This window comes from Caretta caretta, chromosome 2, assembly GCF_965140235.1.
Source record: "Caretta caretta isolate rCarCar2 chromosome 2, rCarCar1.hap1, whole genome shotgun sequence".
NCBI lineage: Eukaryota > Metazoa > Chordata > Testudines > Cheloniidae > Caretta > Caretta caretta.
The window spans coordinates 163,261,135-163,405,313 of record NC_134207.1 but is presented as its reverse complement, the minus strand read 5'-3'; the positions used below and the strand labels follow the sequence as shown (position 1 = coordinate 163,405,313).

Here is a 144,179-nt window from a genome sequence, read left to right as displayed (position 1 = left end):
ATTGCCAGGGATGTTTTAAAAGCCGAAACTATAACTGGGTTCAAGAAAAATTAGGTAAGTTCATGAAGGATGGGTCCATGAATAGCTTTAGCCAAGATGGTCAGGGATGCAATCCCATGCTCTGGGTGTCCCTAGCCTCTTACTACCAGAAACTGGGAGTGGATGACAGGGGATGGATCACTTGATGATTGTCTGTTCTGTGCATTCCCTCTGAAGCACCTCCCATTGGTCTTTGTTGGAGGACAGGATACTAGGCTAGATGGACCAGTGGTTGACACAATTTGGCCTTTCTTGCATTCTTAATTAGGAATCAAAAAGATATTCCAACACCAGAGTCAGTTTAACTCAAAAGCAAAGGAACAAAACACCTTTATATACAAGACAAAAATAACAATCCAGTCCCGCAGTGTTGAAAAAATATTAAATTTGGAATAAAAAATTCTTCCAACATCTAAAGCACTTTAGCCCAGCACACACACACACTCAGGTCAGAAAGTTAAGTTCCTCACAATGAGTTGTTAGAAACTGGGGATAAAGAGGAAGAAAAAAGGATATTGTAACATCCAAGTCTCTTTCTCCCAACATGAGCTTGAAAGTTCACAAGACAGTTCTTGGGGAAGTGAAAAATGACAAAATCTTGAGAAAGTAAGATGTGATTTCAGTCATTTTAATATATAGATAATAGAGTTCTGGAATGCTAGTCAAGAAAGTTTCTAGGATCTGATGTAAGAAGTTCAATATTCAAAATAAGGAACTTTAAAGCTGTGTGGACTACCCTCTGAAATGACATAGCTGAACATCCTCAGGTTCTGTGGAAGAAGAGAACAGAAAGATTGGACAGACAGTCAATTTAAAATGAAACTAAATGAAATTTTAGCCTATTATTTAGAATAGTAGGAGAGCTCTCCTTCAGTTGTATCATGGATTTATAATGTACATGACTGTTATTGGGTAATATAAGAAATGATTAAATCTGTTTGTTATTTTATCATTTAATTTCTTAATGTATGTGCTTTGTTCTTTAATATTACGAATTCTTTATTTATGCTTCAGTTGACAAATTTGGAACAAGAGTGTTATGACCCCAGAAAATGTGAAATTCAAGGCCACATAAAGTGAATGTATCTTGAAATTTATGTGATTAGTTTAATTTATATATTTTATTGAAGTTACAGCCATACATTATGGGGGAAAAAAGCAGTAAAGTTCACTACAAAATCCAACTACAAGTATTTCCAGAGTGTAAATGCTAAGCAAGGAGAGGAATTTATGAGGGTAACAAGACGGAATCAACCAAAAGAAAATTTGGGATTAACATCAACAAGCATTTCTAATATTGACCGCTGCTTTGAGTCTAGATATTCTTTCTTCTTTGAGTTCCTAAATTAAACTTCTGGGAACGTGGAGATCTGAAAATATTCCTCCAATAGCTCCCCAGCTGTGGGCCTTTGTGTGTGAAGTAATATCATCTTCCATTTGCACCATGCCTTTTTTCCTCCCAAAGGATCTCAAAACACTGCAAATTGTTCAAAGATGAATTACGTATCTCATCTACCTCTGGGGTGATAAGGCAGTAGGCAGGAATACAATCTAAATAACATGCTGTTTAACAGTCAGAAATTTTGGCAAAGGACACAAGGACAAAAATCTTCTGTTTTACAGAGTGAAATCATGGGAACCTTCATATCCATCACCTCATATAATTAGGGTTTTATCTGAAAGCTGAGTGATTCCCAAAAGCGATTGGAACTCAGAGTTCTCAAAGGGCAAGAGTAGGGTGGGGAATATGGCGTCTCTTATGAGTTGCAAAAGTAGTCAGTGGGAAGATTGAGTGGCCTTGAAAAGCACAGATTCCTTTGATAGAAGGCAGAAAGTATGTGATATGCAGCAATTCATAAAGGGGTCTCTCTAAGGAGGGGGAATTGGGATTGATACTCAAGTTGATAAGTTTCTCAAAACAAAGGTAAAACATTCAGAAAGAGTAGAATCCTGTTACTTGTCTGATTGCAAGATAATCACTACTGCCCAACCAAGTAGGCATTTCTCTGGAGCACAGCTTAACAGACCACTGTGGACGTGAGCTTCAGAGGAACTGACCAACTGAGCTCTAATCTCACAGGAGTCTGTGTCAGGCTTACAACCTTATACAATCTATATAAAATGTGGGCACGAGAATGGGGACACTGAGCTGGAGTCTAGAGCAGATTTCTTCTATAAATAACCAAGAAGGAAGATACTCAAAAATGCAGGCCTCTCCTATGCCTTCTCAGATGGTGACTCTACCACTTACACTTTCTTGCCCCCGAGCGATCATTCTGTTCTTCTCCATTTCCCCCCCCAGCCTTTATCACTATCCTGTCTACCTCCCTCATCCAAACTCCTGCCTCACTCACATTCTCCTTTTCTGCTCCCACAGTCTCCTGTCTTCCACATGACCCCGAGATTCATCGGTCCCATATTTTATTCTCTGTGTCTCTCTTGACCACACCCCACCCCATGCAAACCTTAGTCTCCTTCCCGCTCCTCCATATTACCTTGTCCTCCAGCCTCCTGCACACCACATTCTCCAGTCCTTCAAGATTCCTCCTCCATCTACTCCTGTGCTCCATGTTCCAATTTCACTACACCATTTCCCTGACCCTTATAGTCTTCTCCCGTGCCTCACATTGTGACACTACACCCCATCGTCGTGATATTATTATGATATGCTTATGGCATAATTATGATGCATTTTGTATAAGACGGGTCGTGTGAGGTGTCATTGGAAAAGTTATGATTTGCTGGGATAGGATTATCCTATTTGTATGCATGTATCATTTTTTGTATCTGAACTTATGAATATTGACTATGGATCTGTATTTCAAAATGTGCTTACTCTGGAAAACACCCACAGCCAGCCTTTCAGGTACAACAATGGTGAAGCCAGGCAGTGCTAATGGCTCATAAACAAAGAGAATGATTGGCTGTGGAATAGCTTAGGCTTCCTGTAAACATTCCAGCCAGCCTGTAAGTAATGGCTGCTATGACTAAGCAAGGGCATGTGACCAGATCACATGATACTGAACTCCATTCTGGGTAGCTATATTTTTTCACAGACTGGGCTGGGAACTGTTTTTGGAACAAAGGGTTCCTACCGTATGTTAAAGATATATAAGAAGGGGTCATGACATCATCTAGTGTCCTCACTCTCCACACAAGAGAATTCCTGGAAACACCTGAGGAACAAAGACTGAACTGGGGGAAGTGCTGGTCCCAGGCTAAAGGGATTCCTCGTCTGTGTATGGAAACCTGATAGACTGCTTGTATCACCGGCGAGGGTGAGAAACTGCTAATTAATATCCAATCCATCTAGTATCTTAAGCTTCATTTGCAGTTTTGTTTATTTGCTAGGTGATCTGCTTTGAGCTGTTCACTATCGCCTAAAATCACTTAAAATTTATCTTTTTGTAGTCAATAAACTTGGGTTTTTTGCTTTATCTAAACCAGTGTGCCTTTTAGTGAAGTGTCTGGGGAAAAAAAAACTCAGCTTGATTAACTCTGGCTTGTTGCATATTCCTCTCCACATTGAGGGAGGGGCAAACTGAGTAATAAATTCATACTAGTTGGGGTTTTGACCAGGGCAGGACAGGTCAACTCTGGGGTCTTAGGCTGGAGAGCTGGGGGTTATTTTCGCTGTAGCCTCTCTACTGTTGATTCATGCAGTTGCTGGCCAGAGCCTGCATGCAACTGCAGCTGGGTGTATCCCTGCCTGTGCGAATGCTGGTGGGAGTGTAGGACCGGGAGCAGTATACAGCTTGTCACAGCAGCACAGTATGAGAGGAAACCCAGGCTGGTGCATCAAAGGGCTCAATGGTACCCCACTGGTGGCACCCCGGGAGGAACCCATCATACACATTTTCATCCCTCCCAATCTCCTCCTGCATCCCACATTCCTATTACCCATCATTCATCTTCTGACCTCCACACTATCTTGCCCCTCTTCAGTTGCCTCACATTCCCTACATTTCCACCCCAACTCAATCTCCTCCTACACCTCATATCCCCATCCCACCAAACCTTTCCCCACCCCCAACACATCACAGTCCACTGTCTTCTCACTGTTTTCAGCTTCCTAAACTTAGAGCCTGAAGAGAGATGGCAAAGAGAGGCAGATTTCCTGAAGGAATACCAGCTTCAGTATCAATGTGAACAATAAGGAATGGTAGCTGTTTTCTCTATGATCATTCCCATAAGGAAAATCTGTAGCAAAATGGTGGTCATCTTGCCTGAGGGAAGCCTGTGGCTTCAAATCCCATTTTAAGTATTGGTATATGGTGGCAGGTTTGATGCCAGAAACTGGAATATTATTCTCTCTAGTCCCCCCACCACCATTCCTCTCACTGCATCATCCACACTTCCCCTTCCTGCTCTTCTAACGTTCCTTAGGCCCCTCCATATCCTCCCTCCTTCTCCCCATCTCACATAGTCCCATCTCCTGCCCTCACACTCCTCTGGTCCATCAGGCTCACACATGGTGGAAAAGGGCTGTCATCTTCCACAGGGGCAGCCTGGCCTTAGCCCCATTATTTCCAATGGGAAGAGGCCGCCTCATTTTTTTCCTGTTAAAGATCATCTTGGCTGAGGGCAACCTCTGGCTTTAGTCAACCCTACTGATACTAATGGGAGATGGTAACAATTACGGAGAAGAGCAAAACACCATGAACTTTAAGTCAGATATCAGGAAATTATGACCAACCTTTAAAAATTATCTTGAGACTGGTGATAAAATCATGAGAGTTTGACATTCTGAAGCTAGCAAAAGCAGGAACAATCTCCAGAGTAATGAAAGCAGGCACCAGTTCATCAGATCAAAGAACCTCGTCTGCTTATTTCCAGAAGAGAGGCCATAGGCAGCTTACCTGCTTCTGGTGCAGGTGTTAAAATCACAGTTTCCCTCTCCAAGAAGCAGCTACAGCCATGAACTTCTTCTGAGAATTATTTCCTGCCCAATGGTCCTCCTCATATGGAAAGATGTCATCCATTGGAAGCTATCTGTCTCCGTGTATGGTCCAAGAAACACCCACTCACCCATTCAGCATGATAACTCTGATACATTACTTGAGTTCTATACTGTTTACTTTTGTTGAGTAGCAGAAGTATTAAAATGGGAATTCAGCTTTTAGTAACAAAACACTCTGACCCTAGTATGCAAAATTGTGAACATAAAGTGTAAATTATTGGGCACCCAGTTCAAGTATACAAATTTTCAAATGGGCTTTATATATTGAACAAACGTCAGGATTTCTGATTCCTGCAAATTGGATTGAAAGGCTGAATTCAGACTATTTGATAAGTATTTGAAAGATGAATATTATTCATCAAACTGCATGAGCTTTTAAAATTCCCCTTTTTTAATGCTTCATTGGCATTCGATAGCGACTGAGTGCTCTGAAGATATTTCTTTTGAAAATATATTTGAGACTTTGCAGCTCAAAGAGTATAGAAAGTGTTCAGGTACCTAAAACCGCAGACCAGTCAGAAGTTTCCAACGATCAGTATTTTTGTCTTTTTTTTTTTCTTTTTTCTTTTTTTTTTTTTTTAACATCTTGGGTTCATTTTTGTTTGTTTTTTTACTGTGGCATGTGCAGCAAATACAGCTTTATTATGAAAAATAATCTAAATAGACTAAAATGTTTAACCCCAGATTTTTCTTGTATGATGCCATTGCACAAAACATATAGGACCAATTTCTGCCTTACAATTGCACATAGCACAGGTGAACACCAGAGAAGTTGGAAACTGGTGCCTCCATTCTGGAAAAACAAACAAATAAAAACACCTCATCAGCAAGTCTCAGAGCTCATGTGTGACATTCCCCAGGGTGCAATCTGGATGGTTGAACATCTGTGTCCCCTCAATTCCCCAATTGGGGTGCCTTTTACACTGCTTCGCTGTGAGAACAACCACTCCCGTTCTGTTCACATAAAAGCTTTTAGCATGCAAAATCACTCCCAGCTGAATTACATGAGTGCTTCTAACCATCCACTCCTGAATTATATTGCAGAGTGACACTAGCAATTTCCTAGTCCCAGATTCATTCCCCCAAAAATGTGTGTCTTCTACTACCTTCTGGAAAATACAAGCTCACAGAAAGTCCATCACTACACATGAATAGAAAATGATATGCCCAGATCCTGTTATCTCAAATGAAGTTTCCCAAACATTTCAATCCAAAAACACACTGGTTTAGATAAAACAATAAAACAAGTTTCTTATATCTTTCAAGAGTATCAGGGTTGGAAGGGACCTCAGGTCATCTTGTCCAACGCCCTGCTCAAAGCAGGGCCAATCCACAATTTTTGCCCTAAACGGCCCCCTCAAGGTTTGAACTCACAACGCTGGGTTTAACAGGCCAATGCTCAAACCACTGAGCTACCCCTCCACCCAAAAGTGAGTACAAGTAATAAGTGAGTACAAGTAAATAAAATTAAAACACACACTAATAGCTATCTTAACAAGCTGAGTGAGTTTGAAGCAAAAGGTTTTGCTCACCACATGCTTAGAATCATAGAATATCAGGGTTGGAAGGGACCTCAGGAGGTCATCTAGTCCAACTCTCTGCTCAAAGCAGGACCAATCCCCAATTTTTGCCCCAGATCCCTAAATGGCCCCCTCAAGGATTGAGCTCAGAACCCTGGGTTTAGCAGGCCAATGCTCAAACCACTGAGCTATCCCTCCCCCAAAGTCTAGTTGGATTATTTCAGACAGGGCCATTCCCCCAGTTCAATGATGCTTCTTTTGTCTTTCAATTGTTGTTGATGTCAAGAGTAGAGATGAGGAGAGAGAGAGAGAGGGGTGATTTGTATCTTCTGTTCTCCCTTCTTATAGCATTTCTCTTCTTTGAAAATTCTCTTCCACTGGGGTTCAGGCAACAGCAGGTCTGTTTACCCGGGATGTAAATTTCTCTCTCACACCCTTCTTCCTGCCAAAGAATGGCCACTTAATCAGGTGATAGTCTATTTGATTTTGACAACACCTGGCTGAGACATCAGTTTGCCTGTGTCTCTGAGGAACTGGTTTGTGTCTGCTTTTCTAAACTTTGAGCATGTCTCAGCAGTGTCATACAGTAACATCTTATAACTTTATATACAATATTGCTACAAACATTTTACCAGGACACTAATGATCAGCAAATAATGAATTTTCAAATTATACCTCACCAGGTATACTTTGTACAAGGTTTATCATAGTTTTGTAAAAAGGATGAAACCCAGAAAGGTGGTGGGTCTCAGAGATCAGGCTCCAGACTGAGCAAGAACTGTTGTTTTTAGCTCCGTTGCATGAACTCCGCAAGCTCAAATAAATTGACCTGGGTTCTGAGATTGACTGCCAGTTTTGTTTTGTTTTGTGTTTTTAGTGTAGAAGTACATGTATAGACTAGAATGCTTTAGAGTCCTGATTGTTGATCTCCTCCTAACCAGCAGCAATAGCACTCCACTCTGGTCTTCTATAGCCAGATTTGTGTAGGGAATTTATAGAAGTCAGGGAACATGATGCACATATTTCTGAATATATGCTTCAGGGCCCAGTAATGAGCCCTACATTGGTTGTACACACACACAAATCAAACTAAACCAGTCAACCCAATCCACACTCAGATCATCCCTAATCCTGTGCCCTCTGCATGGGGCTGCTGATGGACATAGCACAGGCAAATAGAGTGTTCCAGAAACATCAGCCTGTTCTGGAGGCAATTTAATGGAAGACCAGGCTATGGCCCATAGTCTCCATGGTGATAACAGAAGGCAGTGGGTTGCATCCATATATAAATTTAAACAAGATCTAAATCAATGAAACCTAAAAATCTCTGCTTTAAATCTATCTTTCAAACCATAATAAAAAAAGATATTATTAGGGCCTTTTCCAGGACATCTCTGCATCAGGGTCTGTTTGCCTGACACTCTCTTTTTCATATCGCTTCTTTAAAAGAAGTGCAATGGAATATTTGCTTCGGACAACAGATGCTTACATGGTTTGTTTTACACTGAGTTGCCAGCTGTTCCTTATGTTCCAAAAACACTGCCAAATCCTGCCTTTATGAGCCTTATTATAGTGTGTTTTATTCTGTGGTAAATTAGTCCAGGGGGGTAATTACTCCCACTGTGCTTTTCCCCTTTTTTACAGACACTAGTTTTTATGCCAGAGGTCACTGCTGTTATTACCTGCAGTGACTGGATATCTGGAGCAATAAGCCACATGGCATTCAATAAAGGAAAAACAAGAGTGAAGAGCAAACACTGCATTGATCAAAAAGAGGAAGTAAACATCTCTCCAACAGTAGTTACTTTCCCACTTGTACTAGTTCTGAAGTAGAGAAAATTATAAAAATGTGCTTTCTTTAAGGGGAAACACTTTGGGATGGGAAGAAAAAAATACTTCTGTCCTATAGGCAGGAACAACTTCCTGTCACCGCAGTAATAAAGGCAGTTTGATTTCCCTCTCTCCCCACCCTCCCTCCCCCACCAAGAGCCCAACAATTATAGAAGTCTTTGGTGATCACACAATTTTTATATATTTAAACAAAGCAACAAAACACAGTATGCTCCAAAAGAAACAGACTCAAAAGAATTTCTCATTCTTTGGGAGAATCATTACCACAGACATTTTGTTTGCTATACACTAATCATTTAGAAACAAAGCCCTGGTCTACACTACGGGGTTAGATTGAATTTAGCCACATTAGGTCAATTTTAAAAATGAATGCATCTACATAACCAACCCCGTTCCGTCGACCAAAAGGGCTCTTAAAATCTGTACTCCTCCCCGGCGAGGGGAGTTTCACTAAAATCCACCTTGCTGGGTCGAATTTGGGATAGTGCAGACGCAATTTGACGGTATTGGCCTCTGGGAGCTATCCCAGAGTGCTCCAGTGTGACCGCTTTGGACAGCACTTTGAACTCCGATGCACTAGCCAGGTACACAGGAAAAGCCCTGGGAACTTTTGAATTTCATTTCCTGTTTGGTCAGTGTGGCAAGCTCAGCAGCACAGGTGACCATGCAGTCCCCTGAAAATCACAAACAAACTCTAGCATAGGCCGAAAGGGGGAGACTGGATCTCACTGCTGTGCGGGGAGAAGAATCTGTGTAGGCGAAACTCCAATCAAAAAGAAGAAATGCTAATATATATGCCAAAATCACACAGGGCATCATGGAGACAGGCTACAACAGGGACACACAGCAGTGCCATGTGAAAGTTAAGGAGCTCAGGCAAGCCTACCAAAAGACAAAGGAGGTAAACGGTCACTCCGGGTCAGAGCCCCATAAATGCTGCTTCTATGATCAGCTGCATGGCATTCTAGGAGGGACCCTACCACTACCCCACCACTGTCCATGGACACCTACAAGGGGGGAGTCTCACGCAACAGGGAGGAGGATTTTGTGGATAAGGAAGAGGAGAAGAATGCGCAGCAGGCAAGCGGTGAATCCATTCTCTCCAGCAGCTAGGGTCTTTTCATCACCCTAGAGCCAATACCCTCCCAAGGTGGGATCCCCGACCCTGAAGCCGAAGACGGCACCTCTAGTGAGTGCACATTTGTAACTACAGTACAGGGTTTAAAAGCAATAGTGTTTAATGTTTGATTTGCCCTGAAGAATTGGGATGCATTCACAGCCAGTACAGCTACTGGAAAAGTCTGTTAACATGTCTGGAGATGGAGCGGGAATCCTCCAGGGACATCTCCATGAAGCTCTCCTGGAGGTACTCTGAAAGCCTTTGCAGAGGTTTCTGGGGAGGGCTGCCTTATTTCGTCCTCCACGGTAGGACACTTTACTACGCCAAGCCAATAGCAAGTAGTCTGGAATCATTGCAGCACAAAGCATGGCAGTGAATGGTCCTGGGTTTTGGTCGCATTCAAGCAACATTCGGTCTTTATCTTTTTGTGTTAGCCTCTGGAGAGTGATATCATTCTTGGTCACCTGGTTGAAATAGAGGAATTTTTGTAAGGGAACAGTAAAAGGAATCTATTCATGCTGGGTTGTTTGCGCTTAGCTAAAAGGGTTCATCCCAGAGAATAGCTATGCAGTGGGGGGAGGGGTGAAGGGATCATCCCAGAGAATACTCACACGGTGGGGTGGGAAGAGGTGTGTGCTGCACATCCACCCAAAAACCGCAGCCTCTCCGGTGAAACCCAATCGGCATTGCTTGCTATGAGAAAGGATGGCGCTGCAGTTTGAAACCATTCCCACATGTAATGAAGGCGTAAGAAGTCAACCCTGTGTACCCTTTGGCTTACCATGGCAGCCTGGAAACCGAATTCTGTTGCCCAGCCATGTGTGATGTGTCACCATACCGGCAGGTGATCAATATAAAAGGCAAAACGCAACCTTGTACCTAAAGCACATGTGCTGTCTGCTGTGAATTGCTTGATTCACTGTGAAAGAGAGTCTCCCTTTTGTTCTCAGAAATGTAACGTCTTAAATTTTACACTCCCTTTTTATCTCCCCCCATGTTCAAATGTTTCTATGCTCCCCCTATCATCTCTGTCCCTGAGGTTATCGCATATTAGAAGCCGAAAAAAATGCACTCATGACGACATGTTTTCCGAGCTCATGCAGTCCTCCCACGCTGATAGGGCACAGCTTAATGCATGGAGGCATTCAGTGGCAGAGGCAAAGAAAGCATTAAGTGAGAGTGAAGAGCAGAGGCAGGAGGCGATGCTGAGGCTAATGGGGGAGCAAATAGACATGATGAAACATCTGTTAGAGCTGCAGGAAAGCCAACAAGAGCACAGACCTGCGATGCATCCATTGTATAGCCGCCTGCCCTCCTCCCCAAGTTCCATATCCTCCTCACCCAGACACCCAAGAACGCAGGGGCAGAGGCTCCGGGCACCCAGCCACTCCACTCCAGAGTATGGCCCAAGCAACAGAAGGCTGTCATTCAAGCAGTTTTGATTTGTAGTGTGGCTGCAACAAGCAATGTGGCCTTGTCCTTCCCTCCTCCTGCACCCCACCCTACTGGACTACCTTGTCAGTTATCTCACTTTTTTTAATTAATAAAGAAATAATGCATGGTTTCAAAACAATAGTGACTATTTCCTTTGTCAGCTGTGATTGAAGGGAGGAGGGTGGTTGGCTTACAGGGAATTAAAATCAACAAAGGGGGCAGGTTTGCAGCAAGGAGAAACACACACAACTGTCACACCATAGCCTGGCCAGTCATGAAACTGGTTTTCAAAGCCTCTCTGATGCGCAGCGCGCCTACCTGTGCTCTTCTAATCACCCTGGTGTCTAGCTGCTCAAAATCGGCCACGAGGCGATTTGCCTCAACCTCCCACCCCACCATAAACATCTCCCCCTTACTGTCACAGATATTATGAAGCTCACAGCAAGTAGCAATAACAATGGGAATGTTGGTTGCGCTGAGGTCTAACCTAGTCAGCAAACAGCACCAGCAAGCTTTTAAATGTCCAAAGGCACATTCTACCACCATTCTGCACTTGCTGAGACTATAGTTGAACTGCTCCTTATTACTGTCCAGGTTGTCTGTGTACTGTTTCATGAGCCATGGGAGCAAGGGGTAGGCTGGGTCCCCAAGGATAACTATTGGCATTTCAACATCCCCAACAGTAATTTTCTGGTCTGGGAACTAAGTCCCTTCTTGTAACTGCTTGAGCAACCCTGAGTTCCTAAAGATGCGAGAGGTCACGCACCTTTCCCAGCCATCCCACGTTGATGTCGGTGAAACATCCCTTGTGATCCACCAGTGCTTGCAGCACCATTGAGAAGTACCCCTTGCGGTTTACGTACTGGTTGGCAAGGTGGTCTGGTGCCAAAATAGGGATATGCATTCCGTCTATTGCCCCACCACAGTTAGGGAACCCGATTGCAGACCTGTACATTTCCCAGAGTCACTACCCTTGATAGCAGAACATTAGTGATTGCATTGGCTACTTGGATCACAGCAGTCCCCACAGTAGACTTGCCCACTCCAAACTGATTCCCGACTGACTGGCAGCAGTCAGGCATTGCAAGCTTCCACATGACTATCGCCACTCGCTTCTCAGCTGTCACGGCAGCTCTCATCTTGGTATTCTTGCGCTTCAGGGAAGGGGAAAGCAACTCACAAAGTTCAAGGAAAGTGGCCTTACGCATGCGAAAGTTTCGCAGCCACTGTGAATCATCCCATACTTGCAACACTATGTGGTCCCAACAGTCTGTGCTTGTTTGCCGGGTCCAGAATCAGCATTCCACTGTATCAACCAGCCCCACTGCTGCCATGATGTCCCAATTGTCACAGCCCATGCTGTCAGGAACGTCTGTGTCCATGTCCTCATCACAATTGTCCTCGTGCTGGCATCTCTCAGCCCAGTTCTGCACATACTCCAGGATAATGCGTGAGGTGTTTACAATGCTTTCAACAGCAGCGGTGAGCTGAGCGGGCTCCATGCTTGCCATGGTATGGCATCTGCACGGGTAACCCAGGAAAAAAGGTGTGAAACTATTGTCTGCCATTGCTTTCATGGAGGGAGGAAGGGAGGGGAGACTGATGACATGTACCCAAAACTACCCGCAACAATGTTTTTGCCCCATCAAGCATTGAGAGCTTAACCCAGAATTCCAATGGGCAGTGGAGACTGTGGGAACTGTGGGATAGCTACCCACAGTGCACCTCTCTGTAAGTCGATCCTAGCCATGGTATTGAGGACGCACTCCACCGACTTAATGAGCTTAGTGGGGACATACAGTCGATTGTGTATGTCTCCACTAAGTAGATTTAGGAAAATATGTTTAAGTAATTTGAAGCCACCATGGGCTGGTATAACTACATTGTGTTATTTGACCTAAAGTGACTTATTTATCAATTTGTTTCTTCTGCAGCAGGGACATGTAAAATACACTGTTATCAGATGATAATGCAATACAACTGACACACTTCACCATAGTTATATGCAGCGTTATAGTTGTGTTGGTCCCAAGACATTAAAGAGACAAAGTGAATGAGGTAATATCTCTTATTGGTCCAATAAAAGATATTACCTCACCCACCTTGTCTCTCTAATATCCTGGGATCAGCACAGCTCTAACAATGCTTACAACAATGGAAGACATTGAATTTTGCCAGCTGAAATGGAAACTCCACCACATAAAGAAAAAGGAAGCAAAACTTAACAGCAACATTGACTTCCTGAGCAAATGCAAGAAATAAAACATCATCCCTAATAAGTTTGTCCACTATATTACTTCACCTATCTTTTCACACAGTTTATTCTGACCAAGGCTATCATTTTCAGCAGCTACATGGTTCCAAACTACTCTAAAAATTCCAAAGAAAATCACACAGAAGGTCTGTCAATGAGAAGGTACTTGACCCATGTCGCTGTTTACATCTGACTTAGTGATGTGATCTTTCTATAAAAGATAGAATGTTTCTAAACTAAATAACATGAAATTCCACACAAAGTTTTCTCAGCCCCCATTTATCAGTTAATCGCAGAGCTCATCTATTGTTTGCTTTACAATACAGATACTTTGCAATGTATTACTATGCATGTTTAGGGCCAGATCTTACAGTTCTTTTCATTCAGGTGGACCATTACATCTTCCCATAACCTCATTGACTTCATTAGTGTCTCTTTGGATATAGGAGTCCACCTGCACGGAGCATCTTGCAGGACTGAGGTGGTTAAGCCTTCTTCCACAAACATGTAGATGAGTAACCGAGTTACTGAGTTCAGTGGGACTATTCCTGTGTTTAAGAGTTTCAGGGATGGGTGCCATTGGGTTTTAAATGCTCTCTAGTGGTAGTTCTAGTTATGGTATTCCTTTGTACAGGAAATACCAGTTAGAGTACACTATCCAAAATTCTTACCAGGAAGAAGTGTCTATCTGTTTTAAAAAGTGAAAAATAAAGCATGGTGGTTTCTTAGCCGTAGGGTTGAGCAAATAATTCATATCTAATATCGCCTCTGTCAAGGTTCCTCCCCCACTCTGAACTCTAGGGTACAGGTGTGGGGACCTGCATGAAAAAACCTCCTAAGCTTATCTTTACCAGCTTAGGTCAAAACTTCCCCAAGGTACAAAATATTCCCCCCGTTGTCCTTGGATTGGCCGCTACCACCACCAAACTAATACTGGTTACTGGGGAAGAGCTGTTTGGACGCGTCTTTCCCCCCAAAATACTTCCCAAAACCTTGCACCCCACTTCCTGGACAAGGTTTGGTAAAAAGCCTCACCAATTTGCCTAGGTGACTACAGACCCAGACCCTTGGATCTTAAGAACAATGAACAATCCTCCCAACACTTGCACCCCCCCTTTCCTGGGAAATGTTGGATAAAAAGCCTCACCAATTTGCATAGGTGACCACAGACCCAAACCCTTGGATCTGAGAACAATGAAAAAGCATTCAGTTTTTTACAAGAAGACTTTTAATAAAAAATAGAAGTAAATAGAAATAAAGAAATCCCCCCTGTAAAATCAGGATGGTAGATATCTTACAGGGTAATTAGATTCAAAAACATAGAGAACCCCTCTAGGCAAAACCTTAAGTTACAAAAAAGATACACAGACAGAAATAGTTATTCTATTCAGCACAATTCTTTTCTCAGCCATTTAAAGAAATCATAATCTAACACATACCTAGCTAGATTACTTACTAAAAGTTCTAAGACTCCATTCCTGTTCTGTCCCTGGCAAAAGCAGCATACAGACAGACACAGACCCTTTGTTTCTCTCCCTCCTCCCAGCTTTTGAAAGTATCTTGTCTCCTCATTGGTCATTTTGGTCAGGTGCCAGCGAGGTTACCTTTAGCTTCTTAACCCTTTACAGGTGAGAGGAGCTTTCCCCTGGCCAGGAGGGATTTCAAAGGGGTTTACCCTTCCCTTTATATTTATGACAGCCTCCATTAGTATAGACTCTCATGCTCAAAGTAGAGTCCACTGGCCATGATCAGACTGCAATTTCCTCAAGTTTATCAATCAAATTTACTCTTCATTTTAGCAGGGTTTTTTCCCCATTATGCATGGTTTGTATACTATGAAATCCATAAAATGTTATCAGAAAAAAAGATTTTACTGACCAGTCTTGCTTTGAAATAGCATTAGCAATGCAAATGGAGAAGGAAAGTTCACAAATAGTCACCATACCACAAAGTGGTACTTTGGAATCTGCACTGGCTGCCTATTGGTCTCCAGGTGGAGTTTAAGGTATTGGTTATGACCTTAAATCCCTAAATGGCCTGAGCTCTGCTTACCTGAGACTGCCTCTTTCCCTCTGATACACTGTCACAATTGCAATCATCAGAGGCACTTAAGCTGCATCCCCTTTCTTATTAATGAAAGAGGATGATGACAGCAGGATAGTCTCAGAGAGAGCCCTAGGACTCTCTTTCCCTTCCCTTGGTCCAAAGAACCCCAAATGTAGTGAACATCTTACACACGGGGAAAAAAAACAGTTACTCACCTTCTTGTAACTGCTGTTCTTCGAGATATGCTGTTCATGTCCATTCCAATCAGATGTGTATGCACATGCGTGCAAAGCAGCTGGAAGGTTTTTCCCCTAGCAGTATCCGTCCGGTCAGTCTGGGCACCAGACGGATACTTCATGGTGCCCAATATAGGCCCTACCGACACACCACCCCCTCGGTTCCTTCTTGCTGGCTACTCTGACAGAGGGGTCAATGGGTGGGTAATGGAATAGACATGAACAACATATCTCAAAGAACAACAGTTACAAAAAGGTGAGTAACTGTTTTTTTCTTCTTCAAGTGCTTATTCATGTCCATTCCAATCAGGTGACTCCCAAATCTAAGCTCTGGAGGTGGGGTCAGTATTCAGATGTCCACTGACTGGAGCATTGCTGTGCCAAAGGCCACCTCATCTCTGGCCTGCTGAGTGATAGCATATTGCGACATAAAAAAGTATGTATTGAGGACCAAGTCACCGCTCTGCCCTGTGCTGCTGTGGAGTGTGCTGTGAGCGGTGGGGCCGGTACCTCCACCAGGTTATAGCATTCACAGATGCAGGACGTGATCCACAATGAAATTCATTGAGAGGAGACTGGAAGACCTTTCATCCTGTCTGCCATGGCCACAAACAGCTGAATGGACTTCCTGAACGTTTTCATTCTATGTAAAAAGCTAACACTCTGCGGACGTCCAATGAATGACGCCTCTGCTCCCTGCCACTTACGTGTGGCTTAGGATAGAACTCTGGGAGGAAGATGTCCTGGTTGATATGAAACTGGGAGACAAACTTCGGGAGGAATGCAGGATCTGACCTGAGCTGACCCTTGTCCTTATAGAACACCGTGTAAGGAGGCTCTGCTGTTAGGGCCTGGAGCTCAGACACCTCCTGACTGAGGTTGTCACTATCAGAAAAGCCACCTTGTAGGACAGGTAAAGCAGGGAACAAGTCGCTAGCAGTTTGAAGGGTGGACCCATCAATTTGGAAAGGACTAGATTGGAGTCCCAGGTCAGGACCAGTTGTCAGACACATGGGTATAGCCTGTTGAGACCTTTCAGGAAATGGCTGACCACAGGGTTGGCAAAGACCAACTGGCCCTTTGTGCCTGGATGGAAGGCCGAAATGACAACATTTTTATTTTACAACATTTTACAAATGTTTATGGACAACATGGACAGCCCCTGATGCTTAAGATGGAGAAGGTAGTCCAATATAAGCGGTATGGAGGTGAGCTTCGGAGTCAGACAGTGTTGCGCTGACCAGACTGAAAATCTTCTTCCACCTGGCCAGGTAGGTAGCCCTGGTGTAGGGTTTCCTACTGCCAAGGAGGACTTGTTTAACCGGGTCCAAGCAGGAGAGGTCTTGTGTCCTGAGGTCTCCCATATGTGCTCCCCAGGCCAAGGCTGATGCGTCTGTCACCAGCAAGAGGGATGGCTGAGGAGCGGTGAAGGGGACCCCTGCAGACACTACCTGTGGGTCAGCCCACCACAGGAGGGAGTCAAGGACCATGCAAGGCAGAGTCACGACCCTGTCCAAACTGTCCCGATCTGGGCAATACACCAAGGCTAGCCATGATTGGAGAGGCTGGAGTCTGAGTCTGGCATGTTGCACCACAAAGGTACAAGCAGCCATGTGCCCAAGAAGTTTCAAGCAATTCCTTACTGTGATGGTAGGAAACTGCCTTAGACTTTGAATGATGTTGCCCAAGGCCCAGAACCTCGCTTCCAGGAGGTGTGCCCTGGCCTGTGTCAAGTCCAGTACCACCCCTATGAATTCTATCTGCTGGACAGGAGACAGAGTCGATTTCCCCATGTTCAGGAGAAGGCCCAATTCATTGAATGTCTTTCTTATGAAGTTGACTTGCACCTCCAACTGAACCCTGGAGTGGCCCTTGATCAGCCAGTCATCAAGGTACGGGAATACCTATACCTGCCATCTGTGCAGCAACTCGGCCACGACCGCCATGCACTTGGTAAAAACTTGAGGTGCTGCTGACAGACCAAATGGAGGACAGTGAACTGGTAGTGGCCGTTGGTCACCACAAACCTGAGGTATTTTCTGTGGGACGGTGTGATTGCTATATGAAAGTACATGTCCTTCAAGTCAAGGATGGCATACCAGTCCCCTGGATCCAAGTAAAGAATGAAGGAGGCCAAAGAGACCATGCAGAACTTGAGTTTCTTCATGAACTTGTTGAGCTCTCACAGGTCTGGAATGGGCCTGAGCCCACCTTTCGGTATTAGGACATACCGGGAATAGAAACCCTTGTCCTTCAGTTCCTTAGGAACCTCTTCCACTGCCCACAGCGAGAGGATCGATTGCACCTCCTGGATAAGGAGTTGCTCATGAGAAGGATCCCTGAAGAGGGACAGGGAAGGATGGTGGAAGGGTGGGAGGGCAGAGAATTGCGGGAGTATCCCCTCTCTACCATGCAGATCACCCAGCGGTACGATGTAATATGGGCCCACACAGGGTAGAAAGAGGATAGTTGGGATGAAAAGGTAAGGCAGGGTGGATCCAGTCTTTGTACTGGTGAGCCACCCTCATGCGCACCTTCAAAAAGCTGAGTTTTGGCCTGAGGTGGGTTTAGACTGGCCAGAGAAAGGATGAGGTCTCTTTCTCGAGTTCCTGGTCCTCCTGCAAGACCCCTCCTGCCTACACTGAGGATGATAATTCCTCAGGGGAAGCTGATGTCTAAGATGTCTCCATTGGTTGGCAGGGGTGTGGAGGCCAATGGATCTCAGGGTGGCCCTCGAGTCCTTGAGACTGTGTAAGCAAGAGTCAGTCTTCTCCAAGAAGAAAGTCTGGCCCTCGAACGGGAAGTCCTGGATTGTCTGCTGGACCTTGTGTGGAAGGCCAGAGATCTGCAGCCAGGAACTCCTTCTCATAGCCACCCCAGTCGCCATGGTGAGGGATGCCATGTCTGCTGCGTCCAAGGGTGCCTGCAGGGAAGCATGAGAAATCAGTTTGCCCTCCTCTACTAGAGGAGAAAACTCTGCTCAGGAGTCCATGGGCAGGAGTTTGGAAAACTGTCATGGTCCCCCAGGTGTTAAAATTATACCTGCTAACCACCGCCTGATGGTTAGCAATATGAAGCTGCAGATCCCCCACCAAATATATCTTTCTTCCTCCCAAAGAGGTCCAACCTTTTGGCCTCTTGATTCTTTGGGGGAGAGCCCCTGTTCACTACCAGGGAGTCTGGCAGGGGATGCATCTACAGATGTTCATATTCCTTTGAGGGGATGAAGTACCTCTGCTCATATCTTTTGGAGGTAGGAGGCAGCAAGGATGGGGTCTGCCACAGGGTCTTAGTGGCATCACTGATGTTTTTAATCACTGGCAGCGCAATATGGGATGGTCCAGGAGGGGAAAGGATATTGACCATCTTGTTGGCCTCTTCCACCACCTCCTCTGGTTTTATGTTCAGGCTCTGTGCCATCCATCTCAGCAGCTGCTGTAGGACCCTGCTGTCCTCCAACACTGGAACAGTTGCAGAGCCAACCACCGACTCATCTGGAGGATGATAGGGTGGTGAGTACCGGGTCCTGCTCTCTGCCCTCCGCTCCCCTGGGGTCCCAAGGAGCTAGGATCTCCGGTGCCACAATCAGTGCTGCAGCCAGTGCCGCAGGCACAGTTAGCGTCGGTGCCACAGTCGGGGCTGGTGCCGCCATCGTCAATGCCTTGGTTGGTGCTGGGACATTGACATCGGTACTGCCATCTCCAGTACCAAAGGAGTGTGGGGAGGTCCGAAGAACGCAGAGACCACTGATGCTGGTCCAGACTCATGCCTCTGCCCCTCAGTTTGATGACAGGCCCAGGGAATCCAGAAGGGCCACTGAGTGGCCACGGCGCTGGGCAGGGATGGCGGTCACAGCGAGAGCAGGACCTCCTGCTCCTACTGGAGTGCAATGACTCTGACTTTGAAGTTTCCGACTCAGATGACCTAAATGCTCATTTTTACAGCCTGGTAACTGAGACATATGGAGCTAAGTACTTGCCCAAGCTCACACAGAAAGTCTGTGGAGGCACAGGGAACTGAACCCAAGTCTGAGGTTTGTGCCCTAACCATTGGATCAGCCTTCCTGGATATGATTTAGGGAATCAGTTTTTCTATATTTTCTTCTTTTTTATTGTCTGCTTATTATATTAACAGAGAGACGATGTGGGTGAGGTAAGATCTTTGATTGGACCATCTTCAGCTGGTGGAAGAGACAACCATTCGTGCATCAAAAAGCTCTTCTTCAGGTCTGGAAAAGATAACCAGAGTGTTAGAGGTAAGCCAGCTTGTTAAGTGTAAAAGGGTTAACACATGTTGCAGGAAAACACTTAAAATGATATAGGCAATTAACACCTCTGGAGTCATACAACAATAGGACTATAGGATTAGTAGCTTACAAATTGTGTTAATGAGCCATTAAACCAGTGTCTCTGTTGAGCCCATGATTTTTAGTGTCTAGCAGAGTTATGAATTTAAATTCCTAGACTCATCTTTTGAAGGTGTTTTGCAGGTGTCCTTGGAGGATGAGGACTGATAGTTTAGCTATGGAATGGACCATCCAAATACCCCGAGAGAACCTACTCCAATAAAAAAAAAACAAACACACACATTTCACCTACCACCCCACACTGGAACCCATATGCGGTATCATCAAACAACAACTACAACCTGTACTTGATGGGGTCCACATCCTGAAAGAAATCTTTCTGAAACTCCCTCTTCTAGTCTTCAAACGATCCCCCGCCCCCACATACACACCTCTCCAAGCTCATCATCAGAATCAAGCTCCCAACAAACCAGGACACATTAACTCACTGCAGTACCAGACACTGCCAGAATAAAAGATGCAAAACCTCCAGACGTATCTCCACTACAATGATGATCAACATCCCCCACAACACACCCTTCAAGATCCATAGGTCCTTCACATGCCCATCACAACACGTGGCGTACTTCATCCAGGGCACCAAATGCCCCAACAACAACTGTGTGAGTGAACCAGACAATTGCTATTCTCTCTAATGAACAGAAAAATGATAAAAAACAAAAACACCCTTATCACCTGTGAATGAACACTTCACAAAAAAATCACTTTATATCTGACCTTTCATTCCTCATCCCCAAAAGAAACCTGTACAATATCTTCAAAAGACAAGCCTGGGTGCTTAAATTCATAACTCTGCTAGATACTAAAAATCATGGAGTCAGAAATACAGTAGAACCTCAGAGTTACGAACACCTTGGTAATGGAGGTTGTTCATAACTCTGAAATGTTAAGCTTTCGTGAGCAACAGCTCACTTCATCGGATACATACCGTGGTATGCATCCGATGAAGTGAGCTGTTGCTCACAAAAGCTTATGCTCAAATAAATTGGTTAGTCTCTAAGGTGCCACAAGTACTCCTTTTCTTTTTGCGAATACAGACTAATACAGCTGTTACTCTGAAATCTGAAATGTTAGTAACTCTGAACAAAATATTATGGTTGTTCTTTCAAAAGTTTGCAACTGAACATTGACTTAATATATCTTTAAAACTTTATGCAGAAAAAACATGCTGCTTTCCCTTTTTTTTTTTTTAATAGTAGTTTACATTTAACAATACTTGTATTTGCTTTCTCCTCCTCTCCCCTTCCCGCCTCCCCAGTGAGATGTGTGGCTGACTCGTGAGTTCGTTACTCTGGTGTTTGTAACTCTGAGATTCTGCTGTACCGGTTTTATGGATCATTACAAAAATTTGTAACCTAACCAACCTCCTTTGTCCTATGACTGCAAAGATATTAATTGCCCACTTCACTTTAAGTGGTCTCCTGCAACATGTGTTAACCCCGTATGCTTACCAATCTGTTTACTTTTTCCAGACCTGAACAAGACCTCTGTGAAGCTCAAAAGCTTGACTCTTCCACAAACAGAGGTTAGTCCAGTACAAGACATTACCTCACCCACCTTGTATTTCTCAGATGCTGAGACCAACACAGCTCCAATACTGCAAACTACTAGGTGAAGTATTATCTCCATTTCACTATTGAAGGCTGCTGGCAGGGAGCATTAATTTATTTGCATTTATTCCGATAGGTGATTATTGTAAGTTTAATTATGGTCAGGCAGCTTAGAGCTTTGCATGGTCTCTCTTTTTTAATATCAAATCTAAAGAAATAAAATAAATTCATAAATAAATGGTATAGTAAAACCATAAGCTTTGGCTAAAGCATCACTTCAAAATATTTCCTCAGTGAGCTTAAAAACTCAAAAGGAGAAAAAAAACTCAAAAGGAGAAAAAAGCAAGGCTAGAAGAATATAAAATTTGTTCCCATAAAACGTGTTGCAGAGACAAATTTGAATTGCAGCTGGTGCAAACCTGTAGGCCCTTGATCATAATGTTTATAATGGGAACTTGATAAAAATAAGTTCTAAATGTGTATGAACATTTTAATACCTAGTAAAATTATTAATGCAGCACTCTGAAAGTTACACATTAACTACAAAGCTAAACCGAGTCAGATAACTGTGGAGACACTGAAAGAGAGAAACATATTCTGCTATGTAATGCTTGGAAAGTCATTACTCCATGTAAAAAATGTGCCACATCAGGAAGGCAGTGAACCAACTTCCACCACAAGTTTGTCTATCGGGAATTCAGCAGTTACCAGCTTGTTTGTAATTGGCTTGATGTGATTTTGAGTTGAATTTCACAATATTTAATGAAATACCGAGGCTGCAATTATTGCCATGCTGTGGTGTGAACAAACAATTCAGAGATGGAGAGTGGGAATGTGTGTGTATTGCTTTGAAGGTAGCCCAATTAAAATATTCCCCCATAGAAGAATAAAGAAAGCCTGCTGAGCATGAAGGAGAAGGTAATTAAACCATTAAGAACATTTTAAGTCAAAGGAAAATATGGGCCAGAGGAAATTCATTAGTGAAAATCACATATTGCCAAGGCATAGTGAGATGCACCTGATGCCAGATGTCACTGGTGCAGTGGACGGGATGTGTCAAGGAGAAGTACAATCGTAGGAAATCAGCAAGAAAGGGTGGATCCCCTCTAAAGGAAGCTTCAGTGAATCTGTCCCAACAGCTCTGTCACTCACTGAAAAAAAAAATAGCTACTAGTGTGAGGGGTGCCGAAATGGGGGGCCAGGGACCATGTCCCCCCACTTTTTACCAGCTGTAAGGGCGGGAGACAGGGGGGAGGGGGCAAAGAGGAGCGAGCGGGGGGTGGAGTCTTGAGGGGAAGAGGTGGCACAGGAGCAGGGCCTCGGGGAGGTGGTGGTGTGGGGGCCCCTCAGGGAAGAGGGGATGTGGGGGGGGGGCTAAAGGGAAGGAGTGGCTTGGCGGGACAGGGCCCCATTTTGGGCACTGGTGTCCCCCTCACACTTTTAGGGAGCTTTCATCGCCCCCGACTGGTGTAAAACGAATACCGCTAGGTGTACATTATCCCTGCCCCTAGCAGGAGTGCACACGATGGGGCAGAGAGCACAGAAAGCCCTCTCCTTCCCTGTTGCTGTAGCACAGAAAGTAGCCATCGTTTGGTAACCAGTGCTCCCTGAACACAATCTGCATTAGTGGTAGTGCTTGCTGCCAAAGAGGCGATGTGCCTGGGTGCGTCGAGTCATTGCATTGTCACTACCTCTTCCCCAAAGCATGCCAGCGCACAAGGCTATGTTACAGTCCGTGCATTCTATATTGGCTGACCACGTGCAGCAAGACTTTGTCTGCATCACAGAACATCAGGGTTGGAAGGGACCTCAGGAGATCATTTAGTCCAACCCCCTGCTCAAAGCAGGATCACTCCCCATTTTTTGCCCCAGGTCAACTTAACAGCCCCCTCAAGGATTGAACTCACAACCCTGGGTTTAGCAGGCCAATGCTCAAACCACTGAGCTGTCCCAGTCTTGTGAACACTTTTCCACCAGCACTTTCTAGATGCATTATGCCTACTCCGGACCTCTTCAGGCAAAACACCTCCAGTTTCTTCCACTCAGGCACTTGTTCCACTCCTGCGGTATAATTTCTATGAAATAGAATGATATCTCAGCATTCAAGCAGAAAACCCAGTGTCACTACAATAATGTAACCATATGGAGAGAATATTAAACCGTATACTGCAAAGTGGATCCATTAAGGAGATCTTTCTTCCAGGGCTGATACTGAGATTGTTTATTTCAACATATAAAAAGATGACTGAGAAGGTAAAAAGAATCCAGTTTTACTGTAGCTTTCTTCTATAACATTCACCATTCTCATCTCCATCCCCCAAACTATATGATATTCACAGAGCAGAAAGAAATTCTGATGATACAGGAAAACTGTTGACAAATGTGGATTGTTTAACAGCGTTCACGAAAGCATCTACAGTCCTTTATATGAAAACAAAGGAATTAGACAAAAAGAGTGAATATCAGCTCCCTGTACATCTACATGTTTATAACAGAGCACTGTTGTAAACGTAATGTAAAGACAGACTGACTGGTGAGACAGAGTACCAAATGTAAAGGGAGTTGATGTGAAGAGAACTTAAGCATGAGGGCTTTGGGTAAATATTTCTTCAGATCTCAGGAATAAAGTTCATGCTTGTGACGTTATACAGATTCACAGGTATGGTGGTGTCAAGGTTCCTTCCCCACTCTGAACTCTAGGGTACAGATGTGGGGACCGGCATGAAAACCCCCTAAGCTTATTTTTTCCAGCTTAGGTTAAACCTTCCCCAAGGTACAAACTATTTTCCTTTTTCCCTTGGACTTTATTGCTGCCATCACCAAGCGTCTAACAGATATATAACCGGGAAAGAGCCCACTTGGAAACGTCTTTCCCCCCAAAATCCTCCCCAAACCCTAAACCCCCTTTCCTGAGGAAGGCTTGATAAAAATCCTCACCAATTTGCATAGGTGAACACAGACCCAATCCCTTGGATCTTAAGAACAATGAAAAAGCAATCAGGTTCTTAAAAGAAGAATTTTAATTGAAGAAAAAAAGTAAAAGAATCACCTCTATAAAATCAGGATGGTCAATACCTTACAGGGTAATCACATTCAGAACAGAGAATCCCTCTAGGCAAAACCTTAAGTTACAAAAAGACAAAACCAGGAATATACATTCCATTCAGCACAGCTTATTTACCAGCCATTTAAACAAAAGGAAATCTAATGCATTTCTAGCTAGATTATTTACTAACAAGTTCTAATACTCTGTTCCTGTTCTGTTCCCGGCAAAAGCATCAGACAGACAGACAGACAGACACACTTTGTTCCCCCGCTCCTCCAGCTTTGAAAGGTGTCTCCTCTTTGGTCTTTTTGGTCAGGCGTCAGCGAGGTTATCCTAGCTTCTTAACCCTTTACAGGTGAAAGGGTTTTTCCTCTGGCCAGGAGGGATTTTAAAGGTGTTTACCCTTCCCTTTATATTTATGACAGGTGGTAATAAAGAAGGTCCCTGTAGAAGAGGAGACACCTATGGATATTAAGGGACATGGGTATGGGGAAAAGAGGGTTCACCATTCTCTAAAAAAAAGTAATTAAAGCTAGAAAGTGAAGAAAAATCTTCATTCTGTCATGTGAAAAAATACATCCCTTCTCTAGGTCTCTCTATGTACCAAATAATTCAAAATAATGTCCATCCTCACCTTCAGGAATCTGCACAATGCCACTTTTGCCTATGCCTCTCCTCTCCATCTACTGCAGTCCTCATTCCTTTATCTTCCTCCTAAAATTATTGGCTAATCGCTTCCTTTTTCTTCTCCTAACATGCTGACCAATAGACTTGGAACATCCTCCTTGTATAACAAGTACTCTCCATCTCCTCTTTCAAATTCCTCTTCACAATCCACTTACTTTGAAGTTGTTCAGACATTTACCTCCCTCCATCTGTCTTGAGTAAGCTCTTTGGTGCAGGGACCTTGCCTTATTTGCATGCATCCATGTCATATAGACTTAAAGTGCAAATGAATAAGAACTAATAATCATACTGGAGACAAGGTTGTGAACTAGAACAAGTGAAAATGGGTTAATTAGACTTTAGAGTTAATTTCCCCCAGTGAGATGAAAGGGGGGGGATGTTAGGGGGCTTATTCCTTCACCCACTTACTTCCCTGGTCCTTCTCGCATGAACAGAGAGCAACAATACTTGAAATCCAAAGGTGCAAACAATTCAATGTTTATTGGGGTGAACTTCCAGCAAGCATGATTCCAGTTTCCTTCCTTAGTGTCCCCCTTCCCAGCTCTGACACCACAGAGCCTTACACCTGTGTACCTGTTCCTGCCCTTAGCCAAACAGGATTCCAATTTCCCCACCCCCATTCCCTGTTCCCATTTCCCCCACCCACACCCACTCACTTCCTGATTGACTGCAGACTATTTAGTAAAACTTGAGTTCTGCTTAGCTATACCTTAACCAATCATTTTACTGAAATTTAACTAACCAATCCTAACATATTGTAACATGATTTAACCAATTATATCCCACCACCTTAATTAGTTTACACCCAGCAAAATTAATTATACAGCAGACAGAAACAATCACAGAACCAGACAAAGATTATACAGACAAACAATGGGGAAATGGGAACTACAGTGATAGAACAAACACAGAAATGAGGATTTCACACCCCAGCTATTGATAAGTGAGTTCTTGCCAGACAGGATGCTATCCAACTAAGTTTCCTTTTACATCTTCAAGGCACTTCCCTTTCGCTGGAGGCGATAGGAATACAATCCTGTCCTGATAATGCCTAACAGCCCAATAGCACCTTATTTCAATGTGACTAGTTTGGAATGTGAGGATGTGACCGGTCGCTTCCCAGCTTATGGCTGCCTCTGTTGCTTAGCCAAGGGCCTTAGCCTAAGCACAGGGCCTCAGACTGTCATGGTAAGAGAAGCCCTTACACTAGCAGACAGTGATTTTGATTCTTTCTTTTATACCTAGCTAAGTGATAAGAATACACCTAAATTCTTAGAGTATAGGCCTTTACAGACAGGCCTGAATATCTATATCCTAACAGGGGACAAAATGGGAGTGTTCACACTGCTCTGTGCCATTGTCCCAGGTTGTCTGCAGACTCAGGAAGACAACACCGACCTTCTTTTTTTATTTAGTTCATGGCTGGAAGATTATCTTTCAAACCATCCATTAAGGCTAAAAAACTTTCCTCTCACCCCCTTAAAGAAAGCAGAGATTCTGAATCTGCCCCAGGCCACAAAAATAAATTAATTCAACAAGATGCCTGACACCCTGTACTTGCGCCATTTAATGTTAGTATGATTTCAAGCATAAAAAGTTCAATGTAGTCTGTTTATTCGCTTTTTTATCTCCTCCTTAGGACTAAAGGTATTTCACCCCAGTAACCTGTTTGTACTTATAAAACTATGAACAAGGTATAAGGAAAAGAAAAAGGTGTATATACTCTAGAAACTATATTTAAAAACCGAGAAACAGCGCGTGCACACACACACACACTACAAATAATCATTGTCTCACAAAAATGAAAACTTAGTCTTTACACTATTTTCATTAATACAGCACCAGAAAAAAACCCTCATTCTTCCAACATGTACACTTGCTTCAGGTTAACCTAGTTCATCCATCCTTTACCGTTCTTCAAGATCCTCCTTCCAGATTTTTGGTTTAGTTGAATACCTATCCCCTTTTTTGAGTCTCTGTGGGACTGCGGAACACTACAACAGCATGCTCCATTGCAAGGTGGTCTTCTTTTTCAGTCCCAGGTCCTGAAACACAGTTTCACCAGATGACCTACTAATATTATTCATTGTTTCTATGGCACCATAAATGTGCCTGTTGCTTTTCAAACCAGCTGAGGGGTGAGTACTTGATTCTGTTGAAGTCCATGGGAATTTTGCAGTTGACTCTGACAGGGTTGGATAGGTCTTTTATTTTAACCTTTTATAAAAAACAAAGGGAGGTGACAAACCTGAGATGTGGACTAAAAAGGAAGGGGAAATGAGGGCAACAACAAAAAGATCATGTAGCAGTTTAAGGGCCAAATCATGGCCCAGGTTGAGCAGTGCCACAAAAAGTCCCCTTCCTCCTTTGTGCAGTCTTGCCCCAACCCTCATGATTTTGTCATGAGTCTCATGATAATTATTGTTTTCCTTAAAGCCCCAGCTCCTGGAGTCAAGTGGATATGGGATGATTTCATCCTTCATTCTTAAGGAAAAAAGTAAGTTTCTAGTCCGCATGGCTGTGGAGAAAGCTTCAAAATGTGACACCAATGCATACAAAAGGCTCAAACAGCAGAAGGCAAATAAAAAACACCAAATCTAATATTTTTATATAATCTTATGATTTTTTAGGCCAATCTCATGATTTTTGCTGAGCCTGACTCATGATTTTTGAGCATTTGGGGTTTGCAATATTGCTTGTGCTGGCTAGCCACATCATGAGTACAGAAAGAGAAGCAGGCTGCACAGAGCCACTATGTCTCCCCTAATGCTCCACTCCTCTCCACCCTGTGCCCAGCATCCTAACTGTACAATCACATCAGGCAGTGTACACTGCACAGAGTATAGATCCAGCACAATGTATACTTGCCCCAGAGGAACAGGAAACCAGCGAGAGAGACTATGACTTTCTGCAGCCTCCCCTTGCTGCAGGATCTATCCTTTGTTTTCCCAGCATTGGTTATTATTGCTGTATTCAAGTAAAGTTGTAGCATTCTTTCCAATCGATGGGAGCATCCATCTTACAACATCCTTAATATAGGGCCCAAGCCATCTTCTTGCTGAGTAGTACTTATCAGGTCATCTACTCTAAATTAACCACATTGGCTTAATTTACATCTTTTTTTCCACCTCAGCTGCAAAACATGGCCTACATGCTTCGTTCCTCGTCTAAAAAGCAATGTCCCATCTTTGAACATAATTAGGGTTTCAGCTTGCAATGATTACGTCTACTCTGCTTATTAAGCACTAATGAAATATATAGTAAAAAGCCAGGTTTTGAGAGCTATTCAGAAGTACTCACACCTTGAACATTTGATTAACAAAGCACTGACAGTCTGTTCTAGTCGAGAAAGGCAAGAAAAAACAGACATGGTTCTCTAAAATGCCAAGTAAATGCAACTATATACTAATGTCAAATTTTTACTAGCATTTTGGAATTCAGCTAGGAGCTTGAAAAAACAGTTATTTAAACATATTTAAATGTCAAGCTGCAAATAAAGATAAATCCACAGTGACTCCCTGCCTGGCAGTCTAACAAAGGCTCTAGAGTGTTGGATGTGGTACAACAGTGAAGCATAAAATGTGGAACTTGTTGGTAAGCAGGGGGGTTGTACACACAGAAAACCATCATGTAGTCTTTCCTGTCATGTTGTCCATTACAGGATTAGCTGCAAGTATTTATCTGTTGCTGGATCACTCTCTCATCTCAAAGTTGTCATGTTTCTCTTCTTGATTTCATGCCCTTTAAGTCTGATTAATGCTACTAACTTGCTTTTTCTATATATTATCAACTTGCCTTAGAGGTTCCCTGAGAGACTTATCCATCTTAATCATAAGGACTGCATGTCACTCCCTGCCAGCAACTGACAGACACCCAGGCTAAGGAATAATCTGCCGTATTTTATACTGGTAACTACTGTATAAAACAACTCTGAGGATAGCAGTAGAAGACTCTTCACTTACTAGGAAAAAGTGCAAGGTATCTGCATTTTCACAGTGTAATAGCATCTCCTAAACAGATGAGGAAGACGAGGCCTTGTTTTCTGTAGCACCTCTGTCCTTTTATTTGTGTATATACACATTACAGTGACGAAGAAAGACACGCTTCGATCTTCACTGATCTGGTCAAAAGGAGTATGGTATCTTGTATGTTGAAGCACACACATCACTTGTGTAGCCATTAGTATTTCACTCATGTATCTGGTCCGGTCAACCAGCGATATTCACGTGGAAGTGCAGGTTTGCAAAATACTGTGCATGATTCCTGATTACAGAGAATTCCTGCAGACATATGCCAATTGTTGGTAGTGCTGCAAGACTTACAAAGAAGTTAACTATGCTACATGGTGAGTTTGTGTATGTGGCACAGTTCCCTCGACATGTTATTGAAAGAATTATGAACACCCCTAGCTGTCACCTTCAGCCCCCAACTAAAACCTCTCCAGCGCATCATCAAAGATTTACAACCTCTCCTGAAAAATGATCCCTCACTCTCACAGATCTTGGGAGACAGACCAGTCCTCGCTTACAGACAGCCCCCCAACCTGAAACAAATACACTCCAGCAACCACACACTGCACAACAAAAACACTAACCCAGGAACCTATCCTTGCAACATAGCCCGAAGCCAACTCTGTCCACATATTTATTCAAGTGACACCATCACAGGACCTAATCACATTAGCCACGCCATCAGGGGCTCGTTCACCTGCACATCTACCAATGTGATATATGCCATCATGTGCCAGCAATGCCCCTCTGCCATGTACATTGGCCAAACCCGACAGTCTCTATGCAAAAGAATAAATGGACACAAAATCTGACATCAGGAATCATGACATTCAAAAACCGGTAGGAGAACACTTCAACCTCTCTAGCCACTCAGTAAAAGATTTAAGGGTGGCAATTTTGCAAAAAGCTTCAAAAACAGACTCCAACAAGAAACTGCTGAGCTTGAATTAATATGCAAACTAGATACCATTAACTTGGGTTTGAATAGAGACTGGGAGTGGCTGGGTCATTACACATATTGAATCTATTTCCCTAAGTTAAGTATCCTCACATGTTCTTGTCAACTGTCTCAATGGGCCATCTTGATTATCACTACAAAAGTTTTTTTCTCCTGCTGATAAGAGCTCATCTTAACTAATTAGCCTCTTACAGTTTGTATGGCAACTTCCAACTTCTCTGTATGTGTGTATGTGTGTATATATTTAATCTTCTTACTATATGTTCCATTCTATGCATCTGATGAAGTAGGCTGTAGCCCATGAAAGCTTATGCTCAAATAAATTTGTTAGTCTCTAAGGTGCCACAAGTACTCCTGTTCTTTTTGCGAATACAGACTAACAGGGCTGCTACTCTAAAACCTGAAAGAATTATGTATATTGACAGTATTGCTTTCGTGTGTAAAACATTTGAATGTGAAAAAAGAAAATAATGAACTGTCTGACAACATAAAAACTTACACACAGTGGTTGTGTATTTATTCATACATGTATGTATACACACGTTCCATCTAGATACAGCATAAAGGCACTTTTCACATGTTACTCTTTGTTTAGCATACATTTTTATATTGCACTAGAACATACCGGCCTCAGCAGAGACTAAGGCCCTATTATGCTAGGCCCAGTGTTATCAATTTTCAATTTTTTGCAAGTGATGGGTGTCAAGGTTCCTTCCCCACTCTGAACGCTAGGGTACAGATGTGGGGACCTGCATGAAAAACCTCCTAAGCTTATCTTTACCAGCTTAGGTCAAAACTTCCCCAAGGTACAAAATATTCCACCCTTTGTCCTTGGATTGGCCGCTACCACCACCAAACAAATACTGGTTACTGGGGAAGAGCTGTTTGCAAACGTCTTTCCCCCCAAAATACTTCCCAAAACCTTGCACCCCACTTCCTGGACAAGGTTTGGTAAAAAGCCTCACCAATTTGCCTAGGTGACTACAGACCCAGACCCTTGGATCTTAAGAACAATGAACAATCCTCCCAACACTTGCACCCCCCCTTTCCTGGGAAATGTTGGATAAAAAGCCTCACCAATTTGCATAGGTGACCACAGACCCAAACCCTTGGATCTGAGAACAATGAAAAAGCATTCAGTTTTCTTACAAGAAAACTTTTAATAGAAATAGAAGTAAAGAAATCACCTCTGTAAAATCAGGATGGTAGATACCTTACAGGGTAATTAGATTCAAAACATAGAGAATCCCTCTAGGCAAAACCTTAAGTTACAAAAAAGATACACAGACAGAAATAGTTATTCTATTCAGCACAGTTCTTTTCTCAGCCATTTAAAGAAATCATAATCAAACACGTACCTAGCTAGATTACTTACTAAAAGTTCTAAGACTCCATTCCTGGTCTATCCCCGGCAGAAATAGCATATAGACAGAGACCCTTTGTTTCTCTCCCTCCTCCCAGCTTTTGAAAGTATCTTGTCTCCTTATTGGTCATTTTGGTCAGGTGCCAGCGAGGTTACCTTTAGCTTCTTAACCCTTTACAGGTGAGAGGAGCTTTCCCCTGGCCAGGAGGGATTTCAAAGGGGTTTACCCTTCCCTTTATATTTATGACAATGGGATTTCATGGACTTAGTCTGTAAAGCTAGAAATGACCATCATGATGACTTAGTCTGACCTTCTGCACATCGCAGGCCACAGAACCTCACCCACCCACTTCTATAATAGACCCCTAATCTCTGGCTGAGTTACTGAAGTCCCTAAATCTTGATTTAAGTATTCAAGTTACAGAGAATCTACCCTTTTCTCTAGTTCAAACCAGTAAGTGACCCATGCCTCATGCTGCAGAAGAAGTCTAAAAAACCCCAGGGTCTCTGGCAATCTGACATGGGGGAAAATTCCTTTCTGTTCTCAAATGTGGTGAACAGTTAGACCCTAACCTATGTGTGAGACCCACCAGCCAGACACACGGGAAAGAATTCTCCGTAATATCTCAGTGCCCTCCCCTTCTAATGTCCCATGTACAGCCACTGGAGATATTTGCTGATACCAGTTGCGGATGGACTGTATGCCAGGGAAGGCAACCTCTTCATATCATATCCTCCATAAACCTATCAAACTAAGTCTTGAAACCAGTTAGATTTTTGCCCCCACTACATCCCTTGGAAGGCTGTTCCAGAATTTCACTCCTCTGATGGTTGGAAACCTTCATCTAATTTGAAGACGAAAGTTGTTGACGACCAGTTTATATCCATTTATTCTTATGCAAACACTGGCACTTAAAGAATTCCTCTCCCTCCCTGGTTTTTATCCCTCTGATATATTTGTAGAGAGCAATCATATCTCCCCTCAATCTTCATTTTGTTAGTCTAAACAAGCCAAGCGCCTCACGTCTCCTCTCATAAGGTAGGTATCCATTCCTCTGATGATCCTAGTAGCCCTTCTCTGCACCTGCTCCAGTTTGAATTCATCTTTCTTAAACATGGGAGACTAACATTGTACATTGCATTCCAGATGAGGTCTAACCAGTGTCTTGTATGATAAGACTTCCCTCTCTCTACTGGAAATACTTTGATTGATGCATCCTACTATTGCATTAGCCTTTTTCACAGGCACATCACATTAGTGGCTCATAGTCATCCTTTAATCAACCAATACACCCAGGTCTTTCTCCTCCTCTGTCATTTTCAACTGGGAAGTCCCCAGTTTATAGCAAAAATTCTTGTTCTTAGTCCCTAAGTACATGATCTTGCACTTTTCACTATCAAATTTCATCCTTTTTTGTAGTACCCAGTTTTCAAGGTCCTCTAGATCATCCTGTGTGATATTCTGGACCTCCTCCATATTGGCAAGATCTCCCAACTTTGTATCATCCACAGATTGTATTAGAAAACTCCCAGTTTTCATACCAAGGTCATTAATTGAAAATGTTAAGTGAGATTGGTCCCAAGACAAATCACTGAGGAATTCCACTAGTAACCTCTCTCCAGCCTGACAGTTCACCTTTGACCATGACCCATTATATAGTCTCTCCTCTAACCAGTTCCGAACTTTTGAATTTCATATTAATCCCCATTTTCTCTAATTTAACTAATAATTTCCCATATGTAACTGTATCAAGTGCTTTACTGAAATCCAGGTAGATTAGATCTACTGCGTGTCCTTTGTCTAGAAAATTGGTTATCTTCTCAAAGAATGATATCAGGTTGGTCTGGTGTGATATATCTTTAGTAAAACAAGGAATTATGGATACTTACTGATATTATGCTTTAAAGTCTGTGGCCAAACAAAGGAAGAAAGGTTTCAGAGTAACAGCTGTGTTAGTCTGTATTCGCAAAAAGAAAAGGAGTATTTGTGGCACCTTAGAGACTAACCAATTTATTTGAGCATAAGCTTTCGTGAGCTAGAGCTCACTTCATCGGATGCGTACTGTGGAAACTGCAGAAGACATTATATACACAGAGACCATGAAACAATACCTCCTCCCACCCCACTCTCCTGCTGGTAATAGCTTATCTAAAGTGATCACTCTCCTTACAATGTGTATGATAATCAAGGTGGGCCATTTCCAGCACAAATCCAGGTTTTCTCACCCCCCCCCACACAAACTCACTCTTTGTGTGTGGGGGGTGGGGTGAGAAAACCTGGATTTGTGCTGGAAATGGCCCACCTTGATTATCATACACATTGTAAGGAGAGTGATCACTTTAGATAAGCTATTACCAGCAGGAGAGTGGGGTGGGAGGAGGTATTGTTTCATGGTCTCTGTGTATATAATGTCTTCTGCAGTTTCCACAGTACGCATCCGATGAAGTGAGCTCTAGCTCACGAAAGCTTATGTTCAAATAAATTGGTTAGTCTCTAAGGTGCCAAAGAAAGAAAGGTTCCTCTCCCTTCCAAACTGGAAGGAAGGCAGCTCTTTCCCTGTCCCTAATGTAAATTAATAACCGGGGAACCAAGACAATGGAAGATCCATTTATGTACAAGTCAACAGGGGGAAGAGAAGTCAACAGGAAGAGACAAACAGCAGGGGAGAAAAACTATCTTGGGATACACTTCAAAAGAATATATTTCAAAGGTTTACTGGACGTGAAAAGAAGGGGAGAAAACTCCTTAATTGCCCATCACTTAAGAAACAAAGGAACAGGTAACTTGGATTCTGTGTAACTTGATATGAGTAAGAAACTGCTTAGGCAAAGATTGTAACTTGCTAAGAGTATGTTTTAGTCACTAGAAAGCATTTTTTATTTTGTCTTGTTTGTAGTCAAACCTGTCTCTATTTCTCTTGCTTAGTCTCCCTTAAATCTCTATTCTCTGTTAATAAACTTATTCTTGTTTTATTACAAAACCATCTCAGTGCTGTGTATTTAAGTGAAGTTTTAGTTTTCAGTTAATTTGACAGGCTGATGTATGCTCTGTCTCTATGGAGGCAGAGAACTTGAAGATGGGTGTCTCTGGGGAACTCGGTAACTGGCGTTTACTGACTGTTACCTGCAAGGCAAGTTTTAGACTGGCAGAATCTTGAAGAGTGTGCTGGCAACTCTGAGAGACTGGCGTGCCTGGGAGCAGACACACAGTTTAGCAGTGGCAAAGCTCTCCCACGTGCTGAGGCAGAGGGGTAACACAGTGGCTTACAGTTCTGGGTGTGTTGAGCCAGGCATCGCAACAAAGCAGGCAAAGGGTGAGAGGAAACTGAGGCACAGAGAGGTGAAATAAAACTTGCCAAGATCACATGGCAAGTCAGTCTGAGAGCCGAGAACAGATCCCAGGTCTCCTGACTCACAGTCCAGTGACCTATCCATTGCAGCACACTGTCTTAACTCAGAATTAATTTCCATGTGCCTGTGGAACTAAAATCTTGGAATTTTGAGCACTTATCCACTGTGGGAGGCCAAAACAAAATTCCAAACTTATAATTTTACCTGTCCATCAACCATTGCCAAGAGGTCACGTTTTAACCAAATGTATTCTATTCAAGTGTCCTTAAATGCGTATTAATCATGAATCAGCTCCACATAAATCAATAAGAGTATTTCCATTGACTTAAAAAGTTTAGAATAAGGCCTATTAAGGGGTAGGGGATTTTCAGCATGAGGCTCTGAAGGAGCTATTTTATCAAATTTAAAGCAGATTAGCATGTCACAATCACCAACACTGAAAGCTGCCTTTTTCTTAAGGGCAGACTGCACTCAATTAGTGTTGCTTTTATATAAGCACAAATATGTACTGTAGTATTTTCACTTGTGCTACAATACACAGCTGAAAATAACTTGGCAGTAGACAGAAGATCTTATTTGCCATTGCTAGTCTTTGTTAACTTTGAATTACCCTAGAGCCGACGAATAGTGGGAAAAAATATTCCTGAACATATTAGCAAAGTACAAATAGCAGTTCAAGCCAACTGTGTTCAAATTCTTTTTTGCTCTCTTGTGCATGACCATTTGTGTACCAGTCTTTATTTGTACCTAGCTTAGCAATGAGGTTTTATGTATGAAAATATTTGTTCTAACACGTGTATTCACATACAAAGTAGTATATCCATGGTCACATGGTACCTGTGAGGCAGATGGCTGTCTAGTCCTGGACCCCCTCACTCCTCACATATCAATTTGACTCTAATAATTACTTTCCTAGCAAATTAGCGATAAGTTTCTGTCATAAATGTTTAAATTAATCAACTTGATTGTCATAAATATAAAGGGAAGGGTAACCATCTTTCTGGATACAGAACTATAAAATCCCTCCTGGCCAGAGGAAAAACCCTTTCACCTGTAAAGGGTTAAGAAGTTAAGATAACCTCGCTGGCACCTGACCAAAATGACCAATGAGGAGACAAGATTATTTCAAAGCTGGAGGGGTAGGGGAACAAAGGGTGTCTGTCCGTCTGTGTGATGCTTTTGCGAGGAACAGAACAGGAACAGAGTATTAGAACTTGTTAGTAAGTAATCTAGCTAGAAATGCATTAGATTTCCTTTTGTTTAAATGGCTGGTAAATAAGCTGTGCTGAATGGAATGTATATTCCTGGTTTTGTGTCTTTTTGTAACTTAAGGTTTCGCCTAGAGGGATTCTCTGTTTTGAATGTGATTACCCTGTAAGGTATTTACCATCCTGAATTTACAGAGGTGATTCTTTTACTTTTTCTTTAATTAAAATTCTTCTTTTAAGAACCTGATTGTTTTTCATTGTTCTTAAGATCCAAGGGTTTGGGTCTGTGTTCTCCTGTACAAATTGGTGAGGATTTTTATCAAGCTTTCCCCAGGAAAGTGGGTGTAGGGCTTGGGGGGATATTTTTGGGGGGAAGACATCTCAAAGTGGGCTCTTTCCCTGTTCTTTGTTTAACATGCTTGGTGGTGGCAGGATATGGTTCAAGGACAAGGCAAAGTTTGTACCTTTAAGAAGTGTTTAACCTGAGCTGGTAAGAATAAGCTTAGGGGGTCTTTCATGCCGGTCCCCACATCTGTACCCTAGAGTTCATACTGGGGAAGGAACCTTGACATGTCATAAATGTTTAAATTAATCAGCTGGATAAACTTCAAACTGTTGAATATGGATCATGAAAAAATGAGAGGCAACAAAAGACCAAACCTGAATCTGGCAGCTGAAGGAGGAAACTGGAATGTCACATCAGAATCTTGCCTGGGATATCGTGGTGCTGAAAGAATTCATCACAGACAGACTGGATTCAATCTCAAAAGATATTCATGGCCCCTCTCAAGATGTATGGGATATAGAATTCTGAATGGCTCACTTGGAAAACGAGCTACAAAAGACTGCCATTGGAACCAGGGAAATTAAAGAAGAAACAGCCTTCTTAAAGCTTAGGCTAGACAAACTGGAAGAAAAACAGGATGACTTAGAAAACAGATATTAAAGAATAACCTTCACCTCTTGGGCATTGCTGTGGGTATAGAGGGGAAGGATATTATCAGCTTTCTTCAAAAACTGCTGACATACATAATTGAACCCACCACTGTCCTCATTAGATATTGAAAGGGCTTATCCAGTGCCTGGTATTAGAAGGCAGGAGTCTGGCAAGCCTAGACCCAGCATCTTCAAGCTGCTGAAGTTCAGTGATAAAGTAATGTTAATGAATGCTGCCAGAAAAGCTGAAACCCTGATGTACAAAGGCCATAAAGGCCTGACTTCTCAGCTGAGCTTAACAAAAAGAGGGCTGCATTCAGTGGGCATAAAGCAAATCCTGAATGGACCAACATTAGATACAATATCAAGTACCCATCCATCTTCACTATGGATTTAGCAGGCTCCACAAGACTTTGCAAAACCTCCTCTGAAGCTTCGGAGATACTTCAAAGACAGAGAAACCAGATTTAACCAAAAATAGAAGAAGGTTTTTATCATATAAAGCATACCGCAACAAATTTAAATACCAGTTTGTTTTCTTGTGTATCCTTGTAGATACGATAACTCTGATTTATGCAACTTTCCTGCTCCTAGCAGATAACCAGCTAGACTGAACACTTCTGTTGATCTCCTTTGGAACTGAGCAATAACAACTGGGTAGCACTGCAATACATAGAGCAGAACTAAGGATAAACTTATCTCTGAAGGATCATACGATGTAACCACAACCCATGGAACAGTCGATACTGCTGACACGTAAAGCAGATTATAACCTAAATCTTAAATAGGACTAGATAGTCAATTTGTGCAGGGAATTTTACATACTAGGAATATGATTATATATAAAGTTATATTTTTATTATTTAGATTTTTTACTAATTTACTAATTTACCAAATAAAGTGTAAATTTACGTGTGATGAGTCTGTATACATGTCTATGTATATACATATGTGCATATATGTAAACATGAAATCTTCTGTAGGTAGGAATATATTATACAAATTCCAGAATATCCAATGATATGTACAGGATAATATTTAACTTAAACAAAAGATTTAAAACAAGCCAGTGTGAGCACATTCAGATCCCTGATGTCTTCACCTCTATCCCCTCCTCCCTGCCCTTATATTATCTAAACATCTCTAAACACAAATATATTTTGTTTGTTTGTTTTCTGTTACAAAATATACTTTGGAAGACACATGATATTTAACTATAGATCTTTTTGTGTAACTGACACTGAGGCTCAACTGAAGCCATAAATACATTCAAAACTAACCAGTATCCAATATGTATAAATACAGACTATATCCTAGAGATGTGATTGTACAACCTCAATGGGGAAATATGTATCTTTAGGATAAGGTTATATATCTTAATATATCTTTTAAAACTTTGCCATGAATTTTCTTAGGAGTATGCTTCTGGAATGTGAGGGGACTTAATGTGCCAAAAGATTTAAAATCCTGAGTCACCTCAGATCAAATACATGACAACTAGCTTTATTGCAAGAAACTCATCTAGCAGAAATAGATGATAGAATCAAAGTGATGTGGGTAGGTGTTGAGTATCATTCATCATTGAATTCTAAGAGCAGGTTGTACAGTCTTGGTCTAATCCCGAAGGAAGATACATTCTTCCTGAGCGTGATTCAACTTAAAAAAGTTAATTTGCAGAAACATTTACAATCCAAGTGGATGTAGTTCTGAATTTTTCAAAAACATCACAGACATTCCTTTTAATAGAAAAGACATTCCTATAATACTGGGAGGTGACTGGAATACTACACCAGACAGACATCTGGACAAATCCAATTACAGAAGACCCCAGCTCTCAAAGCACAATAGGCCAACCCTCATTATGAATGAATTAATTTGATTTAAAAGACATATATGGATACTGAGACACCCCAAGGAGCTTGACAGTACATATTTCACAACAGTACATTCATCTTATTCCAGAATTTACATTTTCTTGTGTCTTCAGAACGGATTGGGAGTTGGCAGCTTTTCAAAGAGACATTATTAAGGGCACAAGAGCAAACTATCCCACTGCATAGGAAAGATAGGAAGTATGTCAAGAGACCACCCTGGCTTAACCACTCGGTTACCTCAGCTACCATCTTTTGGGAAGCTCTGAGAACTATTGTAAGGGGTAAATGCATAAAGTATCTCTCCCAAAAGAATGGAGAAATGCTCAAGTTACTAGACTCTCTGGACAAGGAAATTGATGAGTTGCAGATGATCCACAAGACTTACCCAAATAATGAAAGCCTCCTATGTTCTCTAATCGATGCCAAATATAAATATAATGAATGCTTATCCAACCAAGTTGAAATTGCACTCAACAGGGTGAAACAAAAATATTATGAATGGGGAGATAAAACAGATAAACTACTTGCCCGAAGATTTAAGATGGAACTAGCCAACAACAATATTTCTTCTTCTTTACAAGATGAGTGGCATCTTTGAACCAATAGATATAAACAATCAATTTAAGCAGTTCTATCAAGCTTTATAAAAATCAGACAACCAGTTTGACTCTGATAAATTTGATCATTTAATTGAAGACCTACCTTTTAATACCCTAACTTCAGAACCAGTGTTTATGGACAAAGCTACCGCAACACAAGAAATCAAAGAGGATCTAAAAAATATGAATTCTGGCAAGATCCCTGGGATAGATGGCTTTCTTCAGACTACCACAAAACATTTTGTAATCAGCTATCTTTTATTCTTTCAAAGGTCTTTGCTGACATTTTAAAAAGAAACTATGTCTCATGACATTAGAACTGCTTTAATTACTTTAATATTAAAGAACAAAGATGGTTGCAACTGAGGCGATTTGCGCCCCATCTCTCTATTGAACACAGACTGCAAAGTAATTGAAAAAATGTTAGTGACACAACTGAACACCATCATCTTGTCAGTTATACACACAGGTTGGTTTCATTAAGAAAGATTGGCTGCTGACAATATGAGAAAAATTACTTACTTCATCAGGCAAGCTCAGAGGTCAGATGTCCCCTCCATATCTCTAGATGCAGAGAAAGCTTTAGATAGGGTTAAATGGCCTTCTCTAATAGCTGCCCTAAAAAATCAGATTTGAACCAATACTCCTGAATTGGATCAGTGTATTATACAACTCTCCCTTGCTTCACTATCAACTAATAGCATTATTTCTCCAACATTTCAACTAGAAAGAGGGACATGACAGGGCTGTCCCCTCTTGCCCCTCCTTTTTTAATGTATCTCTTGAACCAGTGGCAATGTAAATACATGAGCACTTAGCCATTCAAGGTGTGTCGATAAACAGGAAAGTATACAAAAATCTATGTATGCTGATGACATTTCTGTACTATTGAAGAATCCATCCTCATCAATCCCCTCATTATTGAATGTACTTGACATTTTTGAAAGATCTCTGGTTTTCACATTAACTGGAATAAATCACAAGCAATGGATATAACCAAAAGACTAGATCCTTCTGCATTTCATTATTTTTCATTTCAAATGTGCAAGGAAATAACTTATTTAGGTGTTAAAATTTGTCCTGATCTTCCCATAATTGTTTGTATAAATATGGACTATATAATAAAAGAAATTTCCAGAGATGTAGAGATGTGGTGTCTCCTCCCTGTGTCCTTACTGGGGAGAACAGAAATAGCCAAAATGAATATCTGCCCAAGAATGACTTATATCATTAGCCTATTGCCTTTCTAGGTCTCTCCTTTGCTCAAATAAATAGGTGTGTCATGCAATTTTTATGGGCTAACAAACAGCCTTGCTTATCACATTAAAATATCCTGGGCAACTGGAAGGGGTTGCCAGATATGTATCTATATTTTCTAACATTCCAAATGTGTCCTCCTGTGAGGTGATGCCCTCATAGTAGCTCTGTATTCACACTGGCCTGGTTTGAGATCGAAAAAAGCTTAGCTATGTCATTTGGTTCCCTCTCTTCTTTTATATACCTTAAGAGGCTACCTACACCCTAGAGGAAAATTCCAGTCTTTGTATCTACATGGGGCATCCTACAACACGTTAAGATGATTACAACATCTGATCTTACTAATTCTCTTCTTGTACCACTGTGGGATTACCCATGCCTCAGGATCAAGGTCAACCCCTCCTTTAAGATAATTTGCATAGAAAAAGGATTAACAAAAATTAAACATATTATTCAGGATTATAGACTGGCCTTATGTGTATAACATATCAGTTACCACTGTCTCAGAGTTCCTTCTTTCGGCAGCTAAACTCCAGGATTCATGAAAGGATAGGGAACAATTGGTCTGTTTCAATTCTCTCACCTCTAGGACAACATATTAAGAAATATGGAAACAAAAGTCACTTGTAGGAATTAGAACAGGAGTATTTGTGGCACCTTAGAGACTAACAAATTTATTTGAACATAGGCTTTTGTGGGCTACAGCCCACTTCATCGGATGTCCACAAAAGCTTGTGCTCAAATAAATTTGTTAGTCTCTAAGGTGCCACAAGTAGTCTTGTTCTTTTTGCGGATACAGACTAACACGGCTGCTGCTCTGAAATTTGTAGGAATTACTTATTGGTGTCTTAATGCTTTGCATCAACCTCCCAATCTCAGTCTCAAATAAAAATGGGGGAAAGAACTTAGCCTTACTATCACAACAAAAACCTGGGAGGATATCTGGCTTAATGTGAAAGATACATCAAGTACTTTATCTTTGCGATTCTTCCAGAACAAGATATCAAACAGGTAATACTGGATTCCAGAATATTTGTTTAAGGCTAGACTGGCAACACAAAGAGAGTGTTTGAGATGCAAACAGCCACATGTCAACCTTTCACACATCTTCCATACCTGTCAAAAATTCATGTGTTTTGGAACACCATATTCAGTGCTCTTTCAAAAACTTTAAGTGTTGCTATCTTTCCTGCTCCACACTTGTATATTTTAGGGGTGCTGTTGATATTACCAGTCAACATTAAGAAATGGACTGCAGTAAGTAATTCTAATGGCCAAAAGAGTTATTTTGAGAAAATTTAAATCCGCAATTCCTCCCTTATGCACAGACTGGCTTAGTGAGCGCTCTACTACTTCATTACTGGAAAAAATGACTGTGTTCAATAGAAACATCCCTAAAAATATGAGGATGTCTGGTCACACACAAAACTATTGCATACTTTTGCAATTTAATATATATTAGTCTCCATTACTCATAGGTTATGTGCTTGTTATTTATGTATTTAGTCACTTTATAATAATTGACGCCTTGCATTACTGCTACAGGTTTGGGGGCGGGGGGGATTGTTTTTTCCGAGGTTTTACAAATAATGAACATTGATTTTTGTTATTTATATGGTATTTCCATTTTGTGCATGCATTTATATATGTCTTATTTTGTATTGTGTTTGTATTTTACATAAAAACCATAAAAATAAATTTTAAAAAAGTATATTTATGCTCCGTTGCCCAACCACCTTAAATGGTTGTGTGTTTAGCATTGAGAATTGCTAGTGCAATATAAAATGGTAGAGCAACATAAAATTGAGGCCCATGGATTTAACTCATGCATTTGGCAGTTACATTCGAAAGTGCGTGGTTCTTTATGGGACTGGGGAATATGGTTTCAGAGAAATAGACATCTAACCCTCTAACCAGAACTCTGGATCTCAGACAATTAAAGGAACTGGACAAAGATCTGCCCATAATCTTCCCAATTAGAAGGGTTCTGTCTGACAAGAGAGAACTGATATGTGAATTCCGCTGGACAGCTAATCACTTTGGGTTATATCTTTCTCACTCAGGCAGGAAGAAACCCAGCTGTTTTTAAATCTGCAATCTACACACATTGCCAAATAGTTTTCTTTCTTGTGCAGATACCAAGAACAAATTTAAAAGAGTCCTAAAATTTACCAGGTTTGTTTGAGCCTCACCCATATGCTTTTGGAGAGATTCAACATCAGTGATGTCTTCTGGTGCTCCTCCTGCTGCTTATAAAGGTTAGGTCATCTGTTCAGAGAAGAGAAAACACACCATTGATTTAAGTGACTAACCATGCATCTGGAATAGTGAATCATGAATTATTAATACTTGAAGGTGTTCTTGTAAATAACTCACGGGCTCAAATACTCTGGGTAAATTCCCTGCCCTAATAAAGTCAATGAAAAACTCCCATTGATTTCAGTAGGACCTGGATTTCTCCCTTTATGTTCACCAAAATTACCCCTCCAACAAATCGATAAAAAAGCATGTTTCAAGACCAGCCAGGCCTAAATCCAGCAGGTAAATTGTTTGCAGTGAATAATTTGACCAACTCCACTCTACACTTTTGTAATCCTGGAAAATCCAAAATAAAGTAGTAGAGAAGATAAGTTGTCTTAGGGCTTGTCTACACATGAAAGCTACTCCAGAATAAAGTAGGGTGTGAATTTAAAGCAGGTAGCTGTCATGGAATAGCTCCACACGTGGGCATTTATTCCAAAATAAGAATGCCTTATACCAAATTAGTTTAATCCACTTTCAAAGTATTCCAGAATACATGGTGTACACAAGCCTTTAGCGGTTTCTTTCCCCAGGTTCACAAACTTCTTCTCCCTTAAATATGTAATCCATTCTACTGGAGTTAAAAGAGAATCCCAGCAAACCTGTACTAAGGAAAGCATAAAATATATGAATATTTTAGCATTTACCCTGTAGGACCTTAAAAAAGACTAGGCTGGTTTCAGAGACAGCTACAAACTGTTCTGTTTGCTCAGTCCATATGCAACAATGGAGCCAGGTGCAGCCCAAATGCCAGTGAACGATTAAGAATAACTGAAGTGATAGGCTTTTGTCATAAACATACAGCTAAGGGCAGCCTAGAATTCTTCCTTACCTATAAGGTGTTAAGAAGCTCAAATAGCCTAGTTGGCACCTGACCAACAGGACCAATGGGGAAAGAAGATACTTTCAAATCTTGGGAGGGGGGAAGGTTTTGTTTGTGCTCTTTGTTTTGTGTGGGGGTTCTCTCTTGGGACTGAGAGGGGCCAGACAGAAATCCATCTTCTCCAACCCATCCCAATCCAAGTCTCCAATATTGCAACCAGTTTAGGTAAACCAGGTAAGGCGGATTAGTTTATCTCTTTGCTTTTCTTGTGAATTTTCCCTGTGCTAAGAGGGAGGTTTATTCCTGTTTTCTGTAACTTTAAGGTTTTGCCCAGAGGGAAGTCCTCTGTGTTTTGAATCTGAGTACCCTGTAAAGTATTTTCCATCCTGATTTTACAAAGATGATTTTTACCTTTCTGTTTTTAAAATAAAATCCTTTTTTTTAAGAACCTGACTGATTTTTCCATTGTTCCAAGACCATGGGGTTTGGGTCTTTGATCATTTTGTAAACAATTGGTTAAGATATCATTCTCAAGCCTCCCCAGGAAAGGGGGTGTAAGGGCTGGGGGGGGGGGGGGTTGCTGCGGGAAGAGGAACTCCAAGTGATCCTTTTCCCTGGTTCTTTGTTAAATCACTTGGCGGTGGCAGTGTTACTTAAACCCAAGGTACAATGGAAAATTTGTGCCCGGGGAGTTTTTTCCTAAGCTGGTAGAAATAAGCTTAGGGGAGGTCTTTCATGCAGGCCCCCACGTCTGTACCCTAGAGTTCAGAGTGGAGAGGGAACCCTGACAGCTTTTAATGGGAAGACTTAGTCTTTGCCATATGAAGAATTTAAAAAACAGCACAGCAGTACATGATACTATAAAGAATGCTTTGTTTCAGTCAAAAGAAAGAGAATCTTTCAAATGACAGAACTGATGCAATGCAGAAGGCAATTTTTCTGTTTTTCACCCAAACATAATAGACACAGAGGGGCGGGAGGGGAATCTTGAAATGCTGGGGAAGAAGGGGGGGAGAATTAAGGTTAATACATTCATTGTAAAAAATGCTTTTTAGTTATTGAGGCCATTCTGACTCTCCTAACTCTGATTCAAAAAATTTTTTTCTCATGTGTTCCTTTGTTTTCACTAAGGATTATATCATTTTTCTGGACATTCTGGAGAACAATTCTTACTCTGAATATGCAATACAGACCTTTTCTGATGTTTTAAGTGCCACAACCATTTTCTGGTCCAAAATTCCCTTTAGGGGAACAATCCTGTTCCCACTGAAGACAATGGGAGTTTTTCCATTGATTTCAATGAGCAGAGGAATGATCCATAGATGAACTAACGGGCCTAAAAGCTACACTCAAAGGGGAAATCTTACCAGAATTCATGCAACTTACAACCAAAAAAGCCCCTCTCATGCAGAAGTTTCACCAACAGCAGCACTGCAAATTTTTAAGGAGAACGGCAGAACAGCAGGTGCCATATTAGAAAGGTGAAGCACAAACAGTGACTTTCTTCCAACACTGAACAAGAATCTTAGCAGCATAAGCAAAAACAAGTATTATCCCTGAAGCTACTGGGTCTCTGCTTCACATGAAACAAACATCTCTGCTATCCCAGCCCCTCCTATTTGGATACAGTAATAAATTTACCCTCACAGCAGCTGCCACCACCTTCAAGGAGGTTACATGACCTAGAGCAGTAAATACAGAGGTGGAATCCCAGAATTCTTAAATTCTAGTATGACTCTTCTACTTTTAGCTTAATGATGTTTTGCACCTAAAAACATCACTTAGGTGTCACAACACCCTTAAGAAGTAGGTAAATATTATCATCACCATTGTATAGATGGGAAATTGATAATCAGACATAGTTTTCTGCTCCTTTTGACTGTAGGGCTCATCCACAAGACTGCATCGTATCCTAGGTGAATTATTTCACGTATATGGGTTTCAGTTTCGTTACTATAAGTTGAACCTGAAAATATTCAGCACTTAGTCATCAGCCAATTGTAGGTAAATAAATATTATCCTTATTGGACAGCTGGAGAAAATGAGACAGAAAGGCCAACTTTTTCTAAACTGTTCACTGGAGCTGATAGGAAAACTGAAGATTTTCCCACAAGACAATTCTGAATGAAAAATCTTCCTCAGCATTACAGGGGATATGTGAGCCCCTTCATTTCCCCCATGTCCCCTATTTTCACATTACCCACAATGGCAGAGGCTCTGTGAGCCCCCAACTCCACAGTCTCCTCTCTGCCATATGGCAGAGACTGTGTGTGACCTCTCCCCATACTACCCTCCCACCATACCATTGTCCGCCATTCTCCTTTCTCTCCATTCATGCCTATGCCAGGGGCTCTGTGTATATGCCACTCATCCCTCCCATTCCTCCTTGTTGCACGTCATGCATCCCCCATCCCCTTTTGGGATGGGGCAAGAGTCGTTATAGGCCCGCAGTCAAATGTGTGTGACTCCTCTGGGTCTTGGAGCAATGCGGCCTAACAGATCAAGTCAATCTACTTGACCTCTCAATCAGGCCTGTGCAGCCTAGTGACTGGAGTCAGTAAGGCTGCCCTCACAACCACGGCTGTGTGGCCTAGTGGCCAGAGTCAATAGAGCTGGTGAGGAAGGCCACCACCCAGGGTGGGTGGTAGCCAAGATAGGGGAACCCGGCCTTCTGTCTCCACCACGTTTCATCCCAGGGCCCTGCCAGTTGTGGGGTTTCCCACCACCAGCTCAGCAGGGATCCATCCGAAAAACACCGAGCTAGTCTCCGGTTTTCCAATAACCCCCCCACAAAGACTCCCTGGGTTACTTTACTCCTGGGGGAATTCTGCATGACTGCATGCATGCATAATTAATGAGCCCAGCATATTTTTAATGCTTTTGTGCAGAAAAAAGCTTCTGTTGAAATGTTGCTGCACTTCTGCTTTTGCCCACCAGAGAGCGCTGTGGTGCAAGAACAGCAGCAGCTCCCAGCAGAAAATATCTTCTGCAATTCTACTTTTACCCACCAGAGGGTGATGTGGTGATAGAACAGAGCAGCAGCTCCCCGCCAGCGAGGGAAGAGAAAGAGGCCTGCCTACCAGGTGGTGGGCCAGGTCAGGACACAGGGGCTACGGGAAGACAGACAGCATGGGGTGCTGGGGCAGGTCAGACCGGGGCTCCTAAGGGCTACTGGGGGAGAAAAGACTGGGGCAGGGGCTGAATGGGAGTGGAGGCATAGGACCATAGGGGAGGGAGATGCAGAGCCACATGGTGATGCGGGAGGAGGTGCAGAGCTACACAGGGACAAGAGAATGGCTGGGTGGAGTACAGAGAAAAATGAGGACAGGGGAGGGGGTACAGGGACACATAGGGACAGGGGATTGGCTGGGTAGGGCGCAGAGACAAATGGGGATGGTGTGGGGTGCAGGGCCACATGGGAATGGGGGGAATGGGTGCCTGAGTAGGAGTGGAGGGACACATGTGCCTGACTGGATGGGAGAGGCTAGGGTTAAGCCAAGGTCTGAAAGCAGGAAGCTCCCTTACAGTCCCTCCCCACTACCCTCAAAAAAAAACTGTTCCATAGTTTTCCCACCCACACCCAACAATCCTCCAAGTTCACACCCAGACTCTTTCCCAGCAATTACTTCCCTCTCCCTCAGCTCTTCCCTTACCCCTGACTCCCCCCCTAGCCTGTGCACTGCTTCTGAGGGGGTGCAAGAAATACGGTTCTGTGTTGTAGTTTAAATTACTCAGAGTTCTACTTTAATATGCCTAGTAAGGAATCTATTTGTCAAAAAATATTTTCTGAATCTTTTTTGTTGTCTGTATTGTTACAGACATACTTGCGGATAGGTATTTTGAAATAAAATGACCAAAAATAATTGAAACTGATGTGATTATATTCTGTTATTTTGACAAATAAAATATGTAGAATTTTGCAGATTTTGAAAATATTGTGTGCAGAATTTTTAAATTTTTTCTTGCAGAATTTTTAAATTTTTGGTGTAGAATTCCCTCAGGAGCAGTTACTTCCTACCTGTTTCTCCACAGTTTCATGGTCTCGTGGTTCCCCCGTCTCTCCTCTCTCTGTGGTTTCCAGAGCTTGGGGTTCATGGGTTGTTGCCGTCTGGCTGACCTCCACGCCATGAAGTGCCGCAGTCCTTTAGCGGGAGTCTGCAGCACACCTCCATCCTCTCCGATAGACAGCCCCAAATGAACCGGGCTGCTCCCTTTTATACCTGGCCTCCAGCTGGAGCATGCCCAGCAGGGTCGAGGGGGCATGTTCTCCTCATCACAAAGAGAGGAATTAACCCCTGCAGTCCCAGTGTGGTGCATGCACGCCCTGTCACACTCCATTGTAATTTCTCTTCTTTCTGTCTGGGAGGTAAGTCATTCAGGGTATGCCTTCACTGTGCAGTTAGCCTGGATGATTGGCACCCGGGTCTGAGCAACTGTGTAAGTTCTCAGCCCCAGTGTGAGTGTCCCACCTGCAAAGCCCTACCCGAGTTACCGCATTCTCACTGTTTCTGCACTCGCCCTTATATATCTGGGGCATATTCCATGGTTTTTTGTGCTGAGACACTGTAGGATACTTTCCCCTGTTAATTCTGTGAACTGGGGGAGAACCTGTCTGTCCTTTGGGGGGAATTGTGGGAAGGGCACTACCAATACTTGGGTGATTTTTTTTTTGCCTGCATCCTCACTGCAAGGTTGACTTAAAGCAGAACTCAATATACACCCTTAGCTAGGTCAGCAAAACATCTCCAGACCCAGGTTAAAGGTTTTTCTGTATGGACTTCAGTGGGCTGGGCTAAAGCCCAGGTAAGAACCTGGGTTAACTCAAGCATAGACATACCCATAGGGTGTCAACAGGTTAAACGCTACTGGGAGGACAAGAAAAGATGGGATGAGGTATTGTTATGCTGGAAGGTGTCGAGTGCCATCAACTTCTCTGATCTATAGACAATTACAAAGGTGATTGAAGCTGTGGCTCTGCTAAAGGGATGGCAGGGGCTTTACCTATCCCGCACTTCACCCCGTTCAGATAAATTCACACACGTTTTAGAATTGATCAGATGTGGCATTCAAATATCGTCATGTTAAATCCAAACAAATGTCATCAAGTTGAATGTAAGACACTGGAAGCTCAGCCAATAAAATGCTATTAAAGTACAATGTATTATAGCCAGTCTGTGGCAGAGGTGGGAATAGGATTTGGAGTTCTGTGCTCAAAGCCTTGTGTTCATTCCTTCAAGAAGTTTCTTCCTCCTCCTTGCAGAAATGTTGCTGTTCTCAAATATTCACTCTATTTCTTCTTGTCAGAATGTGCATCCTTCTAATTGTATGCAAAAATATGGAAGTTTCACAGAAGTATTGCAAGCAAAAATCCATAAAATTAGTCAGGGTGGAAAAATAATTTGTTTTGAATATTTCACCCAGCTCTAATTATATATTATTGGAAGTCAGTGGACTGCATTCGTGAAGGATTAACATAGGCACAATTTATTTTTCCAAATTTTATCAGAAAAGTGAAATCCTTGTACCTTATCTACTACTGAATCTCAAAACTAACAGTAATACCTAGCACTAATATAGGGCTTTTTACATGTTCAAAGCTCTTTACAAGTGCTAATTAATGAATAGAGAATTACTCATTTTAAAGGTGTCAGAGGAACAGCCGTGTTAGTCTGTATTCGCAAAAAGAAAAGGAGTACTTGTGGCACCTTAGAGACTAACCAATTTATTTGAGCATGAGCTTTCGTGAGCTACAGCTCACTTCATCAGATGTGATGTAGTGTAGTGCAAAGGTGTAGTGATAATGAACACATACTTATTTAATTAAAAAATACCCATATGAGGATACCAGTACCGACACTTATGACGTGCCAAGTAATGTTAAGTATAGCAGAAGATGTATATTAAAGACATATGGATATTTTTAGCTGTTATTTATACTTTATTTTAAAGTGTTAGTCAAAGGAACATAATGCAGGACCCAGAAGGACAAATCCTAGCATTCAGTTCCAGAGCTAGAGGCTACTTAACAGCTCTTCATCTAACTCGCAGAGGAACTAGCCAAGTCAACAGATGCTCCTGCTAGAAAAAAATAGGATATGGTGTTTCACACGTATATGTTGTTCCTGGCAAGCTTTTCCATCTGTTGGACTCACTCACTCTATTTTGAGGAAATAAGAAGGGGTGCAGCCTCAGAAAAGTGTACAAGGGCATGAGACAGTGCCACATCTTTAAAGTATACCTATTCATCTCTTTATATAATGCAAACTGAGACTGAGATGCTGAAGGGATTAAAGAAGGATTACAGTTTGCTCCTCCTTAAATGATTCCCCTGGAATATCACAATCTCCCATGGGATGCTCTGAAAGTAGGAGGGAGTGAGGAGCTAAAGGATTGTCTTTTTTTCTTGCATGCTGTCACAAGGCGCCTCTGTCACAGTTCAGCGAACCTCACTGACTGGCTAGTTCAGCTACAGTACAATCCAGGTTAGGAATTATTGAACCTCCAGCATCCACACTGCATTATGCAGGCCTGAGCCCAACCACCTATATCCCAGACTTCCTGCCCACATGTGTCTGCTCTAGCCCTTTGTTCATGGTTTTTATGGGAAAACTTGCAATATGGGAAAACTTGGTGCAATATGGGAAAACTTGATTGTGCACCAAACTTGACTGTCCAGGGGACAAAGAAGGTTGGCGCGTGGGATTGTGGAATACTTTTGGTGGACTCCCAGAGCACAAGTCCAGTGGGGTTTCATCTACACTGCAAAACAACAGGGCTTGAACCTTGAGTCCAACTTGACTCTAGCTTGGACACTCCACTCCCGTGGGGTCCTGGGACCCTAGGTCTGAGCTCTGGGTTAGTGCAATTTGTGTGTAGACAGAATGGGATTTAGAGTTGATCTTCAGTTTGAACCCTGGCCTTACACTGCTGTGCAGACCAACCAAAGAGCTCAATCTATTCAGCTTAATAAAGAGAAGGTTAAGAGATTATTTAATTACAGTCTATTTCTTGCATGGGCTCTTCAATCTAGCAGAGAAAGGTATAACATAATATAATGGCTGGAAGTTGAACCTAGACACATTCAGAATGGAAATACAGCATAAATTTTTAACAGTGAGGGTAATTAACCATGGGAACAATTTACCAAGGGGTATGGTAGATTCTCCGCCACTAACACTTTTAAAATCTAGATTGGATGTTTTTCTAAAAGATATTAGAAAATTAGATCTAGGGATTATTTTGGGCAAGTTCTATGGCCTGTGCTCTACAGAAGATCAGACTAGATGATTGCAATGGTCTCTTCTGGCCTTAGAGTCTATGAAAAATATTTGCACTGTGAAAACAGTCAGTGTTATACTATTTTATACACACAGGCACCCCCCCCCACACACACACACACACCTCATACCAGTGCCACTGACATCTATGCAGAACTGGACATGTATGTTCCACTTTCAAAAAATACTATAAATGGTTCCAAACTGTAACATTTAAGCCCAGCAACCAGATTTTAGCCTCCCTCCTCACTTAAGCATTTAGGTGTCTAGGATCCAGGGGTTTGGTTCAGACTATTACAGAGAGAGGTGTAGCCACAACATTCAGATCTGATTCTGAATTCAAATTCCAGCACCTTCCCCTTCCGCCTCCCCAGAGGCATTTGGATATGGATTCCCTGTTCAGTGCCATCTCACTTCAGTGCAATAGGGCAGAGGTGCTCAAAACTGAAATTGACATCACAGAGCGTTTCAGGTTCATGAGAAATACAGAACTGGATTACAGAAGAATGGGTAAAGTAGCATCACTATCATATACATAGGACTGAGTTTTATGCAGTTAATGAACTTGAGCAGTTGACAGTTTACAGGGAAGAGAACCTTAGGCATTTACTGCACTGGCAGCTCAAATGATAAATTTATTTCAGAGTACAGCTATGCATTAATTAAGACATTATTTTCTGATAACACAGCCATTAACATGCTTTAGCATTAATTACCTTTGTCCTTAGGAAACAATGGTCTATGGCCACAACATTTAGCATGAAGATATCAGTAGAAATCACCAATCACCTCTTGTTAAGATTACCACACATAGGATTTAATAGCACTCAAACTAATAGGGGTCTATAGAAGTTATTTTACAGGCAGTAGGATTTAATAGTGACTAAAATATCCTTGCTACAGAAGGATGTTTCACTAACCCATAGAAAGGAACAATTATATGCTAAATGTTATAGGACTTTTTCATAAAGGACAGTTCATGTCATCAACTGAGGACGTTTAAAGGCAACTGTGTGTGTTTAAGTTTTTGTACATAATGGTCTTTTTTCCTTCTTTTAGGGTGTAATCTAAAGAAAACAATTCAACTCTTTGGAGTCTTTCCATTGACTTCTACAGGCTATGGATCAGGCCCTTAATTGTTTTGCTATTATTGTTTTCACTTTTCTTTTGTATGGCATTGCTATCTGCCAAGCACTAAAGCAAACTGACACAAGTAATAACCAAAATGAAGTATGCTATTCAAAACGCATCAAATCAAGATTCAAAATTCACCTTGTTCCAAATCAATAATGTGCCATGGCTCTTTTAATTATTAAAAGTTAAACTGGCACAAAACTTCACTTTCTGTTATTTCACCATGACTAGTAATCCTCAGTCAAAACCACTTTAATCTATACTCTTATTCTTATAAAAGAAGTGCAGGATATCTCCAATATGCCACTTTACTGAACTGGATGTAAGCAATTGAAAATGACAAACTAACTATGCACAGAACTTTCATTTTTGTTATTGCTTTTGAGCAAAGGTAAAATCTGAAATGAAGCTCTCATACCTGCAGTGTGGATCTCTAATGCATATTTTGAATTTAAGCCCTGCACAAATTCCCAGTGAGGATACAGGAAGATCTGATTCATGTCAAGAACCAGAATATATTCAATATTCTCTTGACACATCTCATTAGAAGTTACATTTCTTTTTCCAGGATTTCTTTTAATTTTTAATTTGAGCAAGAGTTCCAAAACTCTGATATATTTTCATAGATCATCCGATCTCTATATTAGTCCATCTATTCTGCAAAGTGCCAGAACACTATAGAACCAGACATCCGTCTTTAAGGGGCAGGATAAAACTAGCAGTGTAATATCTTAGCAGTCAGTTCCATGGGCCTGATTATCCACTGCCTTGTCCTTTGTTCCCTCGTTTGCACCCAGGCTATGTGATGGAAAAGTGGGTGTAAAACACCACCAAGCTGACGGGGTAAAAGGTCAGTCCTACTTCGCAAAGCTGTGTCAGCCCAAGGTGCAAGGCAATGGAGAATGACGCCCTATTAATCTAGGACTAGATTCTCAACAGAGCTCAGGAGCCTTCAGTTCACATGGGAAATGTGGCTACTTATTTAGATGCCTAAATGAGAACGATTGATGCTGAGCTCTTTTGAAAGTCAAGCCCCCTAGCTCTTTAGCAGTCTGAGTCTTTAGCTGTCGTAGTCTGATTCTGGCAACCAGCCCCAGTTTATACTGTGCATAATGTGACAGAATTAAGGTGGTAAATGTGTATATTTTCCAATTACCATACAAAAATTACATGAAGGCAGGGTTATGGTTATAAATATATGCATTAAACTAAAAGAACCTCATTAAAACACGTTTAGATCAAATATATTAGACATCAAACCACTGGAAATCCTCATTCTATACCATCTACTTTAATTCTACGTCTCCAGTCCTGCCATCTTTTGACAAGTTATCCCCACAAGTTGCTACCTAAGAGTTTTTATCGCTACATATATAAATTACAACTCTGTCTTTTAATGTATGGTGATATAACCTGCACCTACCAGGCCAGTCTTCCCAAGTTTGTGATGCAAAAGTGTGTAGGATACAGCTGAGGAGGGGGGAGAAAATAGGGTCTGTGGACTGGATATTTAGGGAGAAAGTGACTCTTTGCCTTGTATCTGGAGGGTAGAGTCTCTGACCAATATCAAGCAGCTTAATAGAGTAGAATGTCATCTCCAGACAACAGGAGGGTGATGGGTGGGGCAAGGTGATGTGTGACTCGTGGAAGGTAAAATGCAAGTATCTGTTGTGGTCTCTGGTCCAAACCAAGAGCAGTGGGGAAGGCTGAGTTTTAATAAGTCTAAGACTCAGATCCCTTCCCCATCATTTGGGACAGCCATAGCTCAGTTTCTGTGTGCAAGGGCCTTCCAGGAAAGAGAGGGAAGGTCAGGATGTGATATTCCTTCTCTTTCTAATGTAAAAAGAGAAAGCATGGAATAATTGGGGTGAAAGAAAGAAAACGTCGTGAGGCCATATTCCTATGTTATAAAGTGGTAGAAAAAGGTAATCTTTTTTTTTGCTTTGTAATTCACCTTTAAAGACTTGACCCTTTCTTTTCACAATCAAAAGGTTACACTACTACTCCCCTCCCAAAACAGGTTTATTAATAGAATGAGAGATATTTCTTCCCAATAACCAGGATCTTTTCTTCCACTGTTTCTTTGCCAGCAGGTTTTAGTTACCTTTCTAGTTGACTAAATAATTATACCCATGAGACTGGAAGCTTGGAAGGCTGAGAGATACATGGAAATAAATTAACCTAAAGCAGCAAACAACATGTAAAAGTGTTTGAGGGCACACAGTTAATGCATGCTGAGATTTGGGTTCAGAAACTATTTACAGTGAGAAACACCTTTAAATAGAGAGATTTTCTCATAGGTCACTTAACTCCCCATTCAATCCCCATGGGTACACATGATCACATACTATTTTTTTTCCATCGGATCCCTGCCTCATTCAACGAATAGGTGCTCACTTAATGAGCACCTATTCGTATTTTGGTCTCTGTTCAATTTATGGCGCTAGGCCTTGTTTATTTATTCTGAAGCCAGACATTCATTTCCTTGTGGCCTTTTCTATGGTGCTCATTACTACAGTATCTGAGTGTATCACAGACATTAATTAATTTATCTTCTGAGCACTTCTGTGAGGTAAAGGGGTGGTATTAATCAGATTTGTACACAAGAGAAACCATGGCACAGAGAAATTAAGATGAAAAGTATCCACTAATTTTAAACAACCAATTTGAGATATCTAGGACCTGATTTTGGTGGGTACTTAACAGTACATAGCACTTTATATGTTCAGAACACAGCTCTTATTGACTTCAGATGCTACTGAAAATCCTTGGTAGGGCCCTACCAAATTCACAACCATGAAAAATACGTCACGGACCGTGAAACCTGGTCTCCCCCGTGAAATTGGATAAAAGTACACAAAAGACCATATACTATACTAAAAGTACAAAGGGTAAAAGTATAAAAAAAGTACACAGTGTTTCTCAAATTGAGGATCCTGACCCAAAAGAGACCTCAAGGTTATTGTAGGGGGGTCACAATATGGACACCTTTACTTCTGCACCGCCTTCAGAGTTGGGTGGCCGGAGGGCAGAAACTGCTGACCAGACGCCCAGCTCTGAAGGCAGCGCAGCCCTCAGCAGCAGTGCAGAAGCAAGAGTGGCATGGTAGGGTGTATTACCACCCTTACTTCTGCGCTGCTGTTGGTGGCGGTGCTGCCTGGAGAGCTGGGTGCCTGGGCAAGTGCTCTCCGGCTGTCCAGCTCTGAAGGCAGTACAGAAGCACCGGTGGCGATACTAGGACCCCCCTACAGTAGCCTTGTCAGAGCCCCGTTTGAAAAACGCGGACTTAAGGGCTTTACATGTTTATATTTTGCTGGTTTAAAATACATATTCATGCTTTGTTACAACACTCTGACATTTAAGCTTTAAATACCCGAAACCATGAAATTCAAGATTTTTAAAATGCTATGACCATGAAATTTACAAAAATGGACTGTGAATTTGGTAGGGTCCTAATCATTGGTCACCCAGAAAATGAGGAACACACAATTAGCGACCCACCTATGAAAAGTTTGGTTTAAGTGATTTGCCTAGCATCACATGGGAACTCTATGGCAAAGGCCAGGACAGAATCCAATTGTTTAGCGTGGTATTAACTATCCTTTCTCTTCTTACAGTCCCCTGCCTCTTCCATTTTACACTCTCCATCTTCTGCAACAAACAAAGCACGTATCCTATAGGCAACAGCCTCTTTCACCACACAACCCTGATTCATCCCCGGAGCAGGGTCCCTCCTGTGCACTGAATGAAACAGAGGTCCTGTGGAAAAAATAATACATGATCATCTAATCAAAGATTGTATCATAATGTGCATGCACAAGGGGAGAAAATTAAGGTTGCATACACAAACCTTTGGCCAAATTTGGAAGGATTTTTCACCAGGAATACAAAAGGCACATCCCTAACATAAAGGCCATCCCCTAGCAAACTTCAAGTCCCTGATCCAAAGCATGGGGTGCTAGGACTTCTCAAATAAAAAAAAAATTCTGGTGACCTTTAAACATGGCAAAACAATGTCTTTCCCTCCCAGATTCATTCTTGGAAATGGCTAAATCCTTTTGGCTGATATTTTTCAAGAACATTCAGCCCAAGGCAGATACCTGGCATGGGAAATATCAGTCCAAACCAGTTCCACCACTTTCCTTTGTATTTCATGTAGTTTTAGCTGCCTTTACAAGTATTTTAGTGGCCAGAAATGTGGAATCAGCACCATGAGAACAGTCACCAACAACATTGTCAACTAAGCTAGGCATCATGGTCCAGTGGCTAGGGCACTGGCTGTGGAGTCATTCGAGGCTCTGCTGCTGACCTACTGTGGAATCTTGGGTAAGTCACTTCACCAATCTGTGCCTCAATTTCGCCATCTCTAAAATGGGGTTAGTAATACTTAACCTTCACAGGATGTTCAGATCTCCAGGTGAAAAGTGCAATACAAGTCTTATGCATTTTTATTAGCTTTTGATTTAAATAAGCTTTGGTTACTGTAACTTGCTTGCAACTCATTTAAAACATAAATAAAAATGTTCATGAGATCAGTGTTCCGTGTGTGCAATTTCTATCCGTAATATTATTCTCATAAACAAACTAGGAAAATAGAACCTACGTGGAGCTGCTGTAAGATGGGTGCATATCTGGTTGGAAAACCATTTCTAAAGTATCACAGTCAAGCTGCAAGGGCTTGACTAAAGTGGAGTTCCAATCATGGCATAGGGAGTACACTTCTAAACTTTGCAGATGACACCAAGCTGGAAGGGGTTGCAAATGCTTTGGAGGATTAGATTAAAATTCAAAATGATCTGGAGAAATGGTCTGAAGTAAATAGGATGAAATTAAAAAAGGACAAATGCAAAGTACTCCACGTAAGAAGGAACAAATCAGTTGCACACATACAAAATGGGAAATGACTGCCTAGGAAGTAGTACTGCGGAAAGGGAACTGGGTGTCATAGGGGATCACAAACATGAGTCAACAGTGTAACACTGTTGCAAAAAAAAAAAAAGCAAACATCATTCTGGGATGTACTAGCAGGAGTATTGTAAGCAAGACAAGAGACATAATTCTTCCACTGTACTCCACGCAAATATGGCCTCAACAGGAGTATTGTGTCCAGTTCTGGGTGCTACATTTCAGGAAAGATGTGGACAAACTGGAGAAAACTCCAGAGAAGAGCATGAAAAATTATTAAAGGTCAGAAAACCTAAGGAAAGATTGAAAAAAATTGATTTGTTTAGTCTGGAGAAGAGAAGACTGAGGGGGAACATAATTTTCAAATACATAAACGGTTGCTACAATAAAGAGGCAGGAAAAAATGTTCTCATTAACCTCTGAGAATAGGCAAGAAACAATGGGCTTAAATTGCTGCAAGGGAGGTTTAGGAAGGATATAGGAAAAACTTCCTAATTGTCAGGGTAGTTAAGCATTGGAATAAATTGGCTAGGGAGGTTGTGGAATCTCTGTCATTGGAAGTTTTTAAGAGCAGGTTAAACAGTCACCTGTCGAGGTGGTCGAGATAATATTTAGTCCTGCCTTGAGTGCAGGGGACTGGACTAGAAGCCTTCTCAAGGTCCCTTGCAGTCCTACAATTCTATGGTTCTAATGCATCAGTGGTTCAATTCTGTTGAGATGCCCCACAGTGGGAAAACCGCAAAAGGTTATCATTGGGATAAGGATCCAAACAGGCTGAGCTGAAGTTTTTCGGCAAGAGTTCCCCACAATCTCATTCTCCCATCAGACTTCAAGTCTCATTACCTGCTTTATTATCCTCCTGAAAAATAAGGTGTGTGGGATGGACAGGAGGCACACTTCATTTCTTCTGAAAGGGGGACTCTTCATGAGTCTATGCTGGGTCTATGTTCCTTTCTGATGTTGTGCCACAAGACCTGTTAACACTGTCCAATATGTTCACTAATGGGGTCTATCTGATGTGCCATTATTGCTAACTGAAAAATTCCTAATAGCTTTTCTGTGGGGATCCTGCTCCTTTACCATGCTGAAACATACAATAGAAGCAGCCTAAAGTTTAAGTGCAATTTATGCCACCAAGTGCATTGCAGGACTGAAGTATCCTCTCCCTTTCTCAGCCCGCAATTGCCATTAATTTCTTCGGAAGGGAAGTATCCTGTGAGACCCAAGACTTTGTAAACCCATGATTTAATCTGTGACACAAATCATGGAGAATTCCAGTACCACTAGCATTTTAAAATGGCATCAGGTTTTGGTGCCATTTCCAGTGATGGGGTAAATGGATCCTGGCTACAGAAGATTCAAGGGATGTTGAATGATCGGAAGCTTTTAATGAAACTTTTTGGACCTTCAAAATTATTCAATTTAGAAGTAGAGCAAGGGCATGCAGCAGGAGGAGGGTTCTTATTTAATTCCAGCTGGTTCATCCATCCTTACTTGATACACAACAATTCCACTGACTTGAAACAATCTCATTGTCACAATAATGAAAATGGGTCCTATGGCGCAGCTAACGTTTATAATCTCAATGCTTAATACTTTGAACGGAAACAATTCCACTGAGATGATCAGCTCTAATGGCACCTTTATGTCATTATTGCTTATTGCCCAAATGTCTAATACTCATTTTATATGCAAGTCATGGATCAAAATGACCTCTCTCCTTAGGTTAGGTTAGCAAACTTTGTATAGTAAGAAAAAAAAAAATCACACTAGTACTCAGTCTCTCCCTCCTCCCCTTGAAGGCCTCATGGAGCTTCAAGTCTGTTTTCAAAGACCTCTTCTGTTTCAGCTATTCTAGTCCTTGCTACTGCTGCTTTCCCTGTTTTTACCCTGCACCCTTTGTATCTTTAATCTCATTCTTCTCACACTGGTCCTTGCCACATTACAGGTCCCAATGGGCAGCACATTCTGTTGCCACCAGCCCCACAAGTAGTCCTACAACCCAGCTGATACAAGGGATGGATGAGAAAATAACACCACCATAATGTGAGAGCATTGGTGTAAAGAATTAGAAATAAACAAACCCCATGTGGCATGTATTTTGTTGTCTTAATTCAGTCTTTAGTAGACTATACCAACACACCATAAGACACTCTACATTCATGCTTAATTGCTTAAAAATATATTCTGTGTTCGGCCTTAAGAAACCAACCCTGTTTTTCGAGTGCAAATTCGTTTCTGCAGATCTCTGTACTATAGGATGGCAGTACCTTGATAGTGCAATACAAGGGAGCCACCACCAATATATCTTCCTGGACTATTCCTGGATTGTTGATTTTAATCTCTTCGACATTCCATCGCTCTCCTTTTATGAACACTGGTGAATTATTCATCTGCATTTTTCCATGCACACATAAAACTGCTTTTTTGGGGGTGTGGGGGGGTGGAGGAATGCAATGGGGGATGGAAGGAGGCATTCCTTTCATCTGCATTATATGTCTCCCTAGATTTGGGGAAATGATTGTTGCAGCTGCAAAGCACACCATGTAAAATTACAGCTTTGCTGCAAAAATTCACTAGGAAGAGAATTCTTTTTATTTCCTCAGATTAAGCATGACAAAAATGGGGGATATGGAAGTGTTCACTAAGTATCTGTCTTGTGCAACTGAGCATGATTCTGAACCGTCCTATTTTATGGAACAAACTCAATTGTCTGAGACTCAAAGTGATAATATTCCAGATTTTCCAATAACTGAATAGTCAGGTGGGCTCGATGGAAGAGAGACAGGCAATAGCCAGCCAGCAATGTGGGTGTATTACCACTTCTCACAATAGAATTTGGTCCTGCAGACTAAAGCTGTGGTAGTTCTCAGTGCAGAGTGAGACAGAGAGAATACTGACCCTGCAATTAATCCTTGTGCCATGCTGGACTCTATGTAAACTGACAATCAAGGCTTCCACACCAGCTAGACCCTTAATCTTTCACAGCACAAAAGAAAGTGACTAGTCTAAAAAATGCAGACAGAACAGTTTCACATCCTGTACAGTTCCTTTAGTAGGAAGGAAGGAATAGCAGCATGTCAGAGATGCTAAACATTCTATAACAACCATTAAAAAAGAAAATATCTATTGTATCTTTTTCTAAGTTAGATTTAAAATTTTATAAGACAAAATAAGGTGCTTGAAAACTAGGAAATTACTTCTACTGATAAGATTGAGTATCTAAGGGAAATAAAAAATAGTTTTATAGTTAGAAAATCATATCAGTTCTCATTATTTCTCATAGTGAAAGCATTCGGTTATAAAATTTTAAGAAACTTCTTCTGTAAAATTTTACAATTTGGATACTGTATTTAGACATGGATTTCTTTTCTACTGGTCCTTATGCTGTGTGGAAGTAGAAGATGAGTTTGGAGCTCCACCTACAGGTGTTAAAAATAAGGCTGTACTTCTAAAATCTGATTAAAGCCAACTAGCCAGTGTTGCTTCAGTAAGTGCTGCAAGATAATATTTTCACTCCTCCGCAGAATTAGCCATCCAATTATTTTCTCAGATTAAAGCAAGGACTAAACCCTGGATACTCAGCATTCAAGACACGTTCTTAAGCAGTACACAGATACATTGGACAAAATTCTGCTCAGTTACACCACTGCAAATCCTGAAACTTCATTGAGTTACTTGGCATCTTTGCTGGTATAAATGACAGAGGAATCCAGAAAGTAAACACAATACTTCCTTCTTGTGGTTTGTCTTCGCAAATTGGCTACAAACAGACCACCATCAAGTTATTCTCATCTTCAAGTTCTTAATATCACTAATCACTTGCCATAGCTCTCATTTGATTTATGAGCATAAATACAGTTACCCTTCAAATGCAGAAGGTACCAAAAGATCTATCTCAGATACTACCAGTGGCAACCCAGAGAAGAGAATCATAGGGACTTGTGACAGGGTGCTGAGCAGAAAGACTGCAGAATCCGCCCCCGCCACTCCAGCCCCATTTAGGTGAATAAAGTGGAGCTGGCTGGAAAGAACCTGCCAAATTGAGGCGAATGAGAGCCAGCTGCCAGCCCAATTAACCCAGGACTATATAAGAGACTGGGAAGACAGGCGGGGGAGACTGGCACAGAGAAGAGTGAGTGTGTGCAGGCATGGAGAAAGCCCTTCCCTCCTGGGTTCAGACACAAGGAACCCAGAGCTGTGTATGCTGTATGGTGAGAAGGTGGTGGGAGCAGGAACTTGTAAATAAAGGAACCTCAGGTTCCTGAACCCAAGGGTCTCGAGTGACTTTATCTGAGCCTAGCAGAGGCAGGAGCCAGGAGGGCCAGCTGCGCTCTGCTACAGCCTGAATACCAGATACAAGAAGATCACTTTCACATAGCCAGATCATCATAAAGTGGGTGTAAACATCTCCCTGATACCTCTGTGTACAGGGCATCCCTGGCTAATATACCAGGCTAATTCACCAGCCCTGAACCCAAGCCCCAGTACAGGGTGCAGAGCAGTGATACACTGTGCTATAGCTATTCTCTGCCTCCTAGAGTCCATAACGGACTACAGTAAGCAGAGTAAGTTAGAGAAATCTCAGAGCTGCTCTGAAGTACACCCAGCTGGGTGCAGCCTTGCACAGCTTCAGAATACAGGGAGCACAAAAGAGACCCTACAGGTTTGTCATTTGAAGAAATGCTTAAGTTACAAGACTGCTAAAAAAAATATATTAAAATATTTCACATTTTGCTGACATTCCAGCAAGTGCTCAATCAGCATATGTTCTTACTGCCAGTGCAGCTCGTCTGCAGTATCTGTTAATAAGGAGGGCCTGTAATGAAGCACATTAACCACGAATGTGCCCCCTTGTGTCAGTGAGAGATGTTGCAGGGGGTTTCATCTCTGATACCCCCTGCAGGCCATCAGTCTTTGCACACCATTCAGCCCTCTAGCTGAGAGGCAGCTAGTTCAATATCCTTTTATTACTTCAAGGTAACATATTGTCCAGGTTCAGTCCTAAGTCCCAAAGAATCAACCTATCCTCTGGGCCCTGTGCTCCACTCTGCCCCGGGATTCCATGCTGGCTGCCTTTCCCCAGCCTTGATATCAACTACTGTCCTGCCTAAGTCTTTCTGAGGCTTCTAGCCTCCCAGGGTATGTCTACACTGCTGCTGGTAGCGAACTTTCCAGCCCAGGTAGACAGACTCCAGCTAGTGCACCAAAAATAGCAGTGTGGATATGGCAGCTTGGGCTCTCAGGCTTAGGGGGTTGGGTGGGATTGAAAGCCCAAAATCCACTCTGCTATTTTTAATACTCTAGCTTGACCCCGCTAGTGAAAATCTTTCTGGGCTGGAAAGCTTACTCCCAGCTGCCCTGCACACCCCAATAGTCTCTGGTGCTTCAGCCCCTCACAGGAGCCAGCCCATCTGTTGGTAGGGTTGCCGACTTTCTAATCACACAAAACTGAACGTCCTTTCCTGAGGCCCCATCCGCCCCTCCTCTGAAGCCCCCTGCCCCACTCACTCAATTCCCCCTCCCTCTGTTGCTCACTCTCCCCGCACCCTCACTCGTTTTCACTGAGCTGGGGCAAGGGGTTGGGGTGTGGAAGGGGGTGCAGGTTCTGGGGTGAGGCCAGAAAGGAAGGGTTGAGGGTGTAGGAGGGGGCTCAGGGCTGGGGTAGCGGTCTGGGACAGAAGGGGGTGAAAGCTCTGGTGTAGGGCTGGGGATGAGGGGTTTTGGGTGCAGGAGAGGGCTAAGGGCTGGGGCATGTGGTTGAGGTATGGGAGGGGGTAAGGGCTCTGGCTGGGAGTGCAGGCTCTGGGGTAGGGCCAGGGATGAGGGGTTTGGGATGCAGGAGGGGGCTCGGGGCAGGGGCTTGGGGTACAGGTTCCAGGAGGGAGTTTGGGTCCAGGAGGGGGCTTGGGGCAGGGGTACAGGCTCTGGAAGGGAGTTCTGACCTGGGCCAGGGGTGTGGGCTCCAGCCAGGCGGTGCTTACCTCAGGCGGCTCTCAGTCAGCTGCACAGCAGGGCTAAGGCAGGCTTCCTACCTGCCCTTGCTCTGCATAGCTCCCAGAAGCGGCGGTATGTCCAACTCCCTACACAGAGGCACGGCCAGGCAGCTACCATAGGCCATGGCTCCTGGCCAATGGGAGCTGCGGAGCCAGCGCTCAGGGCAGGGGCAGTGTGCAGAGCCCCCTTTGCCACCCCTATGCCTATGAGCCAGACGTGCCGGCCGCTTACGGGAGCCAGAGAGCCTGCCTTAACCCTACAGCGCTGCCGACTGGATTTTAACGGCCCCGTCAGCAGTGCTGACCGGAGCTGCCAGAGTCCCTTTTTGACCAGGTGTTCCAGCTGAAAACCAGATGCCTGGCAAACCGACCTGTTGGCTTACTCTGGCTTTTCTTCCCCTTGATTGATCTCTCTCAGTATTTATAAGGTCAAGGTGTCTGTTGAGTTGCCTGATCCTTTTAGTCCCTCCCTCCCTTCCTGTCTGACAAGTAACTGCCAAAATTACCACCCAGGTGAAGTAAATGTGCCTAACTAGACCCTTTCTTGCCCATGATGTGGGCTTCACCCTATCACAGGGCGATATGATAACTGACACTTAGAGAAAGAACTAGGACATTAAATGACTCAAAATATCACCTATCAATGCTAAATATATTTTACAATTAGCATTTTGCCCCGTTATACGCACATTTTGTGCCTGTGCTACCTACATATGATCAAGTAGTTGCTGTTGCTGTTATCCATTATGCAGCATGTCTGATGGCATGCTCACTTCGGCATGCAGTGAGGTCTGCCAGGAGTATGTCAGAGTCCACTAACACTGTTGATTACTGAATGGACTAGAACATTTGATGCAACACTCAAATCTGTACAACTGCAGATATCATGAGCAACACATGGACATTGACAAAGCTATTAACCCTACTGGCAGGTTGCTAATTAACTTTAATTAGAGATGTTTCAGAGTAGCAACCGTGTTAGTTTGTAACCGCAAAAAGAAAAGGAGGACTTGTGGCACCTTAGAGACTAACACATTTATTTGAGCATAAGTTTTCGTGAGCTACACGAAAGCTCATGCTCAAATAAATGTGTTAGTCTCTAAGGTGCCACAAGTCCTCCTTTTCTTTTTGATTAGAGAGAGACTAACACAGGACTGCCGGGGGGCAAATGCTGGTTTTTTAATAACACTTAATAAAAAGTGACTAAATGGTGTTTTCATTTGGCTGCCCCCATAGCTGGTTCAACGAAGCTGGAGCTCCCGGCCATAGCTATTCTAGTGGGCAAGATACAACTGTGGAACCTCTTTCCACGCCCCATACCTTGGCCCCAATCTGTTGGGTCAATCTAGCTGGGAGGTTCATATACATGTGCAACCCAGCCAGGCGAAAAGAAACATATGTTTTGCTACTGCCTTTCTTTCACTTTGTGGTTTTGTGGGGCCTACATTTCACAGATTTTAAGACCAGAAGGGATTATTATGATCATCTTGCTGAACTTCATTTTTTTAATGTTAACAGGGCACAGTTCTAGAGGTTGGTTTCTTTTGGGGTCTCTAATTGGAGTTGAAATAGAGTGTGAGGAATGGTGAGAAAGAATTCTGGGAGTAAGAGAAGGGGGAAATAAACTGAGAGGGCAACAGAAGGAGGAGAAATGTAGAGGGGAGAAGGTACAAAAAGAGGATAAGACATTTAATGGGTAAGGAGAATGAAGCTGGACAGTTGAGGGGTTGCAGTAGTAATAAGGGTGAGATGGAGGTAAACCAAAAGCAATGTTGACTTGATCTTATTTCCTACTTTAACCCTTTCCCCCAATTTTATCTTTGTTCTCGGTTTTTCATCTGTATTAGCTTCATTTTGGACTTTTCTTGGCAGCTGTTCAACTGAAGTTTCAAGTTTTAAAATATATTCGTTCCAGCATCAAGAAAATAAATTTAAGTAGTGGTTATGCCCATAATTCACCTTCCCTGTAAAAACTGCACAAGGAACCCCACATTGAATGTAAATATTTAAGTAGGCTTCTCTTGGTTTTGCAGTGTTCTTTAAACTTCTTTATACATATGTTGGAAAATACCTTTGGAATAAAGCAGGTGCTCAGATGGTATAGGTTGGTGACTTGAAGAAACTGAGGGGCTTTGGGAAATTATCACCATTTTTAATATCTTTGAAATTCTGGTCGTACTGCTTCAGAATGTTTGCTACTGAAATGTTCTGCATGAATAATGGAAATTCCTGTCCTGTGAATCGTTGTTAAAAGCATGTTTGTGATAAATTCATTATGTTTTTCCATCTGAAGACAATAGTCTCTCTCTCTCTCTCTCTCACTCACTCACGTATGTAGAAGAACAGTGCCCCCTTCTGAGCTTTAGTTGAAGAATTAGGTCCATTTGCTCACAGGCAATAACATTTATACTTGGTCCAGCCACTTGTGGGAGACAGAGAGCCATGCTAATGTTAGCAGGGGTTATATGTATGTTTATATATTCTCTTTCTCCACATATTTTTAATGTATAAGTGATCTCAGTCTCCACCCTACTCAAAAAAAACTCAGTTTTGAGTACAAATTAAGAGAAGATAAGCTTGGCCCATGTAAACTGTATTGTTTGGGCGCACGAGTGATCATGAGCAAAAATTGAAGCTAAATGATTTACACACCTAGAATTGTGCATGGACAAATTTCAGCTGGGTTGAGGCTATTCTGATAGTTTGGTCCTCTAAATAAACAAAAATAAAAAATGCTTGAAGTAATTCTAAGTGGTTTCCCATGAACAGCCTAAGTTATGAGCTCTCCTAAGAGTATCATTATTCATACAGCACCCAGCACAAGCTAAGTGCTTTAAAGTCATGTGATAAAACAAGATCCAGGTCTGGAAGACCTTAAAAATATAGTCAATCAAAACAAAGGGTTCAGCTGCAAAGTAAAAAGCAAAAAAATTGAGTGACAATATTTGGCGCACAAATTTTGCAGCTTTTTGAAACACAGCATACAGCCTTCAGGTTCCCAAAGATTTTTTTGGCCCTGTAGAAGGGAAATGATTGATACATTGATTTCCCGATATCACATCTCTGAATTTGACTTTTCCCTAGGTTACAGAAGCACAACTCCCACCACCTTCAATGGCAAGTGCATCTGTTAGCGGACAAGAACTAAGCCCCTCTGCATACTCAAAATGGCAGTGTCCAGAACACAGCTGCCTTGAGAGACCCAAGGCCAAAGAAAATCCTCCAAAAACAAAGGTGCTTATAACAGCATGACAGAGTGGATTAGTTCTCAAGCCATGAGATTACATTTTGTTACTTATTTTAATCTACTGGAGTCTTCAGCTGGTTACTGGGATAGCCAAAGACTTCTTCTGGACACCTATGTCCTAGGGATGAAACTATAGTTATTTGGGCAAGTAGCAACATTGTCTTGTAGCTTCAAATATTTAAACAATTGAGTCTGGCTTGCTGACTAAATGTCATGGAAGAAGTGAGTGATAGAGAGAGGAGATTGGGGAGCCAGGAGAAAATGCAGTAAGTGCCAAGTGGAAACAGTGAAATAAGAGGACAGAGAGATAACAGTGATTTTAAGATCAGGTCATGAGAGAGACCAAGACATTGAGTGGAGGAATTCTCAAATGGGTAAGAAGCCTGGCTCCCTGGTGTGGAGATGGGCGTGGAATGCGAGTGCCTAGTGGGCCGCTTTTGGTAAGCAGAACTGGCGCTGCAGGATGAACTGAACGCTGAGTTAAGGCGCCCGATGCCGACACTCAGACCCCAGAAAAGGTGTTGGTTGGTATAGACAGCAGGACGGTGGCCATGGAAGTTGGAATCCACTAACAAGTGTGTAACAGCTCACCTGCCAAATCAACTAGTCCTCAAAATGAATGGCACTGGAGTGCCAGGCCCACACCCAGCTGTTGCCAACAATGAGAGCCAAGGGGACTATGCCGTGATGAGTAGGAGGGCCGCTGTGGTGCACCTTGAAGCCTAGGCCCAGGTGGAGCCACCGCAGGCACAAATCTTGGTGGTAGTAGAGTCAGAGAGGAATAGAGTCAGAGACCAAAGGAGTCAAAGCTCAAAATAGAATCTGGGGGAAGGGCAAATGACAGCCATGCAAAGAGTGAGAAGCCAACTGTGTGCATTTGGAGGGCAGAGGAGGAGCAAGAATAGGCAGGAAGTGGCAAGAGGAAGAAATGAGGAGTCTGGTACTGACATGGTCTAATGGATGAGGGGGTTGGAAGGAGATTCTACCAAAAGAAGGAGAAGCTAAAGAGGAGAAGGGAAATACCAAGGTTTCAGTAAGGGCATAGGGAACAGACAGACCACTAAAAGAGAGTCTGGCCATGTTAGAGATGGCACTGGCATTCCAGAGGGAACAGGAGAAAAGAAAGAGTGAAGGACTGAGAGTATTGAAGACTGGGTTGAAATTGCAAGCTATCACTTTAAGAATAGGGGTGGAGGGAGATCTCCTGGCCTTGCTTGCAAGCTAGGGGGCTCTGCTAAGAACCCTGAGATCAGAGTCAGTCTGGAAAGAATCAGTCTAAAACAAGGTAGAGTGAGAGTTGTGCCTCTCAGCCTTATGGAGCAACCTGCTTTCTCTCTGTTTTTGGTTCCTGGGTGGTGTTATCCAGATTCCAAGATAAAAGTAGTGTTAACATTGCTTTAAGAATGGGGCAAGAGTATCTGATGTTTTTATCTAACTTCTCTGCATATATTCTGTGAACATAACAAGGAGGAACAAGGTTGGGGGGTGGAGAAAGAACGGCAACGACTATATTAGGGATGATGTGGCCTCCAGGAAGGAGATGGTAGAAGAGATAAGATGAAGTTGTGTAAATAAGAACTGGCCATTGATCATCTTTTTTTAAAAATTGTATTTAAAACGTTATTAAAATTGGGCAAAATTCCTCTCTGTTTCAATTGTGTAGCCTCACTGAAGTCACCCTCTATTTTGTTGAGCTTTCATCTATTGATGTAGGCTGAAACAGCAGAATGTGATTGTGATGGGTATACAGGCATCACCTGGCAGTCAGGCTAGTCCCACTCCTCTGGCCCTGTCAATCATGCAACATAGGCAGGAGGTCTTTAAAAGGGTGGATATTGAAGTCAACTGGGGAGAAAGGAGCAGGATTGCCTTAGACAGTAGACTACAGAAGCAACTCCTGCAGCTGTGGAGGGAACTCCTGAGCAGGAGACCTTCATCCTCTCAAGGTTCCTCTCCCACTCTGAACTCTAGGATACAGATGTGGGGACCTGCATGAAAACCTCCTAAGCTTACTTTTACCAGCTTAGGTTAAAACTTCCCCAAGGTACAAATTAATTTTATCCTTTGTCCTTGGAATATCCACTGCCACCACCAAACTAACTGGGTTTACTGGGAAACGTAGTTTGGACACGTCTTTCCCCCCAAAATCCTCCCAACCCTTGCACCCCACTTCCTGGGAAAGGTTTAGTAAAAATCCTCACCAATTTGCATAGGTGACCACAGACCCAAACCCTTGGATCTGAGAACAATGAAAAAGCATTCAGTTTTCTTACAAGAAGACTTTTAATAGAAGTAGAAGTAAATAGAAATAAAGGAATCACCTCTGTAAAATCAGGATGGTAGATACCTTACAGAGTAATTAGATTCAAAACAGAGAATCCCTCTAGGAAAACCTTAACTTACAAAAAAGACACACAGACAGAAATAGTCATTCTATTCAGCACAATTCTTTTCTCAGCCATTTAAAGAAATCATAATCTAACACATACCTAGCTAGATTACTTACTAAAGTTTTAAGACTCCATTCCTGGTCTACCCCCGGCAAAGGCAGCATACCGACAGACACAGACCCTTTGTTTCTCTCCCTCCTCCCAGCTTTTGAAAGTATCTTGTCTCCTCATTGGTCATTTTGGTCAGGTACCAGCGAGGTTACCTTTAGCTTCTTAACCCTTTACAGGTGAGAGGATTTTTCCTCTGGCCAGGACGGATTTTAAAGGGGTTTACCCTTCCCTTTATATTTATGACACATCCCAACCCTGGGGAGAGTACAGCAGGATAAGATAGATGGACAGACAGGCAGAGCCTGCCATGGATTCTCATCCAGAGCAATCTCCCCAAACCCATTGAGCTGGGACTGGATGTTTGGCAGCACTGTAGACCAGTGACTCTCAACCTTTCCAGACTACTGTACTCCTTTCAGGAATCTGATTTGTCTTGCGTACCCCACGTTTCACCTCATTCAAAAACTACTTACTTACAAACTCAGACATAAAAATACAGAAGTGTCACAGCACACTATAACTGAAAAATTGCTTACTTTCTCATTTTTACCATGTAATTATAAATCAATTGGAATATAAATATTGTACTTACATTTCAGTGTGTAGACTATAGAGCAGCATAAACAAGTCGTCCGTATGAAATTTTAGTTTGTACTGACTTTGCTAGTGGTTTTTATGTAGCCTGTTGTACAACTAGGCAAACATCTAGATGAGTTGATGTATCCACTGGAAGACCTCTGTGTGCTCCCAGGACTACATGTACTCCTGGTTGAGAACAACTGCTGTAGATTCACCACCCCCTCCCCCTTTGCTGGAACCACAGGAAGGGAGTATCCCTGAATGTGTGGGGTTTTGTGACTTTCATTTTGATACTCCAGCCACAGAGACTTTAAGGTGGCCCAAAACGGGCAGAGGCCCCTTGCGAACAGTAGGGAAGTGGGGCTTGTCTTGTGACCACCCAACGTAGATAACTTGGTGTGGTCAGGTTCGCCCATTCCTTAAGGGAGAAACCACCAAAGACTATCACAGTGATACAATGACTTAAGAGTTTCTTTTCTCCAGCTTTTGCACTTTCTGTTCAGCATTCATACTACAAAATGAGGTTGGGTTCCTTTTTAGTTTGTCTTCCCAATTAAACTGTACAAATTGCTTTCTAAATTACTGCAAGTGCACCTCACGGACAGAACCTAAATAGCTATTATGATATTTAGCCAACTTGCTGAGAAACATTTGTCTACTAGAATCACAGTTTGTTTCTTTCACTGGCTTGAATGCATTCTTCCCTCTCAAAGTCCATTCAGTGTGAGGCTTGTTTTAGAGAAGGATTTAATGTTCTGCAAACGCAATAAAAGGTCTGGCTAGTGCTTTAAGGTGCACTGACTTCTTAACTGTCTACTTTGCAAGCTAGAATTGTGGAAGACATTTAGCTCCATACTTGTCTTGGGCATCAAATATTCAGCTTTGCTATTGCTACTATAACTCATTTGCTTGCTATGCTGATAAACTTATCTCACTGTGTTGGGACTTATGGTTGCCGCTCTGGCTTGGTCAGGGGCAATATCCCTACACCAGCTAAAAGCTAATTATTATTGGCTTACTCGGGAGCAAAACTGTGATGTTTAGACACACTGAATTCATTTCTATATGATTTCATTTCACATTAAAATGTTTATTATGATTTATACTTTGTGGGGAATTACGTGCTTGTTCTTTGTTTTCATGTATGGTCCTTTATTCATAATTCTTTAACATTGGCATTCCTTTTATCATATTAAAAACTTATCCCAATGCCCCACCACTTCTGGAATAATCAGTAAAGCAGCAGTTTTATGTTAAAATATGCTTTATTGCACAGATGAGCATTTGCTTTTGAAATCTGTGCAGGATCTTCCTACCTGCTGGGCTTCATTATAGAATCCAATGTCATCATTAACAAAACAAAACAAAAACACATTGCTTTTTCATCTGTGCAGAAGCTTTCATCAAAAATGGCAAAGATTTTTAGGGAAGATCACCTAACTCTCCCCATTCTCTTTGCAAATTTCTAATCTCACCATAAACTGATCCTGCACCACTTGTGTGACACTTGCAGAGTGCACAGTCTTTGTAAGGCTTGAAAGCCTGCAACATACCGCTATAAATAACAAAACTGTTGCAAATTCCTACAGCCTCAACTGAATAATGCAGCAGACCTTGCCAAAGTGTAAACTACTCCATCTGGGCAGAGCAATCCAATCCAGCTGGGTGTGCCAGATGCTCTCTGCTGGATTCACTGGAAGCAGAACCTCCTTCCATACATTGGTCAAAGCCAAAATCAGACCCTCCCTCCCATACTCACCAACCCTTTTAGTACAACATGGAAATAAACCACAATCCTTCCTCAAAACAAAGCTGCTCCTCTATGATGGGTAAAAAAAGATTCCTAATGGCAGGTATACAGTACCTGTCCTGAATGACAGCCAGATGTGTCAAACAGATGATCACTGAGTTTCAGGTGGGAAGGAACTGCCAGCTGAGAATGAGAAAGGGAATGTTTCAGGTGGGAAAGGGAACAGCAGGCATTACAGACCCTGCACCAAAATATTATAATGAGGCCCTAGAGCATTGATACTCCAATAATTCCGGAGCCACCAAGAGGCTTGTTCCTTTACATACATGTTAATTTAGTGTGCTCTCTCTCCACTCCCACATGTGTAACTTTCACTGAAACAGCTGAGGAACTTCCTGCTGGTCATTTCTAGTAGCCAGAACTGCTTGCCAGTACACTGACTACAATAGTGAGGTTTTTGTTTGGCTATTCTCAGAAATGGCAGCTAAGACTTTAAAACTATAATCAGGGGGACACAGTGCTAGAGAAACCAGTTTTCTACATGGCTTGCCCTGAGTAAGGATTGATAGGATGGTCTTTGAAAGGTACTTGTCAATGGTATAGCTCATTCAATTGTAAAAGCTTCAATGGACACCGTCATCTTAAATCACATTAACCCTTTATAAAAGGTTTTTAATAAACGTACTTTTACTGGACTGCATGTGGACTACACCTCCACACTGTGATGGCTCAGCCAGGCTAGCAGTGGTGAAGACTCTCCTCAGCAGGAGTGTTTCTGAATAGAAACAGGGATCAAACATAAGGAAACATTTCTGTCCAGTGTTACTAACACCTGATTAAATTATCTGCATGGAACACTAGCTCATTTTTGCAAAGTTTTGAAGCTTGAACCCAAGGTGATATTCAATTGACTTTGTGACTTAAAGCAAATACTTCCCACAGATCTACTCCATAAGTTGTCCACCTTTTCTTAGCAAGGTGCATAATCTAAGTGTCTTCTTACCTCCCCAGATGCTTTTAGGTGGTCAAGTGAGATCAATAAGCTATCATGCTTTTTTAAAATCTACTTAGGGCATTTTTTCTCAAATGCAGACACTTCATCATAGCTATCCTTGCCTCCATCACCTGCAGACTTGGTTTCTGTCATGTGCTTTACTTTGGTTTCCAGGTGTTGCCCCCTCAGAAGCTTCAAGTAGTACAGAATAAGACTGACCTCTAACACATATCCTCTTCATAGTCTGCACTGGTTGACAAAGTACTGGTTTTGACCTATGAAAATCTTTACAGCTGGGTGGCGGTTACATTGGAAACCACCCTACTCCTGTTCTGTCCCAACACTTGCAGATAACAGCTGAAGTTCTCAAGCTAACTGACCCCAGATATAAATGCCTGAGGGCTAGTGGCAAAATATTTTCTCTGAGGGGTCCTTGATTCTGGAATTCATTCCCCACCTCTGGCCGAAAAGGGAATGGCTGTTGCTCCTATGGCACTTGCCATAACAATAAGGATTTTCACTGGTCTTCATGACAAAAACACCTCCTCCTACCTATTGTGTACAGAGTGTTGTGCGTTGAATGGATGGTGCTCTGTGACAGGGTGTATCAACCCCACACCAGCAAGGCAAGTGTTAAGGAGCTTCTCTTGATGCAGGAAGCCATACCCCCTCGCCTCTGCTGGGCATGCTCCTTATTCAAAAGGGAGCAGCTCAGCTCACTCTGGAGGAGGAGAGCAGTTGGGTGCAGAAGCCTCCTGCCAGGAAGATGCCAGGATGCCAAGCCACTGGAAACCTATTGACCATGGGAGCTGAAGGGATGACACACTATTGCCAATGGAAGAGACTCTGGAGACAGATCAGAGGGGAACACAGGAGGGACCCGAAGTCCAACCCAGGACATCAGAGAGACCGGCATAAGGGTAGAAAGTGACCCAGGGAGTGCACTTGGGGCTATCAGACCCTAGACCTTGTACAGTTTCAAAGGGCCCTGGGTTGGAACCCACTGGAGTAGAGTGGTCCCATTTCCCCTTATCCCCCCACCCCCATCTCAACACTTCCCAAGCTATAGCCACTAGGTAAAGAGGCTTTTAGACTCCTAACGCTGGTTAACACTTCCCAAACTATAACTTCTAGGTAAATCGACTCTTGGACTCTCACCATTAGGCGTTACACGCCAGAGTATCACAATTAGGTGGTACTGCCGGCCCAGAGCACACAGCCAAACCACAATATGCCCCCTCTCTCAAAAGTGGCTGAATTTTAGCCCTAATATGCATATCCAACTTGTAATGGGCTTTTGGATCCTTTAGGTTGAAAGTTGCTATAAAAATGAAAAATATTATTAATGAAAACATGAGTATCTGCTGAAATAATAAAAATATATACTGGTTTATATTAAGCCAATTAATGAAATGCATCCACTGTAAGGCAAAGATGAGACGGAAAAATAATCCTCACAGCACACAAGTTATTTGTTTCTATACAAGAATTAGACTCCTGAAAGGTCAGTAATTTTAGGAAAAAACTTGTGATCCATCTAGTATGGTATCTTGAGTATCTGACAGCAACCACCACCAGATGCTTCAGAAAAAGGTGCAGGAAACCTCAAAGTAGGCAGGAGTAAGATAATCAGCTCTCTGTGAAGTCTCCTGGAAGCATGATATTTTTATCCCATCTAAAATTCATTTTTAGTATTTATAACAACTCTGGATATTCTTAATATACATATAAACATCCAATTCCTCTTTGAACCTGGTTATGTTTTTAGCTTCAAGGCTGTCCTATGGCAATGAGTTCCACAGTGCAATTACACACCGAGTACGAAAAGTATTTCCTTATCAGTTTTTAATTTCAGTTTTATTGAATGTCCCCTTGTTGCAGTACAATGAAAAGGGGAAAACATAAGATTCTGCTCTCTTTTCTGCACCATTCATTATATATTTTTATCATGTTCCCTCTTATTTGTCTTGTTTCTAAGGTAAACAACCCCAATCTTTTCAATCTCTTTTCCCATGACAGCATTTCCAGCACCTTGATCATTCTTGTCACTCACTCTAATTCTGCAATAATCTTTCCGAGATAGTGGAACCAGTCCTGTACACAGTATTCCAGATTAGGCCGACACACTGATTATATTTTCTGTATTATTCTTCATGCTATTGCTTACACGTACTAGTATTTTGGTTTGTCTGCTCCACCTTGAGCAGAAGTCTTCAGTGAGCTGTCCATAGGGAAGTTCAGGTCCTTTTCCTGAGTTAATAGTGCTAATTTAGAACACGCTGAGGTATGTGAGTAGTTTGCATTTTCCTTCTATTATATGTTACTTTGCATTTATCAACATTTTCAGTTAAGGCTCCTGTGGCACCCCTAACACAGTACCCTGACAAGGTAGAAAGCATCATTACATGACCTCTCTGAGCACGGCAACATCTTGATAAGTACACATTTACTTTATAATTATGAGGTAGCCACACAGAGATACTGAAACATTTCTCATGCTAATTGCACTAAATTATCCTATGATTACACAGGCAAATTGACATCTGCAAGGTTCTCAGAATGCTGGGCAAGCCCAGTGGCAACAAACTGAAAATTCACATTTTAGCAGCATGCAACATACTGCTGCAGCACCGCTTTTCGTTTATTGCTCCTGATGAAGACTGCAGTATTGTTATTTAGTATGATTAATTTTTTATATCTGTCAACATTGCTGTATTGTCTCCTCCTAAAAAGGAAAAATAATACACCCCTAAATATGCACAATGGGATTGTAATTTCATGTAATTACACCCTAAAGCAAAACTATTCAACTGAACTCTTTCTTCCACATCCTCAGAGATTCCACCTCCCTACTCACTTTTCTGATCTCTCCATGTCCCTTTTTCTTTACTTTCTTTTATAAATGATATCTATTAAGTAATTTTACATACAATTTCATCCATTATTTCAACAACACAGATAATGACAAGTCTACCTTTAAGATATTTAACAACAATACTTTGCACTTTTGTAACACCTTTCATTCATTATAGAAGTGGATAACTATAAGTATTATCATTTTACTGACGGGGAAACTGAAGCACAAGGCAGCTAAAAATTAGACCCAAACCTTCATGAGGATCCACTAATATGGATCAGTGCCCCCGAACAGAATGGAGTTCTGCATGGGGTCAGGGTCCAAGCCAGAAGGGGGAATAAAGAAGTGAAAGACACAGATGAGAGTCTACGGAGACAAGAGAAGTTCTCTTTTGCTTTTCAAATATCTCAACCTTAATGATATATATTTATATTACAAAATTCCTTGGAGAGTAGTCCCTGCCCCCAAGAGTTTACAATCTGAGGCCCCAATCTTGTAGTAATTTACAAATTCAGTAGAATCTCAGAGTTATGAACACCTCAGGAATCGAGGTTGTTTGTAACTCTAAGGCCTGGTCTACACTGGGGGAGGGGGGAAAATCGATCTAAGATACGCTACTTCAGCTACGAAAATAGTGTCGCTGAAGTTGACGTATCTTAGATCGACTTAGAATCACTTACTTTGCATCCTCGCAGCACGGGATCGACGGCCGCCACTCCCCTGTTGACTCCGCTTCCGCCTCTTGCCCTGGTGGAGTTCCGGAGTCGACGGCAGAGCGACCGGGGATCTACACTAGATGTGATAAATTGTTCCCCAATAGATCACTACCCGCCGATCCAGCAGGTAGCATAGACATGGCCTAAATGTATAAACAAACAAAACATTATGGTTGTTCTTTTAAAAGTTTACAACTGAACATTGACTTAATACAGCTTTCAAACTTTACTATGCAGAAGAAAATGCTGCTTTTAACCATCTTAATTTAAATGAAACAAGCACAGAAACAGCTTCCTTACCTTGTCAAATCTTTTTTTTGAAACTTTCCCTTTTTTTTTTTTAGTAGTTTACATTTAAGAATGTACTGTACTGTGTTTGCGCTTTTTTTTTTCTTTTTTTTCCAGACTCTGCTGCTGCCTGATTGCATACTTCTGGTTCCCACTGAGATGTGTGTTTGACCAGTCAGTTCGTAACTCTGAGGTTCTACTGTATACTTAACTTTACACGCTGTGAGTAGTCCCATTGCAGGATCAATCTGTTCTGCAATTCACTGCGCATGGGGGCACCACTCCACCCATGCAGAACCCATTGAAGTCAGTGGGACTCTGTACAAGCATGGGGGTCTAGCCACACACAGCTATTTTCAGAATCCAGCCTTAAGTAGACAAGACCAAGGGTGGGATAAAGAACACGTACATATATATAAATTATTTCTGTGGTCATATTTTAACCAAACTCAAAGTTAGTTATTTTGGTAGTGATGGGTGGACTTAGCTATTAGATATTAGAGAAGTATTTGAATTTAAAATAGTATATGAAAATGCTATAACAGAAGAATGCTGAAAGTCATTTTGATATACAGAGACAAGAAGGGTGAGGGAATATCTTTTATTGGAAGAGCTCTGTGTAGCTGGAAAGTTTGTCTCAACAGAAGTTGGTCCAATAAAATATATTCCCTCACCCACTTCATGTCTGTAATCCTGGGGCCAACGGGCTACAACAGGCCTGCAAACAACTTGGTTATACAGGCATTCATTTTTTTCCTATTTTCTATTGCTCCAGCTTTGAAATGGTCAAGAAAACACCAGCATTCGGTTAATTCCTCTTTGTGGGACAAGTAAGTAGGTACAGATTTATTCACAGTCATGTTTTATTTGGAACCAATATGCTTAGCACAGCAAGAACAGTAGCATAGCATTTACACAAAGAGCCCCACTTCAGGACTTGGCAAAACAAAGTTCTGTGTTCAAGATCTCCAGGGAAACCGGTCACCTGGGTGCTGATTTTGAAGACACTGCTCATTACTGCTATGTGTGATAGTATCTCAATCCACTCTCAAGAGCCTGCAAACCTTTTTGTGCCAGTTAAAGTGATTTCAGTGGTTAGGTGGACGGGGATGTGCCTTTCTCACAAGTTTTTTGCAATTGGTACCTCTGAGGTTGTTTCTATTTGTAAGCTATAGTTAATCCTGCAACCAATGCTCCCAGCTCTCCTGCCAAGTGCAGTTTCGAAAGCAGATCAAAAACGTTCAGACTGCAACATTTTTCAGTGAAAAGAGGGGGACAAATTTTTCACACACAAAAAATGAAACGTTTCCCAAATTTTAAACTAGCTCTAACCATTACTGTTCTTTTGCAGCATTTGGAGGGCAGAAAGGTATCTACCTATGACTCTATTAGGTGTGCTGAAGAATGCCAGAGTGAGCAGTCCCCTCTCACTCACTCCTGAAGACCATGCTGTTAGGATATAGATATTCAGGCCTGTCTGTAAAGGCCTATACTCTAAGAATTTAGGTGTATTCTTATCACTTGGCTAGTGATAGAGGTATAAAAGAAAGAATCAAAATCACTGTCTGCTGGTGTAAGGGCCTTCTCTTACTGTGACAGTCTGAGGCCCTGTTCTTAGGCTAAGGCCTTTGGCTAAGCAGCAGAGGCAGCCATAAGCTGGGAAGCAAACAGTCATATCCTCACATTCCAAACTAGTCACACTGAAATAAGGTGCTATTCGGCTGTTAGGAATACAGTCCTGTCCTGATAGTTCCTATCACCTCCAGAGAAAGGGAAGTGCCTAGAAAATGTAAAAGGAAACTTAGTTTGATAGCATCCTGTCTGGCAAGAACTCACTTATCAATAGCTGGGATGTGAAATCCTCACTTCTGTACTGTCTTGTCATTATAGTTCCCACTTTGCTATTGTTTGTTTGTTTGTATAATCTCTGTCTGGTTCTGTGATTGTTCCTGTCTGCTGTATAACTAATTTTGCTGGGTGTAAACTAATTAAGGTGGTGGGATATAATTGGTTACATAATCATGTTACAATGTGTTAGGATTGGTTAGTTAAATTTCAGGAAAATGATTGGTTAAGGTATAGCTAAGCGGAACTCAAGTTTTACTATATAATCTGTAGTCAATGAGGAAGTGAGGGGGTGGGGGTGGGCATGTGGGTGTGTGAGATGGGAACAGGGAATGGGGGTAAGAAAATTGGATTCATGTTTTGCTAAAGGGGGAAATGGGAACAGGGAATGGGAGTAAGGAAGTTGGAATCATGTTTGGCTAAGGGTAGGAATGGGAACAGGGACACAGGTGTAAGGCTCTATGGTGTCAGAGCTAGGAAGGAGGATACTAAGGAAGGAAACTGGAATCATGCTTGCTGGAAGTTCACCCCAATAAACATCGAATTGTTTGCACCTTGGACTTCGGGTATTGTTGCTCTCTGTTCGTGTGAGAAGGACCAGGGAAGTAAGTGGGTGAAGGAATAAGCCCTCTAACACATGCAAACCTGCCATCCCTGTGGTATAAGAGTAGATGGCAGAAGGGGACCCTTGCAAACATTTGGAGGAGTTCAGAGAGCTGCTGCTTTGCTTTGGGCTCGCAAAATTAGTGGTGATTGTTCTTAGTGCACTGTTTTCTATTTCATATGGAAAACATGGTTGTGTTTAGCAATTCTCTCACTCTATTGACAATACCTGTTGCAGGTATGAGAGGAAAGGTACAGGGCATGCTGTCTCTATATGAGGTGGTGTGTCAGCTATGGGTTTTGAGATAGGTTATAAGAGCAGGGAAATATAATAAGAGCACACAGCTGTCCAAATAAGCCCACTCTCAGTAAACCGTATCCTCCCATCTTTACAAAAATGCATATGTTGTGGCAAGCCAAGAGTAGTAATTTACATACTGACAGATTACGTGATCATTATTTGTGTACTCATCTGTTCTTCGCAAGAGAGATGCATTGGTCATTTTGAATTGGCATCCCATTGGCTTACACTGAATCTTTATAAAGAAATATTTGGAGGCAGCACACCACAGCCATGCCTCTTTGTGTGGATATATATTACAAACTACACTGAGCGGAGCCATGTCAGTGCTTGGATGAGAAACTTCCCAGGAACTACAAGGAGCCATTTATTCTATAGGCATTGCAGCACTCTTTCCTGTGAGCTAGTCCTGATTCAATGCCCCAGGAGGCTGTGCTTCTGTTTATATATTTCAAGATGATAAAATTTAGAAAGGAAAAGCTTAGACTGACTACCAGAGTTTTCCTGACCGACTGCTCCATTAGAGTATGGGACTCCCATTCCTTGGGATATTTAGGACTGTAGTGGACAACAACTAGAAGAATGTAGTGCAGGGAACAACCTTGAACTCACCAGAGAATGAGCTAGTTGACCTAGTAGTCTCTTCTATTCTGTGAATACACACTGTAACTTCTAGTGTGCGAAAGAACAGATTTAGGGCTGTCAATTAATCGCAGTTAACTCACATGATTAACTCAACAAATTAATCAAGATTAATCACAGTTTTAATCGCACTGTTAAACAATGATAGAATACCAATTGAAATGTATTACGTATTTTTGGATATTTTTCTACATTTTCAAATATATTTATTTCAATTACAACACTGAATACAAAGTGTACAGTGCTCACTTTATATTATTATTTGTATTACAAATATATGCACTGTAAAAATGAAACAAATGAAATGGTATTTTTCAATTCACCTCAGACAAGTACTGTAGTGCAATCTATCGTCAAAGTGCAACTTACAAACGTAGATTTTTTTTATGTTGCATAACTGCACTCAGAAACAAACATTGTAAAACATTCGAGCCTACAAATCCACTCAGTCCTACTTCCTGTTCAGCCAATCGCTAAGAGAAACAAGTTCGTTTACATTTACAGGAGATAATGCTTCCTGTTTCTTATTTAAAATGTCACCAGAAGGTGAAAACAGGTATTCACATGGCACTTTTGTAGCCGGCATTGCACGGTATTTACAGACCAGATATGCTAAACATTTGTATGCCCCTTCATACTTCGGCAACCATTCCAGAGGACATGCTTCCATGCTGATGATGGTCGTTTAAAAAAAAAAATGATGCATTAATGAAATTTGTGACTGAACTCCTTGGGGGAGAATTGTATGTCTCCTGCTCTTTGTTTTTACTCACCTTCTGCCATATATTTCATGTTATAGCAGTCTCTGATGATGACCCAACACATGTTGTTCATTTTAAGAACACTTTCACTGCAGATTTGACAAAACACAAAGAAGGTACCAATGTGAGATTTCTAAAAATAGCTAAAAGCACTCAACCCAAGATTTAAGAATCTGAAGTCCTTTCCAAAATCTGAGAGGCATGAGGTGTGAAGCATGCTTTCAGAAATCTTAAAAGAGCAATACTCAGATGCGGAAACTACAGAACCTGAACCACCAAAAAAGAAAACCAACCTTCTGCTGGTGGCATCTGACTCAGATAATGAAAATGAACATATGTTGGTCTGCACTGCTTTGGATGGTTATCGAGAACCCGTCATCAGCCTGAACGCATTTCCTCTGGAATTGTGGTCGAAGCATGAAGGGACATATGAATCTTTAGCACATCTGGCATGTAAATATCTTGTGACACCAACTACAACAGTTCAATGTGAACATCTGTTCTCTCTTTCAAGTGGCATTGTAAACATGAAGCAGGCAGCATTATCTCCCATAAATGTAAACAAACATGTTTGTCTTAGCTATTGACTGAAAAAGAAGTAGGACTGAGTGGACTTGTAGGCTCTAAAGTTTTATATTGTTTTATTTTAGAGTGCAGTTATTTTTTGTACACAATCCTACAATTGTAAATTCAGCTTTCATGATAAGGAGATTACACCATAGTTCTTGTATTAGGTGAATTTAAATACTATTTCTTGTGTTTCTTTTTTATAGTGCAAATATCTGTAATCAAAAATAAATATAAAGTGAGCACTGTACAATTTGCATTCTGTGTTGTAATTGAAGTCAATATATTTGAAAATGTAGAAAACATCCAACAATATATAAATAAAAGGGATTCTATTATTGTTTAACAGCGTGATTAATTATGATTAATTTTTTTAATCGCTTGACAGCCCTAAACAAAATACATCTCTTTTCCTGAAGGCAGTCTTCAGTGAAACTGTCTGTGCTCATACTTGACAAAAAGTTTCATCTTTTGAATTGTTGATAACTATCGGTTAAGAAGATTCCAGTAAATAGCTACATGACCTGGCAGATTACTTTTTTTTTTTTCTGGTTTGCTATATCTCTGTGTTGGCCAATACACTTTAAAACAATATGTGCTACTGTATTTCTGGCCTGTCAATTTGCCTTATTCTTGATATGCTCCTATATTCATTTTTGTCCCTCACCTTGAGCAGCAATGAGACATATTAATATTTGATTACTTAATGGACATTTAGCATTTACAGTTTTTAGTGCAACATATTTTAATAGACCATTCCGCCAGCTAATTCTAAGATATCATTAACCTAAGTGCTATTTTTTTGTGAATTTGTTCCACAGAGAATGGAGTCTCTGTTTCTGAGAATTAGGGAGGATTATTCTGTTACTTTTTCACTTTGGTAAATGGAGCTCATATAATGCAATCTTTCCATGCTGGTGTGTGTGTACAGAGAAGTAGATAATGGTTTACATCTTATGCTATACTGCTGTTGAATTTAACACAAGCATCAATAGATTGAGGAATATCTGCATTTCTATGTTACTAGATTTAAATTATAAAGGTCTTTTTCTCCCTGAAAACATGTATTTTACCTCTGAGACATGGTTGAATTTAAAACTTGTTCATTCCAAAGAAATTACTCAGAACTGCATCCACCAGAAAGGTGTCACCTTAAAAAAAAAAAATATTCCACCAGGATAGCTGTAGCATAACAACCCAGCCTGTAACTACTCTATGCAGTGCCCTAATAATGAGATATATATGCCCAATTTCTAATAAATAATAACAAAGATTACCACATTTCTGTGACATAATTTAAACAAAATTGATATTCATCAGCATTAATTACTAAACATTCAGCTTTCCTGGGAGCATGGAGAATACCACTTTCCCCTTATGTTCACTTTCCATTGTGACATTTTTGGTCTCGTAGGGTGTTCATGGATCTTGCTCCACACCATGCTTTTTCTTTTTTAAAACATAATTTCTTGTAAAAACTCCTGTGCCAATGAGAAACTAGCAGTGTACCCTGACCTGGCACAGCATCCTGAGCTTGATAGATTTTGGTGATAAGATGCAGCAGGCTTCAGCACATGGAGAAAAAACTATTTTACAAAAGGTGAAGAAAGGATAATTTTCTGATTAATGCCCAGGACAGGGAATCAGTAATATTGAGTCTTATTCCCTGCTTCACCATTGACATAGCCTGTGATTTGACCAAGTGACAACCTCTCTGCCTGTCTATTCCTTATCTGTAAAATTAATAAAATCTTGGTCCCATTAAGGTCGATGGCAAAACTCCCATTGAGTTTAGCAAAACCAAGATTTCACCCAGCAATAATGCTTACCAGTAATTTTTAATTAAAAATGGCTAGGTACAAGAGGTGTTAAATATTACTAATTTTATTATGATCTTGTTATCTAAAGATCTGGAGTGTCAGTAATTATCCTCACAAATTCATTGTGACCTGCAGCACAGGATTATGAGAGCAGCACAAAGTCCACTTTTCTCTCCCCTGCCGTTACTATATACTAAAAGATCGAAGGTAATTATATTACAAATGTACAGTCGGACAAATTGAGTCTTGTGACATTCTGTTCAAGACATCCAGAACCACAAGCCACTGTGTTACCTCCCTGCCTCAGCTACAGTGCGCTTTGCTGGTGATTAGACTATGTCCTTAGCTCCCTACCAAAACCAGCCTGTCGACCTCATCAGCAAACTCCTCAGGACTCTACGTCTAAATCTTGCCTTGCAGGTAACAATCAGTGAACCCAAGTTCCTCAATGATATCTCTCTGCAACATCCAGTCCCTATCACTGTGACACTCAGAGAAATTATTAAATTTGGATTTATTAAATTTGGATTTATTAAATCCAATTCAGGAGCAACAATGAAGAGAGACAGGTGGTATTCAACATCCTTGTTAAAAATATTTGAAAACAAAGGAAATAAACAAATATCGTCTCACTAGCAGACAGCATGCATTCATCCCAAATTTTGAAAGAATAAGGGAAATGGCACTTCATAGTCCCTAAGGGCACATTATGAAACACTGAATGCAATCTACCGCATTAGTCATAGTAAGACATAGGCACAGTCTGACCTTCAACCTGGACAATCAGAAATAGTGTCATGTCTCCAAACTGTCAAAATGCATCAGAATGTTAGAACAAACAAGGTAGCCTCTACACTTCTGAGCTTTTAGAATATTGCATTTGTGCACTCATAAGAAATAAAGGGTTCAAGCCATAAAAGTCAAATCCAGATTTTGAATAATCATTAGTTTTAGGATGTTTGGAACTGGGTTTTTGCTTTAACATATTTATACAGTTGTGGCCCAATTCCAAATTTGGGGTTTGAGCTGAATTTTAGACTTCTAATATGATTCCCTGCCTAAAGTTTAGGGATACTAAGATGCTGAGCTTTGGTTTGGGCCAACAGCAACCAGAGCTGGGTGAATGATTATAATAAATACTGTATATTGAACTAATTGAATAATTCTTTTTACTATACACCAGTTCTAGTGATGAATGGGTCAAAGTGAATTCCATTTTCAAATTCAAACTAATTTTTTGAATAATGTCTGGACTATTCACTCAGCTCTCATAACAATATAACATTTACAAAAAACATACTATACACTTCAAAGAGAGTCCCATGGCAACTTAGCATATTAAAAGCAACTACAAGGACATTTTCTGAATTATGATTTTAAAACGAAAATGCTGGATTTCCTAAATAAATACAATTTGGAAGTGGATTCCATAACCGTGCTGCACAGATACAATGGACTCCATCAGCAAGGTTTCCAGATTATATTTCAGTCAAACCAACAAATTTGCAGAGGCAGACATAAAAGAACAAGTAGTAAAAGGGAGAGACCAAATCAGAGACCCACTCTAGGGCAGGATTATTAACTTAATACTATAGGCCCAGATTCAGGAAAGCACTTAAGCACATGCTTAGCTTTAAGCATGCTTTAATGCTATAAGCACATGCTTTCTGATTAGGTATCTTTTCCTGAATCAGTGCCATAGTAAACAAACAGGAAGGAATAGGTTTAGATCAATATGGATTTTCATTTGCAATCAGTAAAGAGATTTCAAGATGAGAACAACATGATCTACTATCTTATTATTAGTAAGAACTTGGGCCCCACTTCAAGAAAGCATTCCTATATTCAAGACAGCACTTAATCATATGCTTCATTTTAAATTAAGCACACATTTAAATGCTGTCTTGACTAGGGATGGATTTAGGATTTAAGATTACACACACACATACCCCTACCTTAGACCTAAACTTCCTTTTTGAATATATTTATTAAAAGTTTCTTTTGCTTGCTTCAGCCTTCTCATCTCCCTTCAGCAGGAAAATAAATAACTTTGATATCCTTGGAGGAAAGACACCAGGTAGAGTAAGAAAAAACATGCCTCACAAAAAGCATTTGAGGAATGGATAGCTTGAGAGATTTTCTCAAATCCATCCTTCAGATCAGTTAAAGAATTGGGACGAGAACCCAGATTCCCTTATGCCTGATTCCCATTAGCAGGAAAAGAAGTAGGGAGTGAATAGCAATGCTGCATGTAGTAGATTTCTTTACCATCTGTGTGTCACTAATGGGGGTCAGGCAGATTGAACAGTAATATAAAGATTCTTCTGTTGGGAATGAGTTTCTGGCAATTTCATTAAGATCTCCATACACACCCCCTTAGTAGCTCCTAAACTAAGGAAATTAGGAGACAAGAAGCTACACCAAAGGATATAACTTGGGTTTGCCATGGAATTAAATCTATGTCATTGGAAACCACAACTGATAGGTCAGAAAGTAGAAGTGCTATGTGAAGGTTGTTGCTATGCTTCCAAATGTCTGTAAATTATATGTACAGCCTCTTGAGTCAAGTATCTCTTATATAATTTTATTTTATAGTCACACCGATAAGTATACCAGCATCTCTTCTCCAGGATCAGCTCTCCAGTTATTTCTTTACCCCATGATGATTCTCTTTTCAGGATATCATAATATCATATCATCGAATAGATCATATCCTCAATATAATGGATGAGCTAAGATTAGTGAGTGAGTCCTTTAACAGTATTTAAACACAGGACAAAGCATAGCATGTAATCTCTGAAAGGGATTTCATTAGGACCAGTCAGATGCTTAATATTAAGTATGCATTTAAGTGGTTTGGCAGATTGGTGCCTGAACGAATAATATTCCTTTAGTATTTTTTTAAAATACTAAAGGAATATTTTAAAATACGTGTGGGAACGTGCACAACAATAAAGCTGGAGTAAATACTTTTACTCTTTTCTAATTTTAAACAGAATTATTCCAGCTTATACTCAGACTTCTAATTTATGTTTTTTGCCTTCTTTATGTTGCAAGTCTTGGCTAGCAGGATAGAAAACAGTGCCATGTTGTTGCAGAGTTGTGATATGGCTGGCTGGCTGGCTTCCATAGTATTATCTTCTTAATTCAAGATCATGGGCTTGTTCAGTCATTGTTAGTGTACTCAAGTGACCTAAAAATGTTTTAAATCCTTCATTCTTGCATAACTTTACATGAACCATTGACAGCTCTACGCTGTCTTTCAGCATTCTACATCCTATTAACACCATTTATGGAAATCACTTTGCCTTATGGATTTGTATTCTGGTGCATCTCTACAAAGCTAATTCTCATACTGACAGAGCCTCACAGCTTCACTGCAAGCCAGGGTATTCCATCCCATTTCCATTAACCCTGCCTCTGGGAAGCTACTAGGGAAATCACACTGGATGGCATCAGATTAGCATTTCCAGATTTAAAACACTACATGTTTGCAGTGAATAATTTGACTCCTGGTGCAGTTTTGAACCTTAAAATTCTACTCTTAACCTTTATTCTCGTGTTCTCTCTACTGGCACCCCAAACAGTGCTGCTTCTCTTTCAGTCTGTCTTTCATACCATCTGCCATCAGCTCCCAGTTTGTCTTTCCCCTTCCATACCAAACCACAGGAACCCACATCTGCTTCAAGGATTGTCTTGTCAAGCCTCTTTTAAGACTTTGCGCTGTCTTAATTGTTAACATGCTTATATGCTGTTGAGAGATGGTGACAAAGGGTGCTCCTTGTCCTATGAATATGAATCCATGAGTGACTTATGAGCAGAGCAATGACCAGAAGGAAAGACTAACACTACTACTACTAGCATTACCTAGGGAGGTGGTGGAATCTCCTTCCTTAGAGGTTTTTAAGGTCAGGCTTGACAAAGCCCTGGCTGGGATGATTTAACTGGGAATTGGTCCTGCTTCGAGCAGGGGGTTGGACTAGATGACCTTCTGGGGTCCCTTCCAACCCTGATATTCTATGATTCTATGATACTCTTTTTTCTAATTCAGAAGTTAAAATATTATGCAAATTCAAGAAGGCCAGTAAGAGAGCATCAGACAAGGGGTGAGTAGGAAAGTAGTAGTTCTGGTTGCAATGATTTTCAGATTGTGAGACAGAATAAGAAATTTAATATTTTAACATTTCAAAGTGGAAAGGAATATTCTTTAGCAATAAAAAGTTTGCTAATTCAGGGACTGATGCCTGTTAATGACGACATGCATTACAAGGGAAAGATTAAGATTCTTGATTTTATGGTCTAGTCTCCTAGAGGCAAACAATGTGATATATTTTATGTCTCAGGGATAGAAATCAGAATACCATTTTCCATGCTTAGTGAATTGGTTTCAAGTACTGATAGCTTCTTGCTGTTTCACCTAAATAGTTATACATTTCATGTGTTTTGTTTCCCTTGGAGACTGTGGAACAAAGACACATGTTTAAATCAGAAGGCTTTATCAAACCTCAAACTTTACATTTCATTATATTCTCAAACATCAACCCATTTCAATAAATGACAGACTCCTAATGTGTGTGAGCTGGCCAATTTCTCCAGCTACCATATAGTATAGCAGTCTAGAGACCAAGTTTAAAATAGAAACACATTCTCCCTAAGCCCCTATTTGTTTACAACAGGCAAGTAATTGTACGGTGGATTGCCTTAGTAGAGTTCAGAGATGAATTGTCATGTACTTGCTTAAATTAAGACACAAATCTATCTATGCTGCCCAGCTAGTATTCGACACTTTACCCATCATCAATTTGCAGAATAAATTCTGCAACAACAGCACCTCCCTAGAAATGCTAGAAGGAAAACATAGGGCAAATTGAATTTCCTACGGAATTTGAGGCTCCAGTTGGCAAGCTTTACAGTGTGTTAATTTAAAACACACGGCCCCACTGAGTTTAGCTTTCCTGTGGCATCTGAACCATCTTTCCCTTGATAAAAAAATTCTTAACTTGAAAATGCATCATTTTTATTTTTCTTCACACACTTACTTGATTTTATTGTAACCATCCAGCAGGATTAAGTGGGTTTTCCTTTTTCTGGCTGCTAATGGCTTAGTGATCATGGGGCATACTAGCCCACTTACTTTGTTTAGGAATATCAGGTTTAAAAGATAAATACAACAGAACCTTGGGCTTGGAAGCTTTTGAATTACAGATCTGAACACTAGTCCCCATTGACTCTGTGTAGCTTTTGCCTTTGTTTTCCTATTATGTAACTGCTCTCAGCTAGAGCCTACTTATTCTACAAGGGGAGAGCTCAGTGTCTGCAAATGGCAGCCTTATTAATGTTGGGGTGGATATGCAAATGTGTGAAATCTGTTAAAAGGCTTTTTCCTCTCCATTTTCTCAAATGGTTTAAGATCAGAATAGAACTCCACTGAAAGTCAAATGTCCTGGGTACTGTAATACCAATATACTCTATTTATTTTAGACAGGACTAAGTTAGGGGGTTTCATCTTGATATTTCCTGGTCAGATACTGTCACAGAAATCGATTTGGGCAGCCTACTTAAATTAAAATGTAAATTTCATCAAGTAGAACTTTTACAACTAAACTCAAATTGTTGTGATCATAAAAATGTCAAACCGCAGTGCTGCTTCTTCTTCTAAGCCAACCAGTCCTCAAAAATATAGAGGCTAATTGTGATCAGCATCAGTCTGGACAGTATAATTTCAGATTAAGAAGAAAGGTTACTTATCAGTCACTGGAGTTCAGATTACATTGCCCCAGCAAATCCACAGCACGGGTTTAAGACCATGCGCTGGGAACTCCATGAAGAGCAGTAGCTAATGGGGCCATAGGCACACCCTACTTGGCCCCCTCTATAAAAATTATGGGCAACTGGGTTGATTTCTGAAAGGGTTTGGTCCTTGTCAAACAGCAGAGTAGTTTAAAGCTCTTAACATCTAGTGTTGGGTAATTTAGCTGCTAAATTCAATGCCAATGGACTGGACTCTTATCAAAGGGATAAAAAATACAGTACCAATAAAATTTTAAAGCTCTCTAAAAACACTTCGAAAATATTTTGTCTATAAAAACATATAGCATACATGGTAGTGTGGTGTGGCATAAAGGCTTTATCCACACTCACTTGGGATGACCTGTTAACCACCCCTTAGGCGTGATGCAGGCATTCTATACCAATAACAAACTGACCCTCTATACCAGACTATCATTTAATCCAGATAGACAGATTTGATGTATTACATACACACCCAGTCAGAGAAGCACTCTGGTAATATGCTTATCCTACATATATTTTAGTAGAAATTTGGAGTTCCTCAGCTCATATAATTTGTCATAGCTCCACTGGCTTCAATGGAGCTTTGACAACTCACACCAGCTGAGGATCTTCCCTTTTATGTTTGTTTTCTGTAAGGGAATAAGTTATATGCACTATTTATCCCGACTAAAATGTTTAGATAATTCAGATCCTAAGAACTCTCTTTTAAAAAAAAAAAGTCAAATGCATCCAGCATCATTTTAAATGAAGTTATTTTTTATTTGGATTGTAGTAGCACTTATGGGCCCCAATTAGGGATTGTGACAGACATTGTTAAAATACATAACAAAAAGATAGTTCCTGCCCTTACAGAGCTTAAACTCTAATTATGAAGAGACACACAACAGGTGAGTGCAACACACAAGGGAAACAAAGGATAAAAATACCATTATTCCCAACAGGGACATGCTTTCTCTGTGCCTGATCATGCAGAACTTTACCTACTTGTAGCCCTGGTGACATATTCACACAAGTAGGAGCTTGGAGAGTCAGGCATTTTTAGGTTAAAATCACTTTCAAAGAGTTCCCCTGCTCATGTTAATTGCAAGTTAAATTAGGCCCTGGTACAACTGCAATGCACTTTACCAGTAACACTATTAAAATATTAGTATGAACTGGAATACCCATCAATGACACATTATATTCTTCCTGTCCTCTTCTAACTTTATCTAGAAAAGACTGCTGTCCCCTATGAGACTCTTATTCTTTATTTAGGCGCTTTTATTGCCTGATTAATTGGTAATTGGGTCAAAGTGGTGCTGTTTCTGACTCAGATACCTAGAAAAATCATGATCTAGTACTAAAACTTAATGGTAAACATTTTAATTGCATTGGGTCTATTTTAATTTCCAGAAGCTACATCTTAGTAAATAAGAGGGAGGCTCTCAACAGTATGTCAGACTTCTTAGAGGAGATTCAGGTTTCATGTTTTCCTTTTAAAATTATAGTATTAGCAGGATGCAATTTTTCTTCAAGTACTTTGGTCCTTGCTGCATCTACCATACCCAGCATAAAAAATTACAGTCTTACAAAATTAGTGCAGAGCTTCTTGCATAATCTACAGTGAAAGAGGATTTCTCACTGCATTGCAGCAGCTGAAAGAAAGACTGATAAAAATGTAGAGGCAGACAATGTGAACCCCAGTAGTTCAGTTAGGGCGAAATTCACCCATAACCAGAAGGTCCCTGCAAAGCCCATATATAGGGGTGGCCAACCTGTGGCTCTGGAGCCACGTGCGGCTTTTCGGAAGTTAATATGCGGCTCCTTGTATAGGCACCGACTCCAGGGCTGAAGCTACAGGCACCAACTTTGCAATGTGCTGAGGGGTGATCACTGCTCAACCCCTGGCTCTGCCACAGGCCCTGCCCCCACTCCACCCCTTCCCGCCCCCCCTCCCGAGCCTGCAGTGCCGTCGCTCCTTCCCTCCCCCCCCCAAGCCTCCTGCATGCCAAAAAACAGCTGATTGGGAGGTGCGGGGAGGGAGGGGGAGGTGCTGGGAGAGCTGATGGGGGGCTGCTAACATATTACTGTGGCTCTTTGGTAACGTACATTAGTAAATTCTGGCTCCTTCTTAGGCTCAAGTTGGCCACCCCTGCTATATATTAAGTGCAACTGAACCCCTATTTTGATGGCTTATGTCGCGCATACGCTTTGTATTGGCCATCTGTGTAGGAGATATTTTCACCTTAGAACATGCCCTTGATTGTGAAGGACTGTTCCCAATGAATACTCTCAAATGCTTTGACCAGTCCAGTTATTTATTTTAAAATGACAAGCAAATTCCACCAATACTTTCTTTTGAGAAGTATTCCATAGTTAATGCATCTCACCCTTACGAAAATTTACTCTGTATTCCCCTCTGCTTGGTTTCATCACATCAGTCCTACCTAAAACCTATGTACCAAACAAAACCACTTATTAACCAGACTTCAAATGGTGAACAGTTTACACCTTTCAGGCAGACAGTTATCAAATAGCTCTTACTTTCTGTTTGGCCAAGTTATTGAATGTATTTAAAGGTGTGGATTTTTTAGTCTTTGATCCCACATCAATTCCTTCAACACTTTCATTATTTTTATCCTCTTCTCTAAATGCCCCCAATTTAGTGATATTTTACATTGCACTTTATATAATATTTCCCATTGCATACTCAGTGTTGCATGAATAAATATCCTTGCACCAACTTGGATGGGGAAATACGGGTGAGCATTCAGCAGCCCAAAGTTGCACTGGCTTTATTTGCTGTCGGATCACATTACAAGCTCCTATGCAATTTGCTGTTCACTAAAACTCCTACTTAAGAGCTATTTTGACATTCCTGCTCTCCACGAATCCCCCCCTCACTGAATCTGGGTTTTGTTCTGGATATGTCATCTTGCATTTTTCCCAGTTCAAAACTCATTATTATTTCCTGCCCATATTTCTAATTGTTCTGGACCCTTTGGTATTTCACTGATATTTTCAACAATTTCCCTTTTAGTATCAGCTGCAGATTTCAAAAGTATACAGTTAATGAATATACACGATGTGTGCTACCAGCTCAGTACACTCATCTTTACCCTTAGTTTAAGAATCCTTCAATCAGTTCTCAGCCCGAAAAAATTACACATTTCATGCAAAGACTATGTTTTCTTGAGGTTCATAAAAATTCCTCTTGTCCCTTCCCCTTTCTCATACAAACCGAATATCCGTGTTATGCACATACAAGTTATATTATTCTAGAAGAGGAGTAACAAAGTTGAAAAATGATACATTCCCAGCCTTCAGCAGCTGTTTTAGCTGTACTAATATGGTGGAACAACTCAAATCAATTTTGTGCCAAGGGCAAACTATCTTTCACTATTCTGAATACCTGTTAACCACAGATCAAGGACAGACTGCAAGTATTGCCAACTGAAAGAAATTAAAAAGCTGTAAACCAAAGGATCAATTCTACTCTTGATGGTTTTGTAACTTCCATTAATGTTAATTGAAGTTAGGTGCACTCACCGAGGGGAAAAGAGCCCCCTGTACATTCAAGAAAAAAGTTGAATTGAAATCCAATACTCCTATGCAGAGCACACAGACTTCCTGTATAGATTTGATGTTTTCTCTAAAAACATTCATAAGCTTGCCATTCAAAGCTGTGTATGCTGTAGGCTCACTGGGAGGATAAGTTTGGAATAACACTTCATTGGTTACACTTTTCCTGTGCTTTGAAATGCTAAGGAAAGTACAATGGAATTAATAACAACCATGTTTGCATTTTATCCTTACTCTCCTCAGATAGGTTTCAGAGTAGCAGCCGTGTTAGTCTGTATTCGCAAAAAGAAAAGGAGTACTTGTGGCACCTTAGAGACTAACCAATTTGAGCATGAGCTTTCGTGAGCTACAGCTCACTTCATTGGATGCATTCAGTGGAAAATACAGTGAGGAGATTTATATACATACAGAACATGAAAAAATGGGTGTTATCATACACACTGTAAGGAGAGTGATCACTTAAGATGAGCTATTACCAGCAGGAGAGCGGGTTGGGGTGGGGGGGGAAACCTTTTGTAGTGATAATCAAGGTGGGCCATTTCCAGCAGTTAACAAGAACATCTGAGGAACAGTGGGGGGGGGGGGGGAATAAACATGGGGAAATAGTTTTACTTTGTGTAATGACTCATCCACTCCCAGTCTCTATTAAAGCCTGAGTTAATTGTATCCAGTTTGCAACTTAATTCCAATTCAGCAGTCTCTCGTTGGAGTCTGTTTTTGAAGTCTTTTTGTTGTAATATTGCGACTTTTAGGTCAGAGATTGAGTGACCAGAGAGATTGAAGTGTTCTCTGACTGGGTTTATGAATGTTATAATTCTTGACATCTGATGTGTCCATTTATTTCTTTTACCACACCACAGAACCACTAACACAGGAACCTATCCTTGCAACAAAGCCCTTTGCAACAAAGCCCTCTGTCCACATATCTATTCAGGGGACATCATCATAGGGCCTAATCACATCAGCCACACTATCAGAGGCTCATTCACCTGCACATCTACCAATATGATATATGCCATCATGTGCCAGCAATGCCCCTCTGCCAGGTACATTGGACAGTCTCTACGTAAAAGAATAAATGGACACAAATCAGACGTCAAGAATTATAACATTCATAAACCAGTCGAAGAACACTTCAATCTCTCTGGTCACTCGATCTCTGACCTAAAAGTCGCAATATTACAACAAAAAGACTTCAAAAACAGACTCCAATGAGAGACTGCTGAATTGGAATTAAGTTGCAAACTGGATACAATTAACTCAGGCTTTAATAGAGACTGGGAGTGGATGAGTCATTACACAAAGTAAAACTATTTCCCCATGTTTATCTCCCCCCCCCCACTGTTCCTCAGATGTTCTTGTTAACTGCTGGAAATGGCCCACCTTGATAATCACTACAAAAGGTTTCCCCTCCCCCCGACCCGCTCTCCTGCTGGTAATAGCTCATCTTAAGTGATCACTCTCCTTACAGTGTGTATGATAACACCCATTTTTTCATGTTCTGTGTGTATATAAATCTCCTCACTGTATTTTCCACTGAATGCATCCGATAAAGTGAGCTGTAGCTCACGAAAGCTTATGCTCAAATTGGTTAGTCTCTAAGGTGCCACAAGTACTCCTTTTCTTTTCTCCTCAGACAGGAAATCTGGCTTAGAACAGTGGGGCAATTAGTACTAAGTACTGTTTTAGGGGTGATAAATGTACTGCTTAACTGTTAGCTCTTTGGGACCATCTTTTGGTAGGTGTTTGTACAATGCCTAACACAATGGGGCTCCTAGGTGCAATCACAATACAAAAATAAAAATAATGGAGCTAGGGGAGAACAAACCTTCTAGGGGTGCATCCGATGAAGTGGGTATTCACCCACAAAAGCTTATGCTCCAATACGTCTGTTAGTCTATAAGGTGCCACAGGACTCTTTGCTGCGTTTATAGATCCAGACTAACATGGCTACCCCTCTGATACTTCTAGGGGTGGGTTCACGTAGGTTCCATGAATCACTAACTGCACAACCTGTTGCAAGGAAGCAGTCTTATCAGCTTCATGATGGGACTACTCAGGCAAGCACATTCCTCTATATCAGTGGTTCCCAAACTTGGGATGTCAGTACATCCCTCGGCCCATGCCACTTCCAGCAGCTCCCATTGGCCTGGAGCAGTGAACCGTGGCCACTGGGAGCTGCAATTGGCCGAACAGGTAAATTGCAGCAGGTAAACAGGCTTTCCCTGCACAAGCGGTGGGACAAGTTTGGGAACCACTGCTCTACATCTTCACAGAAGTCTTTTTGTACTTGATTATCACCATTAGAATGGATTAGTATTTTCAGCTAGAGAAGAATCACACAATATTACCAGCTAAAGCTTTCTTGATACTTACATGCATTTCTTTTAACCAGTAATCCCTAGCTGCAGGACAACCAAAGTACACAAGAGATGTTGTCTTCTGAACTGCCACAATCACAATTATCAGTGACACAAAGATCAGGTCTACACTGCTGCTTAAGTTGAATTAATTTACATCACTCGGGTGTGAAAAAGCACACACGCCCCTCAGAGATGCAAGTTTTGCATTGTCCACACTGGCACTATATGTCTGCAGGAGATGCTCTCCTCATGACATAGCTTCTGCTTCTTCCTGAGGTGGAGTAATTATGCCAATAGGAGAGCGCTCTCCTATCGGCAGTGCGTCTTCACCAGATGTGCTGCAGCTGAGCCGATGTAGCACTGTAGTATAGACTTGTCCTTAGAATTAAATTATTAAATTAGGTGGAGGATTTAAAATAAATAATCCCTGTTAAGTAATTTTAAATTTTACATCCTTTACAATTTCGTCTGTTACTCCACTGTTTGATTCAACTTTTTCAAGTGAGCGCCAATATTTTATCACATTCTTTGACAGTTCAGCATTGAGCAAAATTTTCAAAACTGGATACCAAATTCATATTCAGACATCTAGCTCTCTACTTAACAGAGTTGCTTCCTAGGAACTGGTGTTTTGACTGAGATTCAAGATAGAAAGGATTGCCTTCATAGTATTTATAATCATCTCTGTTCCAGGACTCGTGTGCATAGTGTGACTAATATAAGTTCAGCTAAGAAAATACCTTGAGTCCGTGTCACCAATTACTCCCCCAGTGGGAAACCGACATACAGGGCTCTGACATAAGGTTGCTAGGGTTGTTTTCAACCGGAATGCCTGGTCGAAAAGGAACCCTAACAGCTCCAGTCAGCACCACCGATCAGGCCATTAAAAGGTGGGTGGTGCAGTGGGCTTCCGGGGCTAAGGCAGGCTCCTTGCCTGCCCTAGCTCTGCCTGGCTCCCAGAAGCAGCTGCCAGGTCCTTACATCCCCTAGGCACATGGTTGGCCAGGGAGGCTCCATGAGCTGCCCCCACAACTCCCATTGGCTGGGAACCGCGACACCTGCGGCTGTGGGGGCAGCACCTGTGGGTGTGAGGGCAGCATGCGGAGCCTCCCTGACCGCCCAATCCATGTGCCTAGGGGCTTCAGGGACCTGGCAGATTCTTTGCCACAGTAAGCGCCGCTAGGACCCAGCATCCCAGCCCCCTGCCCCATCCCGGAGTCCCCTGTTGCACCCAAACTCCCTCCTGGAGCATGCACCCGCTACCCCCACACACACACCCCAACCCGCTGCCCCAGCCTGGAGCCCTCTCCCATACCCAGAACCCCTCATCCATGGCCATACCCCAGAGCCCGCACCCTCAGCAAGAGCCCTCACCCCACTCCTGCATCCCTTTCCCCTCCCCCAGCACAGTGAAAGTGAGTGAGGTAGGGGAGAACGAGTGATGGAGAGAGGGGGGATGGAGTGAGCGGGTATGGGGCCTCAGGGAAGGGGGAGCAGAGTTGGGGAAGGGGTGTTCGGTTTTGTGCAATTGGAAAGTTGGCAACTCTACTGCTTCTCAAAGGAAGATCGCCAGATATGACAAGAGACAGCATCATATCTGTAAGTATTTGTTAACTGGACTAAAATCTAAGAAATCTGACTGCTATATTTCAGAATATTAACAACAATGGCTGTGCAGGAGGATGAATTGTCTCCATATGACATGTGCATGAAAGTTCCCCTCCATGTACAAAGCTGCCACTGTCCTTGCATTAGGGGGTCAGAGCCACCTCAAAGCACTGTATCTTCTCTCCCACCCCCAAGAAGCACTCCAGACATCACTCAAGATACTTAGTGGATCCGGATACTTACTCATGAGAGAGAGCAGGCTGAGTAGAATCAAGGGAAAAAACATGCATCTTCCCTGGACGCCAGCGGTATATCCACCCCAAAGCTAACACAACCTAAGTCTGTGTTAATGTTTGTACAGTATATGTTTCATGCTGGACAGACCTCCTGCTCCAGCCTGGCAGGCAGAGAGGATGCCTGGGGACCTTGTATACACACACAAGGCTTCCAAAGAGATGACTGTGCACCAGTAGCAAATTTTCTTGCAGCCTCCAGATTCAAGATACAAATTGCTGCTGATGCTCAAGGGGATAGGTGGAATAAACTTCCTGTCACAGGGTGAGCTGGGTTATGACTCAGGTAGTGCCTTGAGACTGAGTCAGGTGACCAAGACTCATGAAACAGCAACCCCAGAAAGGTTTCACCTATAAAAGGGTCTGCTTGTTCAAACAATGAGAACCTGCAAGGAACAGGAAGTGCTGAGGACGTCTCTGGCTGGAATACAAGGCAAGGACTGTGTAAGGCAAGGACTGCACAATGTTGGGTCAGAAATAGGGGAAGAAGTCTTCAAACCTAGCACCGGTGCCCCAAGAACATCAAGAATTAAGACTGGCAAGCTACACGAATGGACCTATTGCTCCCCATAGATGGAACTGTTTGCACCTTAGCATACGGCCAAGAAAACTATGTAGTTTGCATTCTGTTTCAATAAACTAGACCCCAAGAAGGGGAGTCATATTACAAACACATTTGGGGGGTGTTCCTTGGAGAGTCAGAGGGCAAACCAAGGCATGCACATCCAGATGCTAGGATGGGATATACTGACCTCATGGCACCCAAGCAGCAAATGATCGATAGAAACTGCACAAAACGAAACGCTGGAGAATGTCACATCCAATGCCATCTCCTGTATTTCTTTTTGCAGAAGGAGGCACTTCCCACACTTAATAGTCTAAATAAAAATCTCTTAATTATGTAGTAAGATCTGCTTGACTCCCACATAAGACAACATACCCTCAATGCAGAATTGTGTTTTTCTGAAAGGATAGTTTTTCAGAAACTCGGCTAAAATATTCTTACCTAACCCATGTGATGATGTAGCCCAAACTTCCCTGGAAAACTCCAGCACAGAACATTTTTTTCCAGAAGAATGAATATGAAAATCCCTATGTATTATACATTCCTGACCACTGAAAATAAAGTGCTCCCTCAGGGGTGAGAAGGAGATTGAAATGCTCTTATTGAACTCAATGGGAAACTCTTATTGTAATCTCTCATTCATGCCCCCTAGGGATATTGTGCTTTTCAGTGGTCAGTGCTGTTACCAATACATTTCAAATAGAGGGGGTGTGGAGGTTACAAACTGAACCTTGTACCCTAGTAATCATTTTAATAAATTATTCATTTCTCTCTTAGCAGAGTTTCCCCAAGCCTACATGAATTATTTATGCTAATTTTACAAAAATAATTATTTCATGAAAATGTATTCTCTTCCTTACTCGGAACAATGGTCTCTTATTGTTGATCTGAAGCTTTTCCCCTAACATAGTATGAGCCAACATCAGTGGCATGCAAAATGTGTTAAGTGAGAGATCTCCCTCTGTGCCAGTCATGCACTATGTTTACATAAAGAAGTAACTGCCCAACTCTTGGAGAAGATCACTACTGTTGACATTTGCTCCATCAGATTATATTTTGCAGTTTGGGGGAGATAGGCTAAATCAACCCAAAAGAAATGTGGCCATGCAACATTAGACATTTTAGAGTCTTTACAAAATGATCCACCACCAAGTGATTCTAATCAGTGTTATGAGTGCCCAATGTTCCCAGATACTACAGTTGACCATAGTCAGAGAAAGGACAGTAAAAGAGGAGCTGAGTGAGAAAAGAAATTGAATTAAAATAAATAAAATGTGAAAAATATTGAAAACATATAATATCAATCATGAGAGAGAGAGAGAACATTTAATTTCTTCACCTTGTCAGGTATCTCACATACTAAGGGCAGTGTTAGGAAATGACTGATACCCTAAGGTTAGCTTTCTTTCTATTCTTCTTGTTGAATAACCCTCAGGTTCTGACAATTAAAATGTACCAAAGGGCCATGTCTAAGTTAAAAAAAAGTCTCATTAAAGACAAGGGCTGTGGACAGAACAGCTGTAGGTGACTTTGCATGGACATGAACAACTTAATAAATGATGTAATGGTTACATTACTTTCTCATTTGTTACTTTCAGAGAACTGTAATGTTGGATAATTTGTCCTGGCAACAGGGATTCGGTGTCATTTGATGGGATTAGAGGTTTTAGTGTGGCTCAAGGCCAAAGGCCTTTGCTAGGTATTGGTATCGTGATGGCCTTTCAGGGCTCTTTGTTGAAACTGCCATTGATTAGTTAGACTTCTCTGAATTCGAGCTTGCTCAGTTTGGAGACTTTCATCCTCCCATTTCACTGTTGCCAGAACAGGTTACCGTTGAGTGGCATTCTGTTTGATGTTTTTAAAACAATGTTTTAGCTACTTTGCCAAATCTAATATTTATGTTCACCTCATTGCCCCTTGCTATTTCTAAAGATTATACTTTATATAGTCAGAGAAACCATTCCTTCCACCCATCTTCCAAATGTACAGCCACATCTTCTTTTTACTACAAGTCAGCAACACATCAGTGCAGATTTTGTAGAGCCAGGGTCCTGAATTTCAAAATGAACACTAATCAGAGAGGATGTGCAGAAAAAATGTGCATCTCCTTTTGTCTGTTCTGCACAGAGCTAGGGTCACAGGAAGATCACCAGAGTACTGTAACCATGGAAGTAACAACTTTTACAAATAAGCTACATAATTCCCCAGCTGGCAAGAAAATGTGCCTGTCAGTGTAGCATAATACCAATGCCTCATACTTTATTGTCAGTGATCATTATAGAAAGACCTCAAATGTCATGCAATATCGAACAATGCAATACACTTAATTTAAGAGAGTGTCCTCATCTGTTGGTCCTTTTTGGAAGAGACTCAGCTACTTACCAAAAAGAATTTTTATTTTTATTTTCAAGTAGCAAACAGCGTCATTTTCCAACCAAATACTTTCCTTTTCTACTCCGTGCTGTGACTTTATTTAAGCTATTATCCAAATCTTCTCAGTGGGATACAAGTATTTGCTAATTTGTTCTGGTCTTCCATTTCCATATATTGAGTTTGGAAATTAAAAGACCTTGACTCTTTCAATAATATATAGGTGTTACTGTTGGTTATGATCGCTTGCCCATTGGTTTGAGCTATGCCTTCACAAAGTACTGAACTAGCTAAAAATCACAAGCATTCCTTCCTAGCAAGTTAAAAGCTTCACTAAAGGTAGGAGTTAACCTAATAAAGTATACCTCATCTATGGATGTGAATGGAGTCAATACCGCCAAGAATCTGCAGGTAATCCAGACAACATGATCTATTTGGTACATGGCAACTTCAAGAAATTGCCTACAGTATGGCTGCCAGGAACTGGATGAAAAACTAATGTCACATGTAGAGCTAAGCACAATGGCTAAAAAAAAAAAAATGTATCTAGAAACTGGAGAGAGAGAAGAAAAATAATTTCTTAACTGGAGGATGAGAGAAGAGGAATGGATATAATAAAATGGCTGCCTAGAGGTCTTGTTTTATTAATAGTCTTTGTAATCACTTCTTGCCTGTTAATGATTCCATATTCTGCCCAATATTCAGGAAGAGATACTGATCACTCATAAGTGAGCTTCAGTAATGTAAAACCAAAACCACCATCTTTTACTGCATGTGTTATATTGGCACAAATGTCTGGATTAAAGATGAGCCTTTTGAACTGTGGATTTTGAATAGATTCATAATTCCATCCCACTTTATATAAGGAAGCTTGCCCAGTTATGAGCTGCCAATACTTTGACAAGTTTGTCCCACAGTGCCGTCCCCTCAGCCTGTATAACAGGCACTCTCAGAGAGGAAGGGCAGGGTCCAATGGATCTATGCATTCATTTGCTCATTAAAACAAATGCTTTCTCATACCTTTAACACAGAAAAGGCAGTAGCATTTGGCAAACAAATTTATTAAGTTGCACATTACTGGAAATGTTCAGACCTTGTTCCTGAAAAATACATTGAATGTATGCATAGGTCCAACACTGTGTTCAGCTTGTATAATTGAAAATGGGTGACAGGACCTTTCATCTCCTGGGGCATTACATTTTTAAACATCTAACATTTGGAGCAACCTCACCCATTCCAAAGTCAAAATATTTGCTCTTCAGAAGTATCCATGAACCTGAGGGATAAGCCATCAGTTGCATGGATGATTTAGCAGGGGCCAAAGAGAGGCAGACTCCGAGGCAGAGAAATATCAACCCTCTTTACAATTTCACTATGCCAGAGTTCTAACAAGGGCTCCTTTTATTACAAAATGGACAGTGCGTTGGGATCAAATAAGCAAAAAGTCTGGCACAATGTGAGAAATATATTGAGGGCTTTAAAAAAAATCAGTCACAAAGTTGTTACAATGTTGATTTATCTTCCTAACGAAGATCGTTTGATGCACTGAATTTAAGATTTCCCGGTATTTAGGATGTGGAGAACAAACTGATTAATTCATATACTAATGTATACAAAGAGGATTCTGAAATGGACCCAGGAGCCTTAGTTGAATCAGAAGTCAGATGGAGAAAAATCTTGATATTCATGAGTTTGGTGTGAATTAGAGCCCCAAGATAAACATGATAGCCCTGAAATCTTCAAAGAGAAACCATTAGCAGGCAGATGGTAACCACAAATTTTTCACCTCCTGAAACTTGCTCGGCCAAAACAAGATCTTACTCAAAAGCTACCTACTAGAAGTGTATTATGAATTTAATCCCTATTCTATGTGGTCTTCTTTGTATAGTCTCAGACTGTCAGGCCAAAAGGGACCATCATGATCAACTAGTATGATCTCCTGCACATTGCAGGCCACAGAACCTCATCCACCCACTCCTGTAATAGACCCCGAACCACTGGCTGAGTTACTGAAGTCCTCAAATCATTATTGAAATACTTAAAGTTACAGAGAATCCACCATTTACATTAGTTTAAACCTGCAAATGACCCATGCCACAGGCTGCAGAGGAAGGTGGGGGAAAAAACCCAAGGTCTCTGCCAATCTAGCCTGGGGGAAAATTCCTTTCTGACTCCAATATGGTCATCAGTTAGACCCTGAGATATGGGCAAGACCCAGCAACCGGACACCTAAAAAAGAATTCTCTAGTATTTCAGAGCCCTCCCCCATCTAGTGGCCTATCACCAGCTGTTGGAGATATCTGCCACTAACAGTGGGTATATGCCATTGTGGGTAGTCTCATTATACCATCCCTCCCATAAACCTATCAATGTGCAGATTACAGGGAAGGGGGAGAGGAAGCTCCAAGCTATCTACTTTCAAGATAACGGTCTCGTTTGCCCTAGGGTCATGCGCTGACCTTTCAGAAATTTGGAATGCTGAATTTACATGTGACAGAGGCAAGTCCTTTTTACAAAAATACTAGAGAAAGCTGGAGAGTCTGAGATTCTTGACCAGCTGGAGGTCTATACAGAAGAGTTGAGATGGTAGGTGCACGGCTGCTATGCTGAATGCCATGCATTTGTTCTTATCCTTCTTATAATTTATAACCACTTCTGGGGATGATACAGAATAAATTATTTCCCACTAAGTATATCTTGCTTCCTGAATTTTCTAATAAAATAAACTATGCCTTACATCCATAAATATTTACTCTTGTTCATTTTGCACTGTTTTACACAGGGTGTTATTTTTTCCCTGCTCCCTTTGTCCTGGTAATCCCATCTGTCCTGTTCATGTTTTACTACCTTCTGTTCTTTTCCTATCCTCTACCCTTAACGCAGCTGTGTTTTCTCACCAGAAGGGAACAGAATTAATCTTAAACTCCTTCATGCCACCATGACTTTCCAACTCCAGGCCTTATTGGCTGCAAAACTCCTCATCCAACTTTCACAGAAGGGTTTGAGGATGGTTCTGCCAACCTGGAATTTAGCTGTCAACTCAGTCTTCCCACTTGTGTGGCTTCTTGGTGCTCAAAGGTCTGGAGCAAAATAGGCCAGGCCATGGGGTAGGCCTACCTTTCAGTCCCAAGCGTGTGAGGCAAACATTCTGGAGGGCTGGATGTCTTGGAACTGCATTGCAAATTCAGTCTATTTTCCATGTGATTATTTGAGATGGTAGTGTGAGGGAGGAAGGTTTTTTCACCTCTTCTTGTGTTTATAAATTGGAGAGTCTTGTCCTTGTTTGCATTTATAAGTGCCACTGTTTATACACTTAAAAACAGCATCTGAAGCTTTTATATAACTAAACATAGATAAGTCAATCCTGTCGCCAGTATACCTGCCAATGTACGACTTCTAACTTACAAGATACAATGCAGAAACATGTTAAATTGTGTGTGGGGCCCATAAATTTCTGTCCATAAACTCCACCCAGAAAGTGGCATTGGCAGCAGAACCTGAGTCAGAGCAACTGGCCATGGAAGAGACATCATCCTATTACAACATAGAGGCAGCTGGAGTCAAATTCCAGGTTTCCTGCTGCAGATTTATTGTGGCAGAGCAGCTGCTTCACCAGCAACATCTTGACAGCATCATCACATGGGTGTGTCCAGCACATCTCCCCAGAGCCCGTATGTATTTCTCCAGCAAGAAAGGGAAGGGAAAGGGCAGTATGTTCTGCAGTCTCTGATAACCAAAATATTTTCGACTAAGGATGGGTAAAGTAACCAACTCTGGTCATTTTAGATCAAAGGACTGGAAAACAACAGGAGAGAGGATATAATGTTTGGGTGAAACACACAGAGGGGCTGGATCATGCCTGGGCAGAGCCCTTTATTAGGGAGCGGGGAGCAGCTGCACCATCAGTCCAAGTGGGAGTTCAGAATGCCCTGCTGTACAGAGGGTGCAGTGCAGCTGACCCACTCAGCCAGTCACTGGCATGGGGCCATAAACTAGTATCTTTCCTGCCTCTCCCTGGCACACTGTAACCACCCCAAGAGCACATGATGGAAGGAACAATCCCTGCACTCCCAGGTGCACAGTAACATCAATTGTGGCTGTCCCGTTGGCAGCCCAGAGCACATAGAAGAAGGACCAAGAGCAGTGTCACTTAACACTCTGAATTCTCCCCTTATATTACATTTGTGACTGAACAGCTGAAGTTTGAACGTCATTACAATTGCAAATGGCCTTAGGGACGGAAAATTCACTGACATATAATCACCAATATTCTCCCTGTAAAGCTACCGAACACATTTTTAGGGGCTTTGGGTCTCTCTTATGTTTGGGCTTTTTTCATCCGATCTCACAAACGGGATGCTGTCTGTCTTCAGAGGAACAGCCGTGTTAGTCTGTATTGACAAAAAGAAAAGGAGTACTTGTGGCACCTTAGAGACTAACCAATTTATTTGAGCATGAGCTTTCGTGAGCTACAGCTCACTTCATCTGATGAAGTGAGCTGTAGCTCACGAAAGCTCATGCTCAAATAAATTGGTTAGTCTCTAAGGTGCCACAAGTACTCCTTTTCTTTTTGTCTGTCTTCAGTTCAGCTAACATTGCAAGTGGGCCCACAGTTACAACACTATCCTTAACCCTTTTAAGGGATTTCAGATGTGTCGTCCAAGTTAACTTGACTTAGTAAAGGTGCTGTGCTGTGCAGGCCATGATTAGCATTACAAGACCTTTCCTTATCACCATGCTGATGGTGATTGCGTAATGGCTGTTCCACACTCTGTTTCATTACAACTATCATCAAACAGTTAAACCCTGCCATTCTTTTTATCAAACCAAAAGAACATTCAGTTAGAGGCAAATTGTATCACCAACAATGCTTTATAATTTTGCAAGCATAAAGGAAATGAGTCTCAAAGACCAGTTGAGTTGAATATCATGAGTAATTTCACAGCTGATGTATGCAAGTGCACAGTACAAGATATATCTTGTCTTCTCCATTCTACCCCCATCTCCCTAAATAGGATGTGTTAGGCACACAGCACATTTAAACAGAAATATTTGGGTCGCTACTGTTACTGTTTTTTCATCTCGAAAATGTCTCTTTAAAATGTTGATTTGTACCCTGCTGATTTGAGAAAAATATAGAAGAACCCCTGTTTTATGAGCTCATTGGGATTGAACATCTCACAATTACCATACGTACAGTGCATATATTTCTCTGTGGTGCATTGTAGCACCACTTTCTTGCCCATCAAACCACCACAAAACAATTTCCAGTGTATTGAAGGCTTTGGAATACGAAGGGATGTTGACTTTTTCTTCATTGACATCACTTTTGTTATGTGATTTTTTTTTCCCCTGTTGGGAAAAATGATTCATATAATGGGTTATTTGTAAGACTGGTTTTCATAAAATTGGGGTTCTCCTGTAAAACAATTTTTTGAATGGAAATATGCCAGCTGAGTTATTGACTGGGTCTGATATGAAATGTAAATAAACTTTGTCACTTAGTCCATCCCGTGCTTTGCTGCACATTGGGCTACCCACATTCGCCATCCTTGCCCGTCAACTGCCCTTCTCTCCAAATCTCCCCTTTCACATTGAGGTGTTTGATGTCATTGAGAACTGTTCGTTTCCATGTTATTTGTGGTCTTCCTCTCTTTCTTCTTGCATTTTCTGGCTTCCATTCAAGAGTGGTATTTGGTAAGCATTCTTTTTCCATTCTCAGCACATGTCCCAGACACTGATGTCTTCTTTTGTAGATTATTTGTGAGAGGGTGCATTGTCCAGTAATTCTTCTGATCTGTATAAAACCTGCCTCTAAATATAAAAGCATTCTGGATAGTCTCTTGTTCTGCACATAAGTAATCTGTAATATATTAACTGCTTTCCAAACACTAGCTGTCTAAGCAACAAAACAATATGGGACAGAGCCACTGGGCAAAATTAATGAACATTCACTTGTGCAATTTCTCAGGATAAATAAACTGGAAATAGTCATATTTATTTACAAGGTCATACTGGATACTGCAGAGTATTGCTGCCCAGGTAATTCAACCAGCACCAGTGATAGTTAACTTTATAAAACTAGTGAAAGAACTGTAGTCAGTATCATAACCACATGATAAGCAGCTCCCAAGAATACACCATCCTGTTTCAGCTTGGAATCTGTTTGACCACAGAAGTAGTTCAGGAATAAAGAATCAGCCATTAATAAAAAGGGTTTTTTTAGTTGCCAAAAGAACAAAAGGAATCTGGTGCAACGTCCATTCCTTAAAGTCAGAGAGAGCGTGCAACCCTGCAGCGTGGCAATCTTAGAAAGAAAAAGCTATGGTGAACTCTGTTCAGAACTTGTTTGCTACACAACCCTTTCATACTTTTCCAACATTTGATCTATTTAAAATGTGCAGAGTCGTTTGAACTATAGCATGCAGGGAGAGCACTACCCAAATGCTTTCAAAGATTCTATCAGACTGAAAGTTTTTACCTGTTCTACCAGTATTCTCCATTACAGGCCAGATTGTGACCTTCTACATGACTATGAAGTGGGTAAGGGGGTATAAGGACACCCCTTCACTCCCTGTGTTAACTACTGCCTGTATTGTGGGTAATAGCATTGCAGGAGAGCAGCCTCTGTAGTGTCACCACTCACTACTCCTCTTCCTGTACTTTTAGGCAGGCAGTGGGAGGATCCCAAAAGGGCTGGCTGGCACAGCTGGCTAAGTAATCTGTGACTTCTGCTGTACAAATCACTGGTTTTTCAGTTGCTTGGCAGTTGTGAAAAACAATCATTTTGGGTTCCAGAATTTTCAGCAAATACAAAAAAAAAAAAAAGAAGAAGTTGGGGAACTTTTCAAGCAAAACATTTTGGTTTTGTTTCAGGCATTTTTAACCATTTTTTAAGTAAAAGCAAAGGAAATTTGGAAATGAAGTGCAAGACTCACAAAACACGGGAGGAGGAGGTGCCCCCTGGTTACCCCACAGCCCACTCATTCAAACACTCACCTGGGATGTGGGAGACTCAGGCTCCCAGGTCCACTCTGGAGCAGGGACTTGAACCCAGGTTTGCCACATCCCTGAAAAGTGCCCTAACCAGCAGGCTATGCAGGGGCAGGTCTCTCAATCTTGTCTGTTAAAGTGGTTCCAGTTTGTATAAAATAATGAAATATTCATTGGAGCAGGGATTGGAACCCCAGTGGCCCCCTTCCAGGTGAGTGCCCAGTGACTAGGCTATAGAGGCACTCTTACTCTCTGCGTGGGCGGCTGGGACTATTTACTTCCTTTCATTCCCACTTCATCTCGAGCTCATGGAAACCAAGGACCAAATTGCGAGTCACGATTTGGTTCCTAGTCTGCTACTGGGGCAGCACAGCTGCAGTCTGCACCTTCTTCAGGGCTTGTAGCAAAGGCACTTTCAATCCCTATATGAAGATGAAATCTCTCATATCTGTCAAGCCTTCCACAACAATAGCGACATTTTAATGGTCACCACAAAACATGGGTGCCACATTTCTGCCTCTGCCACAGATGAAGCAGGGCCAGTTCAGAGAATGCTGCCAAGCCTTAGGTGGCTCCAGACTCATGGGGATCCTACCCTAACAAAGACATGTTGAAATGCTCGATTGTCTATTGCAGGATGGGGTGGTCTACATGCAGCTTCCTGCAGACAGCTCTGCAGTGATCCCTTGAGCCCCCAGGAGAATCAAGATGTCTCCCTCTTATCTCAGCCCTGGCTGGGGCACATCACAAGTTTTCCCCTGCTCTTTAATGGGAAATCGCCATCTACTATTTTTCCCCTCATGCCCTCCACAAACATACCTGCCAGTTCTGGTCTTCTCCCTTATTCTCCCCAGTTATATAGAAATGACCCTCTTCTCCCAGCTCAAATAGCATTGCCATTTGGTGTAAGCTGGGCAGGGGAGGTCACACACTGAACCTTGGGCCCTGCAGTCAAGATGACGAATTTACTGTTTTAAAACGTGATCCAGATTTGCTTGCATTAATGTGGTTAGTTATCACTGAAATGCTTTAAGCAGGTATGAAGTGTTTGCTTTCATTCACAACAGCCATCTAGATCACGTTCTTCACAATTGTACGAGTGAGGAATGGGGAAGACCACTCAAAAGTATTCAGCTTCTGGACCCAAAATAAAATCTTAATACTTTTCAATAAACTGTCTGAAAAGATCTATGTACTATTAACATAAATTATGCAATTTTTTTCAATGGCACTGATGGGTCACATCATCGTGAAGGTATTAAGTGGTGCTAGCACTGCCAAAAATCAGTCACACACAGAGCACAACAGTAGATTCTACTACCTAGATGATGATGTCTGACAGATGTACAGAGCTAGAGCAAGGTCTATAGCAGTATTGCCTTGTGGATAGAGCACTGGACTGGAACTCAGAAGACCTGGTTTTGATTCCTGTCACTGGTCTGCCAAATGACCTAAGGCAAGTAATTTCGCCTCTCTGTGCCTCAGTTTCCCATCTATAAGATGGGGATAATGATACTGACCTCTGCTGTAAAGCGCTTTGAGATCTACTGAGGAAAAGCACAATATAAAAGACAGTAGTAAAAAAAAAGTCTGACTCATGGACATTGTGACAAATAGAACGTGGCCCTTTTTTGCAGTGATTCGTGGAGTCATTTATATTTATTATTCAGGAGTAGTAATAACAAGATATTCATAAAAATGTTGCTAACCCCAAAGTTTCACAAATTTTAGAATGAATGCGTATTCATTCTCAAATTCAGCCCAAGGGTACATTATCAGCCTATTTTTAAAGAAAATCAATAATAATACAATATTAACAGCTTGTAGAATATTAAAAGAGCACTGTTTGAAAACATAAATTGATTAATAATTTCCACTTAAGTTATTTCATGAACAGCTACCAACAACAAATAGATATTGAAATCAGGATTGCTTTGTGACTAGAAAAGGACTAAATTCAAAATGAATATTGTTCATTATGAATTATTCAACTAGCACTACATAGAAGGAGCTAATCTACTCTAACAGAGAAAAAAGATAAGAAATTTAACTACCATCTAGTTCTTTAACCAATGAAAAACAGACAAATCTAAAGACTATTCTTATGTATAAAAACTGAAAAAAAATGTGTAGATGGAGACAGAAGTATTCCTGGGGTATGGTTCTATCTTCAAAATACACTCAAAAGCATTGAGAGATTTAAAAGTCACATAAATATTACCTTGTCTTAGTTGTACAGGAAAATAGGTAGTAACAAATTGAGATGCTATGTGTTTCCTGCAGATTAGTGTCAAGCTGAAAAGATTTGAAGCCTCAAGCCAGTTATTAATCCTCACGATATACAAAACACACACCCCGAGATTGCTCTTATTTTAGGACAAATCTTAGAAACTACACACAGACTTCCTAATTCAGTGAGGCAGAACTCTAAGGTGGCCTGCCTGATCCTGAGAATAGATAATCCAGTATATGAGAGGAGCAGCACAGTACTGATGCACTGAGTCACAGAAGAGGTTAGGGAACTCATGAAAATCCATTCCTTGCACTGAGTCTTACTGATCCTGGCCTGCCTCTTCCTCACACAAGTCCATAGAGCAACATGCCCTTGGGCAGGGCAAGAAACACACATAACAGGTGGTGTTGGAGAACTTTGCTGCTCACCTTGACCCCAATTGTCCTCAGCCTCTGACTGTTAGGACCCCTTTCTTGCTGGCTGACAGCTAAACTCCTTCGTATATCTACCTTAACTTCATTACTACCCATACACCAAACTCTCTTTAGAACACTCCCATTCCAGCATCAACTTCCTGGACACCACAATCAGCTTCAACAGTGGAACCCTATAGACATCATCAATACCGAAAAAACCCACAGATCACCACACTCACCTCCACTGATCCAGTAACCATCCCAAGAAATCGGTTATCTACCGCCAGGCACTCTGATATCACAGAATATGCTCTGCAGAGAAAGTCTGGGACACACCTTAATACATTTAAGACCACTTTCACCAGAGAAAAACACTCCACCAGTGAAGTAGATCACATTATGGAATGGGCCACCAAATACCCTGAGAACACCTGCTTCAATATGGGGGGGAGGGAGGAATACCCACCAACCATACACACCCTAGTTGTCACCTGCCATCCCACACTGATACCCATACAGGTACCACCAAGCAATTTCAACACATCCTGTTCAGGGTCACATCCTGAAAAAATCCCTTTCCCAAACCCCCTCCAATCCTCCAATCTTGCCAACTTCATCATCAGAAGCAAGCTCCCCGCAGACCAGAACACACCAACTCAAAGCAGCACAGACCCTGCCAGAACAACAGATGCGAAACACGTGCCCATATCTCCACTGATACAAAGATCAATACTTCCCGCAACTCGTCATTCAAAATCCATGGGTTCTACATATGCCTGTCACAACATGCCACGTACCTCATCCAGTGCATCCAATGCCCCAGTAACACCTACATGAGTGAAGCCAGACAATCACTATGCTTTTGAGTGAACTCACACAGAAAAATGATAAAAGCCAAAGCCACCATATCACCCATGGACAAACACATTTCAAAAAGCGATTTACTTTATATCTGACCTCTCAGTCCTGGTTCTCAAAGGAAACCCACAGAACACCTTGAAAAGACAAGCCTGGGAACTTAAATTCACAACTCTGCTGGACACTAAAAATCATGGTTTCAACAGTGAGGTTGGTTATATGGCTCATTACCACAATTTGTAGTCTGTTAACTCTCCTTTGTCACATGACTACAGAGCTGTTAATTGCCCACTTCATTTTAAGTGGTTTCTTGCAACATGTGTTAATATCTTATGCTTGACAATCTGTGTCACCTTTTATTTAGCTGTGACACTCTGGTTACCTTTCCCAGATCCAAAGAGCTATGTGAAGCTCAAAAGCTTGGCATTTCCACCAACAAAAATTGGTCCAATAAAAAATATTACCACCTTGTCTCCCACATATCCTGAGACCACCACAGCTACAAGAATAGTACGAACAGCTATATTTCAATTAATTTGTAAAAAAGGAAAGGCAAAATTCACCCAGTTATTCATTACAAATTATCTGTCTAGCTCTATAGTTTTTCCTGTGGACTGGCATCATGACAAAAGCAGCAAGAGCACCAGCAGAATCTTTGGGTAATACCAATCATAGTAAAAAGAAAAGGAGTACTTGTGGCACCTTAGAGACTAACAAATTTATTTGAGCATAAGCTTTCGTGAGCTGTAGCTCACTTCTAACCCCACCATCATGTCCCCCTATGGCAAGTTCCGAGGAGGTGGGTAGCTACCAAACTCCTCTCAGGATCTCAATTTATTGAAAATATATGTAACCCACTCACCTCCTGGGTTTGGTGTTCTGTCCCATCTAGACCACTTAGAGAGAGAGATAAAATGAGTCTGCTCTACAGCCTTAGCTAACAGGCAGTTGGCTTTTAGCTCATGCAGTAGAGGCTCATGCACTTAGCTCCAGAGGTCCCTGGTTTGATCCCACCTGCTGACAGGGTCTGTCAGCATTACAATTGGGGGCTCATCCAGGATTTCAACTGGGAAGTCTTGGAAACTCTGGATGCACTTCCTCAGCTAGGGGAAGTATGTAGCCAACACATGTCCTTGGTGTGGTGTTCTGTCTCATCTAGTGGCACCGAGACCACTTAGAGAGTTAAATGAGTCTGTTCTACAGCCAGTTGGCTTTTAGCTCATGCGGTAGAGACTCATGCACTAAGCTCCAGAGGTCCCAGGTTCGATCCCGCCCACCAGTGACTGGGGTCTGTCGGCGTTACATATGCACCTACACCAGTTTCTATACGGGGGTGTGGTGGGGGGAAATAGTTTTGTTTTTCTAAAGGCTGGTCAGTCTACATATGGCTTTCTTCTATCAGGGTATCAATCATCACTTTAGTCATGCTGGTTCACACCCCTAATATGGATGTGCTTAAATCAAAGTAAAATTGCACAGTGACACACTCTGTCTAAGTATTTGTTTTTTCTTAACATCCAAGGTGATACAGTCAAGTGGTTACATGAGAATCTTAGATTTCACTTAAAAAATAAAAGTTTCTAGCCCTCATGGTTGCAGCCAGAAGATTGAATACCTGACTCAAGTGCACTTTCTAAGGCCTCAGACACCAGAAGGAATCGCCCCCTCCCACCTTTTTTATTTATTTATTTATCTCATGAAATTTTGAGGCCTGACTGATGATTGTTCAATGCTTGGGGTTTGCCGTCGTGATTGTGCTTAAACTGATTTGGAAAATCCTGGAATCTACCAGATGAAACAAAACAGCATAAGCACCATTTAAACTGGTTTAAGTGAATCTACATTAGGGTTTGGATCAGCATAAGTAACTGAATTTAGTTACAGTGGGGCAAGTTTTCTAATATAGACATGTCCTAAATCTACCATTCTGATTCAAATCCTGCAGCCTCATTGATGTTCATGGAAACTTTGAGCAAAGACTGGTCTTTAAATAATAAATGCATTGGCTGCTAAAAAAACACATGTTCATGAAATTTTTACTCTCAGAATTAGTTAATATCAGTTTGGATGTGTCTAACCCTCTAGATTGAAAACTGGCTGTAGATTCAGACAGACATTAGTACATCAATTTTACCCAGGCCACGTTTTCAAACTTTTCTTCCCAACCATGATAGCTAGAAACTTTCATTTAAAAAAAACACACAACAGTAAACTCAGATTCAGTTATAGCCACACTAGAAGTCAGGACCCTAGACCCAGATCTTCCAAGGCATTCAGGAACCCAACTCCCAATGATCTGAATGGGAGTTAGGAGCCTTAATACTTTTGAGGATATCAGTCATCGTGTTTATGTCTTAACACGACCCAGACTGAGGCTGTTTTAGATCTTTCCCAAATTTAAAGGGCCAGTCCCTGAAATATAAATAGGCAGTACAGAGTGAGGATTGGCGAGCAACAAAGGAAGTTGATCCTGTAGAAGAAGCTGTTTTTTGCTGTTGATGAGGGAAGGAATATCATATTTTTAAAGAATAAAACTCACGGCCTAAGTCCTCCTGAATGTCAGGATATCCAAACTTTGTGACTAAGGCTATTCTCTATACATACACAGTATAGCGGAATCCATAAAAAAATTAGTTTTCAGAAGAGGTTAAAGTGATTCATTTTCCCTTGAACTCACTTATGTTCTTCTAAGGTTTTTCAATGTACACTTTCTGAAATTTACCTTTTTAAATATTGTGTTTTAATATTGTCTTGCCTGTAAAATTAGCATAGTGCAGTTTATAATTAATTGGACTACCATCTTATAACAGTACTGTTATAAAAGAAAACTTTGTCTTAACTTTTTAACTACCAAAGATCAAGGTTAAACTATGTATTTCTAACCAAGTTCTTCTTTAGTTTTTCATCAGCACAATCAATGTATGTCAATCTTCTGGGCAAGAAGAAAGTAAAACAGCAGTAAGTTTCTCCTGCTTAGCTATCAAATGCAGGAATCTGTAGTATGCATTCAGCTCACATAATTTGGGGAAGGCTCAGCCAAAGTTTTTCCTCTCACTGGGAAATGACAAATCAAAATCCTCTCTACCAACCTGACATCTGGAAAATTCAGCAATCATAATTTCCATTCAGATTTTGCATTCTTACCTGGGATATTGATCTCCCAGGAACAGAAGGGTGAGCGCACCAAGAACGTAAGAGCAATGAGTTATTGATCCACACAGCAATTCAAATGATTTGAGAAATAATGAATTTTTTTTTTTGACGGGGGAACCCAAAGGATTTAGAATGTACAGATTGAAAGAAATCATTCCGCCCCCCCATCAGTGTTCATGTGGGTTGTGCTGGCTGGGCCAAGTATACCTGTGTATCCTGATAACCAAGCAGTATTAAATTCTGATTGCCTAACATTCTGTAGGTGAGAATAGAGGTTATTTAGCATCCATTTTCTCATATTTAGACACAAAGCTATTGGCAGCTCCAGAATTTGAGGGGCCAAAAGGTGTTTTGTTTCACACTTTGCAGAAATGAAGGCCTTCCCCCTTTTTATCCCCCATGGAAATTTTCCTCTTTTCCCTTCTCACATTCCCTCTTCCCCAATACAAGTGCCAAGCAGATTAGTTACCCCACAAATACATCTACTGAGAACCAATTTGTTCAAATCCTTTTTGAGTATGGCAGAATGACAGCTATTGATTCCGGTTATGGTATTAAGGATTCCTGAAGTGTACTAAGTGGCTGGAATGAAACTGCTGTGATAATGCAGTGGACCTGGAGATTATATGAGCCCTGGAAAAGAGACAGGGCTCGATCCCCCACATGCCTGGATATAATAAAAGTCAGGTAGGGATAAGACTGTTAAGGTTCAGGAACTACTCAGCAATTTTTAGGCAAATCAATGATTCACAGACAGTTTTGTACTCATAAAAATAACTGGTTTCAGAGTGATAGCTGTGTTAGTCTGTATCAGCAAAAAGAATGAGGAGTACTTGTGGCACCTTAGAGGCTAACAAATTTATTTGGGCATAAGCTTCCGTAGGCTAAAGCCCACTTCATCAGATGCATGCAGTGGAAAATACAGTAGGAAGATGATAAATATACACACAGATACATACCCATACACGAGAACATGAAAAATGGGTGTTGCCATACCAACTCTAATGAGATCAATCAATTAAGGTGGGCTATTATCTGCAGGAGAAAAAAAAATTTGTGATAATCAGGGTGGCTCATTTCAAACAGTTGACAAGAAGGTGAGAGTAACAGTAGGGGGAAAATTAGCATGGGAAAATAGTTTTTACTTTGTATAATGACCCATCCACTCCCAGTCTTTATTCAAACCTAATTTAATGGTGTCCAGTTTGCAAATTAATTCCAGTACTGCAGTTTCTCGTTGGAGTCTGTTCTTGAATTTTTTTTGTTGTTGTTGTTGTTGTTGTTGAAGAATTGCGACTTTTAGGTCTGTAATTGAGTGACCAGGGAGGTTGATGTGTTCTCCAGCTGGTTTTTGAAGGTTATAATTCTTGACGTCTGATTTGTGTCCATTTGTTCTTTTGCATAGAGACTGTCCGGTTTGGCCAATGTACATGGCAGAGGGGCATTGCGGACACATGATGGCATATATCACATTGGTAGATGTGCAGGTGAATGAGCCTCTGATGGTGTGGCTGATGTGATTAGGTCCAATGATGGTGTCCCTTGAATAGATATGTGGACACAGTTGGCAACGGGCTTTGTTGCAAGGATAGGTTCCTGGGTTACTGTTTTTGTTGTGTGGTGTCTGGTTGCTGGTGAGTATTTGCTTCAGATTGGGGGGCTGCCTGTAAGCAAGGACTGGCCTGTCTCCCAAGATCTGTGAGAGTGAGGGATAGTCCTTCAGGATAGGTTGTAGATCCTTGATGACGCGTTGGAGAGGTTTTAGTTGGGGGCTGAAGGTGACAGCTAGGGGTGTTCTGTTACTTTCTTTGTTGGACCTGTCCTGTAGTAGGTGACTTCTGGGTATTCTTCTGGCTCTGTCAATCTGTTTCTTCACTTCAGCAAGTAGGTATTGTAGTTGTAAGAATGCTTGATAGAGATCTTGTAGGTGTTTGTCTCTGTCTCAGGGGTTGGAGCAAATGTGGTTGTATCTTAGAGCTTGGCTGTAGACAATGGATCGTGTGATGTGGTTTGGATGAAAGCTGGAGGCATGTAGGTAAATATAGAGGTCAGTAGGTTTCCGGTATAGGGTGCTCTTTATGTGACCATCGCTCATTAGCACCATAGTGTCCAGGAAGTGGATCTCTTGTGTGGACTGGTCCAGGCTGAGGTTGATGGAGGGATGGAGATTGTTGAAATCATGGTGGAATTCCTCAATGGCTTCTTTTCTATGGGTCCAGATGATGAAGGTGTCATCAATGTAGCACAAGTAGAGTAGGAGTGTTAGGGGACGAGAGCTGTGTTCTAAGTCAGCCTTTAAAATGTTGGCATACTGTGGGGCCATGCAGGTACCCATAGCAGTACCCATAGTGTCCAATAGTTGTGGGCGAGGACAAAGTCACAAAGTTCAGCCACCAGGTTTGCCGTGACATTATTGGGGATACTGTTCCTGACAGCTTGTAGTCCATCTTTGTGTGGAATGTTGGTGTAGAGGGCTTCTACATCCATCGTAGCCAGGATGGTGTTTTCTGGAAGATCACCGATGGATTGTAGTTTCCTCAGGAAGTCAGTGGTGTCTCAAAGATAGCTAAGAGTGCTGGTAGAATAGGGCCTGAGGAGAGAGTCTACATAACCAGACAATCCTGCTGTCAGGGTGCCAATGCCTGAGATTATGGGACGTCCAGGATTTCCAGGTTTATGGATCTTGGGTAGCAGATAGAATACCCCTGGCCTGTGCACATTTGTTCCTGTGCTTTTTCAGGGAGTTTTTTTAGCAAATGGTGTAGCTTCTTTTGAAAGAAGGTAGAAAGCAGGTGCCTGTAACTCACTAGAGCACTCAGGAGCAGAGGGAGCCTGCGACCCAGAAAGGGGCAGTGGAAAAGTGAAGCCTGTGACCTTCTGAAGAGGGATGATAGAGGGAGCAGGGGGGTATCTGGTAAGGAGGCAAGTAAGATAGGTAGCTGATCAGGTGGAGACCCAGGGTTTGTTTCAGATAGGGGTGGGGAAGCAGGGAGCAGTGTGGGTGAAGACTGCACTTATTTTCAGGAGGGTAAGTGTACCCATCTTGGGAGTAGAGTAAAAGGAGCTATTTGTGGGAGAAGGACTATCTAGTCACCACTCACAGCCCCCCCGCCCCCAACTTATTTTGGTTTGTTTTTCCCTTTTTCACTTCATTAAGTCCATTATCCTACAAAGGGCTGGATACATCTTGACAGACATTGGTGGAAGACAAAGACAGACCATTCAAGAGGCAATGCACACACAGAATGCTGCATCTGGCGCAAGGTGTTCAACTCCTCATAGAGCTGAGTCTTAGATTAATTTCTCAAGTACAGTTTTCCTTAGTTTTGTTTTTAAAGTCAGTCTCATGATTTTTGGGGGAATAAGGTGGAGATAAACTCATGATGTTTTAACTTGAAGTTGGCAGCGTTGGTACTACCCTATGGAATAGTAGAAGGTACTGCCTTTTGAAGTGACAGGAAGGGAGATGGCATTACTCCTGAGGACAGGCAATAATATGCATTGCAAACATCTTATGACCCACATGCATCAATAAGATGTTTTTTGTTCTTGTCTCCACACGATGTTGTTCTGCTTTAAATATACCAGCACCATTAAAGTGGTACAAAGCCTAGTGTAACCCTTCTGCCGGGTGGACCCAGCAGCAGCCAGGGCCAGGTTCAATATTTAAGGGTTCATTTCCATTGATACAACACAGAACCAGCATGAGCCCCCACCAAGAAACCTCGGAAAATTACACACCATCCCTGGGTACCTCTGAGGCAATACTTCCCCACTCGCAAGCACAGAGTCCGAGTGTAGAAAGGAAACTTATTAAAAGGAGGGAAGTAACTCTGAGCTAATTTGGGAAAACACCGCAAACAGGGTTCATAAACATAAACCATGAGTAGAAGACCCACCCCAAGTAGGTTGGGCAGTGCCCTTTTCCCCCTCAGGTTCTTAAGTCCAGCAACGCACAAGTCCCTTTCACATGCTTTTCTGCACCCTACTCACAGTTGCTGTCCTTGGTCAGTGCAGACCCAGAGTTCAGAGGTGCAACTGCAGAGCTCACCTCCCCCCTAGGGGGGGAGGGGGGTAAAGAGGCATCTTACTCACTCAGCTGGCTACTCACTGGCCACCTGCTCACCACTCTTGGCTGACTCTTACCGCATCCCTCCACCAGCCATCCTGCTAGCCACTCCGCTGCTGCCTTGCTGGCCACTCATCACTCCTCTTCACCGTCACCCTGCTGGCTGTCAGCCACCTTCTGCCTCTCTGCTGTGACCTCTGCACATCAGTCTCTCAGTGATTTTCAGCTCTTTTACAGCCTGGGCAGAAACACTGCCCCATCTCAAGTGATTTCAGCTCTCAGTGATTTTGGCTCTTAGCAGGCAGGGCAGAAACACAGTCCTACCACAACTGGTTTCAGCTCTGACTGAGCAATTAAAACAACAAAGGACACTCCTCATTAAGCCTATTTAGCTCTATTCTTAGAACAGTGGGGAAGAATAGGTTAAGCCAGCCTGGAGGGGACCCGGGGACAGGTGGGGTGGGTGTTGTGCAGCTTCCTGACCAGGACTCCTGTCCCCACCCCTCTTATTTTCACAGGGTTCTGACATTCGAGCCCCTGCTTAATGATGTTCTTTCAACTTTCAATGATTTGGGACAGGTTAAGCCAAGTCCTTCTTTTCTGTGTTGCTACAATAATTACAACATTGCTACCCATATTTCACTACCACTACTGAATGCAGGGAGGTCATTTGTACCCAACACAAGCCCAAGCTGATCCTTTGACACAGGTGTAAATGATGAATATGTAAACAGAGAAGGAGCAAACTGTATTTACATAAACACATACATAGTCTCTTCCCCTCCCAGCTAGCTGTCATGGAAGCATTCATTTAGACTTTGCTTACACCAGTGTGGGCACAGATAAATCATTATAAAGGTGCTTTATAGCAGTACAGTTATTCCCATATGGAAAAAGGAATAAGTAATACTGGTATAAGGAATCTTTATACTAGAATAATTGTGCCCAGACTAGGTGCTGTACCAATATACCGGTTTGGTTGTTTTTGTTTTGTTTTTTTAAACCAACCTTCCTCATACCCCTAAATAGCATACTCATATCAGTACAAAAACTGAGTTAAGACTTAATCTCTACAAGGGCATCCATGACATTCACTTTATATAGAAACACCTGCAGTGATTCAAGCTGCTGAGTCAGAAATTCAATTCTTTAAATCACACCTGATTCATAAAAAGTGTTCACTCCATTTCCTCCCAATATTTCTTTTCTTTACATGGAAAAACTGATGAATTTTTAAGTAAAGGTGCTTTTCCATGCCTCAGTAGCCACCTCTGTCATCAGGCATAAATCCTTCTGTTATGCACTGGAGTAGGATTTTCCTAAAGAAGGTTTGTCAAGCAGAAAAGTGACATTTCCAGGCTAAACCTTCCAAAGTTTTATTACACAAGTTAGAAAGTTACAGAAAGAGGATTTCAGTGTTTGAAGCATTTAGTGGGGGGAGAAGAGCTGACAGTCAGTGCAGGCAAATATTAAATAGGTAGGAGAATTTACTTGGGTTTTGCAGAACTACGGCTAACTGTGCTGTCAGAGATCTGTAAACATGGGGAACTGACTGCCAGCTATACTGAGGACCGAGAGGCCAGCATCCAGCTCCGCCTGCTCCTCTTCTTTGTAGAAGAGGGGGATGCTATGGGGCTATGTGCTAGCCTGATCTCAGTTCTATCCCCTCCCTGCATTCATTCCAATAAGAATCAGAATGGGTGACGCTGGGGTCCAGCCTAACTAGTCTCAGAATAAGGAGGAAGCAAGCCATATTTACAGCTTTCCAGGAAGTACTGTTGTGTTCCCAGATACCACTGTGTTAAGTATGGTAAAGAGAGACATTTGTGTATGTGTGCACACGCATTTTAACAGAGAGCGCGCACTCAGGATTATGCTCATCCTCTTCTCTAGCGACTGCTACCCAACCTGCTAGCAGAGCCTACCTGCCCTTGGAGTGCACCAGAATGGTATGTATTTTCAAAACCTTTTCCATAAGGAGGATACTCCTGCTCTCCGACACCAATAAAAGATGTATCCTTCCCTTTGCAAGTCACTCAGTGGCTTACAGTCTGCCCAAAAGCTGTCACTTGGAGTCAATCTTCCATTTCAGCCATGAAAAAACCCCAGAGTAGCTTTCAGTGTTTGGGGGCTGAGAACCGAGGATGTATGCAGGGGGGCAGATGTCAGACTAATATTAACTTTCCCTGGTTGAATCTCTGTTAATCATCCTCTCTCATCAAGCTCCCCAAAATATTTTTTCTAAATGCAGGAAGGCCTACCATCTCAAATTAAGGTTTCAATAGCTTGTATTACAGATCAATATACGGCATTAATAAAACCAAACCGGGTTATTAGAAACCTAGTTATTGAGGCTCAACTACAACCTCTTTTATGCTATTTATGATTTGGTTAGTCTGTGAACATTTGTTAATTTCATCAGCTTGGGTTTGAGACTGCCATTTCCATATCTGTACAGCACAGGGACAACCACCACCACTGCTATACAAGCAAATATCTCTTTTAGTTCTGATTACGTTGTATAATTAACAGCCATTTCCTACCTAGGAACTGATCCTCAAAATCATTTGAATAATTGTTTTTTATGCAAGACAGAGAAAGGTAGGATTTCCTAAGGACGTTAAGTTAGGCACCCAACTTCCTTGGAAATAACATTTCATTTCTGGTATGTTCATTTAAGGAGTTACCGGAGGTATCAGATACACTTCCAACAATCAAATATCTAAGATCACTCTCTATATTCCTACAGGCACACAAAAGCAAAATATGAAGTCCCTTTTTAGATCTCAAATGGTCTTCAACTGATCACTTTACCCACTAAGGAAATGTGTCCAGACTGTAAATGAAGTTGCACGGTGACATAAGTAATGGTGCTATCATCAGGAGACAATACGATACCGTTATAGAGTTCCCACAATCATGCAATACTGTTTCCTATGAAAATGTCAGCGAACAACATATGGCAAATTGCGCTGACCATGAAATTGATGTGTGGGGCAGTAATAATGTTAAATGTTAATGCAGATGTGTTTCTAGCACATATACTGTTCAGAGTTATAAGGCCAAATTGAAAACTCCTTCCTTAATTTTCACCCTCTCTATTCAGACAAAATTACTATGGCAATCATTAAGAGTTTTTTTTATAGTAAGGGCTACTAAAAAAAGATCACAGTGTTTGGCCCACTTTTAAGGCACTGAATTATTGCGTGGTCTCTTGGTACCAAGTACACACTGAGTATAAGTGCACTTTTAGTTCTGCCTAATGGGGAGATCTCAGAGAAGAAGGAAGACAGGGCTTCCATAAGGCGAATGTATATCTAGGTTAGTTCATTTTTCAGTCCTGTGCTGTGCTGCCTGAAGACTCTGATCTTCTTCTTAGCATATGTGCAACATGCTTCAGGTGGCATGTGACCAGGATTCATTACCGAATTTGGTCCGCTGGTAATGGCCTCTGAAAAAGTGATGAGCCTGCTTATTTAAGACTGTTTTGCTTATGAAGTATAAGTATAAACTGACATGTTTACTAAGAGATATTCAGAAGGTGGACTACCAGACAGGTAAGAATCTGTATTGCCATACAGATGTACATTCCCGCTTAACTCTGAAAGTAACACCACTGGGGTATTTTTCCAATACAGTCCTATTTCTATTTCAAGATTGGCCATATCTAGGATTCTGCAACAGAACCACAGCATTATCATTCAGAGACAGTTCCAATCGCAGTTAGTGGCAAAACTCCTGTTCAATTTAATGGGTGCAGGATCAGACCTTAAAATGTCTTACGGCCAACAGAAGGAGGCCTAGATTTCATCATTCATGTGAAATTGGAATAAAGTGGCTAGAACTGTAGAAGTTTCAGTCTAGTTCAGGAAACAAAAGATGCAAGATCTATACACAGTGGTTCCTGAAGACAATGTCTTATCTCAAGGGTCAATATCTTACTTGCTACAAAACACTTGCCTCCTGAATTCAGATGAGATCACCAATTATTTCTATTTTATAAAGCCTGCGAAATACAAGCTGCCACAACCTTCTCTTTCATATACTAAATACATTAAGCTTCTTATAGCTCTCATCGTAAGGCAGATTTTCCAGGCCCAGAATCATTCCTGTCACTCTCTTCTGAACCCTTTCCTGTTTTTCCACATCCTACTTGAAGTTTTGACTCTAGGACTGGACACAGTACTTGAGTACTGGTGTCACCAATCCCTTATACAGAGTTAATATTCCCTTTCTACTCCTCCTCGATATTCACCTATTTAATATGTCCAAGGATCACATATACCATATTTTAGTCACATCACCACAGTGGGAGCTTGTGTTTTGTTGGTTCTCCACCAGTTATCCCTAGTTCTATTCAAAGTTGCTGCTTTCCAGAATACATTTCCCCATCCTGTAACTGTTACCTACATTTTTTTGTTCCTAGATGTGGCCTCGCATTTGTATATATATAATTATATCTCTGAATCATTCTTTTGTTATACACTGTTTTATTGTTGCAGATTCTTTGAGAGGCAGTATGAAGTATTCATGACCCTGTTACTTTTGAGAAACAGTAGAACTGATGTGGTTAGAAGCTGCTGTGAACACTTTAATCAGCCCGTTTTGGAATTTTATCAAATACTAGAAAATTTGAACATAATTGGTAGGAGTTTAAGGCGACACCAAAAACAGTTTATTATAACTCATTGTTTTCACATAGCAATAGCTTTCTCGAGCTACGTGTACACTATGAGCTAGTTCAGGGGTGGGCAAACTTTTTGGCCTGAGGGCCACATTGGGTTTCCAAAATTGTATGGCAGGCCAGTTAGAGGAGGCTGTGTCTCCCCAAACAGCCAGAAATGGCCCGGCCCCCACCTCCTATCCGCCCCGGCCCTCACTTCTCGCCCCCTCACAGCTCTCCCAGGACTCCTGCCCCATCCAACCCCCCACCCCCTGACGCGCCCCCCCCCCCGGGATTCCTACCCCATCCACCACCCCCTGCTCCCTGCCATCCCATCCAACCCACCCTCTCGTTCCTGACTTGCCCCCTGGGACACCCGCCCCATCCAACCACCCCTTCTCCCTGTCCCCTGACCACCCCTGGAACTCTTGCCCCTGACTGCCCCCGCCGCCCCATCCAACCACCATTCTCCGTCCTGACTGCCCCCTGGGAACCCTGCCCCCATTCAACCCCCCGTTCCCCGCCCTCTGACCACCCCGACCCCTATCCACCCCCCCAGCCCCTGACACCCCCCTCCCGAATTCCCCTGCCCTCTATCCAACCCGCCCCTGCTCCCTGCCCCCTTACCATGCTACAACCACGCCACCCAGAGAACCAGGATAAGCAGCCGTGCCGCCCGGCTGGAGCCAACCATGCCACTGCGCAGCACAGAGCTCCGGGTGTGGCCACGGCTCTGCAACTGCACTGCCCAGAGCATTGCGCCGATGGTGCAGCACGATGAGGCTGTGGGGGAGGGGCCGGGGGCTAGCCCCCTAGGCCAGGAGCTCAGGGGCCAGGCAGGAGGGTCCTGTGGGCTGGATGTGGCCCACAGGCCATAGTTTGCCCACCTCTGAGCTAGTGGCATGATTCCAAGCATGTCTCATGCTAGCTCAAGGATAAATAGTGTAGCCATGAGAACATGGCCAACAGCAGTGGATGCATATCTTCGCCATGCCAAGTACAAACCCACCTGAACCCCATAGGTACATACTCAGAATGGTTAAGCCATACCCTTGCCGCTGCTACTGGTGCTATCTTGGCTACCCTACTATTTATACTTATATATGAAAGAGTTAGAGAAAATTACAGAAGCGTAAGAAACATAGAAATGTGGGGCTGGAAGGGACCTCATGAGGTTATCTAGTCCAGGCCCCCTGCCCGGCATTGGGGCAGGACCAAGTATATCTAGAATAGCCCTGGCAGGAGTTCGTTCCAACAGTTCTTAAAAACTTCCAGTGATGGAGATTCCAAAGTCACCTTGGTAACCAATTCCAGTACTTAGCTATCCTTCTAGTTAGGAAGTTTTTCGTACTATCTAACCTAAATTTCCCTTGCTGCAGATTAAGCCCATTACTACTTCTCCTGCCTCCAGTGGTCATGGAGAAGAATTCATCACTGTCCTCTTATAACAGCCCTCAACAGATTTAGAGACTGCTATCTGGTGCCCCCTCAGTCTTCTTTTTCCCAGACTAAATATGCCCCTTTTTTTAACCTTTCCTCATGGGTCAGATTTTTTAAACCTTTCATCATTTTTGCTCCTCTGCTCAGGACCCTCTCCTAAGAGCAGACAACTCTGCTTCAATATTATCTTAGCTTCAATATTAGGAGAAGCAGACAGTTTTATGCCTAACATATGAGGATTTCTCTTTTTGAAGGTTTACGGTAGATTGAGAGAACTCATATTACTAAAAATACTGACCATCTTAGACCATAGTCCCAGTTTGTGAGGGAGTGCCTTTAAGTAGAAGGTGATGTGCTACCAAAGACTGGACCGGACAGCTTGGAAAGAAGTCTCTCCCCTTCCAAAAGACTTCTGCTCTGTTCATTCCTAGTGATTCAGCAAATATTATGAAGCCCCAGAGAATGAGGAAATTTTTATGCTAGCATTTGTTAACTTTAGGAAATGGCAAATCAGAATTATGCTAGTAGGATCTAGCCAAAGAGGTTTTGTAAGCAGTCTTACAAAGTTCTGAACTACATGTAAATTGTTGGGATTTAAAGAAGGAAAATACATACACTTGAATACATTTACCTAGTTAAGTCCCAGGGCCTAATTCTCTATGGTGTTGCAGCTTCTCATGCTACTCTGGTGCAAAAGAGACCATAACGGGGCAGAAACAATCCCAGGAAATACTCCTGTGTAAGGGCAGGTTCCCGGGCTGGTGTTGAACTGTCAGACTAGCTCAACACCAGCCCGCTTGCTGCTCTTGGCACAGAGGGCATGGCCGGAGCACTCTGCACTCCCGCTATTCTTGGCTGCCAAGAGAAGCCTCAAGCCTGCTTCAGTTTACCCCAGAGAACAAAAATCTTCAGCTACCTCAACAGTACATGAAGCACAAAGGTATCTTAAGGCACCCTGCTTCTTTTCCTGCAGTAATTGCAAGAATAGAGCAACTGATCTGAGACAGTAAAGCCTAGCAGACAGTGCCTGGTCTGGGAGTCAAAAGCCCTGGCTTCTATTCCTTGCACTGCCACTGACCTGCTGTGTGACCATGGACTAGTCAATCCACCTCTGTGCCTCTACTTCCCCTCCCATCCTTTGTTTCTTTTGTTTTGTTAGACTGTAAGGTATCCGGGGTGGAGGATATCTCTCACTATGGTTTGGTTGGTTGGGGTTTGGGTTTGTTGGTTGGCAGGCAGAACTTAACACCAGAGGACCCCAATCTTGATTGTGGTTTCTAGGTGTTACTTTAATATCAATAACTGAAAATAAGGCCCACACTGCTAAAATTTTTCTTCACGTTTACCTAAACTATCAGGAGCAGTATTGAGTTCATATCACAACACAACAGGCACTAGAAAGTATTTAACCTCAAAGCCATAGTTTAAAGGCTAGGGATTTAGACATCTACCCTATAAAATAAAATGTAGGTTCACAGTTATCACTAATGCATTACAAATTTACAACTAGATTTGAGATTAAATATACTACGGTGACAGGGCATGATTAGTAATACTGAGGTGGCGACTGCACTGGGAAGAGAACAGGCTTAATTGAAGCCAATTAATCAATTTCCCTTGGGGATTACTGACATTTGGGTGGTGATTGCTGGGCTACCTGGGCAATTGGCTCAATAACTGGGAGGCTTGAAGGGGAAGGAACAGAGTGCTCAGGAGGAGCCCAGAGGGGGCGCCTGGGTGGAAGCGTGAAGGCTGTATGGAAGCCTCTACTTTCTGTAAGCCCGCAGTACACTGTTCTACTTTGTAAGGAAAGAACAAATACACATGTGGTGAAAGGGTAACAACCTGGTGTTGGTTTCAGAGTAGCAGCCGTGTTAGTCTGTATTCGCAAAAAGAAAAGGAGGACTTGTGGCTCCTTAGAGACTAACAAATTTATTTATTTGAGCATAAGCTTTCGTGAGCTACAGCTCACTAGGTGACTGTGAGGCCACATATACTGGCCAAGCAGTGAGGTACACTGAATAATTGTGTCCTGTGACAGGCATATTAAAGAAATACAAATGACAGTGTCTCATAAAAGAGGTCAGCTTTTCCATCTCAAATTCTTAGCATTAGGTCCAGTGGAAAAACTTTCTGCAGCACGTGTATAACGGAACTACTGTATCTGAATCCAAAAGAGAGGATGTTCAGGTGAGGCCATAAAACAGAATGGCATTATTATGTCCGCCTTTTTCGTATACAAGATTTCTTTATATATTTTGTGGATTAAAAATGGTGAAAAAACAATCCATTTATATAAAATAAATGATTTTATATCATGCCGTTCTTCAGAGGACTGTTAATAGAACGGCAAGTAAATGGTGTTTAAAACATTCTCTGGAGTTCCAGCCAAAACAGCTGAGCGGCCCCCATTCTGGCAACAAGATTTACTAAAGTTCCATGCACTGTAGTGAGCATTCTTTAGCTCGTGACGATAGCAAACATCAATTATTGAAGAAATACAGTGGTATAAATGGGAGCCAATGGGTCACCTCATCTCTCAATTAGCATCCCCCCTCTCACCTGTGAGTTGGTAAGGATAAGAGTGGTAGCCTCTGGTGATCCATTATGAAGAATCATGCCATGTTTTCTTGCCTCCTTCATGCTTTCTTCTCCTTCTGCTCTCTGTTGGTAGAGCTATGAATCTCCTGAATCCCAGTCTCAGCCACACGAACAGACACTCTCTCTATCCAAAGTCCTTACAGATTTATAGATCATCATTTATAAAACCAGAAGGGATCACTGTGATCGTCTAGTCTGACCTCCTGCATAACACAGGCCACGGAATTTCCCTGAATGAATTTTTGTTTGAACTACAGCATATTTTTCAGAAAAATATCCAACGATGATTTAAAATGAAGAGTCCACCACAATGCTTGGTGAATTGTTCCAATGGTTAATTGCCCTTACTGTTAAAAATTTGCACCTTGTTTCAAGTCTGATTTTTTTTATACCTTTCTCTGCAAGATTGAAGAGCCTTCTAGTTTCAAATTTCTGTCCCCCGTGCAGATAATTGGACTAATCAAGTCACCCCTTTGCCATCTCCTTCATAAGTTACAGAACAGATATGTAAGAAACAGTGATTGAATGCTATGAACAAATTCCATATTATCATAACAGATGTAAGATTTTATAGATAGGCAGATTATGACCTCTAGGTATATGACCTTATTTGTCAAATATCTGGAGAGGTTTCATAGATACCCATTTGAACCATTGCTCTGTGTCCTGCCACCAGGAAAAGCAGAATGTAGCACCACAGCTGCAAACATGTCACACAAAACTTTACCAATGATAGTCAGTGACCCAGTAGCTTCACTGCCAAAAGTGTGTCTTCATTATCTATATTCAGTCTACAGACAACATCTCCAGAAATAACCTATATGTTTGGAAAAATACTACAGAACCTATATTTAAGCATCCCACAGAATTTAATTTAAAAAAAAAAACTATATCCCTATTACAGAATTCTGTAGGATAGTTCAAAAACCTATTTAAAAGTTTGATAGGGAATGATAGTCTGCAGCTTTTATGAGTAATTTCTAAGAATCTGACCAGTCTCACCCATGTTGTACAGGATTTGTCTCCATAGAAGAGTATTGTCCTTGTGCATCACCAGTAAGGTAACTGTTGTCCTTTCAGTAGTAGTCAGCCTCCACAACTGACAGCCCACAAAAGCTGCAGGTGAAACAGGCTTGGATTCAAATCCAGGAAAGCTAAATGACAGTTCTTGATGGGAAATATCAATAGTTTTCCCTTCAGAGTCTCCAGAGTGCAATATAGGACACACCTCACCACCTCATCTTCATTATGAAGTCCCCGATTCTGCTCTGCCACATTGCTACAATGTGCACACACAGAGTACACTATGGAGCAGATCCTCAACTTGTGAAAACTGTTATAGCTTTACTGAAGTCAATTGAAATATGACAATTTACACCAGCTGATGATCTGTACCTGTGTGTCTCTTGGAGAGTGAAGAAGGATGGAAGGCTTAAGCCCCACAGTCAATTATACAGAGGTGCTTATTGTGGAAAGGGTAATGTTTCGGGATAGCAAGTTTCCACTGGCATTAGTGATCTTACCCCCTGAAGCACAAATTGTTTATTACCTTTAGCTTGCATGACTACAAATGTTCTCAGAAAGTTACCCAGCTCTTTTAAAATCCATCTGGTCAAATACACATCTTCCAGCAGTGCATTACAAAGGCTTCCACATAAAAGTGTCCTAGAGAGAGTTTAAAGAGGAAGAAACCAATAGCATTTGATAGAAGTGACTCGAAAAAAATTTAACCTATAGAATTTAAACAGAGAATTGTTTTCCCTGCGGTAGGACATATTAGGTCAGTTTAAGATTTCTCCAGGATAGGTTAAATTCACTATTAAGTTCAATATGACTTTTCCATAAAGACTACATATACCCATTTGTGAAGCATTTCCTTTTATTTCTGATAAATGTAAGTGCTGTCAGTGTAACCAATTGTCGTGTTCATGTACCATATAAATACAGAACAACATAAGATTGAGGAGGAAAAAAACAAACAACTTTTACTATATACCCTTCATATTCGTAAATATCTAATTCAAGCCCCTTCTGACTCTATTCCAGGCTAAAGCACCTGACATTTATAATTTTTCCTTACATAGAAATCCTGCTATTGCTAAGCATCTTTGTTACTCTTCTCTAGGCCTTTTCAATCTTGGTTATATTTGTCAAGGTGAGCACAACCAATGTTTGACAAAATGTGCCAAATTACAGCAAGATAGGTCACTATAAGTACTATCCTTTTTTATTTTAAATGCCCTTTAGCAACTTATTTGATTTTTTTGGTAAATGCTAGTGCCTGCAGTACACCAATATCTTCCTACAATGACTCCAAAGAATTTTTGGAAGTGCAGAGCCTATATGAAAGGCTTGGGGGGATGCAAGTGCTGGGGAAGGTATGATTCTACTTAAATCTGATACTTATCCATGTTGAATTGCCAAGTCATATCATCCAGGAATGCGATTCAGTACACATCAAATGTGCCTCTACCTTTTAAACACTAAACTACTGTATTCCCTCTTGCTTCTCATTTTCCCTTTCTTATAGGAAGCTGTTGTTATCATAGGCCTTGATCCTACAAGGTGTAAAGAGATTCTTGAGAAGTACAGAGCACCTTCAACTTCCAGTAACGTCTGTGGAAGTGAAGGGCCTTCTCAAGACATTGCAACCACCTCCCTGGACCCAGCCTACATTGCCTTAGGTCATCAAGAAAGTTGCTTGTTTAAACAGCAATAATAATTAATGTTTAAAGCATTGATTTTCTCCACTGAGCTTGACATTTTTCCAAACAAACTCCAGCTTCCCTTAGAGGACCTACATGTTAAGCTAATGATGCAACGTGGGGGCATTTTGAAAGGTATTGATTAGGAGCAAAGTAGCTAGTTATTGTGTAGTTTTTGTCCCTTTAAATCTAAAAAACACTGTCTGTGATCTGAATGTCTTCAGGAACCCCAGAGGTCTGCAGTCTTTCCAAAGTAACTTATAAAAAGAGATTCCCCCATCTTAGCAAAGTACCTCCATATCACACCGAAATCAGTATTGATTTTGTAAATCAATACCCACGTTACAATAAATGCTTTTACAGTTTAGGAATACAATCAATTTTCAGTTCTCGCATGACAAGGTTTCAAGTGTCAATTGAATTAATTGCTTTAGGAACCCTGGAGACCTGCAATGCATTTTATTATCCAAACAAATGTAAAGTACCACTGTGTCACTTTTTTCAGCCAGGGACCAACCAGAAAGTGAAACATCTACATTGCAAAGTAATGTCAGATTACAATGTTTTAATTTTGAGACTGCTTTCACTTGAATAACTTTAACTGAACATCTGCAAAGTTACAAGGATGAAGATTATATGGTACTTTTCCATATAAAGTTACAGCATAGTCCACCTGGGGCAATCCTGAACCCAGAGCCTCCTCTTTCTCCCCAGTCCAGAAGTGAGTGACCTGCTTCCAGCAACCCAGACTATACCCAAGGGCCCCTCCTCCAGCCTTTGTTCTGATTCCAGGGAAAAACAGGTCACCTGGTCATCCTTCCTAGCTCTTTGTTTTCGCGCTGGCCAAAACCGGCTGGCTTCCAACAGAGAGGGAGTCAGCAGTCCCTGCTCATTCATTGCTAAGCACCAAAGTCCAAGCCATTGTCTTCTGGGTTCATCATGGACATAGGGCCCCAGACAGCCAGGTATCAATCGCACCTGCATTGCTGCAAAGAATAACCCACCTTTTCCCACCACCTAGTTAACCATGTAGCGCATAGCGGAATCTGAGGCACACAGTAGTTGTACAAAATATTAAGAAAAATTCTCACTTCATCACACCTTGGGAGAAAACATAGGAGTGCACTAATGATATTTGCTGATGATGCATAGTTGGGTGACATCCTCAATATAGGCTTCAGAGTGGTAGCCGTGTTAGTCTGTATCACCAAAAACAACAAGGAGTCCTTGTGGCACCTTAGAGACTAACAAATTTATTTGGGCATAAGCTTTCATAGGCTAGAACCCACTTCATCAGATGCATGGAGTGGAAAATACAGGAGCAGGTATAAATACCTGAAAAGATGGGAGTTGTCTTACCAACTGTGAGGTCAGTCTAAAGAGACAATTCAATTAACAGTAGGATACCAAGGGAGGAAAAATATGCCCAAATAAAGGTGTTCGTCTCCAAGGTGCCACAAGGACTCCTCATTGTTTTTGTGTAGACGTTGCAGTTCAGGCTGGAGCTCAGACTTTGAAACCTAGAGGGGTGGGCTTCAGAGCCAAAGACAACATCTATGCAGCTATTTTTAAATGCTGTAGCATGAGTCCTGCGAGCCTAATCCTGTTGACCCAGCATCTGAGATTTACTGCCACATTGCTTACAGGCTGTGTAAGGATACCCAGAAAGGCAGTCAAAGCTGTTCAGAGACCTATTTGTTGGCACTGTACTGTGAAGCTAGCAAGATTTAAACAAAGAGCCTCCACGCATGGAAGAGGAGGAAGATTAACCCAGTTATAATGGCTCTCAGAGCACCAGGTGCCCATATGGTAGAATGACAATTTCTATATTGCCACATTTTTGTTAATATCAATTTTTGTTCAGTTACTATTGAAAATGCAGTAGAACCTCAGAGTTACGAACACCTCAGGAATGGAGGTTGTTCATAACTCTGAAATGTTCGTAACTCTGAACAGAATGTTACCGTTGGTCTTTCAAAACTTTACAACTGAACATTGACTTAATACAGCTTTGAAACTTTACTATGCAGGAAAAAAAATGCTGCTTTTAACCATCTTAATTTAAATAAAGCAAACACAAATAGTTTCCTGACCTTGTCAAAAAAGAAATTTCAAACTTTCCCTTTATTGTTTTAGTAGTTTATGTTTAACACAGTACTGTAATGTATTTGGTTTTGTTTGGTCTCTGCTGCTGCCTGATTATGTAGTTCTGGTTCCAAATGAGGTTGGTGGTTGACCAGTCAGTGCAAAATTCTGGTGTTCTTAACCCTAAGGTCCTACTGTAATTCTTTATTTTAAGTCCATATTAATACAATTTAAAAAACCCACCACCTCGGTGCCCTATCGACTTCCAGAAACACTTGTAGATGGGTGATAACTTTGTGGCCCTGTGGACCTCTGAATTCTACTAAAGTTTCATGCCACACCTGACTACTCAGCAGGCATGGTGCTTTATGGAGTTGGATTGACAGAGGTCAGACCGTGATGATAGGAAGAGAATTAGTTTAATATTGAAATAGCAGCAAGTGTTTTTGTGGTAATTGTGATACAATTGCCACATTTTACAGAACACTACCTCTATCTGATGGTGGACTCCAACATCTCCTTTTTTCAGCAGCCTGTGTGAATTTTGGGTCTGAAACACTAGGTGGTGTGAACATATAGAGATATTACATAACACACCGACTGCTACAGTATAGGTTTTGAAAGCCAGAGGATTCTGTCACTGATGAAATGCTATAAGAATCTACTGATATTATATAAAAATGTACAGGTGCTTCAATTTGCCAAGGTCAACCCCAATGAGATCTCCCCAGAATTCTATGAAGAGTGGAGCTTCATTTAGTTTATAGTTTGACCAAGCTACACCACTGGGCATGTTAGGAAGGTGAAGGCTTCCCATCAACTTGCACAAAAGGTAGCGGTGAGGGAATGCTGTGCCAGTGAAGCCTTCTACTCCCCATGCATTGAAAACAGTATGGTATGAGGGGGTAACAGGGTGTCTAACACCAGCACAGAGGATAGGCCATAATCTAGCCCTTTGTGACCCATCTAGCAGGCCTTAGACAAAATTCCCAGAGACCTTAACGGGAGTTTTGCCCATCTAGAAGATGTCAGAATTGGCTCCTATATAAAGACATCCCCACAGAAATGCAGACAGCCCTGAGGTGGAAAGATAGTAGTTAGAAGGCCAGCCACCACAAAGCACTCTGCACAATAGTGAGGGGAAGAGGTAAGTAAGAAGTATAAGTGGAAATGTCTAGTTGTTAAAGCATTGGATTGGAAGGTCCAAGTGTCCCCAGCATTTCATTTGGGACAACATTTTTCAACTTGATGCCTTAAGCTGGGGACCTGTATCCATATTTACGGTTCTAAATAAAAGTGGCTTGATTTGCAAAGGTGCTAGTCGGAGAATTAACTATAGATACAGATGCCTAACTTCAGGCATCCAAGTTGAAAACATTAACCTTAACTTCTCTCTCAACTTTCCCCTGTGGTGATAACACATCTCTCTTGGTCTCACAAGAGTGTGTCATGGGGCTTAATTCATTAATATTTGAAGAGCACTTTGAGACACCCAGATGAAAGGGTGATGCCTAATGAAATGGATTATTAGTAGTTATATTAAAATTAGCACTAACATTGTCTGGTTTTAAGAAAAACTTAAAGTTTTGTGAGTATAAAGAAAGTATGAATTGTGATAGCTCACTGTAGTCTGCTACTCTAGGCCAAATATCCTGCACTACATTGTTTTCTGTTAAACTGCAGTTTGCTGCTTTAAGATTGCTTCAATGCTATCCCTCAGGGCCCTCACAAAAATGAGATATGGATGTCATGATCCTATCCCATTACATAAAATAAATAGCAGGGGCACTGGAAGAGAGATACAGTCACAGAATACTACAGAGGAGTCTAGTATGCAAAAAGCACCTAGACCTGTCGGGCCATGAGGTTCAGAATTGGGTATGTGTTTATGCTTCTGTGTTAAGTATTAACAATTTCATTACAGATACACATTTCACTACATTTTAAAGTCATTTGCCATCAAAGAAGAATTCTTTTCTCCCCATGCTTACAGTTTTGTTTGATGAAACAGAATGTTTTCAAAAGTTCTAGATTATAAATTGAGAGCTCAAAATTTAGCTTCCATCCCAAAGAAAAATGGCTTCATTTTGCCATACCAACAAGTTTCAAAGACTTGTTTACATCTTTTGCACACCATTTTCAGATATAATCATGAACCATTATTTATCATCCTGGGACATTTAAAGTTTAAATTCTGATTTTATAGCTCTAATAAAATCCCATCTGCCTCTTCAAACTAGCAAGAGTGCTAGAGAGTCAAGAGGAGCATTTCCACAATCACAAGAATATAGAACAAAATGTACACTTCGGCAAGCATTAAGTTGGGGCCCAATTCTGCAAACGCTATTGTGTTAAGTGCTCGCTACCTTGAAGAGTGTTATTCATGAGCTGCTCAGTCCTGCAGACTTTATGCAAGCAAGGCTCCTGTGCATTAGGACTTCATGCTCATGTACAAGATGATCTTGACTGTTCTTTACAGAGGAAACCCTTGCAGAAAGTTGCCTTTTGATAGAAGTAGAGTAATATTTCTTACAATACAATTTTCCTCCAAGTGAGTGCAACCTTGGGATTTCCTGTTTGCTCTCTGCATATCTGCTAGACCCAGGCAAAATGAAGGGAAATGCCTTAAAAGAACTCTGAAGAATAGGTTGCATTGCATGTCCACCAGACCTGCAGTTTCTGCAAATCAAGTAGCATGTTTTGCCCAGGTGTAGAGTGCAACTGAGTTGTGTTGTCCCAGATTGTTTTGTAGATTTATGAGGGGCATAACGATCCACTAGGAACAATACTGAGACACAAATTCAGTCACTTAATATAAACCATGTTTGAATATGTATAAGTCAAAAGTGTTCTGTTCCTTTAGAATACTGGCATCGTCCAGATTATGAGGCAAATGCACATGCAGGAGGACATAGGTCTGAGTCTTCAAAGAGGGGAGCACTGCATCGTTTGTCAGACCTTAAGCAGACTTTCCAAAGTGACTGGCTTTTGGCATCAGAGAATCCCATAGCTAATAAACTGAATCTAAGCAACCATCCTGAACGCTATAGTGCATGAGGATTAGACTTTTAAATAGGGACATCAGCTTCCTGTGAGTAAGGGAAATGAAAGTGTCAATTTAATAAAATCAGAGCTTTGGAGACATTTAGATACGAGTTCAACTTATAGCCATGAAAATAAAAACCAGAGGAGCTTAATATTCCACAGATCAGCATAGCATTTCACGTGTAATCTTACTTTCTCACTTGATCCTCCCAGACATGACTGGGAAGGTTCACCTTGCAACGGGCAGCTCAGAAGACCCACCCAGCCCATCACTGATTAACCACCCCAGATATGGAGTTGTCCCTCTGAATTAGGGTGACCAGACAACAAGCGTGAAAAATCAGGAGGGGAGCAATAGGCACCTATATAAGACAAAGCCTCGAATATCAGAACTGTCCCTATAAATTTGGGACATCTGGTCACCCTACTCTGAATGCACTCTTGCCCCTCTGGTTTAAGTTGTTAGCCACATTCAGGGCCTTACAGGTTTGTTTCCATTAGGATGAGAAATCAGTTATATGATTAGGTATATTCTGAGCGTAACCTTGTTTATTTACAAAAATGTACACAAAGTACTTTTTTCTACTGTGTTCAGGGAAACACCAGCAGGCAATTATTGCTCAGAAATCATCAAGATTGCCACCACGAGTTCTGTGCTCAAGAAGCTCTTTCTCTGCTGCCTCTCTGGGTCATGCTCACAACCGCTTATCTGGCTTTCTGCCTCTAACACATAAACAGCCTGCAACCAATATGCTAGCTCCAGGAGACTCCTGTTAAATCATGTGTAGTACAACTCCCTGTGAGCTAGCCTCTCTTTCCTATAGATTCTGAATCCAGGTATCACCAGCTCCCTTTGTGTACGTCAGCCCACCACATCTCTGGCCCCCTTTTGCTAAGCCAGACTCAGGCATGTTCCACTCTCTCATTTCCATTCCCTAGGGCAGTGGTTCTCAACCTGGCAGTACGCAGAGGTCTTCCAGTGGGTACATCAACTCATCTAGATATTTGCCTAATTTTACAACAGGCTACTTAAAAAGAACTAGTGAAATCAGTACAAACTAAAATTTCATACAGACCATGACATGTTTATACTGCTCTATAGTCTATACACTGAAATTGTAAGTACAATATTTATATTCCAATTGATTATATAGTAAAAATAAGCAATTTTTCAATAATAGTGTGCTGTTGCCCTTTTGTATTTTTATGTCTGATTTTGTGAGCAAGTAGTTTTTAAATTAGGTGAAACTTGGGGGTACACAAGAGAGATCAGATGCCTGACAGGGGTACAGTAGTCTGGAAAGCTTGAGACCCACTGCCCTAGAGTCACTGATAACACCATGCATACTCCCCTCCAAGACATATGCTTCTCATTTTAATGTCACCTTCCCCACATACACGCCCCAAGTCCCTTTTAGCTGACCAAAAAAGCCTCTGGAAACCCTGAAGGGGTCCTGGAGGTAGCTACAACTAGCAGGAAGTGATACTGTTTGTAACCTGACACATACTTCATCACAGAGAGAGGAGCAGACCAGCTGGCAATGCTTCACACAACTCTCAAACAGTAGTCTGTAGACAAGTGGTGTTATTGGGGTAAATAAGTTCAGCTGTGAGATAACAGCTTTGCCCCTGCTATCACAGAACATACCCAATAAATTGTGAATTTGACACTGGAAGTCTCTCTCTCAAAACACGTACACCAAAACAAAACAAAAACCTTGTTGTTGTGGGTTAGAGGCATCTCCTGGGTGCAGTGGAGCCTTAGACCCAGATTTTTAAAGGTATTTAGGTATTTCAGTGTTCCAACACTAAACTGATTTAAGAACCTAAGACTCATTTTCAAAGGGGATTTAGGCACTTGGGAATCTAAATCCCATCGACCGGCACAGGCATTGGAACACTGAGTACTGCAACCTTTGAAAATCTGGGCCTTAGCCATTTGTGCCTCACGAACTTGAGCTCTGTAGTAAAAACATGGTGTCAATATTTTGCTTGTGCTCATCAGGAATTTGTTTAAGTAATACAAGTGGCAATAACTATTTAGACATTAGTATATTGTACAAAGACTTATACAAAAATCCTATGACATAATATGTACCTCTATACACTTTGCCCTAATGGAAGGAAGCCGATAAAAACAGATAGTGGACCCTGGGCTATATCTTCAGCTACTGCAAATCAGGGTTGCTTGCTTGAAGTCAATTGAGCTACAGTAATTTATACTAGTTGAGGATCTGGCCTTGATCTATGAGAGGTTATATAGGGTTTGTAGAATTCTCACCGAGTTTAGAAAAATGTGCCTATTCCATATTTGTATTAGTACCTTCAAAGATGCAATGTAGAGCTAAATGAATTCTTCACAAAATTAATATGTGCATGAATAAAATGTGTCCATGATGGCGGTTTTCATGCTCCTGTGCTTTCACTTTCCACAAATATTCTAGTGAACATGTTTAATGGCAGGAATGTTACTGGAAACATCTAGATGTACATAAGTAATAAAGAAAATTCACAGAAAGCAAATTTTCAACTCAAATACGAATATCCCTGCTGAGAATCTGATCCTAAGAGTTATTCTCGTCCAAGCAAGGAACAGAAACAATACCCCTTGACATCATGAAAGCCAATCCTGTGTTTTGGAATCCTGCCCATACCAGGGTTTGATTCCCCCCACACACACTTTGATTCCATCATTTTTTGTGGCTCTCATTAATGATTTTGGTCTTTAAACAGCATTATTCACATTTGCCTTTTGATCAAGCTTCACATTTAAAGGTAGACCTGTTTTTATTTGGTTCACATGCACAACCTCAAACATTGATGATCTCTTCCTGAAATAGCCAACCTTTTATTGGCCATATCTTCTAGCTTTTCAGCTCCTGGGGAACATTTTAATTCCCAGAATTTTGATGCATGTGCTAGAATCCTAAACCATGGGTGAAATTCTGGCCCCACTGGAGTCAATGGAAATATTTTAATTGATTTAAACTGGGCAGAATGTTTCCCCATTTAGGTCCATTGTAAGTATAATGATAGGAACAAAATATTCTTGAGAACACTAGGTCATGCACTGAACTATAACATCATAAAGTGACAGAGGAATGTTCTGGAAGAAAAACATTTCATTTAACCACCTACACAAAAAGAACTTCATGGAACTAGACATATCAAGCAATGGACTGGTAGACAGTATAAGGTACTTACCATCAGTAGGAAACCCAGATTTAGCAACCACTGGGACCTTTACTCCTTGGGTTGTTGGGTAGTGCTGTCAATAGCCCTTTGCCTGGAGGCTTCAACATGGATTCTTTCCTCACTTCAAAAGCAGCTTGTGTAAATTGAAAGTGCTATTTTGGAGTAGACCACCTGCCCTCCTGGCTTTACATGGAGGAGAATAGAATCACCATGGCTGCTGTGAACAAACAAACAAACAAAAAAATCAATCGATTTGATAGGGAAACACAGAAGCCCAAAACAAAGAAATGCATGGAGCATTCAGAATCCCACTCAAAGCAGGATGCTGAAAGTAGAGTTATTTCACTGCCTTAAAAGAAAGCATTTTCCAGCACCTTTATGCATACACAAGAGACAGAGAGACTATGTACTCTAACCCATTACCAAAAACTAAGATTTATACCCTCCTACAACTACTTCCCCCCCAAACTGTTTGTATTTTTTTATATTACAACAGTTTTGTTCCAAATGGAAAGTATATATAAGCCATTGATTTAAGAAAAATGCGCTTCTCTCATTTTCATAATGTTGTCAGTAGTGCTTTGTACTTTTCCTTTTAATAGCACAGCACCAATATACGCTTTTAACTAATAAATTCTTTGCCCAGGGTTCCTGTAAGAAGATTCTGTCATTTTATTTCTGCTGTAACCTTTCAAAATGCAATAACATAACAGCCAACATGAAACAGCTGGACAATGCAATAAATGGAGAACAAAGATCAGTCTTTTCATAGCTAAATAAGCAACATGACAGTCATCCTTTTAGTCCTAAAAAAACCCCAGTTGATGGCAAATTAGCTGTAACCCTGTGTACTGCATTAGCATTTTTCTTTCAGGCACAGAATGAAACTTCAGATAACCTCCTGTCTGGTTTGTAACATTTTGTCTTGGCTAGCTATTATACTTCATAAAGAGGTGGATGTTTAAAGTATGGTGACAGACAGTAAAAATAATTCTGCAGTGTTATGTCTGCATAATACACATCAAATGGAGAAAAATCAAACTACAAAAACTTCAAAGACAATTAGTGTTTACTAAGCAACTGTTAGTGATGTACCAGAGCTTCAGAGTTCTAATGCACATCCAGGGGGCTTCGCTAACTTTCTCCAAGCCCATCTTTAGTCAAGAAACTTCTTTAAAACCCCAATCCAGCAAAGCACATCTGACATTTTAAGCATATGAGTAGTCTCATGGGAACTACTCACACACCTAAATGCTTCAGTCATTGTTGGATCTGGGCCTAGTAAATTTGTGGCTTATAATCCCATCAGGATGACTAACATTCTATAAAATAATCACTGTATAAAGTTTGCAAAGTAAAAGTAATTTAAAAAGTGTACAGAGGTCTATTCTCTCCATATTCAGGGGATTTTACGTACATAGGATCTTGTGGGAGGCTGCAATTCTGAGCCAGCCACACCCAACAGGTTCTTTAAATTACCTCCACCCAGGACAGGCAACAAAGCCTGAGAAATCAACACAACTGGAATTATATCTTCACAAGATGACCCTGCCTTCCCAGGCATTGCTGCTGGCAGAAAGGATGAAAGGTTTGGAGAGGGGAAGAACAGGATGTTCCTTTAACACTTCCTCAGAGCCTGAAGACAGAGTACAAACAGCTTGTAGGCTTACTAGCTAAACAAATAAAGCACTCCTCTTCCTACTAACTTCACTCCATTATGAGAGGAAAAACCTGCTTATATACTGCACTCCTTCCCACAACTTGCCCTGATTGGCAGAGAGAGAGGAGAGTCTGGCCCCAACCTACATTACAAGGCTCTTTGGCTGCTAATCTGAACAGTAACACCCTGGGGATTTTCCTGGCCACAAAGCATTACCTTAGGACCACTTGCTCTCAGCAGCCACCTCTGCTCTTCCCTGGGTCTCTGTCTGCATGGGACTCTTGGAATGGGATAGCCTGGCCCCCAATTCTTCCTCCTCTGGGCTTAAAGGAGCAACAGACCCCAGTATTTTCCCCTTACTGATAATAGGAATTACCCTGGTAAATGCCTACATTTTGAGATGTGAATAAATCCCAGTGACTACATTTACTGTTTTTGTACATGAATTTAGTTTTTTGTGAAAGATGCTATACTGGCAGCCATGGAGACAGAAGTCCTCTATTTCTCCAAGAAACAAGGGCACACACCAGGCAACTTCAGTGCAAGCTGCCCCGCTAGAACTGGGTGAATACTACAAAAAAATTCAATGACATTTTGAAACAAATTCACTTTGACAGTGTTCACATCTTTTTTCCGTTTGCTTTCCCTGAGGTATTTCAGTAAACTAGTTTAATGGCAGGGACTGTGTCAGAGATAGAGCTAGGCAATTTTTTTCAGAGCAATAGTTTATTTGCTGAAAAATGTAGTTTTTGTCGATCCTAAACTATTCATAAATTTACTTAACAGTTTAGGCCAAAAAAGGGTTTGGGGGGACTTAGATGTCATTCACAAAACAGTTAGAGGTGGAGGCCTCCCTTATAAGGTTTAGCCTGCTGGTTAGACTACTAACCAGGGATGTGGGATACTTGGGTTCAATTTCCTCCCTCTGTGTGATGTGAAAAAGGGATCTGAATTCAGGTTTCCTCCTGTCAGAACAGTGGCATAACCACTGGCCTATAGGTATACATTGTCCAAGCTCTCCTGTTGAAGTTGTTCCACTTTGTATAGCTAATTAAATAGTCATTGGAACAAGGATTTCAACTAGGCTCTCCTACCGCCAAAGTGGATACCTTAACCACCAAGCTATAGAGTCCTTCTCATGTTTGTTTCCTGACTGAATGAAAAAGAATAGACATTGGGCCAGAGACTGAAAAGGATTCCTCAGCCTGATAGTTGAAACGTTCACCTCACATGCTGGTGAAGCAAGTCTCTCTACTGTAACATGCAGAGGAGGGAATTGAACTTAAATCTCCCATCTCTTAGCTGAGTATTTTAGCCACTGGGCTAAACATTATAAGGTAGCTACTAATCAACCACTTTTTCAGGCTCCTTTGTGATTGTGGCACATTAAAACTGCCCCAAACAAAAACCAGTCCTTCAAACTAAAACTGATTCTTCCAATTGGCCAAAATTCTTAAAAATGTTCAGATTCAGTTCAACCTAAATGATTGTTTTCTATTTTTCAGAACTTCCAGAGAACCAAAAAGAAAAAGTTATTTGCCCAACTCTAATCAGAGGAGGGTGGTTAGCATTTAATCAACAAGTTTCAAATTCTGAGATCAGCTTTTTTTTTAGCATGAATAGGCCTTGGGCAAATGTGTGGGGTAAGTGGGAGAGACTGTGGAGTGTTTGCTGCACAACAATTCTGTGGAAGCTAGTGTGATGGGATCTCCAGCCTGGGCACAATGCTTTGCTAGTGACCAGCAGCAAACCCCTCCAGGTGCTGTTATCACTCAGCAGAACAGCATGTGGAGCCCCACACACCCAGCTAGATTGCATGAATGCTCTCAGAGCCGCTCATGAATCACACAGAGAAAGGCACCAGCCTAATCCCCCTACTTCCCAGCACAGTACCTCAGGAATATACTGTCTTCCACTGCTCAAGATGGGCAGTGCAGATTTATTAATTGGTTCTCCACTTCATCAATGGAAAGTGGATATACACCAGCCTTTGCAAAACCTGTGCAGATTTGCCACACACTTCATGCAAACTCACTCTTAAAGATAAACAGTAAAACAAATTTATTGACTGCAAAAGATAGGCAAAAAGTCAGAGCTAGTTACCAAAAGAAATAAAATATAAGCATGCAGTGTAAACTCTCAATCCTATTCGACTGGGCAACAATTAGACTAAGCAGTTTCTCTCACCCCACTGGATATAGCCATTCATAGTACACAGATTTCATCCTTGAAATCTAGGCCAGTCCCCTCAGTTGGAGTCTATAGAGTGTCCTTGTTGCTTACAGCATAGGTGGGTGAAGGAGAAAGGCCCCACATATGGCCACTGTATTCATTTTTATAACCTCAGTCCTATGTGCTTGGGGAACACAGGTCCAGGCATGTCTGGGGGCATTGCCGAGTGTCCAGGCAAGGTTGAGCAATTCCCCTCATGTGGCCTCATGCAGGTGAGTCACTGAATTGTAACTCCCTTGCTGAACAATTGTTTGAAACCCTGCCCGGGAGTCACTTACTTTCCTTGCTATTGCCTCTGGGGAGTTAATATCTGGCTGATTCCCCAACTTACAGAATCTGTGGTTGTCACTAAAACACAATTCTCATAACTTTGTATGTATTAATGATATACATAGATGGCTAGAGAAATGACTTTCAGCAGGTCATAACCTTTCCCCTGATACCTTACAAGGCATGCTTTATATGTAAGATCACAATTATATGAAAATGAGGAATATGGGGGTTGCAAGATGCTTCCCCAAAGTATAGTATGTCACAGCTAGTTCAGCATGACAGCTGTAGTAATCTCCCTAGGACCTACGCAATAGGAAATGCATCTCCATCCCAAATTGCTTTTGCCTTGCTGCCAGTTTTCACTTGAACATTCACAGGTGTTTCTCCTCATCCAGAAAATGTAAATTTTCTGCTACACTCATTTCAGGTAAAATTTTCAAAAAATTACAAAGGCTCAGGTCTTCACAAGTATTTAGGCACCTAATTCCTATTGGCTGGACCTAAGTGACTAGAAGCCTATGTCTATTTTCAAAACTCCTTAAGTCACTTAGGAACTTAAGTCTCATTGAAACTCTGAGGCTTAGTGTGTCAAGTGATTTAGGCACTTGAAAATTTTATCTTTTTTTTTTTGGAGAAAAGTCAAGATTTATTTTTAATTGAGGAAAGTAATTTCCCCCACACACTCCTCATTCTCAAAAATGATACAAAACTCTTTTTGCTCAAACTTTTGAAAATATTTCACCTTCAAGCAGAGACCATGCTTGGGAAATTTCAGCTTGGAAAGTGAACATTTTGGAAAGTAATGAGAAACTGAAAGACAGACTGCTAGAATAAAAAACATTATGCCACTACCATTATCCTACTCCCATTATCTTTATAAATGTAAGTATTCATCAATGGAATCGGATAGTATGGCTTTCAAATGAATGTGTTGTGGTCAAAAAACACAAAACAAACCTCAGCCAGTGCCTAAAGTTTGTTCAGAATTTTGATCTTAGTGAAGCTACAGCAGTGTATGTATTCAGTCCAGAGCTAAAATCTCTTCAAAGACATGGAAGCTAAGATTATTTGCAAGCCACAGCACTTATGGTAGTTTGAGATTGCATTAAAATATGATTTGTGAGATGGAAAAAAGTTCTACAGACTCAATGTCATTTATATATACAAATGAATGTAAATTTCACTCCATTAAGTTTTCTTATTTGAAACAAAACTAAGCATCAAAGGGATGTTTCCCTACCCGAGCAAGCAGCATTACCTGGCAATCTTAATAGCAAAATCTTCAGCAAAATCTTTTTTGATTATACTCAGAGGAGTATTTTGGTGCATCCCTCCTTTGGTGTAGCCAATAAAACTCAGATCTGAAAGCATCTAATAACTTATCCCTCAGCACTGCACCTGAGAAGTCCTCAGGATTCTGCTCCAGCCACAGCAGGAAATATCGCATATGGGGACACTTGTGTGCTGCAGAATTAACTAAACTATACAACAACATTTATGAACCATCACAATCAAAAATATTTTTCCTCTCTCCAACATCATTTAACTGGAGTTGGCCTGTGCCAGTGAGGCTTTAAATTTGCTTTTGTGAACAAAAATCTAAAACTCCATCAAGTAGAAAACTTACATTGAAATTATTATTAAACTACAGAGGATTGGCAGCAGTGGCAAAAAACATAACAGCCATACTGGGTCAGAAAAATGGTCCATCTAGCCCAGTATCCTATCCTCCTACAGTGGCCAATGCCAGGTGCTTCAGAGAGAATGATCGGAACAGGCAATCAAGTGATCCCATCCCCTGTCGTCATGTGGAAAAAATATAGTACAATGTAGAGAATTTGGGGTAGCAATCTTGCTTAAAGCCAAGCAGCTGCTGGAAAAGCATTTACTTAGGAAGGGAGAACCCAAGTATCTTAGTCTATGTTGTCACTGCAAAAAAAAATATTCTCAATATAAAATACTAGTGGAGACATGGCACTGTCTTGATTCAGTAAGTCAAGGTCAACTCTGGGTGTGGGACATAGGGTTCACTGTGACTACCTACACAGGAGGTAAAAACTACCAGTGCTTGTCTCCATTTTACATCGAAAACACACCTAAGTTTTGCAGTGAAGATATAACCAAAAAGTGTTACTCACCTCACACACACACACACACACACACAGTTCTACCATCATCATGGCAAATCCCAAAGGGACATGACTTCCTGGCATATCAAGTGCCACCCAGGTCAACCTCTGGCTAGGTCCTTAAGGTGGTCTGGCTGGGTATGCAATTTATGTTTATCACACAACCAAAGCTTTTTGGCACTCACACTTCAGAATTAGTTGGCCTTCCATTCTAATATGTCTAGAAAAAGAAAGCCACCAAAGCTGAACCAGTGCTGACGGAGGCAGTTGCTGGAATCAGCTTCAAATATTTCTAATCTTGTCCTGCTACTTGATATGAAGCCTCTGATTGAGGCAATGAGACTCAAAACGTCAGTCTGGTGTTTTTCAGGACTTCCTCCGTGTCCATGTTCAACTCCCTACAATAGAGTCCTATTGGCTATGGTTCTACAGATCTGTAGCTTCACAGAAAGTTTGATATCATGATGTCACCACAGAATTCACTGAAGGGCCCAAAACATGGCAGCAGTTGCTCCTATACAAGTGTTCACATCTGCTGAACATCCTCCAGCGCCGTCTATGACGATGCCCAAGTATTTGACAGTTGCCATTTGCTCGACATCCCATCCAGACAGTTTAATACTGAGCTGGATGTCATCTGGAGCTGGAGACTGCTTGTCTGTTGTGGCCAAGGATTTAGTTTTATCCAGATTAATAACCAGATAAACATGGGTTGCTTCTTGCCTGACCAGATTATCCATCCTTTGCAGCAATTCACCAAACTGAGTCGGCAAGACAATGTCATTGGTGTATCTGAGATCTCAAAGCAGAATTGGGTTCAGTTCAATGCCACAAACAGCTGCCTCCTCAAGCCTATCCAGCAAGCTGATTTCCTGCATGTTTTTCTATGGAGTTTTGCTAAAGTTTAGGGAGCATTGGTCTTATTTCTAGTTTCGCTGTGTTACAGCTGTCGTTTCCTCTCAAGTCCTAGGAGCAGAAGAAGAGCAAAAGAAGAGTATTATTGCACAGAGAAAAGCAAAGCAGTGAGCTCCTGATTCAACACAAGGCAAAGGAAGTCTATCTTACTCTACCTGGGCTGTGTCCCCACTGCTCTAGCACATATACAAGTACACAGTGCACTAATTTGTTGTGATGAAGTAGGAGAAGGCAAGGGGAGAGAAAAGGAGATTTTAGGAGGTGATGGAGGACTTTGGAGCAGAGTTTCCGTGGTTGGGGATGTTACACCTAGGATGAAGACAGAATTTGCAAAGTTATGATAAATCTTTGTAGATTGCAGAGAGAGTGGGTCATAGTTCTGAGCCATA

At 41.6% G+C, this 144,179-nt stretch overlaps 1 long non-coding RNA gene across 1 annotated transcript; it reads right to left on the bottom strand.

Moving 5' to 3' along the window:
- Positions 1 to 39,909: 39,909 nt before the first annotated feature.
- On the bottom strand, positions 39,910 to 136,791 carry LOC142070845 (uncharacterized). The gene is made up of 3 exons (XR_012666767.1): positions 136,591 to 136,791; positions 42,858 to 42,933; positions 39,910 to 39,972 (listed from the first exon to the last, which is right to left on the bottom strand). It is a non-coding gene; the product is annotated as an uncharacterized LOC142070845 (long non-coding RNA).
- Between the last annotated feature and the right edge of the window lie 7,388 nt (positions 136,792 to 144,179).